Source organism: Blennius ocellaris (genome assembly GCF_963422515.1).
Source record: "Blennius ocellaris genome assembly, chromosome: 3".
Taxonomy (NCBI): domain Eukaryota; kingdom Metazoa; phylum Chordata; class Actinopteri; order Blenniiformes; family Blenniidae; genus Blennius; species Blennius ocellaris.
The window spans coordinates 27,517,937-27,661,769 of NC_137652.1; the positions used below are offsets into that span (position 1 = coordinate 27,517,937).

The following is a 143,833-nucleotide window of genomic DNA, read 5'->3' on the forward strand; positions in this document are numbered from 1 at the left end:
TTGTTGCTCTTATATAACACCGGCGGAGGGACTTTACTCTAAGGTCGTCAGGAGAAAGGGGCTGCCGGGATGAGCCTCCGGCCTCGGGTCGGCCCTAAGTGGATATAGTGGACAGACAAAGTCTGTGGCGAGAGTTCACACGTTGCACGAGTCCTCAGACGTGGGCATATTGTCAGCGTGCGGCAAGACGGCGAACCGCTGCACCGTACTGTACGTGCCCAGGCACTGTGTCTTTGTATTCATAAGGACTTCAGGGAAGCAGAGTTGATGTCCGTCCTTCAGAGTGCAGGCTGTCATCAACAGATTCCCGGAGTGACAGGTCTGCACGCTAACACACAGTGACAGGTTTTAAAGAGCTCTGCTCATGCCACTGGCCTGGTTGCTACACATGTCCGCTTGGTTCCAATTAGTTGGCGCACGCACGCCGACCTCCAATATCTGAGCTGATCTATTGGGACACTTTGTGTTTTTTTTTAAATCTTAATGCACAAACAGTTCCGTTACTGCTTAAAGACTCACAGATTTACTCGTTAATTGTTTCTCGTCCTGTCAAGTTACTTTCCTTTCTGTATTTGAAGAATTGGTTAATGGTGTGGATTTGCAGTGCTGAGGTTGTCCCTCTCGCCCTCCACTGAACACGGCTTCCTTTCTCTCTCTGGGACTTACTGTGTGCAGGTTGCAAGCTGTTTTTTTTTTTTTTTTTCTTCCACAATCCAAAGGCATGCGAACTGTTTATTTACTGGTCTTATGAGTGACTCCAAATTGGCCACTTGTGCAGTTTTTTGTTGTTGTTTTGTTTTGTCATGTGTATGTCTTTCTGTGTTTGTAATGGCGACAGTCCAAAGTGCACCCTACATTTAGTCCATCGTCAGTTTGGACCAGCTCCACACCTTTGCTAGCGTGAACTGAATGGTGGTGCTGAAGCTCGGTGGATGGGTGGACGGAGCGACTCATCGCTTCACTGCAACGCAATCCCCTGGAAAAGACACACTCCTTGATTTGGTCACAGTCCAGCGTTAAACTTCAGGTACATTTATCATTTCAGCTCCAACAAAGTGTCTGAAGAAACAGGTTCTTTTTGGCCGTTGATGTGAAAAAATGCATAGATTACTTCTTTTTTCTTCACGTTTCTGTAGTTTCTTATGAAATAAATGTATCTGTCATGTTGTTATGCCCCTTGACAAATAATTAGCTAATTAATGTAATTGTTACTCCTTATTGGGCACGTTGCCATGTTTGATTGCTTCCAGTGTGTTTTTTTTCTTGTTTCTTCAAGGCTAACCGTCATAAATTGGTAACAATTACAAAACATGTGACTTTTCTGATAAAGACTTGCTTTTTTTGCAGGACGCTACTACCATGGGGACTGAAGACATCTGTTTTGAAGACATCCAGTGAGAACTTTAGCCTTTGTCCCCCACTACAGATTGTGAAATCCAATGTCATTTGGAGCAGGTCTATGCTTTCCAACAGATTTTCATTAGATATAAATAACATTTAATTGCATTTGGAAATATTGACATAAAAATGTCACGCACGTAAAATGATAATGATCTTGATAATATTTTTCAACCCCACCCGTGTTGAGGTTGAAGAAGTTTTTCAGGAAAGTTATAAAAGGAAAAATGTGTCACAGGCTGTTGCAAACTGAACCAAAACCAGGTTGAACAAGGTGATTTATATAATGACATCTGCTGCCATAATAACCTTATGCAACAATGAGATGTGTCTGTATTTATATGTGCAAGGTTTTAATGTCAATGGCAAGACAACTGACAACAACAGAGGTGATGGAATTGCATGCAAGTGTGTGTGTGCGTGACTCCAAAAAAAAAGAAAAATGCATGAAAATGAAAATCACACAAGCAAAACAGCATTCATATGTGCCTGATTTGTCAGTTACGTTAATATGCCAGGGATGTTGAAGTATTTGGTCAAAACTAACCTCACATGTAGACAGGTGAGGACAGCAAAAGAATAAATACAAAAATATGTTATTTTATATATCAATACCACATTCTGGTAATAAAATTATTGTGCAACATAAATATAATGTTGTCATAAAGGAGGCATGGTTTTGTTATGCAACTCAAGACGAGTAAAGTGCTATACCTGAGGAATAACAACGTTCAAGGTGAAGTTATAACAGCAGATACTGTGAGAAGATGAATGGTTGGTTGGTACCAACAGTAGATGGGTGTTTAATTGTTTTATGTTTTTCACTGGAACCAACATTTACATTTTAGTCTGCTTGAGGTTTGCTTGGATTGTAGAGTTTTTGTAAATTTATTTATTTTTTTTGCTTTTAACGCCTTGAAAGATCTTTTTTTTTTTTTTTTTGTGATTTTCTTCAGAGAAGGCGGACAGGCGCAACATCAATCAAAGTTAGAGAGTATTTTGGGCTCCTGTTGGTGGTGATGTAGTTCGGTCTTACATGGGCTTTTCTAATTGTGTTTTCTGCTCTTATTGGGAAGGAGCTGTGACGGCCATGCAACGGGCCGGGCCGCCTCTATTTACCACTGTCTTTGGCTAAACAGATGGCAGCTTGACGTGAGCCGCCAGTCCACCTTGTTTAAACCCCAAACAATGAGTTCAATCTCTGACAGCCAGCTCCCTGTCACCATTACAGCAGCCATGCTGATGCCAAGACGTCACAGTGATGCTCGGTGGGCATCTTTAGAAAGTCAACTGTGTGAAGAGGCGCAGGAATTCTAAATTTGAATGAGTTTCCAGATACTTTGTCAGAAAAGATTTCACTGTTTTTTCCCCCTGCAAAGCTTTTGTGATGTCTTTATTTGGCTGTAAGAGGTATTAAGGTCTCACAGCAGGAAAATGTGACTTTGTGTTGTTGTTGTTGTTGAGCCCAATTAGGCAACACCGCTATACTGAAATCTGCACAGTACTTTGTTTCTTCCCAGCAGACACACAAAGGCTGCTTTTTAACCGTTTATTCAAACTGATTAGGTGAGATAAGGGAGATAAAATCTGCACTAACAATTGAGAATGGTAATTTGTATATGCTATGAAGCAGAACCTACAAAGGCAGCAGGAATAACAACTATATGAGTTAAAGTATGTCGACTTTAGGTGTGATGAAGTTTGTCTAAAAGACTCTGTATAACTTGTCGGATTGAAAATCCAGCTCTGTAGGAATGAATAAAGCTTCGTGTTCAAACGCAGTAACAGGTAGAACCAGATTCAAAGTCTCCTCTAAAGACATGAAGGAGTACTTTAAACCTGCACCATCACACTGTCTGTACAAATCGGACCTAAATGCCTCAACTTCTTGCCTGTTATTCAAGAAGCTGCCACTGCCGTAGTGATTTATCTCTGGTTATATAGGAACAACCTTTCAGCTGGATGAATGAGTTGTTGACTGGGTTTGAGTCTCCGCCGTCAGCGTTCCTACGATCATTAAATAATACTGCGAAAATGTCCTGTAAGTGTGTGTGTGTACTTGTCAGAGACACTTCTGCTTCGTAAACTGGCACCACAGTCACACTAAAGCAGCAGATGTTTGACTGACAGGAAACAGAAAACTTCCTGATGCTTTGTCAGGGAGATTAGATGAGACATCACACTGGTATTTTCTATTTCGTTTTTATTCCAAAGCGTCAGTTCACTAACTTTACAACTTTAGGAAGTGCATTTTTGTAAAACCCGCTCACCCTATGAACAATATTCAAGTCGACCAGGTGATGAAAACACAGACATCTTTAACCAACAGTAGAAACACCTGAGACTTTTCTTTTTGCACTTTGCAACTTGTGAACAGTTGGTCTCTTGGCTTTTATCCACTTTTGAGTGTCACTGCATCACACTAAAAAACAGATTTGTGTCTTTTTTTTTTCTCTTTCCAGTTGTCCGGTCCCTCTTGTGAAGACACTTCAGTCTCTTTATAGGTCCAGACAGAAGGGAGGCCAAATCCAGATTAGTGCTCCACAGACATCAAGGTGAAGAGTGTGTGCACTGTGTCACACACTCTTCACACAGTAGCACACTGGTTCACTGTGGAGGGACCAAGTAACCAAGAAGACCTCTGGATTTGGCCTCTCGTGTCCCTTCTCTACTGGACTGTTCTAATAATACAGACGCGTGGTTGACAGGGGTCTTCTTATGCTCATGAAACCAGAAATAAGAGTCTCATATCCGGAGGTCCACTCTTACCTCTGGGTCTGTGGCTGTGCTTGATGTCACTGAGGATCTCTTGAGCTTGTCCTGAGTCGTCATGCCAGTGGGAGACTCGGCCGCAGGACGATGAAGTGCAAGTGTGTGGTTGGGTTTGTGAAGTGGCGAACTGTCTCTCGGTATGGGAGAGACCGAGGGGGTTTGCATGGGAGAGGGGCGAGGGGAGAGGGTCCCCATCTCCACGGCCAGGTCCTCTGTGCAGGCCACGCCACGGCTCCGGAGGCAGTCGTCCGTTTCTCTGTCCACCACCAGCAGCCTGGTGCGGTGAGGCACTTCACGGATCCGGTTCACCACCTCACAGAGAAGACGGAGACCAGTCAGTTCTCTGTAAGATACTGTGCACTGTTTACTGTGAACTGGCCTAAATATAAGATATCTTTATGTTGTGACAAAGACACCCAGTCATTCCCATTACACAAGGCACACACTGACCCATTTAATGCGCCCCCCCCCCCCCCCTCCTCGGGCAAGGGAAAGTGGCCGAACAGGTATGCTTTGTTTGCTCCTCTGAGAGTTTGTGTGTCTCTATCTGGCAGGCACTGTGGGATTTCAGAAAGTTACTTACCTGGTGGTGAGTATCGTCCTCCACGTTCTCCCCGTTCACCTCCACCACCCGGTCTCCGGCGCGCAGCCCGCCCATGTCAGCCGGCGAACCGGGGTCCACTTTGCGGATGAACTGTCCGCCTTTGTTGCGTTCGCCGTGCAGGTGAAACCCATAGCCGCGCTCTCCTTTGGTCAGGTAACAGAGCCTGGGCCTCGGCTCGCTTTCCATCCCAGCGCGTCAGTGGGAGCAAAAAAAAACAAGTCCAAGTGTCTCAGGAGAATAAACAGGCGCTTGGCCCGAGTGCTGTGGAAAGTCCCAGGCTCCTAATCCAACGTACGGCTGCGCGCTCCAGTGACCAAAAGATCCTCATCATGAAGCATCCTGCGAGTCCTTTACTAATCCACAATCGTTTCAGGTGCACAGAAGATACAGCTGGGCTAAAACCGGTAAGTAATTAATCCATTGTGCAAACTCCTGAAGCGTAAAAAATAAATAAAAAATGAATGCGTAAAAGCGCGGCGCTGTGTGCGTAAAAGAGTGGCACAAAAAAAAAGGAAAAATCCCCACGGACCAGGACTAAGACTCGTCCATCAGAGGTGTAATCCGATAGATCAGAGATTAGAACGCTGTCCTTCGCACGTAACACTTAATTCTCCTCGTCCGCTGGGCGTGTGCGTCCTCTTCCCCGACCCGCTGGGAGTGAAGAAGAGAAGAGGCGTCAACAACAGCAAACAGGTGCCACCGGCCCCCGGAGCGCGCGCCTCGCGACGCGACGCGACGCAGCCGCGCGCTGCAGAACCAAAAGTCACGACCGTACGATTCAACGAGTGCGTCAATTAAGTTTCCCCCCCAAGTAAGGAACTATAATGGATTCATTGAGTCCACAGACAGAGTTTGTTGCACAACGCGCCGCGGGCGGTGCGGCTGAAACCGACCGACCGACTGACTGACTGACTGTGACCTGAGAAAGAAAGTCTTCCTCCAGCTCTGTCTTCACTGTGCGTCAATTAAAAGGTCAGTTGCATAAAAGGAGGGTTTGTTGTCTCCTGAAATCTGACCTTTTCTTGTTTTTGGGGGGTTTTGTGAGAGCGGAGCAGGTCACATTTATTTCAACTCATTCAAGAGGTTGAGGGTTTTGGATGATAATGATCTAAATGTGTGTCGACAAATAGAGATTCCATTCTGAGCATTTAACAAACACGCATCAACTTTATTGGCCCCGATGTGGGAAATTTCTGCAGTTAAATCGACTCGTTCTACTGAAAAATGTTGTCAGAGCATCTTTGTATTGTCACATCGTTCATGGTGCCTCTTCGACCATCAGAGTTTTCAAACTGGCCACAAATCTACAAAACTCACTCTGTATTGTTTTAGACCAGGGGTGTCCAACTGATTTCAGTTGAGGGGCCACATCCACCCTGATCTGACCTCTGGAGGCCGAACAAGTCAAACATCACATGTTAAACTGCAGATACGGACAAATGCAAAGTCTTTCCTTCTTTTGATCCTTTTGTAACTCCAACAATTTGCCAGTCTATTCTGAAATTTACATATTAAAGTTAATCAGATATTATTATATTTGCCAAAAAAAACAACCCTCCGTCACCTGTATCTGGATATCCTATTTATATTCAGGATTAAAACAATTTGTCATCATCTGGACATTTTTTTTGAGTTTACGTGTCTAAAGTATCACTTCACATAAGTTGGACTCATTGTTTTATTGTGAAAGGTGTTGCGTCATGTGACCTCCACAGATACATTAATGTTGGGGGTCAAATTCTGACCAATGTCATTTTTGCCAATCTAGTGTTTTTTAGATCAGCCTCTGTCAGTTTTCATTTTTATACTTAAAAAAAGAAACAAAATTAGATCCTCTGGCGGGCTGCTTCTGGCCCCCGGGCCACATGTTTGACACCCCTGTTTTAGACAATAAAATGATTATTATAAATGAGTACTCTACCCCAAAACTGGTCAGTTTGTCTTTTTTTATTTATTTTTTTTAATCTTTGAAGGTTTTGTATTGTTGGATTCTATTCACCGGTATAAAATAACACTGTTTTCATTTTTATTCTCTGACAAACTACAGAGTAAAAATACCCATTTGTAAACAAAGATATAGAACAGGAATTTCCTGAGTTATTTGAAATGAATCTTAAAATGATCAATCAATCAATCTAGTGTAGTGGATTACATGTCCAAATTGTACTAAAGAGGGAATCAAATTGAACGTAGATTTCGCAGGTTTCCTAAGATAAAACTTTTTTTTTCCCACATTGATGTCAATGTGATTCGTTGCTTTGGAGGTGAAGAAAATCTTTACAAAAAAGCATGAACTGGCCAATATAAATGCCAAAATTGAAAACGATGGGGAAGCATGCTGCATTCCTAACAGATACAACCCAGGGTGAATCTGGTCCTGATAAACAATGGCAGTCAACCGACCTGCAGAAGAGCCTGGCGGGAAAGGGCCGTGGCACGTGAGCGTGTCCTGCCGCAACACGCACAAAACCAGCTCTGCATGAATATGAAAGCGTGGGAAGCAATCTGCTGGCTGTGCAAGAACACGACAAAAGGATGCATTCACAACAGCAGGCCTTGCAAACCTGGAATTGTAAAATTGATTACTTTTAATAAGATTATGGTTGCATAAACTTTGCGGCAGATGGAGCTCAGAAACGGGGCTGCAAATCGGCTCGCCATTCATTCCTATTGAGATTTAACTACTAGTGTAAAGAGGTGGGAAGAGCTGCAGCAAGCAAAACCAGTTTCAGTGCTCATTGGAGGAGGTGACGATTGTTTTTTTAGGAATGTCCTTTAAGCTTTGAATGATATTGTACATGTAGACAAAATGAACCAGCACTTCTTGATAGGATCAGTTTTAAATAGAACTTTTCAATGAGCGATATTTGGTCATTTATCCGGTCCAGATAAACTGTCAATAAGATTGATTGAGTAAAGCAGGTCTCTGCAACCTGTACATACACGTTTGTTTTAATTTTTCATTGTATTTGCATTCCCCACTGATTTTCTTTTTAAAAAAAGGTCTCATCTCCAGGATAAATAAAGGGGAAAAAAAAAAGACAAGGGAATAACAAAAAAAAATAATAACAAGAAAAAGGAGAAATAGAATAATAAGGAAAAGGGAGAAAATAAAAAATAAAGGAAAGGAAAAAAAATGAAAACACCCAAAACACATTGAGAAACAGCAGCTATAAACATACAAGGAGCTCAGCAGGTTAAAAATATCTCTCCCTCTCTCTCTCTCTACACACACACACACACACACACACACACACACACACACACACACACACACACACACACATATAAATATACACACACACATACACATATATATGAAATAGCTAAAGTTGAAAACTCCATAAAAAACATCTAAAAATGTAATGGAATATATCTAAATTGTACTTCTGACACTTCATTAACGCAACCTTACTTTTTCTGAAATGCAGTTTTTTTTGGTTCATTAATATTATTTCTGATCATTAACATGGTTTTGGACTGATGGATATAATAACAACGCATTGGTTTTCTATAGCGCTTTTCTGTGCACTCAAAGATGCTTTACATTGCATTATTCATTTATTTCATACTGGATGGTGGTAAACTACATCTGTAGCCACAGCTGCCCTGAGGCAGACTGACAGAAGCAAGGCTGCCATTTTGCACCATCGGCCCCTCCGACCACCACCAACCATTCACTCTCACACTGCATTCACACAGGCAGTGTCTTGCCCAAGGACACTTTGGCATGTGGGCAGGCAGAGATGAGATTGAACCTGCAACCTTCTGTTTGGGAGACAACTGCTCTACCAACTGAGCCATAATGGTGTGTTTCAATGTGTTTCTGTCACAGGTCGTGTTCAGACACACCACAAACACTGTTTACAGTTGTCATCAATATTAAAATATTATTTTACGCTGCTTTCTGTCCAAAAACATCCGGTTGAGGTTAATCAATTACTCTGAAACTGCCTGTAGGAGTAAACATGAGTGTTTGTCCTGTTCAGTGTGAAGCAGTACAATAACAGATGGATTTTATGAGCAGTAATCACTCTATCATTGGATGTGTGGGCGCTTGGAATAAAACATCTAATTAACGGCAACCAGCTCAACACGGATATATTTATTTGATAAAAACAGGAAAAGTAGAAAAATAATTGATCTTGCCAGAACAGTATTGATCAAAGTCAGAATGCTCGCAAACTTTTAGCTTCAACTTCTGTTTTTAGTGTATCTAAATATGCATGTGTCCAACATTCAAGGACAAAACTTCCACTGCGGAGGTCAAGAGACTTTGCTTTTGATGTTCCGTGTCCGTGAGGCCGGGGACGTCGCCTCCTTCTCCATCCTCTCATCATCTGATCCCGGCTCAGTCTTTGTCTTGGAGGAGGAGGTCGGACTCAGGCTCTGCGGAGGACGTTCAGATTTGGGCCTCTTGGCAGGAGAGCTCTTGAAGGCGGACGGACAGCTGCGCTGGTTCAGACACAAAGAGCAGAGAGGGTTGACGGGCAGACAGACCTGCTGTCCAAAACCCACCAGCAGCCAGTTGACCTCACTCCAGAGCTCCCTGCCAGACAGACAGTGAGACAGACATCTTAAGGGGGAAGCACAACACACTGTAAATATAGTTTTTATTAATTTATGTAATTATAAGTTAAAAGTATGTATCATCTCTTCTTTCTATTTGTACACTTGTTTGCAGCACCTGTCCAGAAAAAAGGTCCAAATGAGGGAAAAAAAAAGTTTTCATGACTAATAACCACTGACGACACACAGCTGTATGTGGCCGTGTCTCCTGATGACACAAGGCCGATTGATGCCCTTTTTAACTGTATTTTAGATATCAAGTCATGGATGGCAGCAAATTTCCTCCAGCTCAACCAGGACAAAACAGAGATTTTAGTTGTAGGTCCTGAACACCAGAGAGAGAAACTTTTACCAAAACTGCTAGATTTTAACTCATCTTCATCTGTAAGGAACCTGGGCGTAACTTTTGACTCTGAGCTTAATTTTATCTCACACGTCAAAAATGTCACAAAGACTGGTTTTTATCACCTGAAGACTATAGCCAGACTCCGCCCATTTCTCTCTCAGGCAAACGCGGAGGTGCTAATGCTTTTATCTCTTGTCGAATTGACTATTGTAACGCCCTGCTCTCTGGTCTCCCCAAGAAAACTTTAGCACCACCACAACTCTTACAAAACTCTGCTGACGAGGACCAGAGGGGCGGGCCCACATCACGCCTATTTTAAAATCGCTGCATTGGCTCCCCGTTCGCTTCAGGATCGATTTTAAGGTTCTTTTACTAGTTTTTAAGTGTCTTCATGGTTTTGCACCCTCTTATTTATCCGAACTACTTTGATCATATCAACCCTCGCGGGCCCTGAGGTCCTCCGGCACCGGCCTTTTAATTGTCCCTCAAACGAGGACCAAGACTCACGGGGAGGCTGCGTTCAGCTCCTACGGCCCCCGTTTGTGGAACAGCCTGCCGGGGAACCTCAGGGCTGCAGAGTCCATTGAGGTTTTTAAAAAAGGGTTAAAAACTCACCTTTTTAATCAGGCTTTTAACTGATTTTATATATGTATATGTGTGTATAAATGTATGTATTTTATCAATGTATTTATCTACTTCTATTTATTTATTTATTTATTTTAGATAATTATCTAATTTTTTACCTTCTTTTTTATCTCCAGTGGTTCCTCTAGGGGGCGCTACACTGGTGGTGGCCGGTTTTGCCGCTGGTGGAGCCGTCCCATGGGTTTCCCCGACCGGGCACCTGGCAGGTCCCCCGCGTATGAGGTGGGATTGGCTTGTCTGCCCGGTTGGGGGGGGGGGGGGGGATCTGTGGGGCGGCGCCCCCTGTGGTCGGAAGTTGTGCCGCCCCCAGTGTGGACGGCCCAAATGTGTCCCTTTCCTCACCTTAGTCCTCGGTGTCCTGCCATGTCTCCATATCACTAGGCATGTCTTCACTTATGGTGTGTGTCTGCATGTGTGTGTGTGTGTTCACCTGCTTTTTATTCATCTATTTTATCTTTGCACTGTTTTTAATTCTTGTTGAAGCACTTTGTGTTACTTTCATGTATAAAAAGTGCTATATAAATAAAGATTGATTGATTTTATATATATATATATATATATATATATGTTTTTAAGATTTCATCTATTTTAGTAAAGACAGTTCTTCACTCCAGGCGGAGTTCACTTTGACTTCTTCCTTCCCTCGTTTCAAGACCCGCTGAACTGGATATATGTGTACGTATAGAAGTATATACAGTAAAAGCAGTGAATTACCTGGGGAGCCACTCCTCCAGGGCCTTACGTGTCTCTTCTGGGTTTTTACTTGGTTTTCGGAGCCAGCCCAGCCGGTTGGAGATACGATGGACATGCGTGTCCACACCTGGGCAGGAAACAAAGAAGAAATCGACACGTTTAAATGACAAATTTGGAGCGGGTGACTAAAATTGATCAACTGTAATCAAAATTGCAGCCGACTGGTTCACTGCGCTGATAAATTGCACATTAACTTGATAAACTGATCTGCAGACGAACGTGTGACTCTGTGAATCTATGCTCGCGTATTTGTCATTGAGTACTCCGTCTGTGCTTCACAGCCCAGAACCAGAACCCACCGATGCCGGACACCTGATCCCAGGCGATGTCCATCGCCAGATGAGCCATCTTGGGCCCGACCCCCGGGAGGCGAACCAGCCCCTCCACGCTGTGGGGGATGTCCCCTCCAAAGTCCCCCTGCAGCACGGCTGAGGTCCGCTTCAGATACTGCACTTTACGCTACGGGGGAGGACAAGAGGGAGACGTAAAGATGTGCTCCAAAACCAACTTCTCCCAACATGTGTTCTGCGACTACCCTCCAGAAGCCGACGGGATAGATGAGTTTTCCCAGCGTGTCGTCGTCGGTGGCCAGGATGTTCCCCGCGCTGCATCCGTGAGCTCGGAGCTTCTGCATGGCGGCCGCCGTCACCTGATCCCTGGTCTGGCTGGACAGCATGAGAGACACCAGCACCTGGAAACGTCTCACCTGAGACGACAGCGGCGCGTTCTTACTCGTCCGGCCACACCGCCAGAGCTGCGTCTTAGCAAGCGGCCGGCGAGGCGCCGACGTATACGTACGTGCGCCGGAGCTTCGGTGTCGTAGCATTTCTCCGCTCCCATGTCGTCTACGGGGGCGTCGCGCCCCTTCCTCATCTCGCGGATCAACTCAAACTGTTTCGTCCACTCGGGAGGCCGCCAGCGCTCCGTCTTCACCGGCGAGGCTCCGTCGGCCACATCGTACTCCACCTTCAGCTGCCTCCTCCGGCGGCCGTGAGCGCGCTGTGGGGAGGCTTCAGGCTGTGGGTGCGTGGCGGCCTGCTGGGGAGATCCATGAGTGGCGGCTGGGAGAGAGAGGGAACACACACAGCATATAGACACTTTATCATTAGCAAAACGAAGGAGTAGTAACAGTTTTTAAGGAATGAAATCGTTGTGCATGAATAATACTTGCATATTCAATACAAGAAGGGTAGGCATAGCAAGTCACTGTGATGTGATGTGCAAGGAATTCTATTTATTTATTTACTGTCAAGAAAAGGAAAAAGCATGATGGACATACAGAGAATAATCCGAAGGGATTCCCTTCTGATTATTCTCTGTATGTCAAGAGAGAATAAAGAGCAGGGTGATAATGGTGATATGAGTGTAGAGGACAATACTGCGTCGACCCAAGAGGGGAGGGGATGTAAAACATATGAATTGTACGGATGAGAAGGTGATGCAGCTCCTTCTGCAGGGAACCATAGCTAAAAAAAACCCCAAAACATTTAGACTAGTAATTATGTACATACTCTAATCAGAAGGTTCTATAATCAGCACAGAGAGACAACCTATTGAGATGCGGGGTGGATGGGGAAGAAAGTGGACATTTGTTGTCGAAGTTGATCCAAGTATAAAACAATATTACAAGTTTCAAATGACGTTTCCGGTCTCCAGAGTCTTATTAAAATCATGGTGAGTGAAACCTGGAAACTAGTCCTCCTTTCCATTCATTAAAAACTCCAGTAACTGACAAGAGCCTCAAAACTAAAGAGGTGCAGGTGGAATGACGTGTCCTGTGATGGACGGTTCACCTGTCCAGGTGCATCCTGTCCTCACACACGGTGAACCTGGATCCGCTCCAGCGCCCTGCAACCCTTTACAGCATAAACTTTGTACCACAGAAGACGGGATAGAATGAATTGACATGTTTCAAGGTGAAAATAGAAAACGCATTCGTGAAGTCCCCAGTCCCCGCGAGGTTGCTGGTTGACGGTGTGAATGTGAGATTGTCTCGGGAACAGTTTTGACAGCAGCTCCACGTGATCATTTCTCACAATAACAATAATATTTCCAACCACAGTTATTCGTGACGTCTCACCGCGAGACGACAGGTCGGTCTCAGTCTCTTCCTCCTTCACGCCCTCACGCGGATTTCTGCTCGTGCGCGTGAGTTTGGACCCGAGCGGCGAAGAAGTCAGTAGATTTCTTCTCCGGCTGGTCACAGATCTGCTGTGCGCGAAGTACGGAGAGGTCATGATAGTGGACAGCATGGGACAGACACACTCTGTCTCACTCACACTCTGTCTCACACACACACATGCGCCCCTGCTACAGCAGAAGTTCGTTTCTCGTTCGTAGTTTCAGTTTTTTCCCCTCATAAACGTTATTCTCAACTAAACAAATTACTTAACTAGATTATCAAGGGTTTAGGTGGTTGTAGTAGATATGTGTCAAAGTTAGTCCAAATGATGATAATCGTTTAAAATTTTTAAATAAAGTAATAAAGGTTTATACTGCATGTTTGTTGTGATCAGTGTAATGACGACAGTCTGCCGCTAGATGTCAGTGTTTCCATTCCATACCAAGTTGTTCTCCTTTCTGATTATGTTGAAAATATCCTACAAATCTCACAAAAAAGTCCAAAAATTAAATTGATGCAGAGGGAAAAAAATATAATTATGCTGGGAAATCAAATGCATATAGAAGAGGTTTATATCCACCTAAAGAAATATATTTCACATTTTTCCCTATATTAGGGGAGAATTGTGACTTCTCCTACTGGTACAAAGCGGTAGTGCAGGCTGTTATCAACATGGAACCGACTTCAACGACCTGGCGAGGTAGCTGTTAGCTAACTGTCAAAATGCATCAATTTGTCATTTGTTATGATATTTGAAACTCGTGGAGTCGGGAATAGAAAAGCAGTACAGCGGATCACCCGTCTGTACCCATGCATCTTTATTTGTCACTGTAAAGAAAGCCAGAAAACTGTTTTAACCGCATTAGCGCTGAGCTCGCGTAGAACGACATTACCCATGATGCAGCGCGGCAGCGTGTTTTTGTCGGAAGTGCAACAGCCAGAGCCCCAGTTTGTCATCCGGTCGAGGAGTGGAGGACTGGAAGTCTGCTCTCTGCTGCAGACACAGAGTTCGACCCATGCAGGGACGTGGACGGCTCTGTGGGCTGTATGCGGACTGAACCCCGACTGAATGAGAGGTGAGGTGAGGTGAGGGTGCGGGGAGGAGAGGTGGTGGGAGGAGGAGGGCTTGTTGTTCGAGGCTACCAGGTCCTCGGTAGCCTCCGCTGCGCCATTGTACGTCTGTCTTGTTAAAGAGGTGGTTCACTACAGGTCTCGGTCCTGGACTGGGTCACTGCTGCTGGTCGGTGTTGTTGTCGAGCTGGAACAGAACAGTCGTTGTCTGCCCCCCCCCCCTCTCCCCCCCTCTCTCTCCCCCCCCTCCCTCCCCTCTGTGTCTGTCAGGTCCACATGACAGCAAATTCTTCAAACCTGACCTCTGGGTTTACACATTAACAGACCGCGGCTCTGGCCTGGATCAGGATTCTGCTCCTGCACATTGTGATTTCTGCATGGTGTCACTGAGCTCCAAGCTACTGAGCCACCATGTCCTCGAAGAGTTGAAGCCACTAACTTTGTCAACTCCTTGAGATCCAACACCAGAGGCTAAAAACTCCCAAACAGCATGGCTGGTCCACGAGAATAGAGAAATCTCCTCCCATAGGATGTTTCTGTAGTTCCAGTGGTGGTTTTCTATTCATTTGTGCTCATTTGTTTGCCTTCTTTTTGTGTCTTTATGGATTCGACATGTCTTTATTGTCCTCTTGTGTGTCCGACTTCAATGTTTCTTTGTAGTAAATGTAAACATTTTGTGTGTCTTTCCACATGTTTTTTTTTTTTTTATGTAATTTTGAGTTTCTTTGTTGTGGTTTTGTCTCTGTGCTAATGCTACTTCTAGTTATATTTGTGCTCATTCTGCATTACACAAGTGTTTCGTTTTGTGTTTCTGCTCATTTGTGGCCCTTTTTCTATGATCTCGGTTGGATATTTTGGGTGTTTTTTTCTTATTTTGTCTTTCTGTCTTGTTGTAATGTTCCTCTTTGTCTGTCGTTTCTCATTTCTTTTTTCCTTTGGAGTTCTGTGCCTCTGTGATCAACTTGTGCTTCCTTCTGTCACTTTGTGGTTATTCCTGTGGCTCTGCCACGTTGTTGACACTGTGTTGTTCCATGTCCGGTGGCCTGACTCCTCAACAAACCGCTTGTTTTTGTAGGCGGCATGTTTAGATATTCTCCCATTAATAATGTTTTCATTATCTAGTGATCTTATGATCAAAATACCATGAAATATTTTAATTTTTTATTGGTAATGGGCTGTATAGCCCACATGGAACTCATTACATGATCAGATGTGTGTGGTTGCAGGCAGCCTTGAGCCCCCGCCTGTGTAGAGCGCCACCCCTCCAGCCCGGGCCATGAATAAACAAGCAAGCAAAGAGAGTCTCAAGGACAAGGTGAAGGGGATCTTCGGTCTGGGACCGGCGCGCCTGCCGAGCAAGCAGAGTGACAGCAAACCCTCCGAGTTCATCATTACAACCGACATCCTCAAGGTGGGCACAGAAAATGATCCACATGTTCACACAGTCCCAAAATTAAACGATCCCCCCAGGTTTATACTTCTCTATAATCATCAGTTCCCTCCTCCTCCTCCTCCTCCTCCTTCATCTTCTGTGTGGTTTAGGAGCTCCACCCAGAGAACGGCCTGAGCGTCCGCATCCGCGTGATGAACCACATATGTGATCTTGCCAAAACGAAAAAATTTGAGGAGGTAAAATTGAGTTTTTATTACATTTTTTTCTTTTCTTGTTGTTGCTATTGTTGTCATAACGGTAGCAGGTGCGCAGTCCTCCATATTAATGAAAGCCTGTGTTTGATGAAGCATGCGGTGGAGGCTGTGTGGAAGGCGGTGGAGGACATGCTGACTCCAGAACAGCCACCGGAGGCCAGACACGCCGTGCTTCAGCTGCTCAGGGCCATCATCCAGGGACAGGTCTGAACACACAGCCGTCACACCAACACATTATCAAATACGTCTGTCATTTCCTACATGCGTGTTTTGTTGTGGTGTATTGCAGGTGTTTATGCTCTTATGTTCAAAACAACATGCAGTTATTTTCAATATCTGTTGTTTTTTTTTTTTTTTTTAAACAAAACCCAGTAGTGAGCCACTTCATGGATGTTGGGATGTTTTTTTTTGTTTTTTTGTATTTGTGATTGCCGTCCAGGGTGAACGGCTCGGCCCTCTGAGAGCCTACTTCTTTAAGGTGGTGCGGGATTACCAGCCGTCCAACGAGGACCTGTCCGACCGACTGGAAGTGTTCAAGGCCTTGACGGAGAACGGGAAGGACATCACATACCTGGAGGAGGACATTGGTAAAGCCACTATACTCCATGCAAATATCTAAGCAATAATGATTACGTAGACAATTTTACCGAGGAAGAAATTGTGTATTTGTGACTCTGTCACATCTCAGCTGATCAGTTTTGACTGGTTCCCTTTTTGGTTAGATGAACTGTTTCTTATCTTCTTGTCTGAACAAGTCAAGTTATTTAGAGTTTCAATTGGTTATTTCGGCAAATCCAGGACAATAAAACCTCCGAGCAACCCGACTCGCTGTAATTCACCTCCACGCAGGACGCGTTTCTCTTGAATCGTCACAACAAGCACATTTACTTTCCCCTGGCAGCACGCTTCGTCCTCCTGTGGATGGACATCGGTCTGACCTCCGACTTCCTTCACGTTCTGGTGAATCTGGTGAAGTTCAACAGCTGCTACCTGGACCAGAACGTCTCCGTCATGGTCCAGTAAGTCGGAGGAAAAATGGCCCCGCGGTTCTCCTTTCTTTCAGGAAATGTTTTTAAGAAGCTTTTCCCTGCGGCTCTGGTCTCTCTCTCTCTCTCTCTCTCTCTCTCTCTCTCTCTCTCACTCTCACTCTCACTCTCACTCTCACTCTCACTCTCACTCTCACTCTCTCTCTCTCTAGGAAAATCTGTCTGCTGTGCAACAGAACAACGTCTTCGACCGATATTGAGGTGGGTTTTTTGGGTTTGCAGCCACTTTCTTGGCCCGTTTTTATTACTGTCGTTATTTGGGATTTTGGATTATTCCCCGTGGTTCTTTCTGTGGAAGAGGTAGAAATTGTGAAATTTGCTTTGCAAAAGAAAAGCTCATCATTTGTTTTATTTTTTAATCCAACGATTTGTGGTTTTTGTCTCATTTTATCCAATCTTTTCAACACGGGTGTTATTTCACATGTTTATCTTGCAAAAATATGAATAAACTGCAGGATATTGCTGTCGCTTGTGGAAAAGATGCTCTCACAGTAAAAGACCTGCAGGAAAGGAAGTTATGATTGAGGTCAAACTGATAGTTTTAAGACCCGTTACGACGGGACTTTTCATTGGTTCTTTCATAACACATGTCAGACAGAAATCTTTTGTCTTCATTTATTTTCAATCACTTGGCGAGTCATTGAAAATACCAAAAACGTCTCAGACATTATAATAATCATAATGAAGGCTTAATGCACTTTGGAGTCGTACATGTAACTGCAAACATTGATTATGATTACATAAAAAAACATTAATTTCATCGCCAAGCCTGCTGAGTCTGCTGAGTACATTTATTGGCTATAACTGACCTTTAAATACCCTTCAGGATGCAAATGATTCATTCACTGCCTGCATCATTTCCTGGAACTGATAAACTAAAATGCTCGACGACCCAGATAAAATGTTTGTTCCTCCTGGTTTCTAAAAAAATTATAATTCAAAAACAGTTGTTTACACTCATGCAGAGTATGTGTCAGAATGTCTGGCTGCATCCATAGAAATATATCTTCACTTGATGTGACCTGGAAATTAGAACAGAAGTTATAAGTTCACCGCTAGACACAAAAAGTTTTCCCAAAGTCTCTCTTAAAAGTGTATTTTATTTTTCTTTCATTTACAAATGACAGCTTTGTAATCTAATGCAGTGATAATGTGAGTTTATTCCGAGGTTTGTTTTGTTTGTGTGTGTGTGGCCAGGTGGCTCTACAGGTATTGGATGCAGTAGTGTGTTATAACTGCCTGCCCTCCGACTCGCTCACCGTCTTCATCATCACGCTGTGTCGCACCGTCAACGTCAAGGAGTTTTGTGAATCCTGCTGGAAGGTGAAGGAAGAGCTCACATTCTGTCTGTGGAAGTGATGACGGGTGATAACTGCGTCCTTCTCCCGTCCTCCTTGTAATTTACTCCATTTGTGCTGCTTGTGCTGCTTCTGCAGTTGATGAGGAAAGTGTTGGGGACTCACCTTGGCCACAGCGCCATTTACACCATGTGTCGCATCATGGAGGAGAGGTAGCCTGGTTTTTAAATTTTTTTATTTTTTTTAACATCAACACAGATTCATGCACATGTCTTATTGCAGCTACTGTCATCTAGTACTGATACTGTTGTTAAGTAATGCGATGGCAAAATGGCACAAAATAAGAATTGAACTGCGATAAATTCCATTTCCACGTCTACTCACGCTCTGGAAAGTCAACAGAATGTTAGTATGTGGGGGAAAAAGCAGCCGTTGTGGCCTGGAGGCGGGCTGTGCTCTTCATGCCGGTCTGTACTCTCCTCCAGGGTTTACATGGAGGACGCGCCGTTGCTGAGAGGAGCAGTATTCTTTGTTGGGATGGCGCTGTGGGGGGCTCACCGACTACCGGCCCTCAAAAACACGCCCACTCTGGTGCTGCCGTCTTTCTACAAGGTGACGCTCCACAACATATCCACCGCCTGTCAAAGCCAAGCTCTCGCACATTTGTAATCCTGTTTTGTGGTTTTCGAATCAAACCTGATTTTCTTTTATGATGCTATCCAACGCCAATGTTTTAACGTCAGTGTGGAAATCTCTTTGCTGAACCACGTTTAGTTGAGGCCTACACGCAGGCATGTAGGAAGTCAAATTCAAAGTATTCCATTTGTAAGCGTTTTAGATAAGGACATTGAAAAGAAAAGACGTATTCAATGTGTGACCGTTCCCGACGCCCCCTTTCCCCCTCAGGCCATGTCGTGTGCCAATGAGGTGGTGTCGTACGAGATCGTCCTCTCCATCACCAGGCTGATCAAGAAGTACGGCAAGGAGCTGCAGGTGGTGACGTGGGACATCCTGCTGGGCATCATCGAGCGACTGCTGCAGCAGATCCAGGTACGCGCGGGTGAAAAACGCACACGCCTGGAGGCGGACGGCAGATCTCGTTTGACCCAAGTGCCCCGCGTCTCCGCGTCCTCGCAGACGATAGGAAGCACGGAGCTGAAGGCCATCGTCTACGAGCTGCTGACCACAGTGGAGGAGCTGTACGAGCAGAACGGTTACCACGGCTCCACGGAGAAGTTCTTCAGCCTGGTGGAGAAATGTGCAGACAAGAGACCTGTGAGTCTTCTTTTGTTGTTGTTTTTGTCAATTTCTCGTCTTATGGCTCCTACGTTGCGCAAAAATGACAGAGTGACGTCATCCTGTACGTGATCTTCGTGCTCCACCTCTCCTCCAAGACATTAAAGAGCTGAACCATCGACGTGCAGTTACACGCGGACAAAAACGTCTGTATGGAAATGATTTGGGAATCTTCAAACTGCACTTGTGCCGCTGTGATCCTTCATTTTAATGATTGTTCGGTCATAAAACCTCTCACAGTGACCAGAGACACGGTGCCTTGTTTTTCATCGGAGACAGATAAAATGCCGCTGCCGCTACCTGTTGCTCATTTTCCATCGTAATTGTGTGTGTGACAGGACGCGTCGGTGCTGACCCTCATCTCGTACCGCGCTCAGTCAATCCAGCCTGCGAAGGACGGCTGGATTCAGAGCCTCCACCGCCTCATGGAGAAATTCTTCAGGTAGGACACGCACGCACAAACACGCACACACAAACACGCAGCATGAGCAGTTCGTGGTTTATCGTCCCGTCACGTTAGAGTCTCTTTCTTTTCTGTCCCTCTGAAAGAAATGAGAGTCGCAGCGTCATCAGGATCAAAGTGCTTCACATCCTGTCCTTCGTCCTCAGCACCAACCGACAACTCTACGAGGTTCACACACTTGCTCGCCTCTAATTCTGTTACACGGTTGAAGCTAAGTTAAGGATCACAAAGCTGATTTAAAACAGCTGGAGGTTGATATAACCGGATATCTTTCTTCTGCCTTCTTTACCCTGCAGTTTTTGATGCAGCTTTCTGTTATCTGAAGCTTTTGTGGCGCTCTTTTTTCTTTTTTTTTTCCCCCTACAGGACGAGTTGATAGAAATGGTGGTGATCCCTCAGCTCGGTGGGATTGCCGAAGACCGGGATCTGGCCGTCAGGAAGCAGGCCACCCAGCTATTGGTGGACCTCGCCGAGGGCTGCAACACGCATCACTTCACCAGCCTGCTGGACATAATAGAACGGGTGAACGCACACAGAATCACATCACCGAGTTCCCGATCGTTCATTTCAGCCCGAATGAAATCACTGGGAGAGCTAATTTCATTATTTGTCTCCATCCCAGGTGGCCAGTCGCTCCCTGGTCTGCTCGGGGCCCCTGGAGGTTTCTGAGAGGGACCCGACGGCCGAGTCTCCTATGGAAGACGTCAGGACTGCCATACTGGGGCTGCTGGAAATCCTGCAGGTACACACACACACACACACACACACACACACACACACACACACACACGCCGATCCACAGACTGCTGTCTAGACGTTATAAGAGGAAACCAAAGGAATATGTGTTATTTGGTTTCAATAAATGTGTTTTTGTTGTGCAGCATGCCAACAAGGCAACCCGCTCTGATTGTTACGTGTTTTATGATCAAATGTATATTACCAACAAGGAAAGGTGTTGATCTGTCTGCAACGTAAAACTGAGAACATTCAGAGCGACTGCCAGGTCTAAATTCATGCTGCTTTCCAGTTGCTTCATTTCTTGGAAATCTGAGCTATTCTAGTTGTTGCGGAGCAGAAACTTCCTTCAGGTCAGGGTCCTGGAACCTGGATCGGCTTCAATGATCCCGAGTTTTCTTTTCACTGTGCTCACCAGATTATCTTTAGATCGAATGTGTTTTAATGACATTAAATTTTTTTTACAGTTTTCTAATGTGCATGAGAAAGCGAACGTTTGTACCTGTGCAACATGACGTTATTTTTTTTAAATGAGCTTCCACACAAACCGCTTTAATGGAAGTATTTAAATTTTTTCTTGACCTGTAAAGTTGGACGTCAACAACTTTCACCCAGATTGAGCAGCGTCACTCATCAACATTTACAAATGAACCCGACACAGCTGTCAAATATGTGTGATGAAAATGAATATCATAAAGTACGATAATAGTTTTATTTCATTTAAATGAACACTTGATCATCTTTGCTGGTTAAGCACTTATAAACTACAAGATAAGATCTATACAGGGACAGATTGATGCAAATATTAAACAGCACAATTAAGAAAGGTCTTGTTTTAGTTTTATAATGTAAAACTACAATAAGCTTTAAGGATTCATAAGAAAATATCCAAAGTAATCATCGAATTGCTGTGTTTTTACTCGTTTTTCTATTTTTTGCATAGTTTGCTGCTCTGCCTGGACATTTTAATGTCTTTCTTTCTTTCTTTCTTTCACCTCACTGCTTCTCTGGCACTTTGTTTTTGTGGGACTGACTGTAAATGGGCTTTTATAATGCATTTTACTATCGAGCAGTCTCATGACAGTGTACAGAAAAAACCCAACATATGTTCCTAATGTTCTCTTATGTCTTTTTCCTGCCAGAGCAAACTGTACAGCCTGCCAGCCAGCCACGCCAGTCGTGTTTATGAATTACTTATCAGCCACCTACAACTCCACTACAAGAACAAGTACTGTTCCCCTATTGCCTCCAGTATTAGACTCCAGGTAGGAGGAATCAGTCCCCTGTATTTATCCCTGTGTTGCATTTGTGATCCCTCTTCCTCACGCCGACTCGTTTATCTCCCTCGTCCAGGTGTTTGACTTCTTCCTGATGATGCGTGCCGACTCTCTTCATCGACTCGGCGTTCCCAACAAAGACGGAGCCATAAGATTTAGCCCTTATTGCCATTGTGACGCAGGGTGAGGACGTGTGACGCTTCGAAACCCGCCTCTGCCTCGTCACAATTCAGCCGCTCTCCCATAAAAAGTCGACGGCGTCTTCTTTGTTGATTCAGGGAGCCGGAGAAGCGCGTCGGTGAGAAGAAGCTGACGGGCTCAACATCGCCTCCTGCTGGCAGCCCCGCCACTGCTGCGGCTCCGCCCGCCCCGCCCGCTTCAGCAGCATCCATACGCTCAGCCAACCTGCCCTACGCTCCGGCCTTCAGTGTCCTGCTGCAGTGCCTCAAGATGGTACGCGCTTTTAAACAACCAGATCTGAGTCTTACGATTATTAATACAGTGACGAATCTCTATGGAAACATTAGGCGAGAAAAACACAGACGCTTCGGAGATGCATGTTGGAACTGAGTTTTGTGTATTTGTACCTTTAAGGAGAAGTTATCAGGATGGAGCTGTGTTGTGATTCACTTCAAAATGTGAGCACAAACACCTTTAGCAGTGAGCTGATGGACTAACCGGTGCGCTGAGTGCTGCATGTTGTAGACCAGGGGTCGGCAACCCGCGGCTCTTTGGTCCCTCCACTGTGGCTCCTGGAGCCTCCGTCCCACTGCAGCTCATCCTGGAGGGACGTAAGGAGGCAAGGCCACCCAGAGCGCAGTCCCTACAAAGAGTGGTAAAATGTAGGGTCGTGACCGACGCAGCGATGTGACGTCATTACAACAATAATGGATGAAGAACGTAGAATCGCGGCTGCAGGTCATGACAGCGGCTCAACTGGTGTCTGAAGCTGGGAGCTTCCTGTTCCTTTCACAGTAAAAGTGCTGCGCTGCGGAGCGCCGACAGTTCCAGGAGGTTCATTACAGACTTGTTGAGAGTGACGGAACATTCTAGTGAACTACACAACAACTACAGGACATTAAAGACACACCATCACACTCATGGTTCTAACAATCCACATCTCACACATTTATCTTCATTTTAATAATGTGGAGCGATAAAGGAGCTGAGAGCTGCAATGCATTATGGGAGTTTCTGTTTGTCGTGTTTTAAATGTAATTATTGGGGTTATGTTAGGTTTGTAGTGTTGCTAATAATTGTGTTATGTTTTTGTTGCTTCGTTCATGTAGTTTCGTTTATTAGTTGTAAGTTGTCAACCAGCAGTGAAGGTTTAGTGTGTCGTGTCCTCCTGGCATGGTCTTCCTGTGGGACTGTCAAAATAAAATGTGTGCAGCTCTCTGGGTGTTGTGGTCGGTGGGAAACGGGACCAAATGGCTCTTTGAGCATTAAAGGTTGCCGACCCCTGTTATAGATGAAAAAAAACAACCCACATTATCCATTGTTTAGTCAATTCAGCAAACTTTATTTACAGTCTTGGTGAATTACATGCACGTCGCATACTAAAAGAATGGGTTTGTTGCAGGAGACGGACTGGAAGGTGCTGAAGTTGGTCCTTGACAAGCTGCCGTGGACGCTGCAGTACAAAGTGCTGCTGCTCACGTCGCCGTGCAGCTTAGATCTGCTCTGCTCCACCCTCTGCTGCATGGTACTCCACACGTGTGCACCCACCAACTAGTGGCAGTTAGTCGTGTCTACGAATTGCATCCAGTCACCGCGTCTCCTCGTACGTGTGCGCAGGTGACGGATCGCCTGATCTCGGAGCGCTTAAAGAAGATCCCAGAAGGGTTTTCACGCACCGACGTCCAGCTGGCAGTAGTTCCCGTCCTCACGGCGATCACTTCCTACCACAACTATCTGGAACAATCCAGACAGGTACAGATGACAATCTGGAGCAGGAACACAGAGCATGATATGAACTGTTTCCACCCAGTTTCAGGATGTTTTTAAACTTTAAATTTACAGACTGTTGTCAATCCACGAGATCCACATTTGCAGAAAACGGCTGGTTTACTAGTTCCTCTGCAGAGTTCTCGACAAACGTTCTTTTTGTTTGTTATTTTGACCAGAAAATTGAAATATGAATGGCCTATGCTCTAAATTGTCTTAACCAATAGAGCCATTTGTGGATGCTTTATACTGGCATGTAATTGAATCGCCTGTAAATGTGGTCATATATCATCTCTTCATCGAGTAAAACATAAAGTAAATCATGTCAGAATGTGAAAAGTTTCACATTAAGAGCCTTTATCATAATGTGACATGTAACCTGGGAATAATGTTATCAGGTTACTTTTCAAAACTAAGTTATTGCTAAAAATATGAAGTAAAATGTCCAATTCAGTACATCAGAGACAAACAATAATAGACACTCAGATTCTGCACAGCCAATGTGGAGTCACCCGCCTGGGAGAGGAAACACGGTACCAAGACAAACAAGCCTTTCTTGTCCCGAGGCGAAGCGGCAGCACCGAGCCTCCAGTTAACTGGCCGCGAAATTAAATTGTTCCTGTTATTATGTGATAATCTGTGTTTTGCTCTGTGTGCCGGCTTTTTGTGACGAGCACGATTGTGTCTGTGGGAGACTTCAAGCAAACGTTCCAGTTCACTCTAAAGATCCGTTGGCCGACAGCAAATGTTTGATCAACTGGACTCCAGGCTTCCGTTTTAGCTAAAGGTGGCGCAAAGCGCCTCCATGGACCTGAGCCCACCTCTTGTCGTCCCGGCAGAGAGAGCTGGTCCAGTGCCTGGAGACGGGCCTCATCTACCGCTGTGCCAAGCAGTGTGTGGTGGCCCTCACCATGTGCACCGTGGAGATGCCCGACATCATGATCAAGCTCCTGCCGGCGCTCATCGTCAAGCTCACCCACATCTCCGCCACCGTCGCCATGGCATCGCCCATGCTGGAGTTTCTCTCCAGTGAGTGATCGCAGCTTCTTCTTCTTTTTTTCCCCCCAATTTCTCTCTTTGGGAGAGCAAAAGAGTAAGAGAGCTTGTTAATGTGCTGCTTCTTCCACTTTGTTTCACAGCTCTGGTGCGCCTCCCTCACCTGTACGCCAACTTTGTCGCCGAGCAGTACGTCAGTGTGTTCGCCATCTCCCTGCCCTACACCAACCCCTCCAAGTGAGCGCTCGCACTAACCTCTGCTTTTCAGCTGCACAGTGCCTCCCTGGCTGCTGTTTATTTTTCTCCCATTTCTCTCTCAGATTCAACCAGTACATCGTGTCCCTCGCCCACCATGTGATCGCCATGTGGTTCATTCGCTGCAGACTGCCCTTCCGCAAGGACTTTGTTCAGTACATAACCAAGGTACAGCCCAGACTGTCAAATGTGCTAATTGATAGTTTTTCTTCCACCATCGTAAGAAGACAATTATTAACACCATCATCATAGAGAAAACTGTCCAACAAAAACTCCCACATCAGTGTTAATGATGTCTTTTTTTTTTTAACTGTCCTGTATTTTCATAATGACACTTCACACTGGAGCAGTGCTGAAGCAGTAAGAGGAGAATGCCAGTTCTTTCTCCTGGTTAATCAGAGACAAGTGGTGATTTTTAAATTGCGTGATTATGTTTTCAACATGCATTAATAGTAAAAGGTTTTCAAGGAAATGAGTGTGTCACATCTTCTATATCACTGTTTTTTTTTTTGTTTGTTTTTTTTAAAGTCCAAGCTGTCGCCAGCAGGTAGTTTTAGTCTTGTTAAATCCTTAAATATTATTTCTGATGTGTGTTTTTCTTTTATGTTCAGTGTTTTGTTCAGACTGGACCAATATGTTATACATATTTAGGGTTTGAACAAAACCACCTTCATGTTATTCTTGTTTGACTAACATCTCAAGGCTGAAGCTTCAGTTATTGACTAAAAGGCAGTTATTTATTATCGTGTTAATATTGTTCCAAAGATCTGTGCTGATATAAAATAAATGATCAGATATTTCCAGTAGCTAATAGGCTGTGTTCAAGTTTGAAGGTTTTCGTTGGAAACACGAGCAAAGGTGCTCATCCTGTCCTTCAGATTACATTTTTTTGCACATTTCCCCGAGTCCAAATGACTTATAAGAGATTTGACATTTGAAAAGCTTTTTTTTTTTAACCCAGTCTTGGATAAGAAGACTGTGACAGCTACAAACTTTTTAACCGGAAAGACTCTCATGGCCAAATTTGCTCAAATAAGAATAACAGTGTCTCGCATCAGAGTTTTCTGACTGGATGCTTTGGAAAGTATCTCGTCTAAATGAGCCCATCCATAACACTCAATGATCCTTAATGCTCAGATAAAAGGCCCAATTATTTTTGTTTGTAGTTGACTTTTTTCCCTTGGTACGAATTGTTTGACAAGAAACAAACTAAAATAACTTTGACCCCAAATAAAGTGTCAGTGGAGTTAAGAAGTCAGAAACGCTTTAGAACCAGACTGCAGGGGAAAATTAAGAAAACGAGTATAATTGTTTTCCTCTCAAACACTGTCAATGATATAAAAGATAAATATAATTAGTTGTGTTATTTTCTTTTTGGTATATTTGTCCCCCCCCCTATATTATCTCCTCTTGCTTTGCGGTAAAGACGGCAGGGGCCTCGACTAATCCCAGTATTGAATGTGAGTGAAGTTTGTTCACGGGACTCAAAGTCACCTGCCACCTCTTTTTGCTCTCTTTCAGGGTTTACGGTCCAACGTCCTGCTCCCGTTCGACGACGGTCACGAGCAGAGTCCATTTCGAGCGCGAAGCACCAGCCTCAACGAGCGGCCCAAGAGGTAAAGCAGCATGGTCCCTCTGAGCAGAGCGGTGACCTTTGACCCTCCCCCCGCGCAGCACCGTATGCTGCCCGTGTGGAAAGTTGTTGTGTTGGAGGGGTCGCGAGCTGCCAAGTGAGTGAGGGACTCATTCACTGGCACCGCGGCGGGATGGTGACAGTGACTCCTCGCAGGTTGCCATGGTGATCATTAGTCGTACCCTATTCATTTTTTGTGCCATTTTCTTTCTTTCTTTCTTTTTTTTTTTTTAATGTGTGTTCCTTCACCACAATTTTATTTAAAAGAATTTACTTTTCTCATGTTAAAGACACGAGGATCAACACGAAAACCTGGAAAACATGAAGCCAGTTCATTCTTCTTAATGGGATATGGTTTTGTTTTTACACGTTCATATTTCCCAGCTCTTTACCGCCCCTCTATCTATCTCTCTCCCTCTATCTCTCTCTCTCTCTTTCTCTCTGTCTCTCTCTTTCTCTCTCTCTCTCTCTCTCTCCTATCTGACTGCTGTTTATGACCACAGTCACTTTATCTCTACACACACAGAAGTAGACTCACTCTGTTGTTCACACAGAGGCATAAGGACTATTTTTTCTCGGGGTCATTTCCGTTCATGGACGGTGGGAATATTCAGTGTCCACGCCATGGATGTCAGACACGGAGTAGTAACTGACTGAGAAAAACACTGAACCCGTTAGGATGTGGTATACGTTTGATCTCATTGCTCATAGACCGTTTTATGACGTCGACAAAAAGTTTTGTTGCCCACATGCGAGACGTTGCCGTGGCGTCCAGGGACCTCCCCCGTAAGACGGTCCAATCACTGACGAGTCGTGACGCTTAAATAGAAAAGGGTGTCGTAGTCGTAGAACAGTTTGGTGGAGAAAAAGAGGCTTTAGCGGTGCCGCTCAAAAGACAATTGTACATTGAGAGGAAGCTTCCTGTTTGTTTGGGTGGCTGTCCCCAGAATATAGGTGTCTTATTAGCACATTTCTATTTTAAATTCCAATTCCCCTGAAAACACTGGCTAATTTCCCAGAAACCTCCTAAAACCTCTGCTGCTTCAGTAACAAAGCTCCCCATTACAGCTCCTAACTGTGGAAAAGCACCCAGACGTCTGCTAACATGAGCCGCCAGCGGTCGTGGTCGCCCCCCCCCCCCCCCCAGCAGAACGCTCAGTGTGGCACCGTCACGTCCCCGTGCTGCTCGCCGCCTCCTGTGTGGTTGGAGTTCTGCGTGTCGGATCATCTCAGGATCTTTTAGATTAGCCTCGTTAAATAAAGCCGCTTTTCACGTTAAGGACACTCATTCACTTCTCGTCTCATTGCAAAGATGAAATTATTAACAAGACCATATTAAAAAAAAAAAAAAAAAAGCTTTGGTTCAGACTTGCTGAGCTCCAACCATAAAGTTTAATTCGCCATTGTAATTTTATTTTCTTTCTTTTTTCATGTTTTAACTTCTATCATGTAAGGCCTGTGCTGAGTCCCTCCCCCACCGTTCTACTTCTCCCGTGCTGGTCCTCTCGGCTTCACTACGAACCTGCTGTGTGAAATGATGTTTATTTTGTTGCTCTCCTGAATATTTTCTGTGTGTTTTCCTTTCTGAGTAGCAGATGCTGTTTTACCCCCCCACCCCCCTCCGCTGTAGCTTGTCTGTTTTCAGTCGAGTGGATGTTTCCGTGTTTGATCCTTTTTGGTTGAGTCCTCCTTTTCTTTCTCCGCTCTCCTGTGATCTGATTCATGATGTTTCACTGCTGTTAATTTTCACCCTGTTTTGTTTTTTCTTCATTTGACCCCCTCCGCCCTGCGCTGCCTCCTGCCATCGGTGCTGCGTTGTGGTTGTGGTTTTGGGGGGGGTGGGGTGGTCGTGTCATCCTGGATCCTTCCTACATTGCTCCTGGCCCCTCCCTGCTCCCCCTGTGTGACGCCTGTCCCCCCCCCCCCTCCCCCCATCATGGCATTTACCCCCTGGTCACCTGCTCGTGTTGCTCTGGCGCTCGGGTGATGCTTCCTGTTATCCCCTGCTATTCTTTTACGCCGCACCCCCCCCCCCCCCCTCCCCGCGCTCCCAAACCACTGCCACACCCCTGCCGTTACTGCCCAACGCCACCGTAACGCCACCCGGGGGTCCCACCCACCCACACCACCTCGCCACATTTCCCCCCCTCGCCAATTGCCATGGGAACTCGTCTCCGCCCAGTCTGCGGGCGGCAAAAGTGGCCAAGGCGGCGGCAGCAGTAGCCAATAGCAGCAGCTCTCCAGCTAAAGAGCTGAGGGACCTCTCGGCCATGGACGCTTTCCGCTCCCGCAGCATCAGCGTCTCCGAACACGCGGTCCGCAGGTTAGAGAAGAGCCTTCCGGGTAACAAAACAAAAATCCAATAACAACCCGAACACTTTGTTGTCTTCCTCCATGGGATGGTCGATGGGCTGCAGGGTCATTGTCATGCGTTTGGGGTGGTGGGTTGCCGGGGCAACCTGGAGAGGGTGGTGCATGCTGGAGGAAGGGTTTTGGTTTGTTTTGGGCTGCGGTCATCTTGGTGCTGTTTTTTCCCCCTGATTTGCTTTTGCATGCAGTGTTTGTGGAAGACATTGAGGAAAACATCTTGTTCCATATGTTGATGTTTTTCTGTTTGGTTTTGCTCTAACACGGTTTTTGATTTGGTTTTAGCTTCAATTCTGCCTTTGGTTTGATTTTTTTTTATTTTTTTATTCTTTATTCTGTTTTGCTGGGTGGTTTGCTGACTGGTTTTGTTTGGCCTTAACAACAAATGAATGGCAGGAGGGGACTGGTGCAAAGCATGTTACTCATAATGGTTTGATTTTACTTTCTTCACCCAAAAACAACACCAACCTTCATCTTCGCTGCGTCCTCGGCCAGGGACGAGAGGGACAACATCGTCACAAGAGCTTTGTTTGCTTGCTTGACATAATTAGTTTGTTTCCATGTGGCTCCACTCCAAACATCCACTGTGCTGCTATATGACCATGGCAATCTCCTAGTGTGGGATCTTAGGATGAGCTGGGCTGAGGGGAACGTCTGACAGGCTGATCAACAGATTGAAATCACACACTGCTCACCTCATGTGTTTGTGCTTTTATTTTGGTGGCTGTGCTGCATGCAGTAAGTGGCTGACAGTCGCCGATCTAACATCGCAGTTGTCACCATATTTATAGTGTCATGACTCTTTTGCCCAACAGATGGCAATAGAAGTTCAGCACTCCGTACACTTGAAGCTTTTTGGGTTTACTCCCAACAACAAAAACAACTTAATGCATTAAACAACTGCAGTGTGGATCTGTTTAACCAGCTTCTAATGCTAAATGGCTGCAAATCATTTATTTTTTTTTTCTTTGCTTATCAAGAGTTGATTTTGCTAAACAGTTTCCTTTTGAAATCTGCTTTCTGGTGGACATTTATTCCATCTTGAACAGCATGACCATGTTTTCATTGATGTACTTGTAAAAAGCCCAAATCTAGCTTTACAAAAAAAAAAAAAAATGTCCAAATTGTGGAATTCTTAGTTTTGTTCTCATTTGGACTAATTGAAATGAAGAACTCTCGCTACAAGTGGGATCACAAATTGGTAAATGCAGGGTTTTTCATGGTCATGTATGATTTTTTCTTTGGAGTATTTGTTCACTACGCATTAAAGTACAAACGTGTATTGCTCACAGTGGAAGAGGGGTAAGTAAAGAAAATGGCTTGTGTGCTTGTTGGTTGACGTGCTGGGACTTGGTCTGACTGACACTTTTCAAACGAACAACTGGACACTTCAAACCACAGCTGTGTTTTCTGCTTAAAAGCTTTACCTTTGAATTCATTGACACTGTTTGTGTCAACCACCTCAACCCTACCTGGTTGGGTACCGCGCTCCGTCAAGCCAAGGCCGATAAAGTAGGATACAAGATGAATAGATGGTAGGATTTCTCCATAGTGACACACATGAACTCTTCCGACCTCCAGAAATGATTATTCCCAGAAAACTCCTCTATGTAGGTTTTTCCCTTTGGAGCATGTTTACTGATGGACATTTGTTAAATCCCAGAAAGCGCGAGAGTACTTTTTAAAAAAACGATAAGCTATGAGCTTAATTTTAATCCCAGAGCACAGTTCTGATGTATGAAGCCACACATCAGCGTGCTACAGTTCAGTTCAACGTCACTGCAAACTGCAACCTCAATAATAAAGGTAAAGCAATATGTCTTAAACAGCCTTCAACAAAGCCCAACAATATTGTTTTTCTCCTTCCAGGCTTTATGGCGTAGCCGTTGAATTGTATTAGACGAGATTAGATTGCAGTGGAGGCGTGACCCACGAAGAGGCCATTTGGTTCAATATGAATTTTCAGTCGAGATGAATTCCCATCAGTGTCGCACTCTCCTGGCGCCATGCGCCGGCCGGTTCCTCCCAACAGCCCAGCGCGTCGCTCTCCGCTTCTTTGTTTTTTTTGCGGCGTGTTTCTGTTTCCCCCCACTTTGTCTGCCTTGATGAACAGAAGCACTGCGACACTCTGGCCTCGCTTTCAGGGAATAAGAAAGTGATGGCGCTGACTTGTAATGCGTTTTTAACCTAATTTGTTTGGAGAACTCGCAGTACTGGTTCGTAAAGTGTTCCACCTTTCTGTTTAGAGGATGTTTGGTTCACAGCAGCTCCTGCATGGAAATACGTTGCAGAGCACATCCTTTTATCTTCCCACACCAGTTCGCGTTTGCACTTATAGAAATTACAAATCTGGTTTTGCAAACGACGAGGCCTTTCATACCACATCCCAGCATGTATTGCTTGAGAAACTGTGATGGTGCTCTAATGATTTCGCATATACATGTGTGCATGTCTGCTTGTTTTGCATGACGGAGAGTTAGAAACACGAGTGCGATTTAAAATTCACATCCTGCAGTTATTTTTTTTGCCATTTGTGCATCAGGGTTTGCATGTCTGTACATTCAGATGTGCGGTGCTCTCTGCGCCTTCCTCTCGCTCTTCTGCCCCGCTCACTGGTTTGCATTAATCTCCGTCTCCTCCTGCAGGATGCACACCTCCACCACCACCTGCAGTCTGGGGTCTGCAGATGAAAATGCGGTGACTCAGGCAGACGAGGGGCTGAAGACCGTCCACCTGGAGCTCACCGAGACTTGCCTGGACATGATGGCACGATATGTGTTCTCTAATTTCTCCGCACTGCCCAAAAGGTGAGGCGAGAGTTGAGATGAGCATTTTGAGTGTGGACGAGTTGATGGGAGCTGCAGTGACAACACTGGCCTCTGGCGGTCCTCGCAGGTCTCCTATTGCAGAGTTCCTGTTGGCGGGAGGCCGCAGCTTGACCTGGTTGGTGGGCAACAAGCTGGTAACCATAACGACCAGCGGAGGGGTCCGAACACAAGCCCTGCTGGGCCTGGACATGACCGAACGTCTGGGAGGAGGAGGGGAGATGACCAGGTGAGGGGGGGAGGGAGAGAGGGAGAGAGAGAGACACACACACACACACACACACACACACACACACACACACACACACACACACACACACACACACACACACACACACACACTCTCCCTGCATGTTTGTCCTGAACTTAGTTTTAATCATTTTAAACCACATCAATAATTCTTTGACTTTTCAGTCAATATGTTTGTTCATGCAATTATTTCCTGTCCATTTTTAGAACCAATCTGGAGACCTATTTTCATTCCTTGGCTTTTAATCAAGCCAGAGATTTAATTTGAATTTACATTTTTATTCACATTTTTTATTCAAATGTTAATTTAAATGTAAATATATTTTTTTAAAATTTAGTTTAGTTTTTTAATTTAATTGTATTAATTGCACCTCTGTTTTTAGATTTTGTCTATTTGTGTACAGCACTTTGGCTCAGCGGTGGTCGTTTTTAAAGTGCCCTAGAAATAAAGTTGAGTTGAGTATATCTGGATCAGGTTTGAGAAAATACTTCAGATTACCACTTAACATAATGATCTGGCATTTGACAACTTTTCCATTGATGCCTGACTCACATTCAAACCACTTTCCTTTTCCTCTCTCTGGGGTGTTGTGATGTAAACACATCAAGGTAAACAAGGCGAAGGCGAAGTCACTGTAACACACTGACAGTTTCTTCCCCACTGTTATTTTTGCTCAACACAATCTACTCAATCCTTGGTAATGCGATAAACGCATTATAATGCAGTTTAGCTGATCACATTTGACATTTAAAGCATCAGTTAATGCCGGCCAATCAGAAAGTTTCCCTTTACCAACCCTTGAGGTGTCGAGGTTGGCTGAATAAACATGTTTACACTAACCCTGCACCCACCAAGGCTGTTAAAGCGCTTTGAGGACTGATTACATGGTGGAAAAGCTCTAAATAAGTGAGATCCGTTTACCATAATTGACTAAATTGAAACGCAGTCAAAGATTAAATGATTGAAGTTTCCGCCTGTTGACATTTAAAGAACTGAGACTTCATGGTTGTTTCATTGCAAAAATGCAACATCTAATAACAGTCTTCACTGCATATAGGTTGGATGTCAGCTGGTCAGCAGAGGCTGTGATTCTTGATTTTGAAAAGTGTTTCCTAATCAAACATCCAGAAATTAAACATGTTTAGACTGAAAAACTCCTTTTCAAATGTATCATTTAGTTGTTTTTTGTCTGTGTCGACACTTTGAGTGTGTAAATCAATCTGCATATGGGTGAAGTTTATCCTCTGTTCTGTGTTTAATTCTCTCGTGGGAAATATGTGTTTATTTTCTAACGTACAGAAAACTCGCCAGTAGTTTTAGAAAATGGCGTGACGACGATTTTCACTCATTTGCGAGGAAATAACAGACGTATGGACAGAAAGTTTCGATCTATTCTGCTTTTATTTTCCACACAAACTGCATCACTTTGTTAATTAGTCTTTCGCCTGCGTGTTTCATGTCCCTCTGTCGATTGGTAGCTTTCACTTTTCCACACATAAGAGGTGACAAGAGTGTCACATTTTCTTGAAACTTGAGTTAAAATCTCAGGAGTTCTTCATTTTTTTATTTGTAAAAGGTTTTTTTTTTTGTTAATATACACACACACATATATATATATATATATCTATCTCGTTGTGTACCAAGTTCTATTCTACGAAGACAGTGAGGTGAACTTGAGGCTCTGTTGCAGGTCAGATCCATCACTTCACACCCGGATGACCAAAGAGGCTCCGGCCAAACTGGAGTCTCAGTCCAGCCAGCAGCACAGCAGAGCCACACGCATACGAGTTCGCTCCATGTCAGGTAACAAATCTTGTGTTGGGCTTCGTGTGCTTCTGCAAATGTGATCTCATCATGCAGTTTTAGTCCTCCCGCAGCCGTGATTCTTATTTTGTCCGGTGATCTACAGACACATGGTGACGTTTGGGGCCCAATTCTGCTTTTATCTATAGTGAGAATTTAAGATGAAGTGTGATTGTGTATTGATGGATCCGTGTTTCCGTGTTTTCCTGTGACTTATACAAATGACGTGGCTAATTTATGGATTTTTAACGGGTTTCATGCCACCAGATTCCTCTTCCGCCGGTCTGCACGCCCTAAAAGTGATATTTCTGCTCTCCGTGACCTCGTCTCCTGACGATTTCCGTGGTCCGGAACTCCGGCAGCCGACGATGAGGTTGATGATTGTTGACGTCCTCCTCTAATTCTCTAACTCGGTGTCCCAGGAGGCCACGCTCTACGTGCCGGCCCCGCTCAGAGTCTCAGTCCTCTGGTGTCGCCCTCCGAGGGCGAGCTAGCCGCTCCCCTTTCCCCCTCCACCGGACCCTCCCTGGACAGCCTGGGCCCGCCATCGTCCTCCTCTGCCAACCCGTCGGCCCCTCCGCCGCTCAAAGACAACCCCAGCCTGGCGGAGTTTGTCCCCATGCTCACTCAAGGCTGGGCAGAAATCTTCATCCGCAGACCGTCGGGTACGAGCCCAGCGCTGCTGCAACGCTAACAAATCTCAATGACTTTATTCTTAAAGATTCAAGTCTGTAATAGAATCTTTGTTACTACATTACAGCTTTAGACAGCACTACATCAGGTTATTGACTAAAACCCACCCTAAAATAGATTTTTTCTCCTCCTGGGACTTTGTTGTACGTTAAAGTTTGGCGGGTTTTTAAAGTGATTTTTACATTGAATTGTACATAATGGGCGCTATTCATCAACAGAAAAATACCAAGACCTATAACTTGTGCGAAAAGAAATGTGCAGACGGGTTGACTATGCTGTATTCCCCCCCCCCCCCTGTTGGTCGGGTCTGTCCCGCCACCACAGGAAACACGAGCTGGCTGATGTGTCTGGAGAACCCTCCCAGTCCCTTCTCCTCCGAGCTGGGCAACATGCCGCTGCAGGAGCTCTCCACTGTCCTGATGGCCATGGAGGGAGTGAAGGAGCCGCCGGCCCAGACGGCCAGCGCCCCCGCCAGTACGGCGGCCCCGGCACCGGCGCCCATGTCGGACACCCTGACCCAGACGCACGGCGGCACAAAGGCCCACCACATTCAGCGCTCCAACACCGGTGAGTGTGAGGAAAGTCTCTCTGTGCTGATCCTGTAACTGATGGAGGCAGGAGAGGTATTTACTTCAGCAGCGTGTTGTTCATAAAAGCAGCAGAGCCTGAATACTGAGCGACACGCCAGAGAATCCACATTGACTAATACATTTAATATTGTGCATGAATACGCCTCTTCGGTCCCCCTGACTGCTCTCCTGTGGTCCCGTTTAATGGACTGAGCTAAATGCCAGTAAATACTTGATTTGAACCTGAAGGTGATCAATAAACCAGCTTGGAGTCCCGCAGGTCAGTGGTTGTTAAATATCACTGCTTTGACAACCTCATGTTATGAATATTTCAGTTTTTCCCCTCCATTGAAGCCTTCTGTCATGTGCTTTTGTTCATCGTCTCCCCTGTTCTGGGCTTTCCTTTCCTCCACTTCGTCTTCATTGACCTCCTTCGCTCATCTTTTTTATAGCCTCTCGATTCCAAGCTCGTTCTTTTTTCTTTGTCATGGCCTTTTAAAAGTTTTTTTTTTTTTTCCCTCCTCCTTTGGTCTGATTGGTTTCTTTCCATGTTTCCTCATTCTCACCGCCATGCTGGTTTGTGATTGGCTGCGGGGTGTCCTCTGGCATCCCTGCCTCCAGTGTGTGGCTCTCTCTGGTCTCTGGGTCTGGGCAATGCCCCCTCAGGCCCCCCAGCCCCTGGCAGGTTGCACAGGAGCATTTCCTGGGCAGGTACCGTCCCCCACAAGTGTGACCCCCCCCCCCCCCCCCCCCCCCCTCCTGTCCCCAACATCTCCCTCCAGTCCGAAAACTCCTGGTGCAGTATATTTCTAATCACTTGTACAATAGAGCGGTCTGGAAGCACAAACATAAAGAAGGGGTTCAATCATTTCTCATCGCTATTTGTTGGCATTCGCCGATATGTGTGGAGAATATCTCCATCAGAGTTAAAAAAATAAAGTTTCCTGCAACGCAACACACTTGATGGAAAAATATTTCATTTCTATTTAAAGGACAGCCATCAAAGTTAACTATCAGACTATCTGAAGGTAGTGTGTGCAATAATGTTTGTCAAAAAAACCCAAAGACAATCTACCCAGCGAGCCACAGCCTGAACAGTCTTGTAATACCACTTCCCACCACAAGATGGTGCATTGAGTCACTGTACCATTTCTCTGCAGAAGCAGCAGAAATAGTTTGTATCCGGCACTGAAGCCTTTGGTAACAACTAACAGCAAAGTACTGAGACTTTGAGGAACAGGGACTCATTACTGCCACCTGGTGCACACATGAGGCTTTACTTGTATCGTACAAACTGTACTTTTAATGAGAGAATCCAATCTTTTTTTCATGCAGCCTGCCTCACCCTGCACACTCAGACGATCACAGAAGTGTGCCAAGACCTGCTGCTTCATTCTTGAATATTGTGCAAGTGAAGAGATTCAGTGTTTCTGCTCGTCGGTCTTCTTTTAACACAAGAGGGAAGCGTCTTTCTGACTGATCATAATAATGTGTCTGCACTCGGATCAACCCGTCTCCTAAACGTAAACCGACCTCAAAGGTCGTCTTTTCTTACCGTTCCTCTTTTTGAAATATACTCCCAGGTCGACCTTTAACCTCCGCCCCTCTGATGTTGTCAACAGGAAAGCCCAGACCTCATCCAAGTGAAAAAGGCTTCCTTGCTTTACTGGTCGGCCAGTAGAGCCATGAAGACGTTTTCACGATCAGTAGTAAAGTCTTTTGCGCTTCTTCCTCTCGGTGTGACGAGGGGAAGTTGTTTGGGAGGTGCGGGGCTGGAGGGCCTGGTCTGGGCTGCTGTTGCAGTCGCTGGGATGTGTTTGGGCTTCGATAACCAACAAGCCAAACCCAACCGCTGCATGTGTGTAGATGGAGGTGGAGTTAGATGAAGCATCGACCTCTTCATGTCTCTGATCTTTGTCACCGTAGACTGGAGCCGCTGTCGCCGGTAGCGTCGTAAACTTCTCTTGTCCTGTGTGTCTCCATGTGTTGATCTGTGCCGATGCATCTCTTCCTTCATTCAAATATCGTGTCTGACTCGTGCTTGTCGAAAGAATGGAGGTGATGTTTTGATGGTAAATGAGGCACTAACAACTTGTTGATCTGCGTCTGACTCTGTGTGCTGATTGCGTGACTAACGGTGGAAGGCGAGGTGGCGGCGTCGCTGCGCTGACCTGATGGCCGCTGTGCTCTGCTGCAGACTCCGCGGTGGTGCCGGAGGAAGGCTCGGGCGCCAAGGCCCAGACGCCGCCCGACTGGCTGGAGAGCGAAGAGTTTGAGCCCCTGACCTCTGACCCGATCTTCATTTCAGCGGACAAGTTCACAAAGACTCCGCCCCCGGGGACACTCAGCAGGGTGCGTAACCCGGCGCCGTCCGTTAGCATCGGCAGTTTGCAGGATTTCTCTGTGTCTCTATTTGTCCCTGAAATGAACTCCTGCCACTTTCACCGGCGTTCAGACGCTCCCTTTTCTTCACATTTGTAATTTTGTGCTCATTTCTTTTGGAGTTTTAAAGGAAGTCGTAGTCGCAGCACTGATGAAACAAACAAAATCGCTCATTGTTGATTTAGTTCTTCTCTGCGACTTTCAGTCCTCGTCCACCTCCAGTCAAGATGACGAGAAGTCCACCCTGGAGGAAGTGAGCGAGGGCGCCATCCCCATCGACCAGCCCACTCTGGGACCCTCCACGCCGGGCAGCCAGGGGCCTGAACTGCCCTTCCAGACCCACAGTCAGTCGCAGGGTCACAGTCTCAACAAGTCCAGCTCCTCTCCAGAGCTGCAGACTTTACCTGAGGCCTTCACCAAGGCCGCCATGGAGTCGGAGTCGGAGCTGGCAGACGCGCCACGACCCAGAGCGCCATCTGATGGCAAGACTCAGACTCAGACTCAGACTCAGACTCAGGCGCAGGTTCAGGCGCAGGTTCAGCCTCAGACTCAGACTCAGACTCAGGTTCAGCCTCAGACTCAGACTCAGACTCAGAGTCATGTTGACAAAGACAAAGTGGATGGCGGCACGGCGGCGGACGTCGGGGCTCAGAGTCAAGCCACCGAAGGCCCGAGCGTGGCGCCGTCTCAGGGCGGAGCAGCAGTGATGAGGTTGTCGTTCCCAGCGGCGCCAGCGCAGCCTGGACCCATCTCCCCCAGCGGGGGCCACCGCCCCCGGGGCCACACCATCTCGGTGTCGGCCCCCTCCTCCAGGAGGGAGCGGAGGACGGACAGGGACTCCTACCACAGCCGGCCTGGTCCCAGCAACACAGAGAAGCTTTCGGGACTGAGCCCCAGGTACTTCACACAGGAAACCTCCGCAGCATTGTCTCAACTCGCCCATGGCGAGATGCACATCGCCGCCCGCCGGAGAAACATTTAGAATCCAAATGCAGATTGTATAAAGTGACCAAAGTCGCACTGTTTCAAAATGTAGGTGTCACTTATGTAGTTAAGCTGTTCTTATTTTTATGCATCACATTTTGAAAGAAATAGTTGTTTAATTATCTTGTGTTTTAAATGCCACCTCTCTTATCTTTTTTATTGTAGCTTTGTTTTTCTACAACTCTACCACTCGCCTTTCTTTGGAAATGAGGCCAACAAGCCGCTGCTGCTGCCCAAAACCCAGGTGAGCCGACCTGGAAGCTGCCAAGGAATCTCCGGTTTGCTGGACTCCCACTTTTCTCCATGACGCGTCACCCTGCATCCCAACGCTCCGTCCACTTCCAACAAGGTTTAGATGTTGTGATCCGCTGCAGGTGATTGACCGGGCGGTGAAGGTTCTGGACCAGATGCCCCCTTATGACACCCACAAGATCGGCGTGGTGTTTGTGGGCGCCGGTCAGGTGAGCGCTCGCTCCCCCGCGACAGACCGTGGCGTCGGCTGCCTGGCCTCACGCCCCCGCCCCCCCCCCCTCTCCGCTCTGCTCAGGTGAACAACGAGGTCGCCATCCTGTCCAACGAGTACGGCTCCAACCGCTACGCCTCCTTCCTGACGGGCCTCGGCAAATTGATCCACCTGAAGGACTGCGACCCCGACCAGATCTTCCTGGGGGGGCTGGACCAGTACGGAGACGACGGGGAGTTCACCTACTGTTGGCACGACGACATCATGCAGGGTCAGTGCGCGGCAGCCGAGCGGAAACGCGTCGGGATCTGCTCGTTTCTCGCTTTTTGTTTTTTTTCCTTAATGAAAGTGTCTCTGCAGCCATTTTCCACATCGCCACACTGATGCCCAACAGGGAGAGCGACAAGGGCTGCTGCAACAAGAAGCGACACATCGGAAACGATTTTGTGATGGTGGTGTACAATGACTCTGGAGAGGAGTACAACCTCGGCACTATAAAGGTACACACACACACACACAGAAATCCACAGGCTTCACCGTGTCAGTTAATGCACCGTCTTTTCTTTTCGACTCCTTTAGGGTCAATTTAACTTTGTAGAAGTCATTATTAAACCTCTGGATTATGAATGTAACCTCGTTACCCTCCAGTGCCGCAAAGGTGAGCTCATCACTGTCTGTTGTTTTTTTTTTCAAATCGCCCAGCTCAGTGTTGTCAGTCGTCAATTCATCTTCATTTCCTCTCTGGCTCGTTTCAGACCTTGAGGGCTTAGTCGACACGACGGTGGCCAAGATAGTTTCAGATCGCAACCTTCCGCTGTTAGTGAGGCAAATGGCTCTGCATGCCAATGTAAGTTTGGCTTTTTAGTTCTTTTCTCTTTGTTTGCCTGTCTCGCGTATTCCCAGCTGCACTCGCGAGAACGTGCCTCACCTCTCCGCCTCTCCTCAGATGGCTTCTTTGGTGCATCAGTACAGAGCAAACCCTTCCGACGCGTACGCCTCCAAGTGGCTGGCGAGGCTACGGCACATCAAACGGATCCGGACCAGAGTAAGACGAACGTTCAACCCACACTGTCTGGTCGTCGTCGTGAGTTCTAAACTTGATCACGCCTCCTGTCCTCTTGGTCTCAGGCTCAAGAAGACATTCAGTCCCGTTCCACTCCGGGCATCTCGCTGACTCAAGGCCACTCGCAGCAGAACAAGTCGTTTCAGCAGAGCTCTCCAGCACCGAACCCCGAGACCTCCGGGCAGAGGAAAAGACTTGTGTCTACTGTGGACGACTTCACAGACTTCGTTTGATTACACTTCTCGGCCTGGCTGACACACACACACACACACACCATGGCTGTGTTCGTGTGAAAATGTGTGTCTGTAATAAAAAGCTGATGGAAGGGAAAAAAAAAAAAGGTTTGCAGTGTGAGGTTTTGGGTTTTTATTACAAGACTTAAAACCAAAACGCTGTTTGGTTCGGTTTAAATCACCTATAGAATTTATTATTTCTCAGAAATCTACTAGTCGACTGTAAGAACGTGGCTGCAGAGACGAGCTGACGGTGAATCATCCCACAAACCCACAACTCTGCTGGGTTTTATTGAGTTTCGGCTCATTGACCGTCCAGATTTGAGCTCAGCCTCGGGGTGTTTTCAGCAGCTGCAAGATTGTTTTCAGGAAAACACTCATTGAAGATTGTCTTTTTTTTTTTTAATTGGCAAAACAATCTTTTCAAAAATTGTCTGATGACTTGAGAATTTAACACCCATCTTGAATAACACTTTTAGTCTCGCACAGTCTGACATCAGACCAAATGCAAAAAGACGATTACACACTTTAATGTTCACACCCAATTTGTAGTTGTCAATTAACCCCCAACACATATTTTCGGTCTGACGGACGGAACTGAAGCTTTGATTCAAAGTGGATTTTCTCGTTGCGATCCGAGGACACCGTCCTGCGTCGACCTCGATTCTTCCGAAAGACGAATCTGCAGAAGAGTTCATGACTGAAGCGCCTTTCTCTTTTCACTCATTCTGGCTTTGACAATAAACCATTTCGTCATGCAGAGTTCAGCTGTCAAACCCTTTATTTGACTTTGTCAAGTGCAAAAGCAGGAGAAGTGCTACAACTGCAAAATGCAAATGAATACAAAAAAAAAAAAAAGCTTTGCATGTTCTCAAACCTGGAACGCTGCTTTAATAACAACAACAACGGAAGACTGGGACGCGACACAGCAGGAGTGGAAGGTCAGCGGGCAGAGGTTTCAGACTGGCTTGGGAATGTCTGAGATTAAATAGAGGGATGAGCTTTGGCTGTACTGCTTCAGTCAGACCAGAGAAATGTAAAAAAATAATAAGTTTGGAGTTTGCAACACCAGTGCTTGACCGATCCACGTGTCGCCGCCGCCGCAGCATCAACAATACTGATTATGGAAGCAAAATATATACATCATAAAGCACCAAAATATACAAAAAATATACACAAACAATAAAATGGGTCCGTTTCATCTCAAACTTCTGCAGAAATAGAGAAACAAAAAAAAGAGGGTGTATGGTGTGGGCATGTCGCTCTGAAGTCGCGGCTTCATGTGGAAAAACAAAGTCAAAGGACGAGAACGAACCTCACGTGCCATTTGGTACCAATTCTTCATATTTAGCCACAAAACGAGAAGCCAGCGTGATGCAAATGGTCGAGGAAAGGAAGGAAAAAGCAGGGTGAGTGAATAATGTGTCGTTTAAACGACTGGTTTTTAAACATTTTGCACCCAGTTTTGGTTTTCCTGGACGTCTCGCCAGGTTTGAAGGAAAGGGTGGGTTCCCTGAGATCTGCCCGCTGGACGCAGAAGTGTGCATGTTGGTCAATAAGACAAAAAAAAAAAAAACATTACAAAAAGGGCACACAAAAGTACAATCAGCTGCGAGCTACTGCTTCAATACTGTGAGAATAATTACTAGGAGGATTTAAACGATACAAACTTGACACACGAGTTAAATACGGTGTTGGATATCAGCTCCATTGAAAAAAAAATAAAAAAATAAAGTGCAAGTACAAAATGATGGAAGGAATTACTTGGCATGGTAGAACGCACGATGCATAAATGATACAAAAGCTTTGGCAACGTTTATGATCACGGTACAGTATGAAGTGAAGCTTTTCTTGAAGGGTCTGGATACCAAGCTTATAATTACTTTACGCCACACCTCATTAAAACAAAACAAAACAATCTACATCGGAACAAAAGTGCTTGTGAACGCCTCCTTTTTCAAACAACAACAACAAAGAAAAAAAAAAAAACCCCATCTAAACATCAGGAGAGACACTCGGACGTCTTTATAGCTTGATAATGGGAGAACTAAATATTCAGTACTGTGGGACTTGGAGGGAAACTCCTTCCTGGTTTCTTTACCTCTGAGCTTCTTTCTGCTCTCCAACCACTTCAATCTTTGTCTCCTCACCTCTCCAGCCTGCCCCGAGTGGCTGCGACCATCCCACTTGATAGAAAACACAGTGAGGAAGTGTCAGGAAGGCATCTGAAGGAATTGACTGCTCCTGAAGAACAGAACCCACAAACGAGGCCGAGGTGGTTGAACACAAGGCCACACACTCCTCCACCCACCACACCACCATGAACTCCATCAAGTCCTTCAGCCACAGACAGTCTGGAGTCGCTTCTTGGACACGTTTCGAACCTCCCTGCAGAGTTCCTATTACAAAAACCTGTGCGAGTGCACCGAGAAGAAATGTTCCCGTTCAAGAGATCCCCGATTATTCGACTCGCTTCTTTTGGTCGAGAGAAAAACGTTTTTCTTCGTTTGGAGCATTTCTTCATAACTGCCTGAAACTTTCTACACAGTACTGTATAATATATGTAGGCATGGGTGGATTTACAACACATTGGAATTTGCTGACGTGACTTTCAGTGTACTATGTGGCTATCCATTGATGTGTGTGTGTGTGTGTGTGTGTGTGCGTATAATCTGTGAGCACCTGCATGCAAATTTAGTTTAAAAAAACAAACCACGACTAAGACAGGGTGCGACTACCCACGGCGACTACAAAATAAAATAAAACGACACATAAACATTAACAACGTAACTGAGAAATCAACCGCCCCCCCCCCCCCCCCCCCCCACTAAAAAGACGAATTGCATATTCTGCTTTCAGTTCCTCGTGTCCTCTGGTGAGCACGCGTCTGTGCTCCTGTCAAAACCCCGTGTGACCTCCAGGGTCACACAACAAGGTCCGTTTGCTTTCAGGAGGGGAAACTAAAGAACCATTTCTTGGTTTTAATTCCCCCCCTAAACCAGCTCAGTCACTCTGTGGCGACCAGCACCTCCTTTATATGAGAACTGAGTTGGTATTTGGACGGTTTCACAACTTATAAACCTGCAAAGACAAGCTGATGCTCCTGCTTCTTTCTTGGACTTGCCTCAGTCCCCATGTCTTTCTTTGGGGGTTTGGAGAGGAGCCTCTGGGGACAGAACCAGCTGCCCCCGTCCTCCGCCTCCTCTCGTCCTCAACCCAGCTTCCTGTTTCCACCTTCCCTCTCTCCTCCGTTCACCCCCCCCCCCCCCCCCCCCCCCCCCTTAAGTCGGGTGCACCTTGTTTTTGAGAGGCGGCGGTTTGCGTTTCCTCTTGCGTGTTGGGATGGTGGTTGTGTGGGCGGGGTGGTTGAAGAGGCTGGAGGAAGAGAGGCTCTCCCTCTCTGTGGGAGGATCCCAGTCCCGGGTGACGGGCGGAGCGCCGGGGGCGGAGGGGAGGGACGGGGTGGGGGCGCGGGTGTTGGTTTTCGGGGGCAGGTTGTGGGGAGAGAGAGTATTTGCTGAAAGCGGAAGGGAAAGCTCGGGCGCCGGTGTGGATGACGACTGAGGGGCGGGCGGATGTACGGAGGCAGAAGCAGGTCGGGGCTTTACAAACGGCACGGGTGTGGCGACGGGGGTCTTTTTGGCAGAGGTGCCCCCACGTTCTTTAGGAAGCTCACCCTTCTCAGTCTTTTTACTCCTCCGGCCTCCTTTTGGCTTTTCTTTGCCTCCCTTTCGATCTTTTGAGTCTTTGCTCTCACTCTTGCTCCTCTGTCGCCCCTCACTCGGACCCGTCGGTGCCTCGTCGCCCCGCTCCCTCCCCCTGCGCCTCCGCTTCCTCTGGGCTCGCTCCAGTCTGCACTCCACGTGGTAAAGGTCCTCCGTGGCCCCGGTGACGCGGTCCAGCTGCTGCAGCAGGGCGTCCAGCGTGGGCAGCAGCCTCCTCAGAGAGGCTTCCGTCTCGGCCCGCTCCCTCCAGCTGCTCCCCCCCACCACCACGCCCGGGCCCAGCCCCAGGCCCAGCCCCAGGCCCAGGCCCAGGCCGATCCCCGGAGCCTCCGTCAGGCTGCAGGGGCTGGAGGACGCCGGGCGCCACGAGGCTTCGGAGCCGGCGTCAACGCTGTCCGGGGTGGGCGGCGAGTCCGGGCTGTCCAGCGGCGGCAGGCAGAGCGACTTGCAGTCGCTGGTGGAGGACGAACGGGACGGCGGCAGCTCCATGCCTTCAAATCGCACTTTGTGACGAAACTACAAAGAAATAAAAAAAAAAAAAATGAACCAAAGAAGATTGTTTGAGGAAAAACTGTACAGATATTGACATTTCCTCATTATATTCCACTGTATGTAAGGAAATGGTCCCACGTTTCATCGTGTCCTTTTTAAAAGGTGAATGTAGGCGTCCAGGTTGGAGGCCCTTCTATTTGCACGTCACCCCCCTACAATGTGACTCGTCTCCGGGGAACGGCTCAAGCTCCTTTTTAGCCTAAGTTGAATAAAGTGGTTTAACCCTGGAGGGAAAGACGGTCCATTTGTGAACAGGACTATTTTTGTTTGTTCGTGTTTTCACGAATCATTGCTCCATTTTAAATCGAGTTGTTTTTATTACTTGCTTCATTTTATAGCATTTAAATCCTGCATGATAATATTGTTTGTTGTTCACGACCAACATTTGATTTGCTTTTTTAATTTCAATCATGTTTCAAGTCCTGATTTCTTCCTGAAAAAGGACGTTTGTTTCGGTTGTTTTTTTTTTCTTCTTCTGTTTCATTTAAACGTTAAGTGCCACGAGATGGTCATGTTGTATTTGGCACGACAGAAATAAAATATACTGGACTTTAAATACACATTTTTTGTGTCAACTGCAGCGCTATCTTTCTTTTTTTTTTTAACTGTATTTCCGTGTAATGTTTTTATAAACGTGGCAGAACGTTGGGAGTCTACCTCCTTGGCCCTGCTGAGTCCCATCCACATCTTGAGCCTCCTGAGGAACAGCTCCACCATCTCGTAGTCCTGCAGATCCACAGCCGGGCGGTACAGCTCGGCACGGGCGCGCCGGTAGTTCCTCAGCAGCACGGACGTCACCACCCACAGCAGCACCAGCCGCAAGACGGCGAAGCTCACGTGGAACACCAGCGAGGAGACGGTGCTGGATGGACCGGTGAACGTCCAAGCAGGGCGCCATGACAACAGGCCCCGCCCAGCGGCGCCCAACAGAGACAGGCAGGTGGAGGCGACGGTGCCGTAGCCGTCCAGGGTGGAGTGGAAGAGCTGGAGGGGGGTGGTTGTAAAAGTGACCGGTAATGCAACAAGACTGAAACAACATGTGGAACAATGAATCGATCTGGAGATTCAATTAAAGCAGGAGTAGTTTCTTAAAAAAACCAGAAGCTTTTTTCTATGCAAGTCTGAGACGTTTTCTACCAAACTGTGTGGGAATCTTCATAGAGTTCCAGTAGAAAAACAACATCTTGCAGTGTTTCAGGCAAGAAGAACACACTTTAACAAAACAAACCAACAAAACATGTGCGGCGAGGCGAAAGTGTGAGTGGTTGTCTGTCTCTCTCTGTGTGTTTGCCCTTTGCCCCTGAACTGATGGCGATCTGCCGACAATGAACGTGATCAGATTGTGTGCCTGCAGTTCGTCTTTCAACATGTTTGGCTGTGCAGCCGCTACGGACGAGATGCTGCTTTGTCACAATAGGGACGAAGCTGCAGGACAAGCAGGACAAATACTCTGGAGAAAACACTGTGACGCCGATGGACGGACACATGAGTAAACATACAGGGACCTTGTGCATTAGTGCACACATTCGTGTGTGTGTGTGTGTGTGTGTGAGAGAGAGAGGCTAACATAAAGACTGACCAGGTGTCCAGTGTGTGAGTAAGCCAGCACCAACACCAGTAACGCCACGCCGACTCCCAGCAGCTCCCAGACGGACCGCCGCAGCGCTCGGCCAAACACGGCCCACTCCCGCAAAAAGCGCAGCTGGTGGGACGCCTGCAGGTCCAGAGAGGGAAGGTCAGCCGGTCACGACAAACATCTTCTACTAAAGGACACGCAGTGTCTCACAACGCCGGCTTTATTGTGACTGTGGTGACGAGTCCAGTCTGAACTCACGACACAGACACTGTCACATGTATTTCTATATCAACTCAAACCTAATTTATTTCATATTTAAATACAGTAATGCCTCCTGATTTGTTCCTGTTGCCATACATTAATTACCTACTGCTACCATATATTGCATTTTTGGATGATTATCTATCAGATGGACACTGTATCTTTAGTAAATGAAACCAAACAAGAGTATTTGCAGCTGGGAATGAAGTTGCTGCTTCAGGCAATGTAAACATTAGCAACATGTGAAAGGCATGACGTAACAGAGTCAAGGATTCAAACCAGAGGAAACACGGTGTAAGAAGATCGTACTTAAATCCGTGGTTTGGCTGTGCAGCCCCAGTGAACAATGTCATAATTGAGAAGACTTGCAGCCCGACACAGCCAATGTGAGGACGCTGACAAAGAGCTTCGGTTCCACTGTGTGTGTTTACCTTGAGCACGAGCACGAACAACAACATGGCCGACATGACGGTGTACGTCTGACTCTGCCTGGCCAGCGGGTAGAAGTCTGTGAAGGCGTCCTGCGGGTGCTTGAGGTAGGACGCCCACGTCTGCCTGGCCACGATGTAGTGAGTGAGGTGCAGCCCGCACACCGAGGCGGCCAGACACAATTTACAGATCCCCAGGAGCCTCCAGGCGGACAGCAGGTAGCTGGAACCCTCCCGGAGGAAGCCCAGGATCCCCCGCACCAGAAAATACATCACCAGCGTGAGGAGGACGATCTGGAGAAACACAACAAGGTGAAAAGATTCAGTCGGAGATCAATGGTTTCATCGAGTGTATGTTATCGATCTGCCAGGGGTTACCATAAGAAGCAGCTGCAGGTCCGGGCCTGTGACGGGCCACAGACTGATGACAATGAGGTCGAGGCTGGACTGAGCACGCTCAGACACTGGGAACTCGAAGGAGAAGGAGAAGACAGCCAGGAGGTCTGTGTTGATGTTGTAGAGCGAGAACTCCACAAACACAGCATGAGTCCTGCAAACACAGGGGGGTGGGGGGGGGGGGGGGGGGGGGGGGGGGGCAGGAGTCGCCATGTTTCACACCCTGTAATCCAACATGAGTGGATCACAGATGCTTCTTAAGGAGGTCACTTCGATCTCAGGAGAAGAATCTACTGTTCACCATTAGATAGAAAGAGTCAATTTACTGCCAATTAGAACTTAATTACTTGTTAGTTTTAACAGTTCCCCACATAATAAAGCATTGGAATGTTTTTGTGATAAAATGGAGTTGAACCCACCTTGTTCCTGAGAAGTACTAATTGATTACAGTTACTAGTTACTCTGTTCAGAATCTCGTGACGTCACTTTCATATCGTGTCAAAAAGCATGACGTTTGATCGTCACCGTTAATCCGCCTTGACCTCTTTATTCGCAGCTTCCAAAGCACAAAGGCATCGTTTCTGTTGTCAGCGTGGCTCCAGGGGAGGTGCAGTACCTGGAGTCCAGCCAGTGGAGCCGCTGCAGCCGCTTTAGGGAGCGACAGGCTTCCTCCAGGCTTCTGTTCAGCTGGTGAACCACTTCCCTGCTGCCATGCGCCGCCACGGGACCCACACGCCAAACCCTAACACAAACACGTGGGAGGGTGAAAAGAGGGGGGGGATAAAAAAGCAGATGTTCACAACGAACTGAATCTGAACAGAGGCGGTTGTTTTGAGGTCACATTTTGCAAAGTGGTCTCACCGATCAGTGCTGCTCCAATCAGAGTCCCTCATGTCGTCCAGGTTGTTAGTCGGAGAGAAAGAGTCGCTTTCCCACACCACTGAAAGAAAGAAAGGAACGTTTTTAACGGCCGTAAGTCTTTTTCACGTATATGGTGTCCTGCAAAATCTTTACTGCTTTAATGAGGCATATTGAAAATGCAACATAGAATATATAATACAGCGAGGACAAGTACGATGTCCGACGTAATGGAGGCGATCCAACAAGAGTGAACGAGACATAAAGAAAGTGCATCTACAATGAAACGGTGGCTCGGTCTGCGTGACGAGAATAAATGTGATAACTGGGAGCATTCAGACAATTATAATCATCCTAAGTACATGATTCAGTCTGTTGTCTACATGTCACACAGTAAAACTCAATCACTGGCTGTACCGCGCATGCATGAAGAGGCAGATAGAAGTTTAGGTGTGTCATTATGATTCCTTTACGCTCAGAAAGCACACGATATACTCTGAATACACTTGAATCTGATAACTCGAGTCCCATTCCTCGATGTAAACGTGCTCTAAAGCCTGAAGCTTTGATCTGCAGCTGAGAACACCGACAGCGTGAAGTCACCGACAGCGAGCTGCTCTCACCGCGTTCGTCTCGGATCTGCCGGAGCCTCGGCGCGCCGAGGAACACGCTTCCCGTGTCTCTCAGGAGGACAGACTCATCCAGTATCCGTGGCAACAGCGACCCATTCAACCACGTCAGGACGTCACCGCGGCTTCAAGACAAAGGGTATTTTTGGTCACACACACACACACACACACACACACAAAAAACAGCCCAACAACAAACGTACAATGCTTATTATGCATTTATGGCAATAAAAAAAAAAAATACATTTTATGATGAATATTGTCCAGTAAAGATGTTTATGCAAAAATCTAAAAAGAGTGGAGAACAAAGGGGCTGGAAAAAGCTTGCAAAAAGAAAAAAAAACAGACTTTACATAGAATTTATAACGCATAGAACAAAGGAAAAGGAAGGTAAGTATAAAAAAATGTAGAAACAGATTATTGTCTACTATGCGTTGCCAAAAGAAGATGTTTTATGAACAGCTGCTCCAAAAATATAAAAGGTAAGATCAAGGCTACCTGGAATGTAATTAATGAGGCAATTAAAATGAGATCAAATTGATATTGTCCAATTTTAGTTCTTCAAAAGGACAGATCTGTGGCTGAGAATAGTGAGGACATGGTCAATGACATGAAGGACGACTTTGTTGATGCAGGTCCGGATTTGGCAAAAGAGATTCTTACTCCGGGTGCAAAAGATGAAAGCTTTGATTGGAGCATTAATTTTTTTGTCGTCACGATATTCTTGTTTGTGGCTTTGTACAAATACAACTGAAATAAACTTGACAGAAAAGTTGCCCACACAATGTGGACGACTGTAAACACCGAGACAAGGCGGTGAAAGAAACGCCGAGATGCGTCAACCTCTTCAATCCTGACCTCAGCAAAGTGAGATGAAGATAAAACAAAACACGCTCAAGTTCGAAGAGGGAAATACAAAAGCAGAGCCGAACGGCAAGTTCATGTAACTTTCTTTTACTTTCCTCAACACAAGATTCTCCGTTATTCAGTAACACGGTTCAGCCTTGAAATACGAGAGCTGTTATTGTGTGGAACAAAGACGAAAACACAATGACACCGGTGTGTGTGTGTGTGTGTGTGTGTGTGTGTGTACCTGGTGATGTTGTGGTACTCGGGGGTGTGCAGGGCCCGTTGCAGCTGTGTGCGCAGTCTCAGACTGTGCGTGTCTTTGGCCGAGTCGGAGTAGTTCAGAAGCAAAACGATCAACAGGAAAAACATGTAAACCAGGAAATTCTGAAATGGAAAAGCAAAACAATCGGATTGAAAACAGAAAAGGCATTTTAACTCGTCGTCAACTGAACCGCGACGCCACAGCAGATTATCTGAGGATATTTTCAATACTGCACAATGACTATAAAACCTCTATGTTCCATTCGCACCTGTTAACAGACGTTGAAATTCATCATACTGAGCAGAAATCACACATATTTCACTGCTTTTATACTGAAAAGTCTCTTGTATAAAACCGTCAGACTATGTAACGGATCATTTGAAAAAAAAGAATGTGCCTTCAATATGACTTGATAACAGCACTAAACATTTGTTGAGGTTTAATTATTATACGTCTTGAATTTTTGAGATTAATTCACTGAAAAATAGATGAAAGAGATGCTTTGTGTTTATATCCCGCAATAAATATATAATCATGTTTGATGTGGCTGTGGTCAGTGTAATATGGAAGCCATTTAAATATCTGAGGGTGAACTGCCGTCAGCCATAAGATTAGGACCAGCGCCAACCTTCAGCATGGTGTGCAGCATGTGGACTTTGCGGGCTTGGTGTCGGGCCCGAGACAGAGCGAAGCCCTGGGGTGGCCTCACTCTGTGGACCCGCTGGACCACTCTCTCCACCCGGGGGAACTCCACCAGCACGTCCTGGTCCTCTGGGCGCAGCCGGCGCACACACAGCGCGTAGTAAACTCCTTCGCACACCACCTGTGTGACGGAGGGCGGAGAAGATGTGTTGAGTCAGACTGATAGAGGGACATTTTTAACTTTAGCTCGATGGTTGTTTAGTGCAAACTCATGTTGAAGGTCAAGTCAAGACCAAAGGAAAAGTTCTTGCACACAATCACACAGTAAAAACTAGTGAATGGAATAATAAACGGCGAAAGTCCGAGAAGGTTAGAGATTTCCGAGTGAGAAAATATTCAGTATTGAACTACGAACTTATCTCAGTAACAGAATTATGAACTCTTCTCTAATGCTTCAATGGTGTAAAAGTGGCAAATCTCCACCACCTTTTTGAGACTGGGCCTAAAGTGTCGGTGTTCCTTTTGGGTGCCTATTTGAAAATCAAACAAATCAGAGTAAAGCTATGCATAGAAAAGAATTCTCCCACACCCTGAATCAAGCATTAAGAGTTTGTAAAACGTTATAATGCTCATGCACCGGTCCCTTATGCCCTGTCCGTGCATTTATCCACAAGCAAATAGGAGGAAGTGAAGACACTGTATTGATCCCCTTGGGGAAGTAATTTATCTGTATTTAACCCATCCTAATCAGAGATAACCCCAACAACTGCCACAGTGAGGCATCATGGGAGCAGCAGGGGGTCAAGGGTCATGCGCAGGGATTAAATGAACCACCAAACACAAGCGTGCTTCTCTAACCTTTAGGTCACGACTGCTTCTGCACATATCTTCAGCGTGATTTTCTTTATTACTCAGTTTTTTTGGTCGATATGTGACTCCTGGCCTTCGCCTGCCGTCTGATCACCACAAAGATATTAAACTGCGTTGTGGTGGTGTGTGGAGTGACATTAAAGTACACCCCCAAAACAGAGGAAGTATGATGTTCAGACGAGCATCAGACACTTGGAGGAACTGCTGATTTATCCATAATTCTTCCCTCCAAGGTCGCTGCCGCCTCCAATCGATGTTTGCTAAATTCACCTTGAGAGGCTCCAAGAGCAGGCAGGAGCTCAGGAAACTGGCAAAGCAGGAGATCAACCACATCATGGCCACGCTCTGACTGAAGCCGTGACCGGCCCAGATGGAAACGGCGGCGGCCACGGCGATCCCGGCCCAGCTGCCCCAGAGCGCCGCGCGGCCACACCAGGGGGGGAGGCGTCGGGGGCGGCACACGTCCGTCACGACTGGGGAGAGAAAACAAGTAAAGACAATAAACAATAAACAATAGACAACAAACCATCACTGCAAGGCGACAGGGACGGACGGGCAATCGAGATATTTGGCGCAAATGTGCTTCAAATGACTTTTCGTCTCCGTCCATCAATGAAAACAAATAGTTCTTTCTTGTTGAAAACCTTTTTGATCTGATACTGTACGTGAATTACACAAAATTGACCTCTTGATTCTTCTCTTATGTTATTTGTGTCAAAGGTTATTGAACGTTTTTTGGCGATTGAAGTCCGGAGCTTTCAAGGTTCCTTTTAAGTGACGTTTAAAAGTATAAAATTGTCCTGTAAGAGCTTGTCTGTGGAAAAATGCCCTTTCAAACCACTTGCCTGACAACCAATTTTCAATATGAAGGCAGTGTAATAATAATAATAGTAATAATAATAATAATAATAATGACAATAAGAATACTTTGGTTTCACTTCAAAGCTCAGCTGTAATGGCTTCGTGACGCACTTTGCTGCTTGTTGCACTTATCAAAAATGAGCAAATATCAGGAGTATTGAGCCTCATCTTAAACAGGAAGTAGAGATTTATGTGACAGTATCACTAATTACACCCATAAATCAAACCACGCAGAGTGATACTACGGCTCATTGAAAACATCTCATCTAACGGGGGTCTTTAAATTCATAATGTGCTTTACATTCCACTTTCTATTCTTTTCATATTTGGGCACTTTTAATCTGAGGTCAATCAACAACGTGTCGTTGGATGAACTTATCCTGACTCAAATAAAAATCAAACTTACTGGAGATTTCTCAGCTAAAATGTCTCATTGACTGAGATGACAACAAAAATCACTGCCCACATAAAACTGTTGAACAAATAAAAAAATATAAAAAAAACTTTCTTTTCTTTATACATGTTTTATACATGCATATAAATAGCGTTAAAAAAATATAGGGAGAAGAAGGTATTACTTATTTAATCCCAGCCTTTTTTCCTCCGCATTATTCCTTATAGAGCACACAGAAGAAGCAGCAGCAGCAGCATCCTTTACTTTTCTCATTATAGCTTCATATATAGTTAATCAAAGTGATTATTTCTGGAGCAAGGGCTGTCCACCGTGTCTCTCGTGAGCTGCGGGGAGATTTCTAGCGGCTCGTCATATACCACGAATGTGATCCGTCATTCAGTAAACCTCAATTCACATCCAATCACAATCACAAGAGTCCCGCCCACTCCCGAGATGAAATGATTAACTGTTAATCAAACATTTGTGCTGTGCTGAAAATAAAACTATAACTAGTGAATGCTTTTTTTTTTACATGTGAATTTTCCTTTGACCTTTCTGAAGAGCCCTTCAGATGATACAGATTTGATATTATTCCTTTTCACGTTTGAAATAACCAAACCGTTTCAAATAATTAAGAATATAATGAGCACATGGCTGTCTATATTGTTCAAGTGTGTTTTATGCCCTTTTTATTATTGAAAATGTTTGAGAAATATTCAGCAATGCAACATGCAAAAGCATGAGAATACACAGATGACGTGTTGTGCTACTTTCTAATGTTTTATTTCTGAAAACAAGCATGGAAATTAACTCTATGAATGAATGAAAAAGCTCTTCAGTGACGAACGTACAGATCCAACCACAAGCAACTTCAGCACAACATTCAATATCTCAGCAAACAATATTGCATTATATTTCTATTTTATCTCCCACAACTTGCTGTTTGAAGCAACATCTACAATATGTCAAATATTAGTTGATGGTGGAGTTCAGTGCGCCTCGGCACGTTTCGTCAGGCTACGTGTGACACTAACATTGTCCGGTTGTCGCAGGTGTGCGAGTGTTTAGTGTTTGTGGGGCATTTTGTGTGAAGTCTGCATGTTCTCTCTTTATTTATGTATTTTTTTAAACTGCATTCTTCGCTCTGTCCAGAGACATGATTGTTCCGTCTGTCCGCACAGCCGTCATTCAAGGTTGCTTCTCGCTGTAATTGTTATTTGAAAGGTTTTTAGAAATCCACACACACTTTGTTGGGGTGTGTGCGGTTGGATTCCAAGGAGCGCTGCTTCTGTGTATTTAAACTGTGTCTGAGTTGAATGCTTTTCTTCTTCTTTTGTTTGAGGCTGCGGCGGCCTCCGGACCTCCCTTTGTTCACTTCCGTCTCCACCGCCATTGAATTTCCACGCAAATAAATCACTTTGTTACAGACTCAATGTTGCTCTCCTTTAGTTGTGTGAGGTGAGCAATCAACAGGCATAGAGGAACATAATATATAGACATAATTGTACATATCCTTGATAGTATCTTAAGTGAAGAAAATGTACCGATGCAAGATGGTGTTCTACCATCGGTCTTGTAACGTAAACAAACTGACCTGTGTTAGAGGTGAAGGCAGTTTTTGGAGGGTCTCTTCTCACAGGTTCAAGAGGAAGAGGCTCATTCAGCTTCTGGAGGAGGATCACTTCTGTCTTGTCTCCGAAAATACTCGACCTGTAACACAAGAAAATGCTCATGAGCCACGGTAAATCCTGATGCCGGTCTATTGTTTGACGTAGTAAACAAAGAGACTTACAGGTCGGCCATCTCGCTCTCATCTGCTTGAGGAAAGAAGTTCTGTCCATCGGTCAGGATGTGCTTGATAAGATCCTCGTCTGAGGAAAGCAGCACAGATCCCGTTCATTATTTTAGAAGCTGTGATCAATGTGACACTGCCCAGATAAAACAATATGGTAATATGATTTTTAATTCTTCACAATAGCTTTTTAATACTCTAACTTTTAGCATTTCCATTCATTAATATAACATGTACCCGTTTTATAATTGTTTTTTTTTTAACAACTGGATGTATAATTAAAAACATTTACATTTAAAATATATTTCATTGAAAATAATTATCTGCAAATGCTAATTTAAGGCCCCTATGAGTTTATGAGCCCTGTTTTAGAACTACGGAGTTGTAGTTTGCATAATTCTTGTCGTTTGAAATTAAAGTCAGAATTACACCTCGACAATAACAATAATCTACATTCCATCTGTATCTTTAGCGTTAACTTTATCTTGACTAACTAAACTTTTGAACTAACTAGTGTAATCTTAATAACTGAAAGTTGCTGTGACGTTATCAAACAGACAGATCATCAACACCACTAAAATATTTTCACATCTAAAAATCAAGCGATACTTTTGAGGACTTTTTCTTTCAGATCAGCAGTTCTTATCAATCCGCCGTTGCTCATAAAGTTTTCTCAGTTTGACTGATGCCGCTGATTGCGACGTCGTGCCGTTGTTACCCGACGAGGTGAAGTATTTGTTGCGCTGGTCTGCGCCGTCCTCGTCGTTGGGGTTGAAGTTCATATCCACCCCCAGGTGCCGGCTCCCCTGGCCTCTCTTCAGCCGGGGCATCCCGGCTCCATGCCCCGCCCCTCCCACCACCGACACGTCGCTCAACAGCTCCGGCCAATCCCTGTCCTCCGTCTCCTCCTCCGCCACGCCCCAGCTCTCCTCACTGAAAACACACAGCGGAGACCTTTCTGTTATAGCGTGACGTCAGTAAAATATTCAGGCGCTCTCTGAATATTTAATTTCATCTTTTGTTATCGGTTCATGATGATGTTGCAGTAAAACTGAAGATCATTTCACGTCGAGTCTCAATTGGCTTGGGGCCAATCCCAATTCTACCCCTTAGCCCTACCCCTTTGAATTGCGCGTTCACGAGAGTCTGAGGGGTGTCCCATTTCACTACTGTGTAGAGGCGGAGGGCGATTCACCCCTCTAAACGGAGCGTTTACAGATGCACACTTTAAACAGAGGGGTATGAGGACATGGAGCCGAAGGACTCGCATTTCACGTATATACGCTTCTAAAGTTCTATAAACCTGTTGTGTTTTATACTAGTAAGAACGGCAGTAGCGCTGCCGTATGTAGCTTCCGTGTGTATTTGTTTGGTAGAGACCGTGTTTATAACATGTTATTATTACACTGTAGAGTTCCAATATCTTCTAATATGTGTGTTTTGAAAACAGGGACCCCCCAGCAAACAAGGAAGCTCCTCCGCTTTCACATGGTGAATGAGGAAATATTTCTGAAGTCCAACTACAGTGCAAAAACTGAAGTAATCCATGTCTCCGTCTATTTCTTCACCTTGATGGGGGAAAGGCGGAAAACTAAACAAAGCAGCCAAGCTGCTGCAACACGTTGAATTTGGGACGGCAGGACGATGATCCTGCTGGAAAATCAACAAACATCCGTGGCTCAGCGCTGCTGATAGAACGGCGCCGTATTATGACGTCAAAACTGTGAGACGGAGTGAGAGGGGGAGGGGCTGAGCAGAGGGAGGGGGGATGGGCTGAGCAGAGGGGGGGGGGTCCCAAATCTAAGGGCTGAAACTTGCCTTTGCCCTCATTTTGGAGGGGAAGGCGGAGGCGGACGGCTAAAGGGTAGGGGTAGGGGTACAAAATTGAATTGGGATTGGGCCTTAATCTCTTCAGTCAAGTAGCAACAGATTTATTCACTCTAAAGATCCTCCTCGATCCTGAAGTGTCAAATAAAACCGACGGGTTGTAAAAGATTCATGAACTAAGATCTCAGGAGCCTATTAGGCTGCACAATAAAGCAAAAAACAAACAAACAAACCCCGTCATCCTCATGACACCAACATTCACAATATACAGATAGATTTTGATCAATGAATTACGAATCAGTTTAAACTGTTTCCATACACCGTGTGTCTTAATTCGCATGTTTACGAATTTGGAAAAACTAAGATGGAAAAGCTGTTCCCTGATTATGTAGATGTGAGTGGTTCAGGTCACAAAGTGCGAAGAGTGTTGTTAGTGCACATAGAGACAGAGAGGAGCGAGGGATGATCTGGGCAAAGAACAACTTGTGACTAAGAAACTCGATCGTGTGCAGCTTTGGCGGGTCACAGATGAGCCGCAGCACTCAAGAGTGATTCTACACACACGGTGCTCGTGTTTCCACCTGAACAACACGTGGAATATATTCACAGATGTTACACAGGGCGGCTTAGATAGGATCAGACAGCATGAAAGGTACATTGAGTCTAGTTGACTTCAAAACATATTTGAATTGTATTGTATTGTAATCCATTACTTCATCATTATTTCCTACCTGGTGGCCTGAAGCATTAATGGCTAAAAATCAAGGAAACAACTGGGTCAACAAATGACTCCACTTTAGAAACGCTGCTAAGTAGGAAAGCACAAGGACATTAAAAAAAAAAAAAAAATCATGTCCCTAAGTTGTTGTGTTAATCGTCTTAAAAGCCATATTCCGATCTGAATAACCAACAACGTATCACAAGTGTTTCATGTTCACCTCCCTGATACAGGTTCCTGGTTAGTGGCTACTGTTTTCTATTTGGACGAGCGTCAGAGTGTAAACACATACTGCTCTATGATTTCATTCATAGAAAAGAAAAGAAAACACCTGCGACCAACAAACTGTAGCAGATATTGAATATGTGATTATTGTCAAAGATAGAAAATAAAGCTATATTGAATATTAAATGACATTGGAACAGTGGTTAAAAACATCCATTAGAGTGGATGAAACATGTTGCTAGGAGATGTTTTTTTTTTTATTTCTGCCTGAGTTGCACATTGCATGCGGCCAGACGTCCTGCACAGCAGCAGCAGCTGGATCCACGTTATAGTATCGAGGCTTGTCTCACAGTGCTCCTGCATGATGATGATGGTTTATTTCACTTCACCATTATTATTTTCTTCACAGGGTTTGCTCTTTACAGGGTTTCTGCAGCAACCAGGATTCAAACCTGAGTCCCTCACACTCAAGTCAAGACTTGACCCCCAAAGTGCCACGAGAGGCGATGGTACTCCACGTAGCATGAACCAGGCTTCTCAAAATGGTGACACAGGCTATTCAGAGCTTAAAAACTCCTAATATGAAATAATGACAAATACTTAAAAACCAGAGAAAGCAGGAGGAGGAGCTCCAATCGGACAGTGACACTCCTTTTTTATCCTTCTATGCTCCTTCACCTTCCACTCTGTTTTATCTGAATCACATGTGGCAGCTGGTTCACCACACTGGGTGTTGGTTTATCAACAAATTGTTAATTTTCAACAACAACGACCAAGGCAACAGGGTATATTACCTTTTAGTTGATGGAGTGGGCAAATCCATATTGGTTTCCTCGGAGTTGGTCTGAGAAACAGAGACGAAGGAATCGGTGAAAGCACGCACAAGACAAACACTGGTGACCTCACGGGGCAGTCCAAACATCTCTATAGGATGACTTTTAAAATCTTAACATCTCTTTGTTGTACCTCGCCATTATAAAAGAGGAAGGAACTTCCTGTCATGGAGTTGTCCAGGAAGTCATCGATCTCCACCGACTCCTGGTCACTTTGTGGCGGCACCTGCTCCACCGTCACACACTGATATCCACACACACGTTCACAGAAGCTGATTATTTTTCCAAGCAAAACCTGGGTGGAGTTTGGAGTTTTGGGCGGGGCTGTGCTACCTTGCTGCGGCTCATTCTGAAGAGCGTGAAGACGAGCAGGTAGAGAGGGTAGACGATCAGGCAGCTCACCACGCCTGCTGCCACCGTCTCGCCATTCAATGACAGGAACCTGGACACAGCCCGGGGGCTGCGGGACGGAACGGCCATCGTGAATAAAGCAAAATGGAAACGTGGAAACATTCGACCAATTGAAAACCCCTTCGTCACCTGTATCGGGTGTCCACCACCACACTGTACCACAAAGTGTTGGCCAACAGGAAGAGCTGCAGTAACACGGCGCAGCAGGTGGCTCGCTGCAGGCGGGTGAAGGGGCTCCGGGCCGGCCGTTCCCACAGCGACAGCCACAGGTGACTCTCGCACAGCGCCCTCTGCAGCTCGCAGCGCAGGAGGCGAGGCCACTGCAGGAGCACCGCCTCCTCTGGAAACAGAGACGTCGACAAACGAACAGCTGAATTGAAAGAGCAAGGCTTTGCGCTCGGGCAGAACGTAACGCGTCGGGTGACTGCGGCTCTTTACCCGAGGCCTCCACCTCCACCTCCACTCGCCCGTCGGTCCTGTCGTTGTCCACCGACAGCCACTCTTCCACCAGAAAGTAGTAGCTGCTTCCAGTCTGCAGGTCTTTGACCAGGACATACTGCAGCAGCCACGCCGGAGACAGACCTGACGGAGCAAAACATAGCTTTTATATTTTATTTCACCTTGATTTCATCAGCTGGTCTTTTCTATGAAGGCGACCTCAAATATACATGTGTAAGGATCAGCTCTATATCTATATATACATCACTTAAAGCACTTTGTGCTGCATTTCTTGCCCTCTGTGATGGCATGCTTTGGTCATATATTTTTACCCTTGTTGTCGTGCCAAACTCGTATTTTCCAGATGCTGCCCAGGCCGGTATCAGTGGCGATGTGGAAGATGTCGAGGGCGTTGCGTGTGAAAGCTCCTCTGCTGTCGAGGTGGCGGTGGCCGCTGCGGCTCTCGCGTCCATACAGACCGATCCCCACGTGAGCCGTGGTGCCTGCAGGGAGAAACGGAGGCCACAGCTTGGTTTCAAACATGCAAGCTGCGATTTGCTTCCCAGATTACTGGAGCACAGTTTGCAGTATTTCAGCTCCGTACAACACCACTATGGATTTGAACCATCAAGAATAAGAGTCATGTGTGAATTTCAGTAATTATGTAAAAGTGACATTGCTTATAATTTCTAATTGTTTACATGATTCACATGTAAAACAGCTGGAAGTTTATACCTGGAAGCACATCTCGATTGTCTCACACATTTTTCTGGCACGTTTAAAGTACATGTGTTAATTAATTTTTATAACAGACGGCTTCAAGCTTGGCTTCACTTTGTTGGCCGGAACTACCTGGTTGTTTTGAAGGGACAGAAATTTATAAGGAAGGGTTAGGGTTAGGGATAAGGCTTTGTGATTTCCATATAACAGTATTATATAGTAATAAAAAAATGCAATGATTTATATATAGTATTTTATTTAATTCAACTTCTTAGTGTATTTTTGTTTTCTTTAACTGTTTTTCTCTTACGTTACCTGCTTTTATTATTTTTAACGTTATATTCCAGTTGGGCAACTTTTGCTTGGTTGAGTTTTATGAGCTAAAGCGATTCCGATACCATTTCCACTTTTTGTTTTTGCACTTTGTCGTTCAAGGTATTTCCTTGCTTCATACACTTGAAGGCAGTGGAGAGGCTGCCACGCACCACTGTGCAGACCGCGTTTCACAAATAAAGCTATTTCTATACAACCTTATTATGAAGATGCACATGAAAAAAAAAAAGAGACTGCCTCCATGTCATTGCTCTGTCTATTCTACCTCTTTGAAACATGTCTTTTGATTTGCTTTAGTAATTGAAATGCCGTCATACAAAAATCTTTGTCTCACCTGCCCCACGACTCCAGCCAGTTTTGACCTGCACCTCATACTTAAAAAGTCCATCGCAGCCGCAGAGAGGAACCACGCCGGCCCGCCGCAGATCCAGCTGGTCCAACTTGTGCAAGATGGCGGCGGCCACGACGTAACTCAGCAGGCCCACGACACACACCAGCAGCACCACCAGGCTCGGAGCACCAGAGCGTTCCTGAAGGAGGGAGGGGGAACTGTTGAAGTGTGTGTTTTCATTCTGTGGACGTGAGCACGGATGAGTGTCTGTGTGCTACTGACGGGCACTTTGAAGCTGATGGCGTTGGTCGGCACAAAAAGTCCGGCTGCGAAGGCTGTGAGGTGCCTGGTGCGGCAAACTGCTCTGCTGGAGTTGGTCTCGGCCAGCGGCACCATGCCATCTGTCCGCCACTGCTTGTCAGCCTCGCTGAAGTACTGGCACAGAGAGGCAAACACCCCAACCTCCAGACGAACCCCTACGGGGGGCGCGCTGGGCCGGCAGGGCGCGCTCACGTTGATGAAGTAGTCCAGAGTGGTGTCGTAGAATCTGTGAGGCAACGGACACACAGGAAACAGAGATGAAGTCAAAACGAAAAGTAAAAAAACAACCTTAAAGCTTGAGTTCAGGTCTTCTGCTGCGAGGATAGACTTTTCTATGTAACAATGTCCGGGATACAAGCATCGCACCGTAATACAATCCAGCAAATAATCATGACTCAATATCATGGGGGGTGATCCCGGCTACACACAGAACAGCCTCCAAACACAGAATCTGTGTTTGGAGGCAGGATTGCTAACCGCTACACCACAAAGCACTTTGTGACTGATATCTGTTTAAAGAGAAATAGAAAAACAAAACATCTTCTTACTCCGGTGACAGGAAGAAGGTGTATTTCCTGTGATCGAGATTTTGCCCTCTAGTCATATTGAGTGTGATTCGTTTCCGTTCTGTGCAGTTAAACTCATTGGGCTGCTCATGGGAATGGAGGTAGGCGGTGATGTACGGCTCCTCTCCGTCCTCTTCAGTATTATCTTTTGCATTTGCATCTGGTGAAGAGGAGAAAATAGGGACATAGAACAAAACAATGGGGTTGACTCAATGAAAGAAGTAAATAAAGGTAGCACTTTCACCTCTTATCATATTTAGTTGCAAAAAGTCAGAGCGGCCATCTTATTCATTTAGACACATTAGTTTGATGCATATCAATTGTGATGACTTGCAGTGGCGACCCCGGTAAAATGTAGACAAGCTCTCTCTTGTTCATATTATTGCATAACTGATCTGCAGAGTGCAAGGGGTCACCATTTTTCCAATATAGAGATACATGCTGATTCGACACAGACATAGCCACTCTCTTGTTCTGCTATTAAAAGAAGGCTAGTCATCACTATCCATTTTTTTTTCTGGCAGTAAAGCACATTTCTTTCAATTACAACGAGACCAAAGTGGGTCTAAATTACATTAAATGCCTCTTCACTGATCCCAGAGGGGAAATTGCTGGATTACAGCTAATCACACACGTCGCAATGAGGTATATGCACCGTATTTGTGAAAAAAGTGAAAGCTCACCTTCCATAGAGGTGAAATTGAGCTGCACGAAAAGCCCTGCCTGTCTGTTGCTGTTTCCCGTCCTGACGCCGACGGTGACGGAGTCGCAGTGACTGATGTTAACGGGCCCGGCTGTGGGGACTCCTCCACCCCCCGAGCCCACAGCTCCCACTTCCCCGCTGCTGCCATTGTTTATGGCAACAGTGATGGCTTGGCTGTCATCAAGTCCAGAAATTGGGATCTGGGTGCCGTTTTCCATGCGGAACTCCATGGATGCAACCTCGGTGGAGACGGTGTAGTTGGCCACATAGTTGAAGGGGAAAGGGTTGGACTCCACCTGGACAGTAAAAGTAAGCGAAAGAGAGAACCGTGTGAAGACAAGTGCAATTTTTTTAACTGCAGAATATCAGAAAAAGACAAATAGGAATGGATTACTGCTTCGATTGTGAAGTACATGTTGCGAAGACTGCTAACAGAATAAAATAAAAAAATGGGATTACAAGAAAGCCTTTTGAGTAATTGAATCCACAGAAAGTGGGACACAGGTGTGGTCACAGTGACAACGAGGAATACATTTTGCTTGTGTAGCACATTTGCATCCCTTTTCATCTCAAAGTGCTTTACCATTGTGAGTCACATGCATCTTGCAATGAGCCAAAGGTTGAGGCGCAGTTTGACCTTGACTCAGAAGTTTCCATCATTCGAGACGTTTTATGATCACCTGAAAAAGTAGCTGCATGATGCCATTTCCCGCAGCAGCTCTTCCCAGACTCTGGTTGAAAGCTCGGGGGATGGAGAACCGCTGGCACTCTGGAAATGTTCAACACAGAAACCATAGCTAGTATAAAATGACAGGATGAATATATTTCTTCGGTCTTGGTAATGATCCCTGACTCTCACACAAAGTGTGTACTAATGAAACGTATCAGCGAGAGGAAAATAACTCATCAACTCATGAGACGCTGTGTAGACATGCAGACCTGGGCTGTTGTTGCCATGGTAGCAAAGCAGACTCTGTGGGTCTGCCAGTTTCCCAGTGGCGGCGATCTCGGCCCCCCTGAGGACCAGCGGCTCCTCGTTGAGGACGCGGGCGTGCATGAGGATCAGCATGAGGACGGAGGACAAGCTGTAAGCCTTGGCCGCTACGCGCAGGGGGTGTGGCTCCAGGGAGGAGGGCGCCGCTTCAAACAGGGCGCTCCCCTGCTCCTCACCCGGGGACGAAGAGGACGAGGAGGCGGACGGGGTGAGCGGGGCGTCCACATAGGCAGGATGGAGGTAAGAAGAGTGGGAGGCCGACTGGCTGACCTGATGGATTAGATCACCTGGAGAGAGGAAGATACTCCACAGTGTTACTCACTGGGGAGAAAATACTGAAAGGTTTACAACTGAATAACTGTCTTTGGTGATGTTTCCTTCAACCTGTGGGCGTGCTACTTTTATTTTGAATTTCATATTATGGGCAAAGCATCTTTATTCAAATAGCGCATTTCAGGGATAATGTGATTCAAAGAAATTCACAAATACAAACGTGAAAAGACACAAAAACAATGACAGAGGTGAATAAAAACAAAGCGATATACAACAATCAATGCATTAGAATAACCTACAAAGGAGAACCGGCAAAGATAAAACACGTCAAAACATTTCAAAAGGAAAACATGAAAATTACGGGCTAAAAGCAATGAAGGCAGCAGCAAACGGAAAGATCTTCGTCCAGAGTCAGACCCACCCTCAAGCTTTCAGGTAGTTTGATCTAAATATTTGGAGCCAAAAGACTAAAAGCAGCTTCTGCATGTTTGGTTCCAGATGACCCGAGAGGCACGACGGAAACCATTCAGTTTTGTAGACCAGAACATAAATAATAATTAGCAATCTATTCTCTCTGTGACAAGATGCCACTGCAAAGACCTGAGGCCTATTCAATCAGCAGCACCTGGTTGATGGATTTCTTCAGGAAACCTGCTAAAGACGGTAATCAAGTCGACGGGAGACAAATATATTGGCTCCTGTGACGTCTTTAACTCTTGCTCTATTCATCTGGGGATAATAAGACGTCCCTGTGATTGTTTTGATGTGGCTGCTCAGACTCACGAGTTTTCTGGCTTTGTCGCTAAACCCTCTTTTAATTTTTCCTATTTGGCTCAAAAACAACTTTGTTTTGTTTCTCTATCGATCAACCTGAGGTCTGGGATCTCTTCAGTGGCACGAGAGATCACTTTCTGGAACCTAGAGCAAATTTGGAAAACTGCATTTATTTCAAAAGAAGGCTGTCATGTCCGTTAACCTCAAAAGCCTGTTATTTGACTGTGTGGGAGAAAAGAATGCCCCGACCTGACTTGGAATCAAACCAGTGACATATTCCCTCCACTACGTCACTGCGTGGCTCCAACATAAAGTAATAAAAGAATACATAGCTTTAAATGGGCTGGGAAAGATCATTTACGCTCTTGGGGATTCCCCAGCTGCTTGTCACTGAGCCTCATATGAAGCTGGGAACAATTGTGCCAAACGTATTTTAAAAAGGGAAGAAGATGTGTCCATCTTGGAAATTGTTCACTAATGATGCAGTGTTCGGGGTTCGTGAAGATAAATATGCAGAGATCCGTGCGCCTTTGTAATTCTTGTTACTTTGTCTGGAGAGTTGGAGGAGAACGTGGCCAGAGGCACACGGCCTTCTTGTCTTTCTTACCCATGATGTTCAGGATGTTGTCGGCGATCTCCGTGGGGGTGACGGTGCCTTGCTTGGTGTCTGTCTGCAGGATCTCCAGCATGGACTCCAGCTTGTTTAACGTGCTGTTCTGACACTCCTCACAGATGAACTCACGACTCACCGCCTGCAAAACACAGTTTCAACCTCTTGCGCCCTTCACCAATGTTGTACTTTTACTCCTGACCGTCTGCAGCTTCTCGGGTGATTTTGCTCACCGTGCACTGGGCCAGAGCAGCGGAGGTCTGCTGGATGTCGCCGACGGTGGTCAGGTCCAACGCCGTCAGAGCTCTGGTGATGTTGCTGCGCACGCGGACCCGGAAGTTGCGCTCTTTTAGGGACACTTTTGATAACTCCCTGGTCTGTTCATACTGGGGGAAAAAAACACAGAATATGCTTCACGTTAACAGACGCCGAGTGACTGGACGATAGACGCATGGATGAATGTTGACTTGAAGATCTCGCCCACCTCATTCAGGACTGTGATGAGAGCCAGAGATAATTCCCGGACCCTCTGCGAGTCTCCCTGCTCCAGCAGCTTTTTCAGTTTGCTGTCTGTCAACTCGGACAGCCAGTGGGGAAGACTGCTGAACTCCGGGGGTGGATCTGGCAACCCGACCTCAATGGTCCTGGATACAAGCACAAAACAAAGCACACTGTTGTCAAGTTTTGGGTTTCAGATTTTTCATATTCTTCAGAACAAGTCAACTTCCTGCCAAACTATGAAAATCTAATATCCAGCTGTTGTCTCTCAACAGGCAACAATAAATCAGTCAAACATAAACGGTCTTTCTTCTCCCATCATGGGATGTTTGATTTGTCTTTTTGCTCCAAGTTAGTGAAACGTCTTTACTTGTTTTGTGCGATGATGGCGGCCCCCTGGTGGTCTTCCACTGTGATCACAACCACGACGCGGCTTCCCGCGACGCCGAAGCCCGGAGGCAGGAAGGCCGCGTGCTCCGGACTGCTGCCTTTATACACGCAGAAGTCCTCGCAGTAGTCTCTGCAACGCGTCACCAGCAGACTGTACAGCAACGGACTTTCTGAGATCCCACGGTCACGATAACCTGCAGCGTGCAGAGAGAGGAGCGACGACACCAGAGAAGATAATGCTCGCCGTGACAAGATGATGGAGGGCGGAGAGACATTTTCTTCACCGTGGTGAGGAGACGACTGTTCAACCTGGACTCTTCCTACCTGAGCAGTTGAAGTACACCCGGTCCAGCAGCGTCCGTATTCTCCAGCCCTCCTCCTCTCCATCCCCGTACTCCATCCCGGCCTCGCCTCCACCTCTCAGGTGGCACTTCCCACCTGCGGGGGGCATATTGTGGTGCAGCGTGATGGAGGCGGCGCCTTCGCCATCCAAACTGCTGTCGGTCACGTGCAGGGTGAAGATATAGGGGTCCTTGTGGCGCAGGACGCCCTGCCGCAGCACCAGGTGCATGCTGTCACTGCCCGTCGTGGTGGAGGACAAGTTCAGGACCAGAGTCTCGTTCTGCAGCGTCACGGCACTCCAGCGCTACGCCACAGAGTGAGGAAGAGAATTTAGAGCTCATAAGTTACCCGAGCAGTGATTAGCAAGCACAAAACTACTATTACCGGCAGGAACAGGATGCTTCCTGCGAGAAAATGTATTCTCTTTTAACTAATTTGATAAAATTGTTGGAGCCAAAAGGAAATTCCAGTCAGTCATGAATATAAATCCCTAAATAAAAATGTCTGGGGGGGGGGGTTGGTCATGTTAAAAAACTGATCATTTAATCTACACATTGGGCAATAAAATTGATTAGTATGGAAAGTAGAATGGTAGTCAGCTGTGTCGAGACTCAACAATTCACACATGAAGTGGTAAATGTAAAGTTTTTTATATTATGTTAAAATGCTATAATTTTACTTGTCCAGCTCACTCGAGATCAACCTGAGCTGTATACAGTTCGACAAAATGCTTTACATTGCTAAGTAATACATTTGAACTCTTGGCATTTACACAAGGACAAAGAAGATTTTGAATACAAGTCACAAAAGTCTTCCAAGACTACTGCCAGAGCAACTTTAACATAAAAATAAAGGAGGCGGCGGTGGCTTTCAAGGCTTACATAAAAGAGACTAAATTAAATTAAATGGATCTGGGTCTCTAATAGATCACTAATCCTTCTGAATGTCCTTCTTGTTATTTGTCCCCGAAGGTAAACGGTGTCCACTGGACTTTTTTCTTCAAAAGTTACAAGTGAAATTAAAGGGGTGTTGGGAGTGTAACCTGTTAACTATAATAAATAAATATGATAAAAATCATTAGTTTGCTAGGGTTAGGGTTAGTTTGCTCTATTCCCAAATCTTAAAAAAACCCCAAACATGCAATTTTTTTCCAGACTACTCTGCAATAAGTGCTTCAACTTAGAGGTGATTCATAGGCTTTGAAATTATACTATTTCTTTTACTTTTCCCAACAGCACTTCTGGATGTAAGGACTACGCATGTGAAGTGAATCATATACTGCGTACTGATGATGGAGTGACTCAGGTTGGGCACCGGCTGCTTGGTGCCGTTTGTGCTCGAGTGACTAAATAAGTGTTTCTTTGTGTTTTAAATTGCTCCCGTGTGTAAGTTTTGACGTAACATTCGCTCTGGCTCCACTCGTATGATAACCTTATTCTCACTCCCACACAGACCCCTGCCTGCATCACAAATCCCGGGGAAGGTCAGAAGAAAGGAGGAAGAGGAGGATCAGAGGAAAGAAGACTGGGGGAGAGGACCTGGAAAGTTATTCTGACACAGAGAAAAGCGGGTTGCGTGTTTTGAGCGCGTCGGCGTGCAGGAATTACCCCGCGGTGAAAGCCCTGGCAGTTGGTGCAGGTTCCTCTGAGGTGGACGCGCGAGTTCAGGCTGACCTCGTAAGTGGACTGGGCCTTACAGGACACACACTCCAGATACACCATGGGGATGTCTCCGCTCTGGACCAGCACCTGTCGCGTACACAAACAAACAAGGCTGTGAGTCCTTCGCTCTGATGACAAAGTTAACTAACTTGAAGTAAGACTGTTTCTGAAGGGTTTTGTTTCTCCCTCACACACTCTTATGGTTTTACACACATGAACTGAACACTATGACAAAAACTCCCCCCCCAAAAAAAAGTAAGACTGTTGTTAAATAAAACATAAATGCAGATAAGTACTGATAGAAATTGAAAATATAACAGGAGAGGACAGGATAAGGTTGACTCACGGTCTGTGTGGCGGACTCGGGCGCCATGCCGTCTTTGCTGATGGTCAGTTCGAAGGTGTACTCCACGCCTGCCTCCAGCTCAGAGCCAGAGATTCCCAGAACAGGACCACTGGATCCCAGGCCGAAGTTCAGACTGGAGCAGTGCTCTGGGCCCTGCAATCAAAAGTCAGCCACATTTTGACCTGTTGGTAACGGTAGGAAACGATCTGGCTCTGTGTGGAGGCAGCTTACACCCCGCCAGGTCCATCACAGGCCAAAAATACTTTTGTGGCACGTCAGGGTTAAAAACTGTAAACTTGTTCTAAAATTATCAAAACACAACCGAAACCCAAATTTTCTTTTTTTATGAAAAACGACTACTGTCTGCTGTAATATTTGATTTTGATGGCTTTACTTAAGTGAAAGCAACAATATTTCACCACAACACACAAACGGATAAGCTAACATAAAGGGGGGAAAAAGTGAGTAAATCTCTTTTTGTCCACTTGTAAATCCCTCCCATGGTCGCGAACCACTTGTCGTCAAGGTTGTAACGATGGAGGACATTGGAGAAACTGTTTGAAGACTTTCTCATCTTGTCAGTCTTGCTGCCAAATAAAACTCTGTAACATTCTGCAGTCAAAATAAGTGTCCTTCCTCCTTTCTCTTTATAAAACAGCACTGCCCAGCTGTGTGTGTGTGTGTGTGTGTGTTGTTTATGAGTGTGCAATTGTCGGGGTGGAGAGCAAAGCACCAGCTGTGGAATGCCGAGTTGATCTCTGCGAGTTACATAACCCTTTAAATGCCTGCCTATGTGTTACAAAACACACTTTCTTGGAGTTGTGTCGCTGTGAGGTCCAGTTTTACAACGACTTCTCGCCGTTACTGTAACCTTGACCAGAAAAATGCAAATTGTAACTGCAGCTCTCTTGTTGACATTTCCTCCGAAAAACAGCCATGTGGTCAAACAAGAATGGAAAGAACAAACCAAACAAAACACCAAGAAGTGAAGAACTCCTCTTAATAATAATGCACGTTCCAGCACACACCCATCCCGTTGAGTCTTATATTGTGGTGGTTTGCTTCTCCAGCAGAATGTGTTCCCACCCAGCCCGGGAGGCAGTGCATGTGTGAAAATCACTCAAATGACCACGAACACCAACGCACTCACTTTTCATACCTACAACCATTTCCTGCAGAATTCTGCTCAGCTCCTGGACTCGACTGTAAGCTTATAGCATGCAGGCGCCTTAAAATGGAATCATTTTCCTACCGGCGACTTGGTTTTTTTTTGTCTTCATGAGAATATAAACAGATTTACCCATCATTCCCTATGTGCAGAGTCACTGTAAGCTCAACCGTGAGTACGACTTTCCTGGACCTTCTCCCAATTACAACTGAACTCCGACTGCAGTCGAACCTTAAAACATGTCTTAAAAACATGTTTTCTGACGAGGATGAGACCAACAAGGCTCATTAATGTGCAAAACAACAGGACAAAACCTCCCTCGAATAAGTTCTTCTTTTCACCATCCTTGCAGCCAAACCTCTCTGAAGGCAGTTACTGTATCCAGGACCAGATGACCGTTACATCATTTTTTTGACACTGCCCTTAAAAAAAAAAAAAAAAAACCCAAAAAGCTGCCTGCCAAACACTGTTTTACGAATTTGCCGATAAAAAGTGCAGTAAAACTCTTCGAGGAGACTTTGGTTGACAGTTTGATGCTCTTTCAGGAATAACACATGGGCAGACGATCCCGCCTCATCACAGGAACAACGCCAAAATATATATATATAAAAAAAAAAAAAAAAAATCAAAGAACTTTTTATTGTTCCCTTGTCTTCTTTATGTAAAATCTGACTTCTAGGAAAACATCTGTTATCCATATAACGTGTAATAGCTGTGATTACTACTACACACAAGTATGCTTCACATTAAACTCGATTACAAAATATAAACTATGTACGAAGAGTGAGAAAATGACTTTACTGCGATGAATCTCATCTCGTCTATTTCCTTTTGAAATGCCGCCACGTTTGTAAGGAACACGTATCAGTGGGATGAGCAGAGAAACTCTTCCCTGCTACTTTACTTATTGACTCGGTTCTTCACTTTTATTGCGCAGGTTTACTTTTAATTGTTCAGAACAGAAAACACGTTCTTACCTTGGAGGTACTTTTACACTCCCAGTGGTAGTGGAGCAGCGACTGGCTGTCTGGATCCATGTTGGGGTCGTAGGACTGCTCGGCACTGAGCTGAAGGTCCTGCGTCCTGGACCACACCCTGTAGGTTCCCCCTTCGATGATGGGCACGAGGCTTCCGATAAAAAGAGACGAGATCATTTGAAATATCTTGAACCAAAGTAGAACATCTATTTTTTTTTTTACTGCTCTGTCCAACTTCAGAATCTCAGCTGACTCCAAGCAATGCTTGCAAAGCAATGCACTATCGCAGTGCAAAAATACAAGTAAAACCTTTCGTGCAGCTCAAGAGAGAAGAGCGTGACAGACCGAATCAAGTCCATGACCCAAATCTAAACAACATGCATGTGTGCACTCATTTTCCTCTTTCTTTCAGCATTTAGACACATTTTGGCAAAGCACTGTCACAAGTGAGTGTCCATCGCTTCTATGTAGCGTCTTTATGTCTTTCTCTCCATGGATCTGGAGTCCCCAGCATGTCAACAGTCGTTAATGAAGAAACTAACTTTACAACTTTAAATCAGGTCTATTATCAGCATCCATCCATCCAGTTGAGCATTTTTCATCTTAAAAATGCATTTCATAAAACAGCCATCATAAATTAACTATGTTGGTTGAAAAGTTGTATTAAGTTAAAATTGAGGATTAAAACGGCCCTCTGATGTAAAACCAATAACACTTTTTTTTTTTTTTTACTTTGGCTCAGTTTTGTTTGTTTTGCTGAAGATGACACGGGCTCCCAAATGTTATGCTCCAAAATTGTTCCAGTGTTAAATTTCTTTGAGGCACATAGTGAAACAATACAACCAGAAAAAGGCACAGTTCTGTGGAGGGTTACATTTCTTAATCACCGTTACTGTTCCAATTAGACCATGGCCGAAATGCAAACTACAAATAAACTGTGCATCATAGTCTCATGAGTGAGTATTACACATGATTATGGATGTATATATTACACATGATGATGCATGCATATAAATGTGGATAAAAGGGGGCCGCAGCTCTACAGAGTGTCATGTATGGTTTTCGTGTGCTCACCTGGCCGGCATGACACTGAGCTGCAGACAGGCGGCCTTCCTCAGCGGAACGCCTTCATACGACAGAGAGAACACCAGGGTGTAGTTCCCCGCCGCTAAAGCCATCTTTGGCAAAGAAAGCTGCAGCCGACGCATGTCCACATCCATGGGGAGGCGGATTAGCCGGGAAGGTTGAGTCTCGGTTCCAGAGGGCATGGGGTGGTCTTTCAGCACTTCATTATCACAGGAGGAAGCCGAGATTATCTCCCAGAGGTACTGCGCTCCGTAGCGTATGCAGCCTTTCAGGTCCACGGTGGCCTCCACCAGGGTGGGCTGGGGGCGCCATATGGACAGACGCGGTGCCACCTGCACTTCTGGTTCTTCACACTCCAGAACACTGATGCTTACCTCCACCTGGGCGAGCACCCAGCTCACCAGGTTACTGCAGTTTGCCTGCCAGGAAGGAAACGAGCTGGTGAAATCACAAACTCGACACAGTGCCAAATACCCCACCTTTGAGTTCATTTTGCCTTATATTTAGAGAATAATTCAACCTAGACATTTACAGAAACATACCTGGACCCGGTAATGTCCTGGATATCTGTACTCATAGCCCACGGTCAGGGTGTTGGTGTGAACCGGAGTAGAGCCATCCCCAAAATCCCACAAGCAGTGAGCAGAACTGGGTCTCGGCGTGACAGATGCCACCAGGGTCACCGTCTTATTTATGAAAGTGTCCCTTGGCTTTGCATCCAGGCTGGCTGTCCTCAGCAGATTCTGGACCTGGATGTACTTTGTGATGTTCTGCCCATGCAGGCTGTTCAAGGCCTTCAGGTAGATGGTCAGCAATCCTGCTACCTCCGGGGTGTAGCTCACCTGGGGGAGTGTCATTCACACGTTACACCACCGTCCGTGCAGCCGACAGCTGCTCACTACATCGTGACAAACACGTCAGAAGTATTAAGTAAAAAAAAAAGAAGCCAGACCTCTTTCCCCAACTGTGAAGCCTTGAGATGCTGCAGATCGAAAGCCCACAGGAAACTGACTGGTTTGCCCGTGGTAATGTTGGCCACAAAGACTTTCTTCACACCCACGGGGATGGCTGCACAGCAGCCGTGTATCGTCAGTCCACGCACCGGCTCCATCACTTCCACATGGAGATTCCATCTCGTGGAGCTCACCTGAAGTGTTACGTCGACACATAAGATACGTTTGAATGGAGCTGCTATTTAGACACAATCAACATTTCCGAGGTTCTATTGACTTCCCCCATTTTAATAAACACTTTACTGAATTATTTTCGTTTTTTTTCTCACATTCCTTGACTATTGACATGTTTGACTGTAACAAAGCAAATATACCCACTGTGGGGTCAATAAAAGGTTATTATAATCATATAATTTCCAAAAATATTTTGTATATGTTTTACATTTTAGGGATATTTTGCTCAAGATGGTCAAAGAGAAATGGATGCCTCTGTATCATTTGTCTGAAAATGGTTGTAGGGTTTCCACTGTGAATGTGCAAATTGATCCATATATACCAGAAAACAAGCTGCAAATGTGATGAATTTAGCAAAACTGGAAAATTGTCCAGCAAAAGATTTAATTTCTTTGTTTTCACAACCGATATATTGGGGATAGCCTGTTTTGACATCTTAAAGTGCTTTACATGTTCTCATGAGATGCAGAATGTATGTTACCTTGTTGTAGGCCGTCAGATTCACCATATACGTGTCCACCCGGGTGAACACGTGGCTGAAGGTTTGGTTGGGCTGAGGGTAAACGGTGGCATCGCCGGTCATGCTGAGGATCAGATGCACGTCTGAACCCGCTGCCATGGAAATGGTAAAGTCCACCCTCTCGTTGACCGCGACATGGTTGGCACTTGCTTTCAGCTCTAATCCCTGAATCCTGTCCTGAACAAAGACCTCCTTGGAAACCACGCCACCGCTGACGTCGTTGGTGGCATTCAGGGTGATAACGGCCGTCTTTGGCTCGTGGAAGATCACAGACGTTTTCCTTCCCGCTTCTGTCCTTCCGTCGAGCAGCCACGTCCACATCACATTTGTTCCTGTCGTCACTTCCCCCTCCAGTGTTATGCTGTCGCCCGTGGCTACAAAACGTTGCTCGAACACGTGAGAAGCTGAGAACTTCAGCCCGGAGATGACTTCCTGAACACTGACGATCCCCGACACAATCTGCGAACTGACTTCGTTGAAGACCTCAACGGCAACTTGCTTTTCACCAGGACTGCTGAAGGTGTGAGTCCTCCAGGGTTTACTCCACTGCAGATTGTTCCCATCCACAGACCAACGGTAGTGCAGGTCGGAGCCTCTGACTGCCTCCACTGTCAGATTTGTTGGAGCATTGACTGCAACTGGGTTGTTGCTAATCTGCAGGATCACGCCGCCGGCTTGTTCCAAAAAGTAGATTGTTCTGTTGACGACCAGCCGGCCGAGGAGGTTGGCTGCCCGGAGGAAGATGTCACGTGGACCTGGCTTGGAAAAACTAAGCTCCAGAGCCTTTCCTGTTGAGTTGAACGAGCCGGCGGGCTCGAGATCTCTGATGAAGTTCCAGGTGAAAGTCATGTTGGTGCCTTCTTTTAATCCTGCCTGCAGGTGGAGAACACGGTTTGTCGGGAAGCAACAACCCTCCAAACCTGTAAATCCACCTCCTTCCACCTTCTCCGCTAAAATCTGCAACCCTTCCAATTCACGTTGGACAAACAGGAAGATACTGGCTTGAGCTGTTCCGACATCATTTTCTGCTGTCACGATGATGTTGAAAGCGCCAACAGAACGGAAAGTGTAAAACATTGTGTTGATCCCTGGGATGGAGGTGCAACGATCACACAGAATCCAGGAGAACCGGACACCGTCTCCCTCCTCCATGCGAGCCTCAAAGTCCACCGAGGCATTCAGAGGGACATTTATCAGGCTGGCATTCACCGTTAACCCACGAATTGGTGCGAGCACAGCAACGGGTAGAACCGTTACATTCTGGCTGACTGAGTTGACGGCTCTCAGTGTTATATTGTACTTCCTAGAAATGTTATAGGTGTGGAGAGTATTTTGGCCAGTGAGCACTTTCCCATCTCCAAAGTCCCAGGTGTAAGTGACACTGTTGTTCAACGAAGAAGTCTTGAAAATATATGGAGCTCCAAGTGTCAGATTATTGAATTTTGTGCCATTATGTTTAATGACAACGGCTCCAACGGGCCTCAGAACCTCGATGTCGGTGCTTGTGTTCCTGGAGGAAATGTTGTTGGAAACATTTACTGTCACTTTGTACCGACCTGGGTTGTCGTACGTTGTTACGGCTTTCCCAGAGCCATAAACCAGGAGAGGGTCTTCCTCTTTACAAAAGTCCCACTTATAGGTGTAGTCAAAATGTGGCTCGGCTCTAACCTGGAAGAGGATTTCCTCTCCGGTGGCATAATGGGTTTTCTCGTGAGTGAGGCTGATGTTGGTCAGAGCAGGCTGCACGCACACCAAGCTGAAGAAGTTGGGCTTGACCGCCTTGCTGACGCCACTGGAAACAACCAGAGCGAGGTGGTAGTTCCCACTTGTCCAGTACGTGTGTGAAACTCTGGGATTTCCCAAGTGCGTCTCACTGGCGGTTCCATCCCCAAAGCTCCATTCGTAACGATGGAGTGATGTGTTACCAGACACCCAGGCTTGAAAGTGGATGGTGGTCCGCTCTTGGACACATCCTGATGGCTCCATTCGTATAACTTGGAAGACAAACACCTGGATTGGCAGACTGGTCCAGACCGAGCTCACTGCGTTCATGGCGGTCACATTTACCGTGTAATTGCCTTCTTGGTTGTAGCTGTGCGACACGCGAGAGTTAGACGTGGTGTAGCTGCTCCCGTCGCCCATCGAGAAGACCCACGTGATGTTATTACCTGAAGAGAACCGCGCCCACACGCTGGTGGGACTGTGCAGCTCTGTGGGAGAGGAGCTTTCAGCTGTGAGATCCTCAATCTCCTCATACACAAACATCTCGGCACAAGTGTCTCTGGCACTGATGGTGTTGTTCACTGAAACACAGACGGTGAAGTTTCCACTCTGCGCAAAGGTGTGCGCTACTCGGCGTCCTTGTTGCGGGGCAGACCCATCTCCAAAGTGCCAGTCATAGTGAATGCCGTAGGGGGAGGGGAGAGGATGGGCTTCGAAATCGACCGATCTGTCAACGAGGAGGAGCCGAGGCTCTGTTTGTATATCCACACGGGTGAGGATGCTGTAGACACTCATGTTGATACTCTGACTGATGTTCTCAAAACGATTGGACACGGACACCACTGCTGTGTATATCCCTGAGCAAGAGAAGAGGGACAGAAAACAAAAAAAATTTAAAATTATGTTAAACTAGCTGTTTGTCATTATCTTCTTGTAGCTTGCAATTACAACTGATGTACAAGTTTTGGGTCCGTTAAAAGCATTTAGAGTGAAGTTAAGAAACAAAATATTGAAAATTGGAGCTACAACATTGAAACTGTCGCCAGACTTCTGATTTTAATCATTATCAACATTTGTTTTGAGATCCGAGCACAGATGAATATAGTCACTTGGAACAGAATAAATGGTAACTGCAGCAGATATCTCCACTCTATTGTTTATATCAGTTAATTTGCATGTCATTCTGTAATAGAAGAAGAAGCTGCTGTCTGGATGCAGCGCTGACTCAACCGACTCTTTCAAAGTATCTGAAGACTCTAATGACTGTTAACGTTTGATAAACTGCTTCTGCTTTCCACAGCTAATGGCCAGATGACGAAGATCATTATTGCACTTAGTACAAGCACTGGTCCCAGTGGCGAACATCTGTATTTATTTTAAGTGTGACTCACGACCCACTGTTTCAAGGTTCTCGTAAATTTAGCTTTTGTGCAAAGCGACCACAACGTCTGCATTGTTGACGCGAGACTCGGCATCTTCTTCAATATCTTGCCAAAGTGATCGTGATTTATAAACCCAGAGAATACAATTCATTAGACATGCAGCACATTGAAATAAGCTCGAGTTCTTCCAGAAAACATTGTATCTTCACATAAAGACATTTTCACAAGGTTCCAAAATCCATGGTTACCTGGCTGTGAGTAAATGTAGGTGATGTTCTTGCTGAGGAGGATTTGATTTGGGGAGTCGGGGCAGAGGGTGGAAGAAGGGTAGGGAGGCTTGTATTCAAACTCCTTATATCCACCATCACCAAAATGCCATCTGCAGGAAAACAAAGAAACGTTAAACCATTAAAAGGCAATCTTCTGAGTAAATGTGCCTTTTGTCCCTTTTTGGTCCCCACAATGTGATTGCGTAAACATTTGTAAACCCTCACTAAAGTAATAATAAAGCACGCACAAAAACCTACGCTCTCACTGGAAAGGAAGGAATCTTTTCTGACAATGCAATGCAGGGTTTGGACGAGGAAAACTGGAAAATGAAAACTCAGGAAGCCTCACTGGACCCAGAATTGTGAGTATAGAGAAACTAAATAAAAGAGTGCTGCAGAGCCCAGAGGCTTGGGAAAAGAAAAAAAAAAAGGATCGAGGTAGCCGAGTGAAATAGAGAGAGTGGAAGAAAAAAAAAAAAAGTCCAGGGGAAACAGCCGCGTAGAAAGGAAAATTCTTGTCAGCAATGTTCCCAAACCACACGGTTATAAATTGAAGCCACTGCTTTCACTTTGCTCACTGTGTGCTGCGATTACGGCACGCGGGAAGACAAAAAGAGAGAAGGGTGAAACAAAACAAAGGTGGAAGATAGTCACACACAAACAGATGTGATCAGTGAGCCGTAAAAGAAAGAAGAACAAAGAAAGAGGTGCTTTAAACTACAATTTTCCTTTGAAATTCTATCATGCCGACGATCAAACCCTGACGCTAACCATTTTTACAAACGGTGTCAAACATATGGCCTCCGGGTCAAAACCAGACCAACAGAGGGTCTGATGTGGCCTGCAGGATGACCTGGCATGAGGCGAACTTTACAAAGAAGACTGCAATTTCGCAAAAAAGAGCAACTGCTCTGCTTACATGTCCAATGAGAACGAGAATACAACACAGAACTGACGTCATGCCTGTAATGCAGCCAGTTTACCAGTTGCAAGTGAAACAACATTAACGTGAGAGCGATGCAGCGTGAGCTTGTGAAAACGTGCACACTGAAGGCTACAGAAGTCACATTTCATATTTTAGTTAGTTTCTGACGAATTTTCAGACAATTCATTACCGAAGTTCACAATTGTGTGAATATTCCAAATATGCTCATTGTTTTGCCTTAAAGCTAAGCTGAAAGTTGGACCGGTCATTACTTCAGGTTACTATGCCAAACCTAGCGTGTCCCTGAACTAAAATGACTTTGACAGCCTTCTATCAAACTCCTTGAATACAAACGTTTGTACCTAAAGGTGGCGGCGACAGCCTTGTCTACGAGCACGGAGGTGGTGAGAGTCTGAGTGGAGCCCTGAGGCACCACATCTGGCACGCCTTTGACTGTGAGGTTGGCCATGGGCTGCAGCCGGTCCACGGTGACGTTGAAATGCTCTGTGAGCGCGCTGACGTGGTTCATGGCCGTCACCTGGGAGAGACGTCACGCAGCGGTCGACAAGACAATCAAGCCAGGAATAACAGGACAACAAAAGGCTGGAGTATACTCCAAAATTCAATGAGAGTTTAAAAAAAAAAAGTAATTTCAACCCATCAAACAATGGCTCTTATGTTGTAAAAAGCTTACAGTTTTTAAGCCGCGGTGTATTTTTATCCTATTAATTTAGAGAAGCTGTAGAGTGATCACTTCCATAAAATCTTGAATATTTCAGTCCACATTTAAGGCAGGAGTGAAAACCCTTCTAATTACAATTATTCTCAGCGTTTCTGAATGAATGCTTCTGGAAAGCAAGGTATTGAAAGAAAATCTGTCACACGTGACAGGCCATGACAGGAACTCACTGTGAGCTTGTAGATGGCAGCGTGCTGGTAGATGACGTTGAGGACAGTGTTGTAATAGGTGAAATAGGGCTTGTCATCCACTGTCCATTTAAACGTGGGATTAGATCCTTCAAGCACTGAGGCTGTGTAGCTCTAAAACACACAGAGGTCAGTGCAGATGTTAATATTTATCATTAACACTAAATATATATTTTTTCTTCATGCAACACACTCACCACAACAGACTCCATCAGGACTCTGTGTGTCGGATGCGGCTGCACCACCAGCCCTCTCAGTGGCTCCTCAACATGAGCGACCACGACCAGGCTGGCCTCCGTCACGTTATTGTGGGCATCCAGCTCCACCTGCACCGGAGTCTTCTGTTCCTCTTCCCCCAGCTTCAGATCCAGCACTGCATACAAGCTCGGCTCCGCGGCCTCCGCCCTGGACCCCGAGCCGGGCCCCGGCTGGCAGAGAGCCGGACCGGATGAAAACTCCGGAGGACATTCCGGCTGAAACGTCACGCTGAGATTGCTGCCACGCCGAGACATCCTTGTCACGTCCGCAGACTGCACACGGAGGAGAAGCCGGGTGTCGTTGGGCTGGAGGTAGACGCTGCCGTTCAGTGGAGTAGGGTGGAGAACGGTCAAGCCCAGAGGAGGCACAACCCGCAGTGGGCAGGACGCCGTGGCCGGGTACGACGGATCAGCAGAAGTAACCTGGAAGAGCAATACATTTATTTCTCAGATTTCATGTAACTTCATCACAAGAGAGAGGATGTGTTTCCCCTGTCAGCAGCCAGGGTCACCACAGCAGGCCAGGTAATCCACGTGTTATGCCGCATGTAACCAGTAAACCTCTGGTTACAAAGTTTGCCCCTCCAGCCTCAGGTCAGGAAGGCAATTGGCAAACACCATGCCTATACTTCTAGACACGTGCAAAAATTCCCAAACGTTTTTACATCATTGGTTTCATAATTTATAAGACGAAAGTTCTTTTAACAAATCTGAACCTCATGGTCGAGGTGCTCGGTCATAGTTTGGCTCCTCTGGAAGTGGAGATGACAATACAATAATCACAATAATCAGTGTTCATCTCTGCTTCAATCCTCACAAATAAAAAGACTCTTGCTTCGACTAAAACCTGCTAAATAAATGACCCTAATAGAGATAACGCGCCAGGTTCTGCATTCCGAAGTGGCCTCCTCTTCGCGTGTAGAAATCTGTGAGCTGCACGCTGGGTCATGACACGCTGCTTTGATGACTTACCAGCAGGCTGTAGGCGCCGGGCTCTGGCAGACCCGTGGACAGCTGGGCTCCCTGCAGCAGAGTCTCGTTTTGTCCTACATAGAGCACTCTGACGGGACAGACGACTTCATCCAGCCAGCCGCCCTCGCCATCCACCACCAGCGCCTCCACGTCCAGCTCGGGGTCAGGCAGGGGGGGAACATCGTGGTCAGCTGAAGTGCCCGGGAAGTGCCTGGTCTTGTTGAGCCAGAACCACTCTGATTGGTTGAAGGCTAAAACGGGTTGCTTCCCCTGGGACTGTGGAGAGGATTGACAGCGGAGGAGTGACGACGGACCGCCATCGTGCTGCAGGGCGATGACATCACCACGGGAAACGAGGATGTCCTCCAACTGGTCTTGTATCTGGGAGAAACAAGCGTCACAGAATCTTAGGTTGCAGATAATAGATCGCCTCATTTGTTCAGTTGGTCTGTTAATTCCCTGAATAGTCCATGGGCCGGAGGCCAATATGGAACCATCTGGGTGGGCAGATATTTGCCGACCATATATTTTCTGAAAGCTCACAGTCTCTGGTGTCTGAAAAGGCACGATAACCTTTTCAACTTTTGGTAACTTTTAAAAATAAAAATAAAATATGGCAAACTGTGAAAATGTAAAATTGCAATAGCTCAGCATACAAAAATGATATACATTTGCAATAAACGCATACTTAAAGGTTATTTGATATGGGGAATTAATTTATGGCACTCTATCATTGAAGGTCAAGGTGATGCTCCAAGGTCAAAGCATAAGAAAACAAGCAAAATTAAGGATATTACTTCATTTATTATGCTCTAGATACTAGATACTGCCACATATATTTATATAATTCCAAAAGTAATGTAATCTTGAAGGCAAGGCTATAGGCATTCAGGAAATGTATAATGTGCCTTGCCATTTCCGATCTTTGCCGAGCTGTAATTTCTAAAAGCTGCCAAGCTGAAAAGGTTACCATGCTCTTTCAGACGCCTGAGACCGTCAGCATTCAGGAAATATATGATAACCTTTGCCCACCCAGATGGTACCACTTTGTCAAAAATAAGCCTCTGGTCCATGGACTAGAAATTCAAAATCAAATCCCCATTAGGTGCACTCGCCTGCATGTGAGTCACTGGGCCGGCTGGAAGAGAGAAGACCACTTCACTCTGTAGGGAATATCGAGGCCTCATTGTCCCTGGTGGGAGCTGGTGACCCTGGGTGCAGTTGGGGCAGGAAGAAGTCTGGCATGGACTGGAGAGGGGCAAGCAGCGGCGCTGGAAGGGGCACCACTGCTGTAGTCGTGGGCAGGAGGGCGGGTCACCGCTCCGGGTGTCATTGGGGATGCAGACGGCGACCGGAGAACACGCCGGAACTCCACAGCCTGTGGTATGAGATTAGTTTGTCCTCGTCATTCTCCGTAGATATATAGAAGGCCACAGGTCGCTGGAGCCACTCTCCGCTGATTTACGGGTAAAATGGAATTATGCAACCAGGAAACCCCACAGGGAGAACATGCAAACTCTGCACAGGAAGGCATCCAAGTGGTATTTTCACTGTGAGTTGAGAGTCGTAACCACTACACGCAACCCGCTGTACACACAGCTACAATAAAAAAAAAGAAAGAAAAAGACATAAACGTCTTCTTAATCATCTGATCATTGTAAGACATCCATGAATGCTGTAAACCGGATGATTAGCTTCAGGTTTTGATACTTCAAGTTTATTTAAAAGTTTGATTATCATAAAAGTTCTAACAATGCAATGCTGTGAAAGAGAACGAGGCTCATATTGAATAGCGGCGCAGTGAAAGAGGACTATTATTTAGTCAAAAAGGCAGTAAATTACTGGTTTTGCAATTTCTACGCCAGGTTACAAACACGTCGTAACAAAGCACTTGTTCATCTCATCGCTGTCTTTTTGCGAGAAAGTTTCAAAATGGAAAATATAATCATGCTGATTTAAAAAAAAAAAACAACAACAAAAAACGACAATGACTTTAAAAATGAACACAAAAAAATGGGAGAAATTGTCCCACTTGCTTTGTACAATAAAGCAAAATTGCAGATGAAAGCAATAAATTAGAATGCAAGAGACAAAATCAAACAAACAGATCTCTTAAAAGGAAGCCCTGAAGTGTGTACTTGTGAATGACGTGTGCCGTTTGTTCACAGCGCTGAAATCTCAGAGAGGAGCAGAGCTGTCGCCGTCATTAATACTGCAGTTGTGATACGATAATATCTAAATCATCTCTTCACGCTGCTGCTGCTGCGTTTACGAATAACTTGTGATAGAAAACAAGCTGCCTCTCCTCCTCCTCCTCCTCCTCCTCCTCCTCCATCTGTTTGACCTTGCTTTTGCCCCAGATACATCGATTCCTAACATGTCCACCACCTAGCCAACAGTTTCAGACGGGGCTGGATATTGTATGGACGACGCTTTGAAAGCTGATGTGGATTTAATTTTTGTCCCCCAACACTTGACAACGAGCCTCCCACCCCGCACACGTCTCACACCAAATAGTAGCTGTTGCCTGTTTAGACTGAAGGGCCGTCACAAGCAGTTACTTTAGTGGTAGTTACCCAAGAGCTTCAACTAAAAACACGCAAGTCTATATAACTTTTATTTATCCCATTGGGAAATTCCTCCTCTGCATTTAACCCCTCCTATTCATGGTTACCCTGAACACGGTAGAAGCAGTGTGCTGCCACAGAGTGGCACTCAGGAAGCTGATGGAGGTCAAAGGTCATGCTCCGGGATTAAAACCTATCAAACCTATTGAAACTACCAATCCCAAGTCTATGTGTCCAATCTCCACTACACAAATACCGCGATGTCAAAATTACATTATAGAAGAGTGATTGAACTGTGGTAAATCCCGTTTCCTTGCAATATGTTGTACTGTACATCCCCGGCAACTACAAAATGGTCCATTTAAAATGCAACAGAAAACTGAATAATCAGGATAAATTCACAGAAATTCGGTGATGTGTTAACTAATACATTTTAACCAACAGCTGATTATTTTACAACTGGTGGCCACAGGACGAAAGTCACAGCACAAAAATCAAGGAGAAAGTCAACAAACCGCTCTGCTTCGTAATCTGCACAAATCATTATGACAGATCACATGTGATCAAAGATCATGATGTCCTGCAGGACGCAATTTTAAACTATTCAATTTGTCTGTGTTAGACGTACATTAAACTCTAACCATGCGTGTTTTTAATGATTTCTTTTCAAGAATGAAGCCTCATCGTGGGAAAAGGCATCGCCCTGACCTTCATATTGGTCCTGCCGACCACAGCACAGAGCCAGGGCTCATTATTCCTGTGTGCAGTTGGGTTTTTTATTTTCTGGATGCGTTGCAGCTCACCTGGTAGCAGCAGGTGCGGGTTGGGGTAATGACAGTGCGGTCTGTATATCTGGAAGCGGACGTGGACCTGTGAGCTGAGCTCCTGAGCAACGAACTCCAGTGAGGACAGGCGACCATCCCGGACAAAGCTCAGTGCAGGGAACAACAGCGTCTGTGAGGAAAATCGCTTTCATCAAAAAGGCCTTGTGGAAACCCCGCGGTGGGCGAAACTAGCGCACTGACATGCCTCCTTACCTCTAAGGCCCTGCTGGGAGGTCGTGGTGCAGATAGTGGCGCTGATGGAGCATGGTGCAAGGGATTATGGGATGGAAACACAGCCATTCCCACTGCGTAGACCCCAGCATCTGGGACACGGACTGGGAAGCAGAAGGAGAAGAGGGGAAGTGAATGGAAGAGGAAATTCTTGAGAAATAATGAAGTCCAAACAGCAAGAGAGAGGGGAAAACAAAGAGAATAAACCCCCTAAAGAAACAAAGAACAACATATCAGCACAAGACCTGTCTGCAAAACTGGAGCCTGCCACAGACAGCGAGACAGAATCAAAGGCGGAGGAGACCAAAAAAACCAAAACACCATTAGGGCACCGGCAGACAGATCCACATGGTCGCCGTGCTGCGTTGGCTCCTCTTATACGTTTCTCTGGAGGAACTCAGCCTCATTAAAGCTGCTCCTGTGGCGCAAACTGACACACTCAATTCAGTCTGCCTTCTGCTTGAGTTACACTTTTACATCTACAAGTGCATGTAGGAAGAAGTTTATTTCTATAAATTTTTTACTCTCACTAAAATACTTCATTAGACACACTCATCTGAGCGGATGTACGTACCACCAAAATGGTGCGGCTCTCCTCAACATCACACCTCCAGCAGTCTACAATCAACACTATTATCATGGCAGAATGAAAGCAAGCTTTCAGTAATGTAAGCCACTTCAAAAACTAAATTGAAATAAATGGCTTATATATGTGCCACTCCATCTGCATTCCACATGATTTTGACCTTGACGAGCACAAAATGCAATTCTCCTTTGGATCGCTTGTTGAGATTCTCTTTTCTATGGTGTCATTTTAAAAACCAAGCCTAAGGCACTGTGATCTGTAGAGGTACGTGAGAGAATGAAAGAGAAGACACAACGCGGCAAACGACCATAACATTAAGGGAGCGATTGAAACTTTACCTCAGATCTTAAAGGATTATTCCCTCTTCAAGAGTATTTATCAACCAAGAACTGAATTCAGCTTCGTATGAGTGCGTGGGCATTGCATGCGTTTGTCTGCTGGCCTACCTTGAGGTGTGTACTGGCACATGTAGGCTCGCTTGGAGTCGCAGCGGTGTGAACTGGTCTGGCCATGCTGGTCGAGGCAAACGCACACGTTGCCACTGGAGATCTGCGAGCGTGGCGGCAGGCCGCCCTCTCCCTCCTGTGCCTCGGATCCGTTCGCCCAGTGCAATTTGCCCGGCGTTTCGACGTCGCTCAACCCCAGCCACACGCCTCGCTCCCTGGCGTGGAAACAAACACGCGCCATGTTACATTTAGCCGAGCGGCCGCTGCCAGTTTAGGGGCTGGCTGCTTCACTCGAGGAGCAAGATGTTGTTTTAACAAGCTGTGAATGTCTTTGACAACCTCACTGTGTTCCCGACAGCCACAACAATAAAACCACTGACGTGAAGTGGATTCATTACAGCAGCAAGTTGAACTTGTGGTCCTCGGAGAGAGGAGAGAGAGAGGGACACAAGACAAACTGTGATGGCTGAACGACACGGTCAGAGCATCCACAAAACCCCCAGCCGCTGTGATCGCCCTCCAATCAACAGTGACGCGGTGATACTGCTATGTGCTGGGAACCCCGTCACAAGATTCCAGGATGTAAAAGAAATCTGCTGCTGAGATTTTGCAGACAGATACCCCAATACACCTTCACGGGTCTAGTGGAATGTCTACGCCTCAAAAGGTCTATTCCAGCAGTGAAAGCTGAGAAATGACAAACTGTAATGGATTCATGTCCACCAGCACAACATGTCGTGCTGAGCAAAGCACCAAGACGCCTTTGTTGGTGAGGCACAAGCTATGAAGTGAACATTTTCACTTGTGTTTGGCCTTAGTCTGTGATCCTGAAAGCAAATACGACCAATCAGAGCACCATTACGGAGGCAAATTCAGACAATCTTCTTTGCCGAGAGCTGGGGAACAGCTGAAAAATACAATCAAACAGCATTTGCCCTTAAAACTACAAAAAAATATCTTTGCGGAAGCTAAGATTGAAAATAGACACAAAGAAATGTGTACACATAAAGGCAGAGATGCAAAAACACAATATCAAGTCGGACGACTACGTAATGGTGAAAGGACATACCAGCAGCTGAGATATCTAACGTCATTTAGTCGCTTTTGTGAAGGTCATCATGCCACATTGCTATGCCACGTTAGGAGACATGGACCACACGCACACATGACGCTCCACAGAACATTCAGTTTTAAGAGTCCTCGGTCTCAATTAACGACAATGAAGTAACTGAATTTTTGTTCAACTTCCCTTCAACAATCAATGATTGCAGAGCAGGGAGGCTGAAAAGAGGCTCTGATTGAGCTGGTACACAGACAATATCAGACATTCCGTACTTATCTCTGATTGTGTCAGATAAAATGGATTTTCCCTCCACGAGTCGACTAATGGACTGCAGAAATTCTTCCAGTTAACAAAAACCAGCGTGTGACTGAAGAAGAGCTCTTGGTCGGGAAGCACAACAAACCTTCCAACGTTTTAGTCAATTTGTTAGATGCTTCGCGAATCAGTTCACCAAAACAAAGGTATACTATGAAAACATCTTGATGCAACTGAGTTGGACAAGGAGTTAAACTTTCAAGAAGAAAGAGGATTGGGGGGGGGGGGGCTAAAAACAAGGACCGATTACTGGTCTTTATATAAGTGAGGGGGTGGAGGAAAACATGAGCGGAGGAGGACGGAGGGGATAAACTCCATCTGCAGCAGCCTTTTCTTCTCTCATCCATTTAGACCCATGACCAAGGCCTCTGCCCTCACTCACACACACACACACACACACACACACACACACACACACACACACACACACACACACACACACACACACACACACACACACACACACACACACACACACACACACACACACACACACACACACACACACACACACACACACACACACACACACACACACACACACACAGGACTCCTCCTCCTGGGGTGTTAAAGTTGTAATGCAGCTGTGCTTTTACAGATGTGTTTTTGTGACCTTCATCCACCTCAACACCAAACACTCAAGAAACTTTGTCCTTGTACTTGAGGCCAAACGCGGAGCTCCTTTCACATGGCGTCCATCTGGAATGCGTGACGCACCAATGTACAGTACATACGTGAAAAAGATGCGTTGCTATGATGACTAATATGAAGCATTACGTCCGACTTGGGGAACCTATGCAATACGACGGACTGTATTTTACAAATCCAGAAAATAGGGAGCAAAGAAAAATGTCAATACGTGAATCCATACCGATAAATAATTGACGCTTCACACAAACAAGTCCCAGCTCGTGCCGACAAGATCAAAGAAGCAAGGAGAATTAAGTGACCTGCACTTCTTTACAATGCATATATTTTAGTGAGTGAAAACTCGGCACACGTCGCCTGTATTTATCTGTTTGAATGCGTCCTGCTGCAAACATCGTGTTCATGCAAACAACGAGTGGAGAAGTCGTGAGGTTATTGTATTTTGAATGTGAAGGCATATGCTGCGAACGTTTGAATAGAGACAATTACTGAATTCTTGTGCTTTAAAGATGTTGCAATACATTGAGAAGTCATAGAAATATGTCTATTGATTTTCTTTTTTTTCTGAGAATACACAGCACAGTTGGTACATTGCAAAAACAGACAATGCTGCTGAAACTACAAAAAAAAAACAAACAAACTCACTGAGTGACTCTGGGTGCCAGCAGGTTACGCAGCGCGTCACTCCTGACCACGGCCATCTCCGCGCCGCGGTTCAAACACTGCCGTCGAGCGTCAGTCCAGCTCAACTCCCCTGGAAGGATGTGGAAACAGCTGGAGGACTCGGCGTGGTACACGCTGTCCCTCGGACAAAGAGGAGACGCTGGAAAAGGAGAGAAACATTCACACAATTCAGACCGTTAAACCGTGACAGGCTCTTAAAATAGAGATTAGAACTTCCAGATTGCAAATCATTTAAATACCAAACTGAAAATAATCATCTCGTCAACATTTGTGACACTCTAATATGCAGCGTTCATTGTGCTTTCACTAGTTAAGACCTTGTCCAACATCTGTTCAATTCTTCGACACAATTTTAGTGCCAAACGACTGCTCACAAGTATCACAGTCCTGGCCAAAGATAAAGTCTGTTAGACCATAAACCACATTACATTCTTTATAGTTCACTGGTGTTTCCTTATTTAACTTTCTGAGTGGAGTTCTGCGGAAATGCATATGCAAGTTCGTTCCCCAAAAAATCGGTATACGACCGAAAAGGGCGCTAAGAATTGTTCACAAGGTTGGTTTTCGTTATTTCTACAAGCAAAAACTTTAAAATTCATTGATGTGGTGGAGTCCACAACCACTCAGATATTGTACAAAGCAAAGAATAACTCAGTACCGGGTAAAATCCAGAAAACGTTCTGTGAAACACCGAGTGGTTCTGATTATAGAGGAAAGCTCATTTTCCAAAGTTCGCACGACCCTGAAAAGTTTCTGTGTTACCATCTGTGGAGTAAAATTGTGGAATTAATTAGGAATGGAGATGAAGAAATATCAAATATAGTAAAGTTTGGAAAAAAAACATAAAGAACTGATTCTTGAGAAGTACAATACTTCCTCTTTGTGAGGGTTTGATTGTTAAATGTACCGTAGTTTATTATAAGTATCTGTGCAACTGTTGGTGTCGCATTAAATTGTCAGTAACTTTTGTCATCAGGCTGTTGACGGGGATATAGGAGTGGTTGAGTAAATAAAGTTTGACTTCTTTCTACTCCTTTTCGTTCACACAAATGTAGATCAAGTGGAATGTGTTTGTTTTTGTTATATTCATTTAAATGTTTCTTTTTTTCCCTTTCTCTCCATTTTTCTATTTGTACATTCCAAATAAAGATTCGTTCATTCATTCATTCTTATTCTTATAGATTAAAAAGACGAAAGAAATGCATTGTGAAGTGCAAAAAAACAGATAAAACAAGGACAGAAACATTTGTTCGATTCCCAGACTGTCTGAAGTCACACTGCTAAAAGTCAAGATTAGAACTGACTGATTGTTAAAAAATAAATAAAAAATCACAAAGTTCACAAAGAGCTGATCAAATAAGCAGTGGTGTGTGGATTTACTGGAGAAACCTTTTCTACATGACATGTTGAGTTTGTTGTGAATGTTCTGACTATCTGCAGTCGGGTTGATGTCGATGTTGTGGTTCACACTCTGGAGCTTGTTCTCCCTCTCTGGTCGACGTCACAGTCCAGAACGACCCAAATATCACTTTATTACATATATTAGGTCTGAGTTCAGCATGTCTCCTGCCTTCACGTTGGATGAAGCAGTATAGAAGATGGATGTGTGAATATGTGTATTTTTCTTTACTTTTAACAACAAATGTATGCCACAATATGTTGATTTAGCGTTTAGGTACTTTACATCACTTTAGTTTAGTAAACAGAGATCCCAGGGCAGCATGGACAACCTGTTGTGTGCAAACTACTGATAATGACTCGTAAAAAAACACACACACACACACACACACACACACACACACACACACACACACACACACACACACACACACACACACACACACACACACACACACACACACACACACACACACACACACACACACACACACACACACACACACACACACACACACACACACAAACACACACACACACACACACACACACAATCATTACTACTATAAAAGGCAATGAAACTACGTCATGTATTTCATCCAGTAAAGCATAAAGCAGGATCAAAGCCAATGAGCATAGATTTATTTATGTATTTATTTCTTTACTTTTCTCCTTATAGTTTGCCTGTTGGAGGATTTAAGGATTGGAGGATTCTTGATCGTCGTACCAGCACACCGCTACATGAAACTCTGCAGTCCAGGCCTGGGCGAAGCCGAAACAGAAATAACTAACTGCCCCCCCCCCCCCCCCCCCCCAGGGAACTTCAGTTTCCTCACACAATCCAAACATTAATTATAAATGTGTGACCGGCTCCTCTGTGATAGCGCTGTTATCGACTTCCGACACTCTTTGCTCGGTGTTGGATGAAACAGGTTCCAGCTTCATGTCTGGACTCAAACTTTGGTTGAGCGCAGCGAATGAAAATTACTGGAGGTTCGAGAAAACATTGGATATTAGTCACAAAAGCTGTGTTGTATTCAATGTTTTCACATCCCACCGGAGCATTTTCAGTATGAAACCTTGAATTGTGGAGAGGAAAAGCTGTGGATGTGACTGTCGACGATCAAACACAAACACAAACTCAAGACAAAAAACACAGCAATGACATTTATCAATGACACTTGCTTAATATTCTCTATTGTCTTTGTATTTATTCTCAAGATACATCTGCTCCACAGTGGAAATCAACACCAAAATACCCCTGAAGAATCAAACCGCTGCATACATCAAACAACAGTAAGACTGAATTTTAAATATCAACAGATATGAGAAACGGAGCGAATGTCACGGCAGATGAGTGGCGGTACGACGAACGTGGACGGTGAGAAGTTTGAAGACGTGAACCTTATCACTGTGCGTGAGTGTGTGCGTGAGGAAAGAAGATAATAACACAATTACCATTTCGTTAGTGTGTGTGTGTGTGTGTGTTGGCTTCTGGGGAGAGGAATTAATGAAGTACAGATTGTACAGACAAGGAGCTGGTCACATGACTGCACAGGCTGAAAAGTGCCTCTATGTATTTGAGCTGCTCAGCGCTGAGGATTCTAACAAGTGGAAGTTTGACCTTGGCGTCTTCGCTGTGGCCACAGTGTCACTTTATGCTGCAGGAAGCAGCATAAATATAATAAGTAATATAATAATATAATAAAGTAATATAATTAAAGTGCACCGGCTCAGATGTAGAAGGGCAAACAATGTGCAACGAAGAGACGAACCGAACAAAACATGAAAATATTTGCACCAGCGCTTCAAGTGGGAAACAAAAACTCAGTGCCGGTCCTCCCTTTAGCGACCTGCTGTCAGTTTCTCATACCAATACGGGACAAAAACATGATATTCAGTTGCTTGTACAGACATTTTGGGTAAAATAAAGGCATCTTGTACAGTGTGTGGATCCACCGGCTGCCTTATTATAGTAGTGTTAGATAAAAAAAAAAAAAAAAAAAAAAAAAAAAATATATATATATATATGTGTGTGTATATATATATATATATATATATATATATATATAGTAATGCCTTATGAATGTGGTCATAATACATTATAGTGTAGACCTTTATACAAACTGTTACCAGTTTCAGTTTGCTGTTATTTTTATGCAAATGTGTGCTTTTTGGCTTTAATTAAGAGGAGTTAACGAAGCCCTCTTTGGGATTCAACACTTAACAGTGAAAGTACACGTGGCTCTTAAGCACTACTTTAGGTCTCACTCTTTGTGTTTTCAACAGAAAGCCATTTTCCCTGATATTCAGACTCCCATCAGCGGCAGAGGACAAACTAATTGGACGTCGATTACTAAAAGGTTGGACGGCATGCTGAAAATGCTTTGATTGTCCATCAGCTGGGAGGCGAGACTGGCTACTCGGCTTGCGTGTTGACGAATGTTACCTTTGGCAACCTGGACACCATCCTTTGTGATCTTCCAGTCCATGTCCAAGCCGGCAGCACCCCAGCTGACAAGCCGGACCTCCAGACTCTTATTGGCCACAGCGAGGGCGGGACAGTGCAGCTCCAGCTTGGGAGGAAGAGTCACGATCACCTCCCCACGGGTAGAGACCTTAACGACCTAGACAAGCATGGAACAACGTTCTCAATACAGGACCATCAAGATGAAGTGAAGATGAACATGACCTCCTTCAATATTCCAGTTTCCTTTGTGATACGAGCACAGCCGGGAATCTATTTTTGCACCTGGTTCGCAACAGAAAGCACAATTTCTCTTTGAAAGCACAAGGAAGCAGGAAATGGCCAAAGGAGCAAAACAAACAACACACTTACATCATGACTGTGTTTACAGAAATGCAGGTTTATCTATTTTTTCCGTCTCAATGTCGATAATAATCACCGATAAAAACTGGAACCGTTAGTTTGAAGCTAATTTAACTGAATCAAATAGAAGGCAAACATTTGCAGTTTCAATGCAAGGCAAAGGTTGTTGTCACCATTAAAACAGAAAGTGTGTATTAATCTGACCTGAACACAACGAAATGGGTGCCGTCGATTTTTCCAAACAAAGCATTATTTCATTCCAGTAAGTTGTCGCCATAGATCCCCCCCCCCCCCCACACACACACACACACACACACACTTTAAAATGCCATAAATTGTACTTGAAAAAAACCCATAACAATAATAAAAATTAACACATTTTATTTATGGACGCCTTTGACAACACGCAAGGTCGCCTCACGGAAGTTAAAAACAACATAAAATCCAATACAAGACAGGACAAAACACAAGTACTATAATTTAAAAAAAGGTGAGATGACCGTGGTGTGTGTGTGTGTGTGTGTGTGTGTGTGTGTGTGTGTGTGTGTGTGTGTGTGTGTGTGTGTGTGTGTGTGTGTGTGTGTGTGTGTGTGTGTGTGTGTAGTTTCGAACATTACAAGTCTAAGCGAGTTTTCTTTGGGGTCCTTCCTTTGCCCATTCATTATGTTTTGAGTAGCTTGTGGGTTTCTGAGGGAAAACGCATTAAGAAGATCAAACAACAGGCGAATGATGCATAGCAGCTTGCGTCTCGTCAGTCTTTTTCAGGAACCCCAGCAAGACATTTATCCAGTTTAGACACTGAGAAATACGTGAGATAATGAGCCAATGCTTTTACCTTGTTTCACCATGTACAAAGATCACAAGAGTGTTTTAAATGGACTTAAAAGCATTGGAATATTCTTCAATACCACTCTGGAGTGCTTTTCCTTTGAATGACTGCACTACAAAGAGAAAATAAATATACATGTTTCTTTTTTTTTTTTTTAAAAGCCCTCACCTCTTTGTGCTCGGCCCAGGCCGTCACCGTCACAGCGTAGCGTCCTGGAAGTCCATATTTGTGAGAGGCGGTGGTGACTTCTGCTCCCGTGGTGTTGACCCGAAGGGAAGCGTCGCCAAAGTCCCAGGACAGCGTCACCGGCGTGACGGAGGAGGTGGCGGAGAAGGTGGCGAGGTCGTGAACGTTTTGCGGCGGGAGCGGCTTCAGCGTGACCGAGAACTTCACCACGAACACGTCGCGAGCCAGAGTCCACCCACATTGCTGCGGATCGAAGGAAACCGTATGAAGAGGAGGGTTGACTGCTAATGTGCAAAAATGTTAAGAATGAAAACAAAAGCCCCCCCCCACTCCTTTGTGTTAAGTGATTTCAACATTGCTTTGAGGGCCGTAACTGGCCGAAGGTAAAATAAACTAGACTTTTTAATCTGCAGTCTCTCCTTGCACTTGTGAGGGAGGCGGCGGATAATAAGGAAGTCATTTAGGCCACAGATGGAAGTTGTTTGTCGGCTACAGGAAGGCCTAGAGGAAATCCTGAATCTCGTGCATTCAGGTGGGCGAAGGCTACAGCGGAAGATGTTTCTATCATGGGGAAAGACGTTAACACCTTCTATTAACATTTGATTATTTTACTTCTGTTTAATTTGTTTATTTTTAATCTTGTTCCGTAAATCTCAGTTTATTTCATCAATAATAATGCTTTTTATTTATCAACGCCTCGTCACTGAACACAATGAATATCTTAAAAAGTAAAAAAAAAAAAAACACAAAACAAGCACATTAGAACTCGTTCATTACTGCCCCGGGGACTTTAGTTGTTTTCTTGCAAGTCGTCACCATTTTAGCTTCTTTTATTAGTTTATTCAATCTGACGGTTTTACTCGTGCAACGGTCTCCCCCTTTAAAGTCATTTTATTTCATTCGATTACTGTAGATATTCACAAACGTGCAGGTGTTTTTGTCAATGTTTTCGCTGCATTTTATTACCTGAAATATGACGTGCAGATAAAGGTTGAACGACGAAATGATCTTCACAGGTTATGAATCGACTAAGGCAGTTTGACTAAGGAGCCACAGCACGGCAGTGATTACCTGCATGACGTCGGGGTCGGTGCAGGCGGTCGAGCACTGAGCTTCACTGATCAGGTTGGGTTCGGAGTTGGTGCTGCAGAGACACTCGTGCCGCTCCCCCAGACCGCCGTAGAGATGCGACGCGCCGCCGAAACACACGCTGTTGCACTGCTCGCGGGTGAAGTTTCCAGGAGTGGAGGACGAGAAGATGACGAGCTCACTTCGTCCTCCTCCTCCACTGCTGCTGTCCTCAAGACAACCCGCGTAGTTTGGACCTGAAGACGAGGGATGATTCATAAGATTTATGTCCATTATCTCTCTGTGCTGCCCCCCCCCCCCCCCCCCCCAGACCTGTGTACCGTTTATCATTTCTTCTTCTCAGTATTGTCCTTCTCGTTCTTATTTTTTTTAACCTTCTTGGTCAATTTGGTTCTGCTGGACGTTTGATCACTTTGGAGTCGAGGTTTAGGTATGGATGGTTAAATTGCTGTGTTGTCGCGTATCGACTTCACTGCATTGTGAATAACAACAACAGAAAACGACTGAATTGACTTCTTCCATAGAGGTCTGCACCGGCTGTCAGAACAACAAAACTGCTCTAGCACCACTTGTGTCCTTGGATTTGGGATTCTTATATAAATGGACAAAGAAGTGACCTTTAAAAAAACTTTTCTTATTCAAGCCTGTCTATCTTGAGTGACTTTTAAAGAAAGCACTTTAAAAAAAAAAAGCCTTTTCTGCTGTGACCTGTGACTTGTGTTTGTATTGCATGTGCTTGCAGTCGTACCGCAGGTGAGCAGGCTGACGTTGAGCAGGGGCTCTTGGCGGAGCTTCGGGGGCTGGCTGCAGAGCATGGCATGTGGGCGCCGCACCCTCACCCCTTTTTTCTGGAGCTGGCTGACCAGCCGAAACAGTTTACAGTCACATTCAAACGGGTTTCCGCTCAGATCACTGGAAGACAAAAAGGGTGAGTGGCGGTTGGCGTGAAAACACGGACAATCAGAAGGTGGAGCCTGCTGGAGCTTCTTCGTAGAAACGTGAAGCCGGTGTTGATGACGAGCCTTTTCTCTTGGAAATGATGTTTTCTGACACGTCGATGTTTTCTGCAGGCAGACGATTCCACCACGCTGCCCCGGACGGATGCAGAGCCTGGGCTAAAAACTCGCTCATCGTACATGTCAGGCCTTTTCGCTGGAAGAGACATCGTCTGGATGGGAGCAGATGTTGCAAGACCCCGATGTCCTTTTTGATTAATAATACGTGCAAAGCTGTTCACAGCATACGCCCTAACGCAGCCTCATGCTATCGGAAGGGCAGGCATTCAAACACTGTGCTGATAACCGGACAGATGGTTCCCGTCCTCCGCAGTCTACAGAACACAACCTCCATGCTACTGAAAAAGGTGCAGATTTTGGTTCGTCGCACCACAGAGTGGTTTTAAATTTCCAGTCAGTCAATACTAAAGGAGCTTAGGTCCCCCCCCGGGTGTTTTCAGATCGTGGCTTCTTCTTGGCTTGCTTCAACTTGTATCTGTGGGTTTGCACAGCCAGCGCCGTCGAGGGCCTCGGGAAGTTTCCCATGCAGTGGTTTCAAGGACAGAATGATGCGTGTTATTAATGCAGTGCTGCCTCGGGGCCTCCCTCCGGGCCCAGAGGAGACGAGCATCCAGTATTGATCATCAGCCTGATCAATGGCGCACATGAACTCCTCTCCAGACTCTCCGACTCGCCCGATCACACGGCCAAATAATGTCTAGAGTGTGGTTCTTTAATATGATTCAATTCAACTTTATTTAAATAGAATGAAATACCACACGGTCAATACGAGGTGCTTTTTACAAAGAGTAACCCAACAAATCCAAATGAGCGAGCAGAAGCGACTGCAGGAAGGAACCCAGGCTCAGAGGTTAACGTGTTTAAAATCATCCTGCAGGTTTTTTTTCAGAGGAGATTCTGTGACAGAATCTTTCAAGCGATCGGAGTCACACAATATGTTAATATAAATATTACTATTTATGCCGTTGCTTTTGTGTTATGATATACTGAAACCCTGCAAAGGGACAACGGAAGGTAAAAAAAGAATGATAAAAAAACAGGATAACTGAACACTGAGGGGATTGCCCGGCAGAAAGAAAACAACAGAAGGAAAGAAATAAGAGCTGTAAAGAACGAGACAAAAAAAAACAATTATATTACGTAGCTTGTGCCACGGTCTTTCAGGCTTATTATATTAGCGATTCTGTAATTTGGTTTTGCTCAATTACAGAGTACGCAGAGGAAGGAACATGTTTCTAATTTTTTTATTTTTCTCTGTGAATAATTTGGACTATTCTCCTCTGAATTCTAGCTTCAATATTATTCCGTGACACTGATATCCTGCACTTTCAGTTTGATACTTGTATGCATCTGTAAATAACTGTTGAGGAGTGCAGTGGTGACCTCTTGGATCTGCTGTTGGATTATCTATCAATCAAGGGGTTTAAATTATGCTGAGCCTTCGGGATCATCACCGAGACACTTCTGTGATTCCTCCGAGAGCAGCCCCTCGTTCAGATCCATCACGGGTCCTTCTTTAATGCCAACATCATTTTGTTGGTTCACCGGTTGCTCAATTTTGAACCAATCTTGGTCGGTACTGCCCACTGCAGACTGAGGACACCCTCCCCGTGTGGAGACAGTCTGACCTGGTGTTGTGCTCGTCACAATTCAGTCCCTGTCAAAGCTACTCAGACTCTTACGCCTTTCATTTCTCCATTTCAAGAGCTAAAAGGTCCTCTGGCTACTGACCGGTTGGATATAATGAGATGGTCTTCATCTATCGATATTCTCAATGCTGATCCGAGTTGATCCGTCGTGGTCAGTTTGACCTTTTCTGCGTGAAGTTTGCAGATTCTTCCCACAAGCCAAACAGATGAACCAGGTGTAAGAGAAATAGACATTTTAGAGGCAGGCAGACCAGAAGAATGAATAGTTGGGACTTACATTTGAGTTAAATTACACAGGTTGTCGCATATCCGCTCTTCTATGGTGGTGATCAGGTTGTTGCTTACGTCACTGAAGAAAAAGAAATGCCGACATGAGAAAAAAGAAAATACAACCAAAGATATCCTTGAACTTTTTTCTGGTAGACTAACTCATGGAAGCTACCTGAATACTAAAGCGATGGCGTGATCTTTGCATGTAAAATAGCTTTTTCTACACAATTATCCAATTCTCCATGAATCAAAGTGTTCATCATTCTCTCCACACACCAAACAACCTGGATAACTCAGATAAAATAAAATCCGCATCTGTAAAGGAACAATTAATTGAAATATAACCTCGACCCGAAACAAGAAAGTCAGACTTTTGATGTTTCTTTTTTCCACCGTCGCCGTCCATCGGCACTCTTTCCACACTTCTCCCTTTTCCTTCTGCTCCCTCCCTCCGTTCTCTGTCCAGGCAGGCTACATAATGGGGCCGTTGTGTGGCGGTTTTGGAAAGAACTGATGGAAACCATCATAGTGCTCTCTCATCTCACACACACACACACACACACGCACACACACACACACACACACACACACACACAAACATGTGCTTAAACGCCCATTGAATGGGTGGAAGAAGTAAGGTAATGGATGGAGGAAGGAGGGGGGAAGTCGGTCGACAGATGGAGAGAGGGAGGTAGTGGGAGCCTGGAGCAGTAAGCTGTAATTGAACTTAATCGTACTGTGATTAGTGTGTGTGTGTGTGTGTGTGTGTGTGTGCGTGTGTCTTTCCTTTCTTTTTTGTAGGGAGCTTGCTCCTGAGATTTCTGCCTACTTAAATCCAGAACACACCAAGTCTGACTCCCTTTTCATCTTCCACATTGTCATCTCCTCTCCACTTTAGGATTGCTCGCGCCACATTTTCCCTCCACGACGTACTCACAGGATTGAGAGCGGCCCGCAGCAGAAGACTCCTCTCGGGAGGACGTTAATCTTGTTGCCTTGAAGATACCTAAAGCAAATACATATATTTGCCGAGCTGATCATCATATTCAGTCATCAGACTTACTGATGTAGCCATAAATATTAGCCTGGGTTAAGTAAAGCGGCACGAGAACATGTACACGCCTAACATGATGATGTGTACACTTACAGCTCCTGGAGACCAGTGAGACGCTCAAGCAAGCTGGCTTCGAGGGAGGAGATGTGGTTCTTGGAAAGATCGCTGTGGAGGGGAAAAAAAACAAAAAAACAAACATCCACATTTACTATACATACGGGAGAGCAAGATGACAGCATGCAAACACAGCAGGATTTTAGGGGTTTTGCAATTTGATGCAGACAGCTTGACGGCTGCAAGAGATGAAATGCTCACACGATTAAACATGAATAAAATGTAACTGCACAGCACACGTGCTGTAAAAGCACATGCATGACTTCAATCACCGTCCCTGCAGACACACGCAATCTGTAATGTCCACAAAAGAGACCAAACCCAGCTGGCATAACGTGCACACAGAGGTTATTCCAACATCACATATACTTCACTCTGTTTACTTACATCGATGTGTTTTGTCTTTTCTCTTTGCATCAATTCTTATTCATTTGAAGTCTCAGTTACAATAAGAATAAGAAGTGATTCACACATAAATGTGCCAAAAAAGGAAAAATAAAAAGTCACACTGAATTTTCTGTTGTTGCGTTGCAAGTAAAAAGCCAACTGTTACAAATCCAGTTGCTTTCATAATACCAGCGGCCACCAAATTCTCTCAAAATTATTTGAATAAATTGGATATGGGCAAATGACAAAAGTCGCAGGTAATACAGTCGGAGATGGTAAGAATATCTGACCGGCCAAATGTGTTGACACACAGTGCATGAATGCTCGATGCATGAAAATTGATCAAAAATGTTTTATTTTTTCCGACCTGGTCTGGTCTTCTGCACTGCTTCGTTGTAACGAATGATTTCTACCATCTCAACCCAGCCTGTACATTTTCCTCTGACCTCTGGGTGCAACGAGGCATTTCTGTCCACAAAATTGCCATTTTGCCGCCCTTAAGAGTCACTAAAATTCATCTTTCTTGTCTGAACGCATCGAGGTTCTGCGTTGTGATTGGCTGATTAGTTCGTTTGCATTACTGCCTGTTTGAACTGGTAACTGATGAAGTATCACTTCATAAGCTATGAGGACATGAATGTTTTCTCTGAACCAGGCGCCACACAGCATCCCGCCGCTTCCTGACACAAATGTTCTTTTGTTTTTTTTTAGATGGGCGCTCGTAGAAAGTAATATAAAAATATAAAAACACCAAAAGTATAATGGCCTCAATAAATATTCCTTGAACTTGCGTGTTTCTTAGTCAGAAGCTGTTCATAAAAATGACAAGAGCAACTCCACGGTTATGGAGTTTGAAGAGGTTCCCTGGTGTTACGATGACTGTTCACTGAGTCACTGTTCCCAAGACTGGTACGGTCTCTTATGCAGATTTAAAAGTCAGGCTTTTTAAGGTCATATTGGTCCGTTCATGACAAAAATGACTTTTGTGTTTCAATATTTTCTCTATTGTCTTTAGTTCATGCAATCCAGAAAACAGACGTCCACTAATTTAAATGAATTCCAGCTGGAAATGGGAAACTTTCCTAAACCGGACTGAAAAAAACTGGAAATATAATAAATAAAAAGGGCACAACATCTGTGAAGCTGCTTAGCTCGCGCGTGAAAATAAAATCCAAATGTGGACAAACTTAAAAACTCTCTTAGATTTACAACTGAACTGTTTAAAAAGAAATATAATAAAATCAATACCCGTCTGAAGTAACTCCAGTGAAGGCATTAAGCTAAAAATATTTCCTTCTAGACAGCTTCTCGCTTTCATAGAAAGTAAAACGAGGATTCATAAAATATGCTTGACAGTGTTTAAAGCCGTCTGAATTCAAGGAAAGCTTTCTCATAATGAAGCGGCTGCCTTTCAGCTCGAGACTTTCTCTGAGAATGACGACGAGTGTGGCGCCTACTAATGTGATCAGTGGCTTCATTTGGAGGTTTAAGACTCTCTGGGATTCATTTTAGACCGAACAGTGAGGAATGAACCCGGACGTGCGCCACGGATGTTAAGGAAGGTCAAAGAGTTCTTCCGGAGAATAATAATGGAAATGTAAGCCGCTTGTATGAATATAATCTGTGCAATATGCTTCAGACGAGCTGCATTTAACCTACCGACACAGGCTGTCTGATCTCCCCCTTACCCTTTCCTCCCAACGTTGACACCATCATACCACTATTTATATATATATATTAATTCAACAAATAATAGCCTATATATAAAGCTCTAAGGATTTGATATGAAATGTTTAACATTGAGTTAAAAAAGAAAATTGGACCGTGCCCTTATTAAAAAAAAAAAGAAAGAAAGAAAAAAAGCCCATATTATCTGACATTTTACAGGATGGAGCTTCTTATAGGTGTAAGGGTGAGTTAATGAGGATAAAGAAACAGGCTGTACATGACAAACTGCAAACGAGATCTGTAAAAAGACCCAGCGTGACTGAAGATTTGCATGTTATAATCTCTGTGCCGGAGTTTCAAGAAGTGAGAAACAGCAAGTAATTACTAAGGGAGAGAGACAATTGGACTGGTTAAACCGGGGAGGTGAGCGGGCCAGCTCACTTAAGTGGCTTCAGTCCACCATGAGTGTCTCTGTAGCAACTCCCCCGCTGCACACGGGAAAGATGAAACAAGAGAGAGACGGCGGAAAAGAAAAACCAAGAAACAAGGGGGAGGGAGAGAGAGAGAGAGAGAGAGAGAGAGAGAGAGCGAGAGAGAGAGAGAGAGAGATTATTCTCAAATGACACTGACAAGACAATCTGAAGCAGGGAATATATGGGACTGCACTCTCTGTGCACACTGTGTGTGTGTGTGTGTGTGTGTGTGCGTGTGTGTGTGTGTGTGTGTGTGTGTGTGTGTGTGTGTGTGTGTGTGTGTGTGTGTGTGTGTGTGTGTGTGTGTGTGTGTGTGTGAACAGACCAGCGTCTCCCAAAAGGAAACATCTGTACATTCCAGACAAGCTGTGTAAGAAAGATGGAGCCTGAGAGCTGAGAGAGAGAGCGAGAGAGACAGAGAGAGAGAGAGAGAGAGAGCGAGCGAGCGAGAGAGAGAGAGATTCTGTTAAACCCATCAGAGGATGAGACAGGGCAGCTAAAAACACTCCACCCGCTCGCGATCATTCACACATTAGACTGACACCTCACTTATGTAATGATTTCAAAATCAATGTCAGAGCTCAATGTGTGTGTGTGTGTGTGTGTGTGTGTGTGTGTGTGTGTGTGTGTGTGTGTGTGTGTGTGTGTGTGTGTGTTGAATATTACACAGAGAAAAGTAGATTACATATAGATATTGTGTGTGTATATGTGTTTAATATGACCATATAATGTGACCTTCACCATGTCTATTAGCAACAGACTCCCGTTCTCTCTGCTACCTCTGGACACACATGTTTTCACTTGCAACCACACACACACACACACACGAGGTACAGGCATGTGCACCAGCGAATACGAACACATATGGTTCTGTTTTACTGACAGTGTGGCCAATGATCTAACAACTCCTTATACGGCCTGTCTGGTGCCACTTATTCTGAGCTGGAGAACGGACACACACACACACACACACACACACACACACACACACACACACACACACACACACACACACACACACACACACACACACACACACACACACACACACACACACACACACACACACACACACACACTCTGGCAGAGGGAACAACACAGGAGGAGTGGGCATGAGCTCTGGAGACAATCTAAATACAGGAAAGGATAAATCTGCAGCAAAGCGGAGGAACGGGTGAAATGAAAAAGACGACGAGAGCCGCCTCAGGAGCCCAGCGTGTCTTTGATTGTATCTTAGCTAAATTCAGGTGGGGGGAAATGCCGCGAGTCGGACGACGTAAACTGTGGCGGGGGTCCGATGGCAGCGCTGATCGGTATCTGTCGCAGCGCAGTGGCGAAGTGGTCCCAGACCTGACCAGCGAAGGTCTACGCTCCACTAACCCACTAAACACAGACTCCTCTGTGGTCGCTTTCATCCCCTCAGTCTGCTGCGCCCTTCCTCCCCCACCTACTTCTCCCGCCGTCCCTCCTCCTTTTGGTGACGGGCCCAGACCAGAAAATAAACCCCGAGTGTCTGTCACTGAGTGAGCTGCTCAGCCAAAGGCAGCCACTGAGGTTTCGAACTCAAAGCCCACCATTGTTTCATCCTGCCGGGCACAAACTGCCGTAACCCCGTCATGCTCGGGGATGAAACAGTGAATCACAGAAACATTTCTGGAGGCGACAACTATTGTCCTTGAGTTTTAAAAGGTGTCCAAGTCACAGGACGTCTCGAGGAGCGGCGGCGGCGGCGGCCACGCAGGCGCAGAAGAAAACACGCGCTTGTTTTGGGTCGAATGTAAACATGGCGGAAAGCAGAGCCCGGAAAATCTTTCCATCTTCAATGTGGATTGATTTAAAATCAGCCCCGTATCCAGAGAGGAAACTGACACAAAGGTGCTCAGTGTTTACGGTTAGATTTCACACAAAAAAAGGCTTTCATTTCCTTCTTTTTAACAGTTAAGGCTTTTAAACTAAAAGTTGGTTCTTGTGTCACAACTTGAGATTCGTTGTAAAACAATAACGTAGCAGAAAAAGCATTTAAAGTAACATCTTATTTTAGTACCGCGCAGCAAATCGAAGAAACGTATTCAAATGAATCCTGAATTTGTCTTCTCATAAACGTAACTGAATACAGATTTCAGTGTCGACGTCGCGTCTTACAGCTAAACAAAGTTTCCGATTTAGCGTCTTCTAATCGTAAAATGAAATCTAAACGTCGCTGCAGCTTTAGCGTTTCTCCTCCGACGTCGCTTTGCCCACATTTGAAGGCCCAAACGGAGCGTGGCGTGTGACCAACGTGAAGGAGCGCTTTAAAAACGAAGAGGCGGGTCTGAAGGGGAGGAGGTGTGAAGGTGTGGGACCGAGTGACACGGGCCAGGTGTTGAGAACCACTGCGGGCCTACGTTTGACTCATCCGTCCGACTCGCGACTCGACCGGGAGCGAGGAGCCGGGAGACGTCTCGGGGGAACGCCGGGTACTTTCCCCACTGCAAGAGGAGAGCGTGAAATGAGGGGGGGGGGGGGGATGAGGTGTTGACTGAAGAGGTTTAGTCTAAAAAGTCCGACAGTTTGCCTACACAGTCTGGGCCCTCCTCTCTTTTCCTCTCCTCTCTAGAACACTCTGTCCATTTTCCCAGCTGCCGCTGCCTGGGTTGAGTGGCGTCCAGCTGCGCGCCGCTTTTTAATGCACTCGCTCAAAAATATGGTGGACTCATACGTTTGACATGATGTCAGTGCGTGCACGAAAACAAAACTCACTCAACACCCCCCCCTTTTTTTTCTGGTAAATTAACCTTTGTGGGTCTCTCACTTGAGGGGTTTTGAACAATGTGGACGTAGCTGCTGTTTATGACACCGAGAAACTTCCAGAAAGCGGAGGAGCCGAGCCGTGTGACTCCACGAACGTGACTTTCTCAGTAAAACCATCATAATAATAACAAGGTTCACATCTGTGACACGAGCTTCTCTGAACTGTCAGAAACAAGTGGTAATATCCAAAAAAAAAAAAAAAAAAAGCCTGACCATGAACACTGAAGTCATTGGGGTAATTTCTTTTTTTTTTTTTTACAATGTTATGACCATGAAATCAAAATAAATCCAGTCATGAGGGTTTAGTCTCAGTGAAGCGTAATTGCAATGAATTTACCGAATGTCTCTCTGAAGAAGAAAAATACCGTACACGTAAAGATGGACTAATGAAACACTGCAGGAGTTCACGTGTTGTCTTGTGATTTGCACTCAGTAGCAACACTGTCCCGTCTCAGCGTCTGTAATTACTTGCAGGCCTTTCAGTGGAGGGACAAGCTTCAATATCTTGTATTTCTGGTTTTTTTTTCTTTCTGATAATAGTGAATAGAATTGTCCACTCATCCGTCCTTCTCAACTGCTTTATGTGTTTCAGGGTCTTTCGGAGCCAATCCCAGCTAACTGTAGATGAGGGCGACGTGGCCGAGCCGCAGTGTGTCGAGCCGCTTGTCTTTTCAGTTGCAAGGATGCAGGTTTGACCCACAGCTCCTCTTGTATGCACGTCCTTCATCAAAACGCTGAAATTTGCCCTAAAGCGACGGGCTGAGCGCCTTGTCACTGTGTGACTGTGTGAGAGGGTGAAGACGAACCTTCCCCTCTGCTGAAGCACTGAAAATGTGCTGTGAAAGTCAGTCAGTTTGGATAACTGCCCCAGCTATAACTTATTATATCTCTGCATACAAAACAGTAATATCAGTATCAGGACTAATAAAAACTGGTGAAGCTCCCAGGAAATTTGGGAAAATACATTTTTACTTGTCTGGTTTCATTTTGGACGCTGATCAACACACGGCCATGTCGATTTAAACCTGATCTTACGCCAAATAAACTGTCATGTGCAGCAACGTCTTGATCATCTGAGCGTTGTAGCCGGGCCGGAAAACTGCTCCGACTGAAACCACAGAGGTAATCACAACACAGGCCGAGCTGAAATATCGACATAGCATTAAGACATATTCCCCGCCCTTCCACATTAAAAGCTGGCTAAAGCAGAAGATAATGTCGGGTATTACAATGGGAAATGTTGCTGCTTTTAGGTTTGGGGGAAGTCTTCTGTGCCAAAATAGACATTGAAGCTTCATTAATGGGAAAAAAGATACAAGAGCAAAGTCTAACATATCCTTAAATAAACTGGCTGGTTCTTTATAGCCTTGACAGGCGGTGTGACGCAGCGAGGGGCTTCTTTGTAATGTCATCAGATCATATGTTTCTAACAGAAGTCAAATTACCATGCAGGATGGACTTTAACAATTTAATCAGATGACATTTTTAGCTGGGGAGTTGTAATGTGAGCGAGCAATACCATTATTTCCAAGGCCCAGGCCATGAGAATTTGTGATCATGCTGCATCTCTCTCATGTGAGGGAACCAGTCTCACGTCTACGTAACAAGACGAGTGTCTCAGCGAGTCACAATATGAATTGTTATGTGTCAGTGGAACGCAGTATTGATGGTGCTTTGAAAAAATTTAAAAATAGTAAATTAATAACACATGTAGGTTAGTTTAATACTTGTTTTTGTCCATACAAGCTTATAAAACATTCAAACTCTTTAGAAACAGGCGAGAGTCATCATACAGGACTCGCTCAATGTAGAAATGCTCCGAAAACCAAAGCCTGTCAAACCAGAAGAGGCCGAGTCGCACACGTTACTCATCAGAGCAATCCCATTTCCCATTTCCAGCGTATGCATATAGCATTTTCTTTCATGAAACGGAGTGTCCTGAAGCTTTATGAGCACACAAACCAGTTGAGCTGACGATTTGTCCCCCGGGTGAGCGACAGCCCAGCCAAGCAGAAGAAACTCGAAGAAAAGGCTGCTTCCCTCTTCCAAGCAAGTCACAGCGGTAATAAACAAGCATGCACTGCACTAACACCCATACTGGGACAATGCTACATTATTTTCCTCTTAACCTTCTATTATTTTCACTTTTAGCAGCAACTGATATTATACATTGTAGTTTATGTACTGCTGCTTGTTTTAGCTGTACATATATTTTATCGCTGTATGAAAAGTGTTACAGAAGATGAAGGATCATAATCAGTGGTTGAGATTGATCTGTGCAACGCTGATAACAACATTTGCTTATTTCGATCGTTAAAAATGATTGCTTTTGTTAAACATTGGGCTACAATAAAGGGAGTTGTTTGAAGCAGAACTGATGCAACAAGCAAAAGAGAAACAAGGGAATAAAACGGTATAAAAACACAGTCCGTCACTACACAGTTCAATACTTTCTTCTTCTTTTTTTTTTTTTTTTTTAACTGAGTAATGACCCTGACAGCAGGAGCTGCCTGCCTGGATGACGACCAGCAAACATGGCAACCAGCATCAGGTGCAAAAACACCAACCGACTTCCTTCATTTGCCCTCGACGACGTCTCTGCTCTCCTCGCTTCAATCAGTCTCAGGTTTACGTGCATGAAATTAGGGATGAAATTATTCCAGCTCAATAATCAACTATATTACCATTTAAAATTTTAATTACCGTCAAGCCCGTGTTTAATTACCCCACTCTAGAAAACTCACAGTAAACAGGATGCAGCCACACCTTCCAGGATGGAGGTTTTTTTTTTACTGTTTGAAGAGTAAAAAAGAAAAAGTAGAACAGAAATGTTCATTTTCTCTAAAGATCAATTCCAGTCATATTTTCAAGGTTACAAGACGACTAAAGGGAATTTGACTGTTTGCAAAACATGCAGAAATCTAGAAAACACGTAAGGAGGAGTTAAAAACTGCGTTATAATAGTTAGCAAAGAAAAAATAAAGCCCACCGCATAAACAACTGATAAATTAACCAGGGTACATGTTAATATAAGCAAACATTCAGCTGCATCAACAAAAAAAAAATCAACTCTTGCAGATAAATTCTGCATGGATTTAACTTATATTGCACTTTTTCCAACATCTTCAGTGGTGCTCAAAGCACTTTACGTCCCCCCGTTCACATGCAAGACACTCAAATCCATCCATGGGGGGCTAATTTGGAGTTGAGTGTCTTGCTGAAGGACACCTTCACACGTGGACATCGAGGAGACGGGACGCAGTGAAGCTGCAACCTTGCGACTGACATCCACCGTGAAATTAACCTCTAGTCACAAGAAATTTAAATTGAATTTATGCAAAGGTCCAGAAAAGTTCATCTCTCCATTCATGTCCAGTCGACATTAACCAGCAAGCAAATGTGCACATTTCTGCGGCGCTATGTTCGCTATCACTTTCCCACAATGTCAGAATGATTGGATTCATAATTAAACATGGCTGCTCGGTTCACACTTTCCTCATTATGACTGCGTCAGCCTCACTCTTCATCCTCTCACTCCTCACTCTTCATCCTCTCACTCCTCACTCTTCATCCCGGTAAAGGAGTCTCTCCATCATCCTCCACCTCTCCACTCCGCCCACACCCCAGGGGGTCCCAGACAATCCTACCATCGTCTGGGTTAGCACTCTTCTACCATGACTTTAAATCCTGCGTTGCTTGAAAAAGTGAAAGTAAAGTAACTTTTCGCTACAAGTTTGAATCGCGTCGTTAAATAAGCAGGAAAACAGAAGGCTTTGATTTGCATGTCGTGGATTTTCAACAAGGTTGGGTAAAAATGTCAATTTTGGCCACAAAGACCCTGATTGCCATAGCGCTCATGCAGTACAGTGTTTTTCTGAGATAATCTTCCGGACTAACGGCATCAAAAGTCAGCAGACTAAACAAACATTAGGCGCTTGTGAAAATTCCTCTCTCTTTCTCTCGCTCTCAAAAAAAAAAAAAAAAAGGACACGAGCACAAGCATCGGTAACTCTGCAAACATTGTGCACACATCAACAGTCATGTCCTGACTGTTTCTCTCATGTGTTTTCCATTTTCACTCAGTCGCAGCACAATAAATTGACCTGAGGCAATCAAGGTTTTGTTTTTCTTTTGATCCGTAACATCAACTATGTTTTAATTGCTTGATTAGTTTTTGCCAAAACATCAATCAAATAATCATCTATTTCCCATTATATGAAGCAGTTCTTATTATTTAAAACCTGTTTGTGCTTATCTGTGCTGTAACTAAACGTCAGCCACGATTAGCATTAAAATAATAGTAACTGCATCCCTGAGTGACTTAATTACATTACGTACATGCAGTGGTCAGATGTTAACTCTGACCACTGCAACGTTTTCAGTCAACAAGTAAACTCAAACAAATGTCCACACATGTACAGTGGGAATATGCAAACTCTGCACAGAAAGCCTGAATTCACTCTGAAAAATCCGTTTCCTCATCAGGAGCTGGAAATAAATGTCAAAGGTAAGTGACTTCTATTATCCTCTATGACAACCTGGATGGAAGTAAATTACAATAAGGGGGAAAAAAAACAAATGAGCTGAGGTCACAGAAAAGGTTAAACATTGTTTATGCGCACTGTTATTATCAGAGCAGTTTAGAAGTGTACGGCTTTAGACAATAGAAAATGAACCTGCAGTGCAGACACACGACTACCAGCAGAAGTCTGGATCACGCTGTTGTAAGTTAAATGAGAAACCACGGGAGTGATGAACAAAAATCCCAAAGTCCAACTCGGATCACAAACCAACGCAAATTAAACTTTAAAAAAAAAAAACAAGCAGCTTCTCCAGAAGTGCGCTCGTTTGACACAAGTCCAATTTTCTCCAGCCCGGACCTGACGACTGTAGAAATTCTGTGAGGATTGAAGTCCAATTAAACTGCACAAAGGGTACAGGAAGGTGTGGAAGAGGAAAGGTCAGACACCTTTTTGTTGTGGTGGAAACTTTACTGATGGAATCTGAAAGTGAGTTTAATTAGTCACCGAAAAAACAGTCAAAACAATTTACAAACTGTGAAGGAGTGGTTATATTAAAAGCAATGATGACACCAAAAAAATACCAGTAACCGGTTTCATTAAATACTTTGTCCAAGAGAAAACCAAAGCTGCTTCTACCTGAAGCAAGCTACCCACCGTTTGAGTACTAAACCATAAGAAACACCATTTATCGAACATTAAGTCCTTTACAAAGCATGTGAATGCCATGTGAGTTCCTCAGTGATGAATCAGTCTCTCATTAACGATGGTGGAGGAATAAATTGTCTCCACAAGCTGTTTTTAAGGAGAGATCGGTGCTACGCCCCCGTGGCAATCTAGAGCTCCTCACTAGAAAGAATTTGAATTTCTGTGTGAACGCGGCAGCTGTTTACCAATGTGTAGGAAAGCAAAGCTGAACAACAAAGCTGCAGCCCAGAATGTTCCGGGGGGGGGGGGGGGGTCAAACGGCGAGCGGAGGGGTGTCCCCATCGCAACTGCATCAGAAAGCCAGCCAAGAGGCGACCACAGCCAAAGCAAACTCCGACTGAGATGTTGGAGCAAAGCGCTGTGAACGTCAGGACGGCAAGGAGTGCAGCAGGCGGGGGGGAACTGATGCCAACGACACGTTTCCTGGCCGGAGATAAGAGTCGCACGCAATGTGTGGAAATCAATCCAATTTGGAGGAAATACTTTTTCTCCGGAGCCCGGGCTGAGCGATCTGGTCCTGAGTGGCCAGAGGGACGCGCTCGTTGGGACCCGATAAAGCAGACGTGACCTGCATGGTCAGTCGTCAGTGGGACCAACGGCGGCTGGTGTGTTTCCCCCTCAGACAGCCTGCTGTATGCCGGACCGTCTGCTTCTCCCTCCGCCAGGCAGAATGTCACGGCCAAACATAATTGGTCGGAGGAGACTTCAGAGGGAGGAAGTGGAACTTCTAATTGCAGCAGATGATTCCAGGTCCACCTCGCAGGGACACACACACACACACCTTGTGATATTTATGTGCCGACAGCAGCGACTGCTTCCGACCTCAGCGCTACTACACAGTCGAATTTCCCTTCAAAAACTAAATTGTTGATGTTAAAAAAAAAGATTGACATTTAAAAAGCGTGGTCTCAGCCGTCTACTGACGAGAAAGTCTTCATGAATTCCCACTTGTCGACTTGCGTATAATAACAATTGTGTGGTTTCTCCAGTGCGTTGGACAGATTAGCAATTTAACGAAGGTTAAATGCTGCCAAACATGGCGTGATTGGGCCACAGTATAATTTGTTTAAGGATGAAGGATGTTCTCCCTGTCCACACAGAGCTTTTCTGCACATTCTCCAGTTCCCTCACGCCGTCTATCGCGTCTGTCACGTCTGCCTTCTCCCTCAGTCGGCTGGGATCAGCGCCACACACAGCCACATTAAAGACACATGAGTGTTTTAGACACAAGGGAAAATTCAAACACTACAGCACCACATTGCACACGGATAAAGCCCTCAGGGAACGGAAAGATGTACGAAAGAAAATACAGTATTCACAACCCAAGAAATAAGCAAACAAACCGTAGACTCTTATGTACATGTTAAATACATTACATAACGTATTAATGCCACAGTTCCAAAAATATATGAATGGCAGTTTCATTTGTTATATTAATTATATACAGTTGAATAGAACACCTTATATAGCCTATATTGTAAATATATATATATTCAGATGATGAGTTCAACTGGAAAAAGATTGCGAGTCTTTTTTTTATTGTCTCCTTTCTTGAACACACCTGACTAATGATGGTCAACATGAAGGACGTCCAATGAGGCGTCCCTCAACGCGCCCCGGCGTGTTGCAGCAGAAGAGATGCAAGACGTGCACAGCTCCTGTGCGACGAGATATCGCTTCGCAAATAGCCGCAGCGAAGGAAACCTGGAGGAAACTGAAGCTCTGACGATAGACAGTAATCAAGCCCATACCCGGAGGAAGCAATTCTCCTGCAAACAGATGCTGCAGTACGAACACAAAGCAACCACTTGTTGTTTACTGTAAATCCTTCGGCGGCTTCATCTCGAGTCGTATAAACAGTTTTGTTGAATTTAGATTCGACTTGTGCAGTCTTAGTAGAAAATAAATACCAATCCATTTGTTATGTGATCGGAGTTCCTCACAGATTAAGTCAAATATGTCACGCCACTATAGATCATTTTAATTCAGAATGAAGCAAAAATAACTCCACGTGTCTCATAATAAACATAAAGTGTAGTTTACGCCAGAGCTCCAGCTCCCATCTTTCCCCCCCGACAGGTTGACTGATCCAGCTTCAGCTGAACGCTCCACTAAACACCCTCCTATCAATGTTCATGCATGATTCAAAAATAATTCATGGGTTCAGAGCAAAAGTAAAATATAGAACTCGGTATATACAATTCCTTTTGAAACTTTTCCACCTTTCAATGCCACACGCGAGCGAAGCTCTGCAGGAATAAAGCCATTCAAACGATGCCCACATGTGCATTAGCACAGCTGGCAGCATGTCAAAGCAGTGTATTTATGTTGGATTTACGGGGTGGAGAAAAGACCAACTGACACGACTTTAATGAAAACTTTCAAAGAGAGTGGATAACGTCAGTCGGAGCCATGTTGCATCACCCAACATCACACAAGCTTTCCGAGGGAAGATTTTCTTCTTTTTGGCCAAACTTACATGGTATGTCTAACAACCTCGCAGAGTTAATAGTCAACACAGCACCGTGTGCGTGGAAAACACACACACACACACACACACACACACACACATTGGAGAAGACGCTCGGAGCGGCCTCGTATTCCCTTTTTCCTGCCTCGCTCTCATTTATGACCTGCAGGAATGTCCGCACTTCCCCGAGTAACGTCACTTACTTTTGCTATGGCAACATAACAGATTCTGCTCTGCATACGGCCGCTACGTTCTGTCTTCCCTTCCCTACTTCATTACTCTGTGTGTGTGTGTGTGTGTGTGTGTGTGTGTGTGTGTGTGTGTGTGTGTGTGTGTGTGTGTGTGTGTGTGTGTGTGTGTGTGTGTGTGTGTGTGGATGATGACTACTCGTGGAGGAGGACAAGGAGAAGACAGACGGGTGCATGAGCAGCACAGTGAGAAGATTTTACATGGAGTTCAGCCTGTTAAACAGCTGTTGTGAAGCCTCGAGACCCAAAAGCCAAAACTCCCCTCAGCAAATAAAAGCACATCACCATTCCTGTAGAGTGTGTGTGTGTGTGTGTGTGTGTGTGTGTGTGTGTGTGTGTGTGTGTGTGTGTGTGTGTGTGTGTGTGTGTGTGTGTGTGTGTGTGTGTGTGTGTGTGTGCTGCCATAGTAACGCCACAAAAAAATCCTCCTCAGCCAGACCGATAGTACCACGGTGTGTTGACATTCAAAGCAAACCGAGTACTGAGAGTCAGTACACACACACACACACACACACACACACACACCCCAACAATGTTGAAGCACCTTTGCATCATAGCAGCTGATCTACATCGCTTCTTTAAATTAAATTACTCTTATGTTTTCCTATATGATTATTACAGCTTCAAGATATATCGCAAATTGATTCATAATCCAATCAAATTACTCACCGAGCTGCTATAAACTATAGGTTTTCCACTATGCATTTTATTTCTCTTTTTAAAAAAAAACCCACAAAAGTGGTAAATGTTGGTGAGTATCCAGACATCAAAAGCACAAAAAAACGAAGGAAAAATAACCAAAAACAAGAAAGCCAACAAACTGCAAGTGCACAAGTGATGAAAGAAACAGAAACAAACGGGGTGAAGTTACGCCTGATTAAAACTGGGCCAAACAAGCGAAAGAGGACAGGCCCACAAGCGTCACATGATCACACATTGCACGTTTAACTCTCATCACGCAGTATGGATGAGGATCGGTTATCGATCCCATTGGTTTTCTCCTCTTGGGGATCGAGAGAGTTGTTTACACAACAGCAAACGACAGTGAACAGCAAACATTTCGTTGCGTTGGGAGTCTCTGAACTTGTCATTTTGTTGCAGAAATAATGTGCAGTGGGTTGACTAACCCATCGAACAGATCAGGCATCACGTCGCATTTCCCACCAGCGTGGTGCGAGTTAGATAGACGGACAGCTTGATTTGTCATTATACTAAGTGACATAATGAAATGGGAGGTGCTTCTCGCATGGCATCAAATACATGCAAGGGCGCACAATACCTTTAAAATCAAAGTAGGGTGTTTATATGTGATATGTAATTTATATGTTCATTCAGACACAGTTACCATATGCGTCAATGATAAATACTGTGACAAATGAAGTGAGAATCTAAAATTAAACCATGAGTCACGGTGTTGCGCAGGCTTCACATGAAGACTATACTTCATATATATATATATATATATATATATATATATATATATATATATATATATCGTTCTGGTATCTTTGCGATTCTCACCCTGATCTGAAGAGCAGCTTCAGCAATAGACTGATCCAACCCCGCTGCTCGAAGGAACGTTACAGGAAGTCGTTCCTCCCCACGGCAATAAGACTTTTTAACTCGTCTACCTCCGCCAGAGCCTCAATATAATTACTCATAGTTATTTCTAAGTGCCCATGTTCCGTTCTGTGTTTTACTAAATTTATGTCCTACCCAGGTATTTTTATATTTAAATTTTTTACTTTTATATTCTATTCTATTGTATTTTATAACATTCCTAGGTACCAGATTGCTGCAACAAAACAATTTCCCTTCGGGGATGAATAAAGTTATCTATCTATCTATCTATCTATCTCAATGCACCACTAAGCAGAGGCAATGGATAAGGTAGCAGCTTCAATACCTTGTGGTTCACTCTCTCCGTGAGCTTGTTGTCGATAATCGATTTCACAAACCTATCATCAAGCTGGCCATGATTTTTTAACGAGAAATCACGTTGTGCTAAACAAACGCACTGCGCCGACCTCTCGGCTTTAGAACGGACCGACAGCCGTTTAACTGTATTTGTGACTCCCCCTTTCCTCCGTCTGCTGTCCCAGGACTACTGTGCCATCTGCATGCTAAACAAAGGCACTTTCAAAAAGCAGAGTTTCGTTCCACAACGTTTCCCAGCAGTGACTTTCAAGGGCTGCAGAAAACTCGCCACATGAAGTGTTAAGACATTTTATTATGTGTGTGGGTTGGAGCAGATGGACTGGTGTGTAAAGGGAATGCTTCTCTCCGACTGCAGTGTGTTAAAATACTTCCTTGCCACTGGATGTTTTTTTTTTTTTCCCATTTCTCTTATTTAACTAAGGGTGTGTCAAGAGTCTTGAGATCAGGGGCCAGATAGGGAGAAGGATATTGGTATTCGACGGGAGTTGAAATTGAATCGTAGCTACAAGGGACATATCCTTGTTACTGTGGCGATGAACGACTATGATTTAAAACAAAGCAGCTTTAAATCAACATGTGTCTCTTATTATTCAAAAGAAAAGCAGACGTGAGGAGCAATCTGCACCATGTGTTCGTAATAGTTTGGCACTGCAATGAACTATACAAATCATGTAAACATTTCAACAGTGAGCTCCTTCCTTCATTCTGAAGGAATAAAGATGCGACTGCTCTCTGAAAGTTAAGTCAAGGTGACAGACGACACGATGTCGCCTCACAGAGCCATAGATATTTTAGGGTTTGGCAGATTCTGTCACAAGCGCATTAAAAGGTGGAAACGGTAATGTGGAGTGAAATAAACAACCTCGCTGATTTGAAGCGGTGAGACCGCTTTGTTTTTCGCCGTTGTTGGCTCTCTGGCCTCATGATGAGGATTCCCAGGTTTGGTTTGGGGGGACGCCGCGGTGGGGAACTGGCGTGTTCTTCATTTGCATGCATGGCCCTTCAGTGGGAATGTCACTTGTGGCTAAGGTTGCCCATACGTGTGTGTGTGAGTCTGTCCCTCTCTCAGATGTACCCTGACTTCACCCACAGTCTCCCAGGGTTGGTTTTAACCCCTGCGTGGCCCTAAAGACTCCTTCTCTACGTTACGTACGCATACGGACTCATTCAGTGCTCTGCGTTCATTACAACCATATTTCTGTCAACCTGATGCAAGCTTACGGACAGCGGAGGAACCTGGTGCTCTATCGTTGATATTAGAATCGAATAAGAGTAATGGTGGAAGGTTTATCAGAGCAACTGCTTGATACCTCGAGATGCCAAATGCTCAATCCAATACACGGGACACATGGAAGTTCAAAAGACGTGCAGAGCACATATCTGCACGAGCATTTGGCAACTAGTCTGCCACTGATTGACTCAATACACCGACTACAAAGAAGACAAGAGCGTTTTTCCACCCAGAGCGAGGACGGCCGCAGGAAGCACCACTAATGTTGATATTGAGAAAACGGCACAATTACAATCTGTTAGGATGTTAAAAAGACCTCGGGATGTCAACTGCAACCGTTTCTTGTTTGCTTCCAATCTCAACACAGCCGCTGAACGCAGAGTCCGAAGGCCTTGAGGCTCCGTCCGTCTGGGCATCTGATGTCGAGCGCTACAAAATGCCTTAATTCTGGATTTATGTATATATGGATGTTATCGTACTGAAGCCGACAGGACTAGAACCACTTTTGGCCCGCTATGGTCTGTAAGTCATTTACAGCAAGCCCCTTAGTTGATGTTTCAATGACAGTCCTGCTCTGTGACCAGTTAGACAACAATAAATCAAAGTTGGAACCACAGTTTGTTTACGTCTTCTGGGGGTTTTAAATGCACGCACACGCACACGCACGCGCACACGCACACGCACACGCACAAGTGCCCACAAGAACCTGGCCTGGATTTAGAGAGCGGAAACACAACAGACTAGCACTTACTGGTGACACATGTCGGAATAAAGTCTCAACAGATCAATGACGGCTATAAATAGCTGCATGGTGGACCTGGATGTGGAACGACTGTTCAGATAATAGCGAGTTTAAAATAATTGAAATCCAATGCAATGCTGTTCATGCATTTGGCAATCATTTCATTGTAGCCTGTCGAACTCATGTTGTTCCATATCATTAATAAGGAGGGATTCATGAGATATAACAAGTATAGTGTGTAGATGGCAAACAAAGCCTGTGTGTTTCTCCCAGCTGTGTAATCAGTGTAAATTGAGAGAAAATGTCTGATTTCAACTCTTTTTTCCCCCGGTCGCTTCCACCTGTGGAGCAAGGACACACGTGTGATAGAGTAAGTACAGTAATGTTGGCAGCGAGTCAGTCAACGCGCTGCTCTTCTGGTACAGAAGGACTATAGGGGGTTTATCCAGAGAGCAATTACCACTGTATGGAGACGATTACAACACCGAGAGGCTGACGTGACATGTAAACATACGAGTTCATTAGAGACAGATTCTCAGGCAGGATCTGTCTCTAATTAATGCGGCACATAAAAAGGTTCTCCTTGTTTTGCACTACCCCTGAATGTCGGGGGAAATTAAGGCAACCTGCTGGCTTTAGACATCCTCCTCAACAATAACTATGGTCAACACACCAGCCAACTTTAACTCAAGCCGACGTCTCTGTTCGCTTGTAAAACTTCATCTCAATGACATTTGTAGGCTTTTTCCTTTTCTTTTTTCTTAGCAGAGTCGCTGAAGTAAGCAAAGCCCCAAAAATAGTGTGCATTGATTATATGGCTGGTATATATGGCGAAAGAGTCGCGTTAAATACAGAAGGTAGTTTCGGTTGAAATAAATAATGAATAACATATGGCTTCCGTCGGCGCAGAACAGAATGTTCTCGCTGCAGCTGCACCAGAGGCTGAAGACTGATCTGCACCGCAAACACCAGGTTCGTGTTTCTGGTGACCGTACACGTTCAAACTAAAAAAACGTAGATTCTCAAGCTAAAACACCAACACGCAGTCACATAGTGGCACTGTGGCCTTCCAGAGGAGCACTGGCCACCAGAAACATGGGGACGAGAAGGTATGTCACACGTCATCTTGCAGGAGGCAGGAGGCAGGAGTCTTTCATGCCATTTTGATGCATAATACTTTAATCCAATTTATTTTCAGAACTCATTTCCATCACCCTCAGGTTATTCCTGAAATACCTTAATCCAATCAGCACTAATACCATAGTGCTCTATGCATGATGCTGCCACTTGTACTCAAGTAAATTAACACGTTTTGTGGTTGGAAAATGTGATCAAAACATTTTCCAGACTTAAAAGTGATATATTCTACCGATGCGTATGTTTGAAATAAATTCCAACACGTAGAGATGATCAGATTATGAAAAGAGAAGCACGATTGGGAAACAAGGTTTTCATGGTTTGGCCAAAAGTGTTTCATTTCAGCTGAAAAAATCAACCGGTCCAAGTGATTTCATCAAAAGATCCTTCCGCTCCACTCATAGTGGCAACGGCAGGAAACGTTAAATAAGGCGGGCGTGCAAATGATGGGGTTACAAACAAAAGGGATGTAAATACAAACATGTGATGGAGGTGAGACTGGTGGGCGGCGGAATAACCAACTGGACAACAACCATCATCTGGCTTATAAGGTCGATTAATTTGCTCAGGAAATTAAAAGAGAGAGAGAGATAGAGAAAGACAAAGCAGACTTGCATGCCCCAACGTTTATTAGTTTGTGTTTGTTTGTTTGTTTTAATCTATTCCTGGAGCGGTAAGCAGCATTTCCAGCGTGGGTTAATGTGGAAAAAGCAAAAGAAAACGTCAGCGTTGACTGGCTCTTTACTCACAGCACAGCGGTGGCCAGCGGGATGTCCGCGGCCGCGGGGGCCCTGTCCAGCCCGGAGCCGGAGCAGTTGACTACACAGGACGGCTGCGGCCCCGCCAGCGCGCAGCTGCAGTTAACGGGACACGGGCCGCACAGGCTGGAGCCCGAGCCGGAGCCCGAGCCGCCGCCGTCCTCCGGCGGCCCGGAGCCCCGAGCCTCCAGGCAGCACAGCAGCACCAGCACACCGGACAGGACGCTAAACCTCGGGACGCAGACGCCATGTTTTCGCTTGGATAGAGTCTGTCCATTTCCACAAGGCATAGCTCACTCACATCTCATCGCCCCGGAGAAGTGCTCTTTGCTCTCAGTGTGTGCGGGAGCGACGCGCGCGCTGCTCCGTCTCCACGCGTCTCATGTGAGCGGAGCGCACGAGCACAACGGGACGCACTGTGAACACTTCTTCTTCTTTTCTTCTTCTTTTGCCCCCGACAATTGTACAGTTTTCTCCCGTAAAAGTCCACTTCCCTTCTTCTGAAAACGTAACGGAGCTTCTCCAGAGTTCTTTCAGGGGGAAAAAAAAAAAAAAAGTTTTGGAGAACTTCCTCACTCCTCCTCCTCCTCCTCCTCCTTTTCTTCCCTTTCTTCCTCCTCCTCTTCATGCAGTTCCCTCAACCACCGCTCAGATCTGCTTTCTGCACTAATGGGAACCAGATTTGAGTTTATTTAGGGCCCGAGCAGAGCTGGGCGGGATACCGATAGGAATGGAAGAGTAATAATAATAATAATAATAATAATAATGTCTCGTACAAAACGGATGGTAGAGGTCAAAGATAAGAGAAAATCAACTATCACAGTAAAAATATGTAGTCAGACATTTACTGTGAGATTACTTACAACTGTTCCCAGGTGGCAGGCGTCCTATTTAAATACTAATCACGTCTGTGAGAATACGCTGCAGGTTTCATTGACTTACTGTGGCAACCTCTGGATGAAAAGGAGCAGCTGAGTCGATCATTTGACCTGCCTTGATATTCTGTATAAACACCGTCTGGTTGCTATAGATTTTTTGATCCCTCACTCATCCTTGATCTCCTGCAGCCATCGTGTAACATTTCATCACAACCAAATTTATAAAAGACACTACATTACTGAATTTCTACTTTTCAAATGACTTTCCCAAACCTACTTTATTTTTTTAACATTTTTTTTTTTTTTAAAGACAAGTGCCCCCCTCCGCACATCTGATTGTGGAGACTTGACTCAGTCAGGGAAAACCCATTTCATGAGCCCTGGAAAGAAAAGAAGAGTCCCACAGTAACAAGCAATTGGTCTTTTCCTCACTGACGGCACTTTACTGCTGATATGAAGTACTACCGTGTTTCACAGTGCCTGGGGTCTTCCACAGCGTCATTTAGGACAGACTTCAAATAATCTCTTGGATTGCCTGCACTCGGAGCATATTAATAATAAAAACACATTGGGTCATGAAAGCAACCAGGAGAGAAGCAACATAAGTTTGTTTGCAGAAACTGTTTGACTTTGCCGGTGGATGCTTTTCGAGGGTCATTGTAGGTTTTTTCTGCAAAGTTGCCCATCATTTCTTGTCTCTAGATTCTACATGCAATTGAGAGAAGAGTGGCTCACTGGTCTGGACTTCACTGAAGCTGTTTGGATTCTCATGCATGTAAACAATTGTGCAGACCTGCATCTTAGTGACTGCATAGGAGGGTGAGAATTTCTAAAAGATCATAAGTTTTATTCTGTTCATGTTGCAGTTATTAACAGAAAATAACAGAAAATAATGCACTCTTCTCACAAAGCTGCATGGTGCTTGTTGTGTCTGGAATGAAACGGGAACGACAGTTTGTGTTTCCTACTCAGTTGTCCCACCGATGTTGTCGTGTTTCTTTGACAGACACTTTCCCTGTCAGCACAGACCACATCTCTAACTGGGATTTGCTGTGGTGTGGATGGGAAGAGCCAAACAAGTGCTTTTATAGTCTGACTTTGAATGCAAATACATTAGCATAAAGCATATTATAAGTTGTTTTTGAGAAAAGTATATTACTTGAGGTTTTTTTTTTTTTAAACTGCAGTCCAATTCAAACAACTTAACTTAAATTTCAAGTAGTGTTTATATTTCTCAGGGCCTGTTTACACGACAACTTTTCATGTGACAACACCTAATCCGTTAAAGAAAAGGAGTGTGTTTACACTGCAGCAGGGGACACAGGGACAACGATGTAATTAGTCTGCCGGGCCATGGGAGGGCGCTGTTGCTTGATTCTGTAATGAAACCACACAGAGATGTGTGCAGAGAAGAATACACTATAAACATGAAAAAAGTGGAGAGAACCCGACACCGGCATGGGCTGATGACGAATCAACTATTAAACTACTGATATGGACGATAAAACTAGAATACTGACCGAGTCATACCACCGCGGGCCGCCATGTTTGTTTACAAGGGATGGAAGGGGACGGGAGGGGGAGAGTTACGCATGCGTAGTAACTGTCTAAATAGCCTCCAGCAGTCTCTGCAGGATGGATGAGCGGCCGTGAAAGAAACTTTCCACCTTGGGAGCCGGATTACAAAATTCACGGATACAGTGCATCCGCACACTGGTGTCGTGTAAACGAACCCCCCAACAGTGAAGAAAGTTTTGTGTATAGACTCGTAATCATTGTCGTGTAAACAGGGCCTGAGTTTCAAACAAGCGCCATTAGCAAAAGCACAATACAAGCAGACAATAACAACCCAAAATTGCCTTGCATTTGGTAAAAAGTGGACCTGCCCTACCATACAGTTGTGTTGATAAAAAAATAAAAACAGTGTGAAGTCCTGAAATTCATCTGGAGACACTTATCTGTGTTGCATCACATTGAAATGCGGTTCTCCTGTATCATTTTTAGAAAACAAGTTTAAAATTATACCGCCATGTATAATAAAATCAGAAAAATGTTCTTTATGATACCAGGAAATGGATTTTGGCCGCGTGTCTTTTTTCTGGGCGTGATTTGTAACGCTGTGCTCAGTGCGAAGACTCCCAGGCCTGCCGGAGCTGTGGGCCTTCATGTATCAAATAAAGTATTTTTTGTTGGTCTGGCCGGGACTGGACCAGAACGGGCTGGGCGAAGGTAAAATGAGCTTGGCTCCTGTTTGGTTATGGGGAGGGTCGTCCAGCCCGGCCAGGAAAACAGCACTTACTGAGGCCTCTGTCTGTGTTATTGTAGGACTACAGGAAGAGGGGGGGGGGGGGGGGGGGGGGGGGGGGGGGGGTGGAATACACATGAGGGAGGAATGGAGGAGTTATTAACAACAAGAATCTGGCAAAAGATGAACTCATCCTATTTATATATTTTAAAAAAAACTGAAATTAGACAGTATAGTCCACCTAATTTCATATATTTGTGCTTTCTCTCAGTTTTAATTTTAAGTGTAAATATGACAAAATATGGCTGCAAAATGAAGTTGTCAGCGAATGTTTCCCCTCTGGGATTATGATCGGGGGACACCGGTGTTGTCACGTGTCCAGCTGCGGCAAAGAACAGGGCAGACACACGTTGAGCTGATGTTACCTTCATGCAGGAAGGTTTTTTTCGTCAACAAGACTCACGTATCTTTAAATAAAACTTAAAAAAAAGACTTGGCCATGTTCTTCATTCACATGTATAACGTGGCCATAATATCCTTTTTAGGACAACTGAATTTTTGCTCGTTCTATTCCTCTAAAGTGTTTCCAATGAAGCTATTGAATAACATCCACAAGACAAATGAACTGTATAACCTATCTTTTTTTAAACTTCTGACTACACTTTTAAACACTCAATACAAAACGATGAACACGTGTATTCTCAAAATCCTTAATACTATTAATACTGATCTGCTGAGGAGATGCTGTTAATGAAATATCATACCTCATGCACATTCTTCATAAGGTGCAGCATGAATTCAGTTTAAACTTCTCTCAGTTACTTTTCGTTACTTCCCACGCACACACTCTGCTCCATGTTATCCAACTCCGCTAGCATTAGCAATAATTAGCAGAGCTTAAGTGTTGTTTCCTCACAAATCTCTAACGACAGCACTTCTTTTATAAACAGACACATTCTAGTCAATAAACGACATTTTTAACCATTAAAGTCTGCAATTCCCATTCATTTTTAATGACTGTTTACTGATTGGTTTCTTGTCACGTCATGCAGAACCTCTATCCACCCGTCAAATGGTTCCTCTGTCCCATTGGCTGCTGGGATTCTGAGCGGGTGGTTTAGGGGCAGGCTCTCTGGTGGGTGAATCCCTCTCTCTGGCAAGGCTTCCTTCACCCAACATTAGTCCACGATACCGACCTGCGCCTCACTGTCGAACAGCATCTGAAGTTTAATCCCATTGAGACGTCAAGTTACCAACCACCAATAAGCAGTTCAGCACGCTTCACTTTTGGCACATCGTGACGTTTGTAGGACTTGGTGGAAGACGGAGTCTTGTCTTCAGGTCCCAGCTTTTCTGTGATGAGGGACTTGCTTTAAGTTTGGTCCTTGGCGGTCCCTCCCCAGTGACCTCCTCCAGTTTTCTGACTTCATTTAGCAGCCAACAGTTAGCAGCCCCCCCCTTCCCCCCCTCCACACCGGAAACAGTGTGTACAGTTTCCAGCTCCTTGGGAGACACACTGGCGGAACTTCCCTTGCGACATGGATCTCATGCGTGCTGTGGAGACTTTATTCTTCGTCAAGGACGACCCTTGGAATGTCGTCTCTTGTATTGCAGTGTGATTGCCTTGTCCTTCTACTGGTGTACTGCACTGAACCAAACCGATTCTCCCACTCTGTATCCTCACTCAGAGATGTCGTTATAGCTCAGACGAAAAAGTTATCAGTATCATTTACGTCTGCAATGTGTGGTTCAAGGTCTCGTCTGACGGAGGAACCAGGGGTGTCTGCTTTTGGCCCTTTATCTTTTGACCCTCTACACTAGCATTACCAGTTGCATTTTGATAGCTTGAGATAACATTTGCTTGTCTTTTTAACAGCTGTCTGTCTGTCTGTATGTTTGTCTAATATTAGTATTAGCTCATAGATGTTTCTCTTTTGAGAAGCGCTGACCACTCGCATCCTGATTCCATCTTCCTCTTGCTGACGTACCTTCAGCTGAACTTGTAGAGCGAGTGGATGTCATTAAGATGACCCGCGCAGATCAAACAATGACTCACAGCAACAACGCAATAATACAGCATGTGCCACTCCAACTGCCTGACTTCCAGCAGCACAAAGAAAAAAGCCATTGCGGCCACCATACTGGGGTCATTTTGTTTTCTTTGTTAATACATACAAGCTTTTGCCCGCTGAACATAATGTACTCTGCCGCACTCTTTTCATCAATATGTCACAAACCAGCAGCAGGCATATGTGCATCTATTAATAGCAACGAGTGAATAGGATTACAAATTTGTGAATGGTGTTGGAGCAGTGTTCTCCCCACCTCACTCTGTGGTCTTCTCACTGGAACTGATCTTCCCTGAGCAGAGCCGCGACACTTTATTATTTCACGTGTTTAGTTTTACGTCTGCAGGTTGTTATGAGGACTTACACAATTGAATTTTGTTCCAGTCATATACCCAATATTGGGGAGTGACAATAAGTCTGCAAGAACGAAGGAATGTTTTTGCGTTGCTGTCAGTCTCACGCTGGAAGTCGTAGATTCACTCCAGATATATTGTTAGTGGTTGCAAAGATCAGGTTTTCAACATGTTAACATTTGTGAACATTGAGTGAAACTTAGATTTTTCGCTCTCCTACCCTGTGTATGTTGTCATCTCCTTTCTCCACAGTCCAGTATTCTAAAAGCGACAGTGATTTATACCCTGAGTCAGAATGACCACACTGTTCAGCACACATGGACATCTTAACCTTTCATCCTTGTATGAATGCAAACCTCAAGGTCATTCTCAGATTGTTTATTCTATTGAGAGTCGTCATTGCTACAAAACAAACAAAACTAACAGATGCACATAGAAGCTAAAAAACAACAACATGTCCTATATTCTTCTTCTATAATGTAAATGTATTCCAGTAGTAGGAAATCTACTCTTTTGTTCCTGAACATCAGTCAGTCTATTGAATCACCACTGATGTAAAAGGGTTCTGTTTTCATTGAAGAGGTAAAGAGAAGGATGGAGGAAGGAGTGAAACAGAATGAGACACCTAATGAAGTTGCTCCTCTGCCTCTGTTAATTACATGATGCCTGCCGCTCTGACCCCTTCCGCAGCGCTCTCCACACTGCGGCGTGCTTTAAGTACTTTGTTCTGTCTACTTCTACAGCCTGTTTTTAACCTGTTCATCAAATCTCTTCTCTTCACCCAGGCTGAAATTACCCGGCGTCGACTGTGGCAGGCCTCTGCAGCTTTCACAGACTTTAAACCGTCACATGCTTTCATTTCAAGCACACTTCGACACTGAACTCTGAATTGTGGCAGATGCATGCAGCACTAAATAAATATTGCATCAGACTGAGGAGGCCAACTGTTGTTGACTTGGTATTATCCTCAAAAGGAAATTTGACAGCAGTTGTCTGGGAGGGGGGTTCAAGTGCTCAAATGTTTAGATTGACAGTCTTTATCACTGTAACATGATCACAGTAGAAATTGACCTTTTTTAAAGCTTGAGAAGACACTATAGTGATAATGAATTATCTATAAAAACAGAAAAACCATACCAATATAAATTAAATCATCATTAAAACGTAATTGGAATACACCCACGCTTAACAATTAAGACTGTATTCCAATTATATGTCTTCAGATAGGATCATAAGATCATTGGAACTGATGGCTTCATGTTTGTTTTGAACTATGTTGTTGCCTTTATTTACAAAAGTAATATTTCCTATTCCCAGATTAATGTAAAAATGTATTATAGCTGCATCACGATATCAGAATTGTTAATATTTTGAATACAATTCCCCTCAGGGGATTTTTAAAGAGCTGTTTTTTTTTTTTTTTGTTTATGTTTTAGCTTGAAGTTCTTTATTTAACTCACAACTCTGTTTTATGTTCCCCTTGTTCAGCAGCAGCATGTTTCCCTGTCTTGTATATAACTGGCAGCATTTTAAAAGGAGACCGGCGCAGCCACGTTATCCAGCCTTTTATAATGTTAGTTCCACGCAGCCCGCAGGACGGTGATGTTCCCTGACAGGCTGCTAAGGTCAGCCTTTGGGCGGTGTGATAGCTTCGCTCCGGGGGATTCTTGTAAAGATAGACACAAACTCTTCCCTCTTTACCCAAGAGACACGCTCACACGAACCAAATACTGCACCTGTTAATGTGTGATTTAATGCTTGTCTGAGGTTGTGGGGGCGTGAAGTTATTTAGATTTTGAGGGAGGGGGTTCGGTCTTCCTCTACCTGCAGTCATGCTCCCGCAGAGAAGTGAGGAAGTCTTGGGAGAAGCACTGGAAGTCAAGGATGAACGTAATGCTCACAGAGGCGTGTGAACATTGTGATGTATCGGGATTGTCTGCTCCGACTCGGTACTTCCCATTTGTGCGGGTGTAGTCAGGGAGAAACACACCAACAAGTGGAAATCTGAGTGGCTTGTTTTGTTTTGTTTTTTTAATGACTGGCATTTACAGACACTGCAGATGCACAGGCATTTGGCTTATGGTATGAAACATATGAGTAATTGTATCAACAGAAAAAGCCTTTTCTATGTAGAGACAACTTATCTCAATATCTTTACATGAAAAATAATTATACATGTATTTCAGATTCAAACTCAGCTTTAAGTGAAACACATGCATGCCATCTCATTTAAATGTTTCAATGAAAATGTTTGACTTCATCAAAAACTGACTCTGAGAAATTAGACTTGATCTCAAATCAATTCTGTTTCAATTAAATTAGATTAATATAGTGCCAAATACAACACAGTCATTTCAAGGCACTACAGAGGGGGAAAAAATCAATCATAATTCCACACAAGCAAAAACGTGAGACAGAGGAAGGGGGGGGGGTTAAGAGGATGGGAACTGCAGAACCAGGCTTAAAGGTGGAGAAAAAAACTGCAGAACCAGGCTTGGAGGTGGGTTCAGGGGACTTTCTACTGTTCTGGTTGGGTTAGAGGAGAGATGGAGAGAAAAATATAGGACATAGACTGAGAGCAACAAGCAAACAGACTCACTGCAGACAGATGGAGGCAGCGAGAGAGAGAGAGAGAGAGAGAGAGAGTGAGAGAGCATGTTTGCAAATCGATTTTAGTTCAGGTCAATTTCATATTGATTGAGCCAGACCAATAAAATAGTGTCATAATAACCTTTCAATCTAAACTTGAAAGTATTTCTGTGTTGTGAATCAATTTCAATTAAACCTTCTGGTGCCAAAAACACACTCCTGTCGCTGTTGCATTATGCAGGTTGTTTTCTTTTTTTTCTTTTTTACAAACTCAGCCAGACAGCACGACTTTGAGGCTAGTTCGATAGCAACGAGGTGGCTGTCACTCATGGCATCTCTCAGCTTGGGTTTGATTGTTGTGTTGTTGTTGTGAAACGTATTAAAAAGAAAAGAAAAATCACTGTTTTCTTTGCTGGGTGGGTTGGCGGGCATGATCGGAGCCTCTTGTGGGCCGGTTTTCGCTCACGGTCCTCGTGTTTGACACCCCTGCTGTCGGGCATCTTTCCTCCTGTCTAATAACATCCGTCTGACAGAGTTATTTCCACAGTTGAAGCAGTTTTGTGACGTTTTACATCCCTGTGAATCTACGGCGCTTCAGGAAATTCGAGAGTGTAATCCAACCAAAAAGTACTTTGAGCTCCCGTGATCTGTGTTTGAGAATCTGAACCCAGAGTTTCCCCCAGTGAAGGACGAGTGTGCTGGTGGCAGCTGTCACCAATGCTGTGTGTGTGTGTGTGTGTGTGTGTGTGTGTGTGTGTGTGTGTGTGTGTGTGTGTGTGTGTGTGTGTGTGTGTGTGTGTGTGTGTGTGTGTGTGTGTGTGTGAATGGTTGAACCGCACTAACAGCATCAAGCAGTTTGGATAACTGTGCTGTAGAAGTGAAGTCCACTCAGACTTGCTTTACTTTTAGAGACTTTTTTTTTAATGTGTTCTGTCTGGTGTGCTGAGGAAGCATCTTTAATCACTACATATAAGTAAAAATAATCAGTAAAAATAATCAGGCGTGAAGAAGGGCGGGGTGTGCACTCCTCACAAACAAGCAAACGTCAACCTGACTGTATTTCACATTTCTACTTTCCTGTTCTGAGAGGAGTTGATCTTAATCAGTAACTTGGCTGCTGGCCAGTGTTTAAAGTGTGGTCTGGTCTACAGAGTAGACCTCTTAATGCATCCAGTCCACAGATTTCTACTGACACGGATGAGAGAAAATGTTTTTTTTTTTTTTTTTTTATCTATGTTTTCAGCATTTCAAAGAGACACTTGTGATGCAGACCTTGTGGTATCGGCCCCAAAAATGTATTTTCTAAAATTCTAAATGTGTCGCAGAAATATGTATGAATCCATTTCCATCCAATGCTGAAATAACCATAATGCACACTGTGGCATGTTTATAGAAACTGTCAGACAGTGACAGGATGGCTGGAATGTATAGCATGTAGACCAGAGGCTGGTGTTTCCATTAAAGTGAGGGAACGCTGCGTTCACGATATTGACAATGACAATTTTGATGGACTCAGTTCCTCGGTGTGGCCGATGCAGGAGTAAACACATTGATGGCAACAATAAAGAAAACTTGTGATACCAGAGCAGCGTTACGGCGTATTATTGCTGAGGAGAAGTCAACAATTTATCTGACTGCACGAAAGAAGGTCGTCAATAAAAGTCTTCCAATTGTCTCTTTAGGACATAACTTTAGAACTATTGCTTTTTTTTTTTTTAAATATCGCTTTATGAGATTTATATATTGTATAGATGAACAAGGGCATTTCTAACCCCCCCCCCTGGCCAGTTACCTACCTTCACTCACCTGGACAATGTGTTGGATCATTTTCACCTCCTTTGTCTTCATCGCGTTGAGTTTGTTTTTGGACGCCGCCTCACTTTGGTGACCAGTTGTGCCTTTTCTGTGAAGAATTTGCACCGATGAGTTATTCTGAACACTTGATTCAATATTTTGCATAATTACAGTCCTGTAAATGTACTTTATCCGATTTAACAAAAACAAAAACAAACACTAAACACTCGATTCTAGAGTTTGAGCTGCATTTATTACATCATTTTGGTTTGTGTTCTTATTTTCTGTCGAGGAGTTTCTATCATGCAATCTGCCAGTAACTTAACAACTGTCTCCTCAGCCGTATAGAAGCTGCCAGAAGCGCAGCTGCAAATACAAGAAACAATAATGGTGGCTGATATGTAACCTAAGTATTTATTGAGAAGTATTCATGTGGCCCATCAGCATCTCAGGTGTTTCTATATTTGTTGTAACTGGACACGTTTGTGTGTGCATGGAGCTGCCATCTGAATCGGAGTTGGCGTTCACTGAGGTTGTCTGTGTTCGTTTCAGAACTGGCTGCTTTCTTTCTTCATCGCGCTCATTGCGAGAGCCGTTCCTTGACCCCAATTTCGGAGGTTTTCCTTCCCCGTCTTCTTCGAACTGCATTCAGCACGTTGTCACGCCCGCCTCTCAGCGCGAACTTTGATACCCCGGTGTTTTGTTTGTTTTGGTATTTTGTTTTTTTGTTTTTTTTTTATCAAAACTGTGACGCTCCCCTTCAAGTTCTGCAGTGTGTGGGAAGAAACGGAAAAGAGAAGAAAAAAGACGTTTACTTTGTTAATATATTTTTTGTCTGACTTTAGGAAACCCACCCTTAATCAAATCGGGATGATGGCGAGCGTCTGACAGATGGTCGGCGTTAATCAGGTTTTAAAAGTAACTTCTCAATCTGTTCTGCCCTTTGACTCTCTGACAAACAAAAAAAATGTAATGAGCCCAATATAAACACTTGCATATGCTCTTTGGTTCAATGTATTGTCATCCCACAAAGTGAAGTTAATGGCACACAAGGAAGTACATATGAATCGATCAATCAAAGCATTTTGTGGCACGACGGGGAAAAACTCCCGGAGGAGCAAGTGAAGATGAAGGTGGAGAGAAAAAAACCTCTGCAGAATTGAACTGAGAGATGGAGGCTTTTCTGCTCCACTGGGGGGGTTATGGAGAAGAAAAAGCAAGTGATAGAAATGCGAGAGAGAGAGAGCGAGAGAGAGAGAGAGAGAGAGAGAGAGAGAGAGAGAGAGAGAGAGAGAGAGAGAGAGAGAGAGAGAGAGAGAGAGAGAGAACTATAGATCCTGATATGTTAAAGGACTGAACAATATCAGTTTGTCTTCATGAACAGTTTTGTTGTTATGGAGACTCGTCCTCTCATCTCATTTCCCTCCATCCAAATACAAGCGAGCAAACATGACAAACATGGAGACTGAACAGTCTCCAGCCGATTGTTCTCGTGTAAACAGAGGCTGCAGGACACGAAACCCTCATTTGAATGCACCTGTTTGCGTCTGATGTTGTGATATGGGTTATGAAACGGACGTCTCGCGTGCTTCACACTGGCTCTTACTAAACCAGGCCTATAACGTTGGTGACATGCGTGGATGGATGGAGAGTGAGAGGAGAGAAGCTCCAAGCAGACCCGCAACAATGCTGACTTAAATGTTTGTTTTAAAAGAAAAACACTTACAAGAAAGATGTGTTCGTATACATGTTGTGCTGAAAGAAAAAAAAAGTCCAGTCATCCATATCAATACAAAAAAACGATTCAGTCCAATGATCTGCAATCAAATGTGGAAACATATCAGAGGTATATTCAGATTTTGTAGTATTATGTATAAGCCTTATCACATAGTGGTTTTTTTTTTTTTTTTCATGCAACGCATATTTAACACAGATGTTGCAGCTTGTTTAACTGATTCAAAGAAGCTGAATCTGTTGTGGAAATATAATAGTAGCAAGGAGCGATTGTGAGGGAACAAGCCCATTGTTTTTCTTTTCATTGCGGTCAAACAATAACAATTACTTTAATTGTATGAAAATCATATCGCACTTGAGGGGAGCTATTGGGACTTTGTAGAGCTAAGCATGTGGCCTAAGATCTGCAAGAGGGGCGCTTCTCTTTGGGGTATTTTTAGAGAGCCAGAGTTAGATGTTCTTTGTGTTATTGAGGTCATTTGGAACAGCGATGATCGATGCTGCTATAAGACCAGTGATGGTGAATATCAGAGTTCATAGAAAGTGTCTCATCCAATCAGTCACAACTAATTTAAAGTTAACTTGTAAAAAAAAAAAAAAATGTAACCACAGGATTATTAGTCACTGGAACAAAACACTGTGTGAGCTCAAAATATGTTGAAGTAGAACAACACCTGCTCTCCCTCTCTCCTCTCTCTTCCCCATGTCTCTTTCTCTCTCTCACCCTCTCTCCTCCCCCTTCTCTCTCTCTCTCTCTCTCTCTCTCTCTCTCTCTCTCTCTCTCTCTCTCTCTCTCTCTCTCCTCATATTAAAGAAGCAGCAGAGCCTTGTGGGCAGAAAGTTGAAGAGGAAACGCAGCCGTCACATTCCGCTCAGCACCACGGACAGCGAAACACCTTTGCGCTTCAACTCGACTTTCTATCAATGCTGGATTTATTGGATTATCGGATTGCTAAATTCAGAATGTGAAGTCTTTTAGGACCTGTATGTGTTCATCTGTTCACAGAGAGACTTTTCCAACCTTCATTAAAGAAAGCCCGCTCTTCTCTTCTCTGTTTGATCAGCACCTTTGCGCTGCGTTCGGAGTACAACAAGTGTTATACTTCCAGCACAGACACTATTTAAGTTCCTGTATATGGAAATTAATAGCACGGCCATTCACACAGTGGATGTAACGCAGACCTCCCGCGTGCGTAAAAGCGGCGGTGCCGTTCGACACTTGACTCGGGACATATGGGATGAGTTTTGCAGCATCTGGTTGTTGGATAACATGAGGTAACCCGGCTGAAGAAGAAAGGTGACTCAATGACCGGTCGAGCCCGACTACCGTCACGGCTTCACTACAGTCGGCGCGACAATGTAGTTTACATGGAAAACACTCACTTGGTTCATGGCGCGCGGTGCGCAAAAAGAGCCACACAAATTCAGTTCTTCTGTGGTCACGACGCACAGGTTGGCGCACTGAGTCTCTCACTTTTTGCACACAGATATCATGCGAACCTGACGCAAGCCGGCGTGGCTGGTTCTTCTCTGAGTTTTGCTCCAAAGTGAGCGTGGCTGCGCAACGAGCCGGAAGCCAATACTTTGTTCCCAATCGCCCAAAAGGAGGTGAACGTTTCCTTTGTGAGTCTTCAACTGAGATTTCTGACAATGGAACCCCTGGACCAGAACTACTGGTACCCCCTTTCATCCGACGTGAACTCCTCCGGAGCCTCTCCTCCATCCTTCCTCTTCTCCTACCCTCAACTCTTAAACATCTCCAACATGTCCACGCAGAGTGTCCCCTTCGAGGGCAGCAGCACTCTGGTGACGGCGGTCATCTCCCTCACCGTCTTCGTGGTGGGTCTGATCGGCAACACGCTGGCCATCTACGTGGTGCTGCGCTACGCCAAGATGAAGACGGTCACCAACATCTACATCCTGAACCTGGCCGTGGCGGACGAGCTCTACATCATCGGCCTCCCGTTCCTCACCACGCAGAACGTGCTCTCCTACTGGCCCTTCGGCTCCTTCCTGTGCCGCGTGGTGATGACCGCGGACTCCATGAACCAGTTCACGTCCATCTTCTGCCTCACGGTCATGTCCATCGACCGGTACCTGGCCGTGGTCCATCCCATACGCAGCACCAAGTGGAGGCACCCGCGCGTGGCCAAGGTGGTGAGCGCAGCCGTGTGGGGCGTGTCTTTCGTGGTCGTGCTGCCGGTGGTCATCTTCTCTGATGTGCAGGTATTTCCTCCATCCATCCATCCATCCACCCATCCATCCATCCATCCATCCATCCATCCATCCATCCATCCATCCACGGAGCCTTGTCAGGAGATGAGTTACTTTTGAATAAACTGCAATAACGCATAGATTTGAGACTGTTTGGTAGAACATCTCTAGTATTTCAATTCGATCTAATTCATTATAATAATTGCAATTAAGTAATGTTCAATCAGCATCCTCTTCCTAAACATAGACGTTTTAAATATATTCAACCAGTATAAACAACAATAACTCAAATATGACTGTCATGTTTGTTCTGACAATGATTAATTATCACAGTGAAGATACTTTCAATTATCCTTTCATTACATTTGTGTGGTCATACATGAAGTATCTATTGTTTTCACAGAATCACATACATACCAAAATAAACACAAGTTACTGGCAGACAGTAGTTTTCAATGTATAAACTAAGTGAGACAAAAATTATTATTTCACAAGTTGTTGTTTTTTTACTTCTGTCTAAACATGTGTGTAGTGTAAATATTTAGCCCTGAATAAAAGACAGCTTTAAAAACATAACATTACAATTATTAAGAGCAAGTGTAGAAAAAAATGTGATAATTGGATTAAAAAGTATATACTGCATACAACTTATTTAATGGTATGAAACTAAAGTTTTCTGTTTACTGAGTATTGACATAGAATTTTAATTTATCGTGTTTGTTTGATGGTCAGCAGACCATCTGCATGCTCATTTATTTGAGGGAAAAAAAACATTTGGAAGTGCAGACGGTGTTTAATAAAAATAACACAACAGCTTCAGTGCACTTCCTGTCAACAAAGTTTTAATCCCAATTACTTACAGTCAAAACAGGAGATCTGCATTTTTCGGGATGTAATCATAACAGTGAAAACTAACCTGTTTCATTTCATTATTAAATGTGTTGATCCTTGGCAAGCCAATAAAATGAAAATGCTAACAACCTTTAATTAGCATTACATCACAGGGTCTAATCTCTGAGATCCAGAACTTAACAGGAGATGGCAGCAATGACTTCATGTAGCATAGCATAGCATAGCATAGCATAGCATAGCATAGCATAGCATAGCATAGCATAGCATAGGATTTTTTCTGAAAAACTTTTCTGAAAATTTTCTGAAAATCTCAACCTGTCTTTTTTTAATCAGTTATTGATGTTGTCAAGTCCCGTGCTGCTCCTGCTGAGATCAAACATGTTGCCAACACTGGGTTTGACATGCACTACGCTATTTACCAAGAGAGTTTGTATTTGGAGCCAAAAGATACAAATGCTCTACATAACAGTTTTATTTTTGCCGATCTTGTTATGATCTTGTTGTTCATGTTGCTCTGCAGCTTTGTGCTTGTTAAGTATGCTTATTTTATGATCGTTCTTCTTATTAAAAATTGTGTTTGATGCAGTGAACACATACATGCATTCTGTCTTGGCCATGTTCCTATTAAAGAACATCCTATCAATGCTTTTCAATTTGCCCCTTCAGAGGCAAATGGAGCAGCAACAAAGTGACTGTACATATAGACAATGTTAGGAACTCTGTGAACCGCAGAGGAAGCGGTTGTGTATGCAAGTGAGAAGGTGTACGAACCCTGTTCACCATTTACCAGTCTGATGTGTTTCTGTTGTGTTGGCAGCTTATGTCCTCTACTACTCAGCCAGGGAACATGATCAATAAAGTATTTGATTGTGTTGTTCCTCCAACGTGTTGTGTTATTCACCCTTAGACCTGAACAGGCTTTGACTGAAAGAATTGTTTGCCTGCGTGAAAACTGATGTTATTCCAGTCAGGGGTTCATCAAATGTGCAGTGGAAGAAAGGCAACGCAGTCATATATACACAGCACAGACAGAAATGGAAGAATAGAATGAATGTTGTTTGATAATGACACAAAAATGGCTTTGTGAAGTTAAGACGTTGCACTTTAGTGAGTTTTGTTCCTTCCATTTTCTCCATAATCAAGATGAAATGCCTGCGTAAAGCAACATACGACAAAGTCAACATACAAGCAATTCATGTTTCAGTTTGATTTATTTGTCTTCAGGATAAATTCAACTCCTGTAACATGATCTGGCCGGAGCCGAACAACCTGTGGTCAACCGCCTTCATTCTCTACACGGCCATCGTGGGCTTCTTTGGCCCGCTGCTCATCATCTGCCTCTGTTACCTTCTTATCGTCATTAAGGTGCGTCCTCTGTGTGCGTTTCGTATCACGTGTGGGTTTGAAATTCAATTTTAGAGGAAGACCATTTCATAATGGCCCTGTATGCAAAGTCAGCTAAAGTGAGAAATACATGACTAAGTGTGGTAGTTTACAACAGAGTTTAGAGGCTTTAAATGAAGACATGAACGTCAAAGCTAATTTCTCTGAAGACATAAAGCCACAATGTGTGTGTGTGTGTGTGTGTGTCACTACTTTACTGTCATTGTGAGGTCCAATGCTAAAAAGCACATTGTTGGGACTGAATTGTTTGACCTCCACAATATTATCCCTGTATTTAAGGATTAAGATGTGGTGGATGGAGGTTGTTGTTGGGGTCAGGCAACAATCAGCCCTTTATACGATACAAATACGTGTGTGTGCATCTGGGATGTGTGCTTGTTATGATTCAAATTCTCCCTTGAAGTGACCCTTTTAATCCCTGTAACCACGATCACCGCTGTGCCGTGTCGGGCGCCTTCTCGAGCAGGTGAAGACCTCCGGGGCGCGGGCCGGCTTCACAAAGCGTCGGCGGTCGGAGCGCAAAGTGACGCGCATGGTGGTGGTGTTCGTGGTGGTGTTCGTGCTCTGCTGGCTGCCGTTCTTCATCATCAACATGGTCAATCTGGTGGTCATCATCCCGGAGTCCAGCGTCACCGCCGGCATCTACTTCTTCGCAGTCATACTGTCCTACGCCAACTCGTGCGCCAACCCGCTGCTCTACGGCTTCTTGTCGGACAACTTCAAGCAGAGCGTCAGAAAAGTAGGCAGCTCTCTCGGGCCTCTCACGTTTCACCACACCCGAAGAAAATGCCACAGGCCGATTGATTGTTCGCTGCGGCGCTGAAAGCCTTCACAGACGACCTGAATGTGTCCTGCAGGTGCTGTGCGTGAGCACGTTGAGGTGCTCCGCTAACGGCGTGGATGACGGCGACCCCAACGCCGCGCGCAGTGAGAAAACCACAGCAAACGAGTGCATCCTGCTTTCACACCGCGATCAAGTTTACCAAGGGCCCCAGAGCAGCCAGGTAATGTGTACGTGTGGCGGGAATTTAAACTTGGATTTCCGTCCAAGCAATTGTTCATTGAATCACCAAAAGTCACTAAGCAGTCTCAAATATTGGTTAAAACTGCTGTTAACTAATGTGAACTTCATGGACTGTCAGTGATGATATTGTGTTTTTACAATATCCAGCTGTAGTTGTGCTTTAGGTTCAAATTGGGCATTGAGGATTAAAGACCTACCAAAAGACAGCGTCCTTAAAGTTTAGCCACAACATTTTAATTTCTCTCCTCATGTGGGGTTTCCTGGTTACCTGCAGCTGCTGCATCCTCAACGAGTGCTGAACAGACTGTTAGAATCTCTCTCTTTTTTTCATACTTCTGTGCAGCGTGTTTCCAAGTTGGTGATTAAATTAAAATATTTTTCATCAGTGGAAATGAAATTAGCTCTGTATTGTGGCAACGTTTCATTATTTTGTTTCAATTTGCACCCTCTAAGTTTAAATGTGTACTTTACTCGAAAAGAAAAAGTGGTTCTGCATTGATGTCTTTCTGTTTTTGGTTTTAGAAATCGTTTGAAGAGATTTTGGGTTGCCAGTCTCTATACAGTCTGTGATCGTGAAATCAGCAAATGTATATGCTAAAACACACATTTTATTACAGGAGGACAATATGGAGATGCTTGAAATAAAGAAATTGATAGATAGAGCGATACTTTATTCGTCCTTCAGAGCTGAGGAATAATTACAAAACAATACAAGTACGTTTAAGTGCAGCACAAAGTCATGCATTGCCGTACTTTTCGGCCCGTTGTTGCTTTAATAACACCCGAGGTTTGCTAAAAGCAAATTCCTTCAATGGCACATTAACCACACAGGTGTACAGCTGGTCACATAATCGGTGAGTCACTTCGGTTTTAATCAAGAGGCTGATGCGAGTGTGTGTGTGTGTGTGTGTGTGTGTGTGTGTGTGTGTGTGTGTGTGTGTGTGTGTGTGTGTGTGTGTGTGTGTGTGTGTGTGTGTGTGTGTGTGTGTGTGTGTGTGTGTGTGTGTGTAAGAGCAGCTAATTGAGGAAGGATGGTGAATTAATGCCACTGTGGGAGCATTGATGAGGCAGATTGCGAAAGCTTGAGTAGCAGATAATGAGGTTAGGTTTGGAGGAGGGCGTTCCGAGAGGGAAAGAGCTTTTCTTGGGTGGCTGCCGCGCTGCTTCAACGTGTCCTATTAGATCACCTGTGCAATGCAATGAGTTGCATTAGTCTGACAGAGTGCGTCTCCCATCGCTACTCCAGCTGGTTCAAGGTTGGCGCAACTACAAGTTTCCCCCACACAAGTCACGAGGCGTGAGAGTATACGGAGAGTCCTCCAGCTCAATTATTGATGCACGGCTCGCCGGCTTCCTTCAAAGAGTTCGCTGAGCCCTTCCAACATGATGTCTCTTTGTCCAGTGTGTCAGGAACAAATACGTCTTCTATGAATTATTGACATGAAGGAGTAAAAAAAAAAATCGACCTCGCTGAAAAAGAGAGCTTGGTGATATGAAGTTAATACTAAACTGAGCGTTAAACCTGCTGCTGCGGTGGCGCAAACGGTCTGCAAACAAAAGATCCTGGAAAGTGACATCAAGTCTGATGTTATAGGGCATTATAATGGTTCAATCAGTGGCAAATGAATGATATAAGTGAACCCCACTGACCATTATTTTAACACCACGGTTCTTCGTCTTTTTTTTTTTTCTTTCCATGTCCCCTTTGTGCTGGTCCTCTGAAGATCTCTCCTCACCCGTTGGTCTCGATGGGTTCACCCTCGGCTGCAGACTTGCGCTGCTCCTCCGCCTCCGTGTATCAATTTTCCTCCACTTGCCCGGGAAGCAAACCCGCCGCCGTGACCTCCACGGCAGCCTCCATGGTAACCACGGTCATAACTGTGGCGGAACCTCCCACCGTTACGGCCCTGACCACCCCCTCCTCCGCCATGGCACCGCAGGAACAGTAACCATCCGGCTATGAATGTCAGGTGCTGGAAGAAACGCAAAGAGGAGGATGAAATGAGAGACTAATCGCGAGGCAACAGGGAGGTGGGATGAGCTGATTAAGATGGAGTAATGTGTCCTTTTTTGGTGAATTTTAATGTAAATAGACTATTTTTCTGACTCACACAAGAACCCTCAGTCTACATGTGTTTCACTATATATGCCTCACATTAATGGATCAGGTGTTCTATGTTTGCTTTCAGTCCCCAGTTTCCTAACATCTGTGCCTTTTTCTGCTGCTCAATCATGGCAAACCCCCGAAATGGACCACACGCCGGTCTTCGTGCAGTCACCGTGACCCCCATTGAATCCCGCTCACCACAGACACCGTGCAAGGTGCTGACTCACCACTTTGTGCAGCTCGGGGTTCGACGTCTCCTGGAGCCTTTAACACGCCAGCTATAATCGTTTTGTGTTGCTCTTCTTTTGCCTACAGGAACTTCCCCCTGTTTTAAAGGGTCTCAGTCAAAGAATCCAGGTTTATCTTTAAGATCATGGTTAGTTTATAACGCTGATGTTTAGTTGAAGTAGGTCAAAGAGTCGGGGGCTGGTGTAAACACTTATAAAGCTTATTTTAAAAGAGCCTGTGTCTGTATCAAAGAGGTACAAGAGATCAAGTCAAGGAAAAAGACTAAGTGATGAATATAGTTCAAAGAGTTTATTTTTTAAGAGTTGAACACAGGCGTTGTTTGAAGAAGCCAGTAGAAAGAGTTTAGGGCTCTTTGAAGAAGCAAATGAATCCAGGTGGAGTAAAAAGTCTCATTTCAAGAGTCCAAAGTCCATATTAAAAGAATCTGAGTCTGGCTTTAAGTAGCTCATGTTTCAAAAAGTCCTGGCCTTTTTAGAATAATCTCAATGGAGATTGAAGACACCAAGTCAAGTTTTTCACTCTATTTTAAAGCATCCAGCTGTGGTTTAAAAAGTTAAGGATGGTAAAGGGTTAAGGGAATCAACCAGCAACTTAGCCGCAGATAAGAATGTATTTTCTTTACAGAATGAAATAAAGCTTTTGGTGACCTTTTTTTTTTTCTTCTTCTTCTAATTCTTTTTAAACTGATGTATTTCTTACCAGTATTTACCTGAACATTGGGCATTACAGAGAAATAGTAGTGCTACATGGATGTTTAACGTTGTTCTCTGCTGCTGTAGTCATGCTAAACACAAGCACATTGCATGTAATTAAATATTTTTTCCATTAGTGTGCTGTGCATTTTGCCTGCTTTCTGAAATGGGAGGAACGTGCTCAATGGAAATCTATATTGCTTTGTGAAAGAGTCTTTTGCGATTTCACGTGTTTATTGTATGTAATTGCAAAATTTCAATGTGACGAGAGCTCTTCTGTGAACACACACACACACACACACACACACACACACACACACACACACACACACACGGGCTGCATTCAAAACAACAACCTCTGAGATGTAAATAGGCCTCTCACACTGTGTCTTTGCATGCATGTGTGCCACGAGCGATGTTTGTTCGCTCACAATTAGAGCTGCTTTGCACACGTGCGTCTGTAAACGTGGTGAAGCTTGTAATTCCAGGGTGTAACAGCAGGATTAATTATTGCTGCTCCTTTGGTGTGTGCTGTCTTCAGCTCATAAGTTCCGTTCAGTTCTATGTAATATCGATCAGACAGGTAGCATAATCTGTTTCGTCATTTAACATGCTGCATATCATTTGTTGTTTCATGCAGAAGACATTGAAGAGCAACACTGCTTGAGGCTTCCTCACACTGTAACGGTGGCTGAAAAAAACAAAAACAAAAAATCCACAGATTTGTTTCGTTGTGATTCAAAAGACAATACTTTTGGACGCAGCTTCTGCTTTTGTGATGCGGTCCTCCTGAAGTTTTGTCGTATTTTCGCATACATGTTTGGAAAAGTGCCATTATTGTTTCGTATTAGTTAATAAAAACGGAATGCGGTGAACTAACTGGAATCAGGTTGTCGTTAAGGTGCACACTCACGTTGGAGAGAGAATAAACTGACAATTTCTCTGTGATTAATGAATTGTAAATACAGGCATTGTTCAGTACATTATGTCAGATTTATGAATGTTTTGTTTTCTCTGATTGTAATGGGTTGTTTTTTTTTCCTTTATAGCAAAAATGATCAATTATTAACTGTGATCTGATCATCAGCCTGAGAGCTGCACGGTGCATTCTGACCTGTTAACACTACTCTCCCACACGGACCTCGTCCTTCACAACCTTACAGCAAAACCACATCTGGTGTAGCATTCAAAGACCCTGGAAACCCACCACACCCAACACGTGAACTCTGACCCAGACTGGGAAGGAAGAAGATATACTATATATATAAACTTTGAACGGCACTGAGCTGTGCGGCTATCAGAATAAAGTTTGTCGACTGAAACACGTTTGACCATCAGTTTTTCTAACTGAGACTTCAGACCTCGTTGGAAGTTAATGCTTGTTTAATTCGGTGTCTCCAGCAGCGCTGTGCTTAAGCTGACCAGGACTCACACGTTCTAGTTTGTACATTTCACGTTCTCAAAAGTCCAAAAAGACGCTGTGTCATGTTTCTCATGACTTTTGAGCAAGAAGACCTGGAGAGCGTCGGGTTTGTACAAGAAGCTCTGAAGGAGAATTCTAACAACAGAAAGACGTAAGAAGTAGAACGTTTTTCAGCGATGCTGGTCACATGAAAGGAGTCGTACATTAAAGAATGGCAAACATGTTGATGCAGACACTGAATCGACTTAACTTGGCACAATCTAAACAAAGCTACTAGTTGCCCTTGGTCTTGCATGGCTCATCGGCCTACAGAAGCACTTCCAGCTCAAACGTCTGTTCCCGCAGGCTGTGGTCACACTGCACGAGGGCAAGAGTCATGTTCACACTGCACCCGGCCCCCAACAGGCAACTGGGTCAACCTGAACAACGTCAGGTGTGAAAGCACCTAAAGTCTCACCATGCTGTAAATTCACCTGCTGCATCGGGAGTACATGTGGCCGGAGCGTCGCTGCGTCTTCCAGGAGCAGCTTTTCACTTGTTGACCTTTCCCTGCTTTCCCCTCTGGAGCGTGATCGGACGATACAGGAGAGCCTCTGTCATCCTCTGGAGGAAAACCAGGCTCCAAGGCGAAACTTTCTTTATTCAGTCGTTTTGAAGCAGACCCGTGCTCAGCTTGGCTCGAGGTCCTGCAGCACCGACTCACCATCACTTGGCGAGCAGGCCGAGGACAAATGGCCACAGGAGTTGGTTTATTTGGAGCATCATACATGTTTTGGGGTTGTCTTACGTGCCCCGGATATAACTTAAGTAAACATCACACACCAGGTTTGACCCCCCCCCCCCCCGATGTGCATGTCAGGAGCAGGTCGGTAGGCGAAGCGAGTTACGTCTGTCCATTGATGGCATGTGTTGCGTTATGAAGTGGAATGGAGTTTATAGATGTGCAAATTATGCGTGTGTGTGTACTTTGTATTGTTTTGTAGTTTCGCGGTGCTCAGCAAAATAAAAGATTTGCACCAGCTGAGCTTCAAGCCTGTCCATTGATGTCGAGGGCTGCAATAACTCTATTCTGCATATGAATTCTCTAGAAAGGTTGTTAACAATTAAAATCACCAAACGTGTTAACAAGCGGCTGGAAAGAAAAGCCAAATCTAAATAAAAAGTCACGTCACTGCTGGTAAGCAAGTTCACAAATGTTTTGAATTCGATTTCATTCAGATGACACAACCTGGACAATTTTGTAATTCGATCAAATGTGGGACCAGGAAGGAATTTCAAAAGTTGAACATTTGACACCAAAGACCGTATGATGTCTTTAAACAGCTTCAGGATAACCAAGAAGCAAACCTTGCAAACATTTTATCTGAGAATCCCTTTGTTTTTTGCTGTGGTCAAGGAAAAAGGAATGTTTGCAGCCACACTGAGGAAAAAAAAAAAAAAAAAAACATAAAAAAAACCATTTTAACCATCTGTTTTGTGAGGAATAGCAAAAAAAAAAAAAAAAAAAAGAACTTGTTCTCACATATTGTTGCCTGAACCTTTGACCTGCAGATGAAATATCCAAACCATCACAGCAGAGGCAGAATGGCTCGCCTCTCAGAGCTGAGGGGAGTGAACGTACCGCCTGAAGGCAGGATGAGCTCAGCGGCTCAGCGGCTCAGTGGCCATGCAGCGACGACACGGAGCTGAGGTGTCGACCTTCAACAGACGCGGGTCACTGACTGGCAGTGTTAATAACACTACGTTTGGTTGATGGGCTCCACGGCGATCTGGCAGCAAGTCTTCGCCAGGAACAACTCAGCGTGCAGATCAGGACCTCAGTCATTAATATTGTAACTTAAACAAGGCCAGACGCAGCGGGACGTGTGTGTGTGTGTGTGTGTGTGTGTGTGTGTGTGTGTGTGTGTGTGTGTGTGTGTGTGTGTGTGTGTGTGTGTGTGTGTGTGTGTGTGTGTGTGTGTCTCTTCTAAGACCACCGACGTATGTAATGACTACAGACTGGATGTCAGCCTGAGTCTCCCACTCAACACATGTACACACACTGCTCTGAATTATACATTCGTACATGTCGTACAAGGGGGGAAATCAAAGAGATGCATGTTTGCACTCTCAGCGCTGACTTTTCTTCTACACCTGAACACGCTTCATTATCACAAACTGCCGTAAGGTGAAAAGACAGAACGAACTGCAGCCATCAGTCTTCGCTCGTTAAAGCCTCTGCGATCGCGCCACATCTTATTCTGAGAGAGTACTTGTCCTCCATAGTGTATTAGTCCAACTGTCTCGAGGCCTTCTTGACAAATTAGCAGGAGAGTCACATGTCACGGAGTGGGCAGACGCACTTCTGGTCAAGAAATTATTTAGCAAGTTTATTTTATTCACTTCATGAGGACTATTCTTTCCTTAAAGTTGACCTGAACAACAGATCTTTGAGGTGTTGAGGAGAGAGAGAGAGAGAGAGAGAGAGAGAGAGAGAGACAGAGAGACAGAGAGAGAGAGAGAGAGAGAGAGAGAGAGAGAGAGAGAGGGAGAGAGCGAGAGAGAGAGAGGGAGAGAGTGAGAGAGAGAGAGAGAGAGAGAGAGGGAGAGGAGAGAGCGAGAGAGCGAGAGAGAGAGAGAGAGGGAGAGAGAGGGAGAGAGTGAGAGAGTGAGAGTGAGAGAGAGAGAGAGAGAGAGGGAGAGAGCGAGAGAGAGAGAGAGAAAAAGAGAGGGAGAGAGCGAGAGAAGAGAGAGAGAGAGCGAGAGAGAGAGAGCGAGAGAGAGAGAGGAAGAGAGCGAGAGAGAGAGGGAAAGAGAGAGCGAGAGAGAGAGAGAGAGAGAGAGGGAGAGAGAGAGAGAGAGAGGGAGCGAGAGATAGAGGGAGCGAGAGAGAGAGAGAGAGGAGGAGAGAGAGAGAGAGAGAGTGAGAGAGAGAGAGAGAGAGGAGAGAGCGAGAGAGAGAGAGAAAAAGAGAGGGAGAGAGCGAGAGGAAGAGAGAGCAGAGAGAGAGAGAGCGAGAGAGGGAGAGAGCGAGAAGAGAGAGAGAGAGAGAGGGAGAGCGAGAGAGAGAGAGAGAGAGAGGGAGAGAGTGAGAGAGAGAGAGCGAGAGAGAGAGAGAGGAAGAGAGCGAGAGAGAGAGAGGGAAAGAGAGAGTGAGAGAGAGAGAGAGAGAGAGAGAGAGAGTGAGAGAGAGGGAGGGAGGGAGGGAGAGAGAGAGAGAGAGAGAGAGAGAGTGAGAGAGAGATCACAATAGCAGTGGTGCCGTTGGGGGAGTTTCACCTCAGGCCTCTGCTGAAACCATCAGACAGCCTGTTTGTTGGTCTTCAGATGTTCTTCACAGCAGAGATTCTCCAGTGAGACAATAAGATTCATCAGGGAGTTAAATGAGGATCGGAGAAGAGAAAGGCCACACCGTCACTGGTCTGCATTTGTCACAGCTTCATGACGCCGGCTTCTTCTTCTGTCACAGTCTCTACTGGTTACTTAGCTCACCTCTCCTCCACGCTTCACTGTGCTTGGCATCAGACACAAGTCTAGAAAATATCATTTCATGTGCGTTTTATGTAAATAATATGTTGTGATGTGATGAAAAAAAAAATAGGGATCTATAATGTAGATTCAATCTTCAAGTTGGATGAATTTCATCATGATAAAGCTTCAAATTTTTAAATGTTTGTGATTTTGGTAAGTTTTAAACAACCTTTCACTGGATAATTGGGATATAATAGCATTTCTTTATACTTACTTAAATGTCTTGGATTAGCCTTCCACACACTTCATGCGATTACGTTTTTATATATTATTGCCCCATCAATTTCAACTAATTCAGAAAGTTAATATGTACACACATTTAAAACTGTGAATCAACAGGTCATAGAAAGATTATCGAAAAACTGAAATGACAGAATTTTAAGATGCTGTGTACTGTTTGTACACCTTTTTTTTTTTTTTCACAAAAGGAAATGTGACCCTGACAACACTGCTGCAGTCGCTGTGTCCTCATATCTTGCCGTTTAATATACATGGAGATAGTTTCACCGATTTCCCTGGAGAGCTATTGGCTAATGCATTATGAGTAGATTTGAAAAGGCATTAGTCATAATGCCTTTTAAATTCACCTTTAATGCATTATGATTGTGAAGTTTCACATCAAGACAATTCACAACCAGATTATTGCACACAATACTGCTGTCATTCGAGGTATGAAACATTTTGAGCACAAATTTGAATTCTGTTTTCTCTTCTATGTGGAGCCATGCTACAAGACTTCTCTCTGGGATCAATAAACTATTTCTATTCTATTCTATTCTATTCTATTCTATTCTATTCCATTCTATTCTATTCTATTCTGAAATGCACATTCCGTTTTAAGACATACTTTCCAGAGTTGATTACACAGAGATAAGAATAAACGATAAAGTTCTTTTCACATTTATTTTCGAGACCCAGCTTCCACATTCACTTTTACTCAGTGTGTTTGAAGATCATCCAGGCAGGGGAGCTGCTCGTGTCTTTTTTTAAATTTTTTTTATGATATACCTGAAGACCAGCGTGATCGAAAATAATGGCTATCCCTCGGCATACACCTCTTATCACCTCGTGTGCTTCACCATCTGAGAGGAGGCTGCAGAGTGTCTGCACGGGGTGTGCAGGATTCTCCAACAGCTTTTTTACCAGAAACTATCAAGACTCCAAATTCCCTCAGCTTCCTGTCCTCTCTTCATGAAGCAGCGTGTGAGAACAACTGAACTCACCAAATGTGTTCTGGCGCCATATATACATGAATCCATCCAGGAAATAGTAACTCAACATCAAAATGTGTATTCTCTTTTTTTTTTTTTTAAATGATAAACACCGTTGTTTTAGCTTTGGTTTATGAACAAAGCAGAATGCTTTTTCTTTTTTTATTGAAAACGTGGGAAAATTCTTAATAATGTTGGTTTTTATCATCATTAATGTTGATAATGTAACTAGTATTTTAAGATTGGCTGTTGAACTCACATATGTAATTTTGTTTATAATAAATAGAAAAAAAATGAAATATACTTTAATATTGTGCCATGGATCAATGATTTGTGGTCTCAGTAGGCCAGACACGTTTTTAAAACCACTGGGGAAAGGGGAGGTGGAGGAAGCAGCCAACAACGCCATGCCGTGGAGACAAAGTACAGGAACAAAACCAAGGCTGAAACACAGGCAGAAGCCCGCCAGATACACAAGAACAGCGCAACACAAAGCCACCAGGTGCAGACGATCACACACCCAGGCTCTGGTGAAGCACATCAGGGCACGGAGCAGCAATCAGACACGAGGAGCGGAAATCAAGGAGCCTGAAACCAGAGGCAGAGTCGGAAACTAAACGTGAACCGTGAGAACATTGCGCGAGATGAAGATTTGTTTCAAGTGTAAAATCACTAAAAGGCTGGTGACGTTAACAAAAGTACAAACGTCTGTCGAAAAACTGCTCAGATGACATTCAGCAATTCTTCTCCATCTCAGACGTCAGTTATTAACAAAGTCCCCACTTTAGCTGACAGCCGCGCTCCTCTGATCTGCTGGGCGTTTAAGAGACGGCCATAATAAGGAATGTTAGAGTTTCCTATCGACCTTATTCAGCTTGTCACACAAAAAGATGCGACGTAGCGGCGCCCTGCTTTCACCCGAGACATAAAGAGGTGCTGGAACTTGTTGGATGAGTTTATGGTGTCAAACATAAGCAAATTGTAAACATTTCAAAGGAAATATTGATCTAAAAAAAAAAAGATTTCCAAAGAGTTTTGGACAAAAGCCAACACTGCGCCCAGAGCTGAGACGTCGATGATGCAGTCGTGGAAGATAGCGACCTCACTGCTGTCAAACTCGCCTCAGAGCGGCGCTGTCAGGGGGAAAACATGCATGATCCAACGTTGAGCAAAACTTTACAGGTTGAATGTGAAGGTTATTATGGCAATATCTTACAGTGTGGCCCCTGAACTGAACTGTGTCTGACAGCCCCGGTGCTCAGTGTCCAAAGAGATCCATAAATCCCAGATGTGAGTAGTAAACATGTTTG

The 143,833-nt window shown here is 44.8% G+C and overlaps 5 protein-coding genes across 10 annotated transcripts in view; 2 read left to right on the forward strand and 3 right to left on the reverse strand.

Annotated features, from left to right (window-relative positions):
* The window catches only part of nherf2 (NHERF family PDZ scaffold protein 2), a gene marked incomplete at its 5' end in the record, with an annotated part of 8,777 nt that extends 3,817 nt beyond the window's left edge, over window positions 1-4,960 (reverse strand). The window contains 2 exons of the mRNA XM_080520837.1: window positions 4,168-4,482; window positions 4,754-4,960. Coding sequence (XP_080376963.1) covers window positions 4,168-4,482; window positions 4,754-4,960 — 522 coding nt within the window. The remainder of the gene's footprint in view (window positions 1-4,167; window positions 4,483-4,753) is intronic.
* A 3,889-nt stretch (window positions 4,961-8,849) lies between these two features.
* nthl1 (nth-like DNA glycosylase 1) lies at window positions 8,850-13,339 on the reverse strand (the record flags this gene model as incomplete). Of its 3 annotated transcripts, none has more annotated exons than XM_080494178.1 (6): window positions 8,850-9,224; window positions 11,049-11,154; window positions 11,387-11,546; window positions 11,623-11,793; window positions 11,886-12,148; window positions 13,168-13,339. In XM_080494178.1, 6 exons carry the CDS (start codon window positions 13,337-13,339, stop codon window positions 9,041-9,043), a joined length of 1,056 nt encoding a protein of 351 aa, XP_080350304.1. In that variant the 3' UTR covers window positions 8,850-9,040. The 3 variants fall into 3 exon arrangements, with proteins under 3 accessions (XP_080350304.1, XP_080350303.1, XP_080350305.1); XM_080494177.1 differs by having other exon boundaries at window positions 8,850-9,323; XM_080494179.1 differs by having other exon boundaries at window positions 9,014-9,229.
* An 828-nt stretch (window positions 13,340-14,167) lies between these two features.
* On the forward strand, window positions 14,168-43,283 carry tsc2 (TSC complex subunit 2). Of its 4 annotated transcripts, XM_080520331.1 has the most exons (42): window positions 14,168-14,285; window positions 15,507-15,691; window positions 15,823-15,909; window positions 16,021-16,131; window positions 16,367-16,514; window positions 16,829-16,946; window positions 17,126-17,174; window positions 18,171-18,296; window positions 18,410-18,483; window positions 18,757-18,883; window positions 19,178-19,321; window positions 19,409-19,546; window positions 19,906-20,009; window positions 20,117-20,198; window positions 20,397-20,552; window positions 20,653-20,772; window positions 21,908-22,030; window positions 22,119-22,225; window positions 22,321-22,495; window positions 23,625-23,747; window positions 23,840-23,974; window positions 24,829-25,018; window positions 25,129-25,222; window positions 25,306-25,408; window positions 26,762-26,856; window positions 29,056-29,196; window positions 31,886-32,047; window positions 32,136-32,294; window positions 34,006-34,118; window positions 34,541-34,783; window positions 35,136-35,378; window positions 36,002-36,091; window positions 37,578-37,732; window positions 37,968-38,659; window positions 38,912-38,990; window positions 39,121-39,207; window positions 39,294-39,480; window positions 39,570-39,709; window positions 39,789-39,867; window positions 39,965-40,056; window positions 40,156-40,254; window positions 40,338-43,283. In XM_080520331.1, the coding sequence occupies exons 2-42, from the start codon at window positions 15,557-15,559 to the stop codon at window positions 40,503-40,505; spliced, it is 5,793 nt and encodes a 1,930-aa protein (XP_080376457.1). In that variant the 5' UTR covers window positions 14,168-14,285; window positions 15,507-15,556; the 3' UTR covers window positions 40,506-43,283. The 4 variants fall into 4 exon arrangements, with proteins under 4 accessions (XP_080376457.1, XP_080376459.1, XP_080376458.1 ...); XM_080520333.1 differs by lacking the exon at window positions 29,056-29,196; XM_080520332.1 differs by lacking the exon at window positions 36,002-36,091 and having other exon boundaries at window positions 40,338-43,282.
* Window positions 41,264-116,687, reverse strand: pkd1a (polycystic kidney disease 1a). The gene is made up of 56 exons (XM_080520335.1): window positions 116,167-116,687; window positions 97,085-97,156; window positions 96,875-96,943; window positions 95,945-96,016; window positions 93,751-93,914; window positions 92,985-93,238; window positions 91,896-92,156; window positions 90,518-90,695; window positions 86,632-86,809; window positions 83,961-84,175; window positions 82,911-83,032; window positions 82,677-82,827; window positions 80,422-80,684; window positions 79,307-79,687; window positions 78,275-78,757; window positions 78,060-78,191; window positions 77,513-77,688; window positions 76,205-76,335; window positions 72,814-75,431; window positions 72,098-72,292; window positions 71,688-71,987; window positions 71,134-71,564; window positions 70,060-70,210; window positions 67,915-68,067; window positions 67,515-67,655; window positions 65,890-66,211; window positions 65,546-65,759; window positions 65,162-65,321; window positions 64,911-65,063; window positions 64,675-64,819; window positions 62,966-63,307; window positions 62,707-62,795; window positions 62,007-62,322; window positions 61,306-61,483; window positions 60,719-60,983; window positions 60,440-60,635; window positions 59,385-59,555; window positions 59,053-59,196; window positions 58,744-58,954; window positions 58,537-58,663; window positions 58,337-58,447; window positions 58,165-58,214; window positions 55,319-55,533; window positions 54,601-54,679; window positions 54,403-54,518; window positions 51,824-52,026; window positions 50,670-50,864; window positions 50,024-50,163; window positions 48,925-49,055; window positions 48,305-48,383; window positions 48,060-48,185; window positions 47,426-47,597; window positions 47,051-47,341; window positions 46,362-46,496; window positions 45,440-45,766; window positions 41,264-44,746 (listed from the first exon to the last, which is right to left on the reverse strand). The coding sequence occupies exons 1-56, from the start codon at window positions 116,463-116,465 to the stop codon at window positions 43,787-43,789; spliced, it is 13,953 nt and encodes a 4,650-aa protein (XP_080376461.1). The 5' UTR covers window positions 116,466-116,687; the 3' UTR covers window positions 41,264-43,786.
* Window positions 116,688-129,487: 12,800 nt separating this feature from the next.
* Window positions 129,488-135,280, forward strand: LOC308145130 (somatostatin-like receptor.1; the record flags this gene model as incomplete). The annotated part of the gene is made up of 5 exons (XM_080516474.1): window positions 129,488-130,063; window positions 132,128-132,268; window positions 132,774-133,046; window positions 133,165-133,311; window positions 135,056-135,280. 5 exons carry the CDS (start codon window positions 129,488-129,490, stop codon window positions 135,278-135,280), a joined length of 1,362 nt encoding a protein of 453 aa, XP_080372600.1.
* Between the last annotated feature and the right edge of the window lie 8,553 nt (window positions 135,281-143,833).

Coding starts and splice junctions, on each gene's coding strand:
- tsc2 (XM_080520331.1), top strand. CDS start 15,557: ATGAATAAACAAGCAAGCAAAGAGAGTCTCAAGGACAAGGTGAAGGGG. Junction 18,297..18,409: donor TTTGTGAATCCTGCTGGAAG/GTGAAGGAAGAG, acceptor CTGCTTCTGCAG/TTGATGAGGAAAGTGTTGGG. Junction 40,057..40,155: donor AAATGGCTCTGCATGCCAAT/GTAAGTTTGGCT, acceptor GCCTCTCCTCAG/ATGGCTTCTTTGGTGCATCA.
- pkd1a (XM_080520335.1), bottom strand. CDS start 116,465: ATGCCTTGTGGAAATGGACAGACTCTATCCAAGCGAAAACATGGCGTC. Junction 65,322..65,545: donor GCCATCATCGCACAAAACAA/GTAAAGACGTTT, acceptor GCTTGTATCCAG/GACCATTGAGGTCGGGTTGC. Junction 45,767..46,361: donor ACTCACACACTGGACACCTG/GTCAGTCTTTAT, acceptor ACCCCCCTCCAG/CTCTTCCACTCCACCCTGGA.